General features: G+C 50.3%; 1 protein-coding gene across 1 annotated transcript; it reads left to right on the top strand.

Moving 5' to 3' along the window:
- Positions 1 to 12,546: 12,546 nt before the first annotated feature.
- LOC144932346 (netrin-1-like) lies at positions 12,547 to 109,885 on the top strand. Its single transcript, XM_078856286.1, has 8 exons — positions 12,547 to 12,799; positions 33,737 to 35,007; positions 66,302 to 66,418; positions 66,525 to 66,713; positions 79,791 to 79,940; positions 81,925 to 81,975; positions 106,220 to 106,294; positions 109,461 to 109,885. Exons 2-8 carry the CDS (start codon positions 33,843 to 33,845, stop codon positions 109,883 to 109,885), a joined length of 2,172 nt encoding a protein of 723 aa, XP_078712412.1. The 5' UTR covers positions 12,547 to 12,799; positions 33,737 to 33,842.
- The last annotated feature ends 12,011 nt before the right edge of the window (positions 109,886 to 121,896 follow it).

The raw sequence follows: 121,896 nt of genomic DNA, 5'->3' as shown, positions 1-121,896 counted from the left end.
ACCAGGGCTTACTCCAGAAAAGGAGAGAGACCACCTCCGATCGACAAGTTTGTTTCCAGTGCCAATGCTGTGTGTGGAGGTGAGATCGTCTACATCTAGTCGGCACCGTTCCACCTCCTCCACCAGCTCTGGCTCCTCTCCCCCCCCCCCAAGTGAAGTGACATTCCACATCCCAATAGCTGTCGCCAAGGTCCAGTCCATCTGAGACCATCCCTCACCCTGCCATACTGGCATCGCACCCGCCCCTGCCCTTCGTCCTGTGGATGGTGGGGCCCACAGGACGGCGCCACGTCGCTGTTTCGGGCTGGGCCCCACCGATAACCCCGGCCACCAGGCGCTTGCCGGGGAACACCACCCACAGGCCTGGCTCCAGGGGTGTCCCGGTATCCCTTGTCCCGGCAAGGTTCTCTGACTTTTCTAACCATTCATGAGGGGCTTTTTTGGGACCTTTAATTTGTCTGGACCCCCCCCCGCCCCCAGACCTGTCCGCCACGGGAGACCCTAACAGGAGTATTGTACTCCTGATGGCCATTGGAACTCACAAACCCCACCACCACGATAATGTTAAGCAAACGATACGTTCAATCTCAATAGTTTTTTGCGGGTGAAATAATTAATGAGTACAAAACATCCATCTTTATCCATACAATGCCCTCAGTTTATCCTTCAAAAGCCAGGCCCTATTGAGACATTGAATACACAGCTCTAAGAGGCCTCCATCTGGTATGGGCTCGACACAGGGTCTGTACAATGCCAGTTCGCAACAAGCGGCACGGCTGTCGAGAAGCGGCCACTTCTGTTGCTCAGTTGCTCGGCTTGTTTGGGCGCCCTGTGCGCACCTCTCCGTGCCCGCGAATGGCGCTCATTGCGGCTGTTTAATGGGGGAGCTCTGTCTGTGTGTGGTTACCGCTGGCTCGCTAAGCGATTGAACGCGGCGTGGGCGTTTGGCGTTTGTGGTCGGCATGTAGCCGCTGCCGGCTGATTTATTGGTGGTGGTGCGGCCCCGGGTGTTGGGTTATGCCCAAGCTACCGCTGCCTTTTTTTTGCGCTGTCAGTTTTGTTTGTTAATGGCTTTTACGTGTCTATAACCGAACCTGGCCCAACACTCCATTAATTACGCGCAAAGTGATCTGACACAGTTTTATTTTTTATTCCAGCAGTGCAGGTGCGACCGGTGCAGATAAATATGAGGTGACTTTTTGTTTTAAGTTCCATTTCCATCAAGTGCACGTTGTGAGAAATACGGCACCCCCTTTCACATCGCACGGTTCTGTGCGCGTCCAGATGGAAACGCTTTGCGTCAATTAAAAATCACGCCCGCAGAAATAACTCAAGTCATTTGTTTGATAAGGGTGGGATCTAAAACGTGTGCTGCGCGTTCATTGGTGAACGTTCAGAGCTAAATCGCCTCGTGTTTTTGGCGGACACGCGAACTGCGACGGTGCCAGTGTGTAGACACCTCAAGGCGCTCGCTCAGCGGCACGGCGCTCGGCGGATTGCGGTGCTCGCTGCGAGACATCTCAGAGGCGCACAGCGCTCCGCCTGGAGCGCGTTCTGCCTGGCTTCTGCTTTGTGCCCTCCGCGGTTCGCAGTCCTTTCGTGCTCGTTAATGCTGCCGGCAAACGTAGTTGCCTCATGTTAAGAGTCGAACGAACTGTGTGAACTCGTATTACAACGTTGACAGCAGTGCTGTTTGTTGCTGGCTGCTTTACGTGCTGGGCCTTTGGGCCTGTTCTCAGCGACTGCGTTAATTGTCCCAGGAGGGAGCGGTGGTACGGTGGTTAGCGCACTGCACTACACTCAGTGTCTTGATTGGCTGCCGTGGCTGACGTCAGTGGCGAGTGATATCCGAAACGGTCCTCGAAGCCCCCTAGTGCCAACTCCCCCTGTGGTCAGCATGGTGAGGTATGTTCAACCCCCCCACACCCCCCTCCATGACTGATCGACGCAACATCGGGAGGCCTTCATACAGCAGGGGATTGACAAAGGTTCTGAAATGATTAACGCCATTGTTAAGTTGTCTCAATGACACACGCTTCCTTTGCCATCTTGTGTAGCTCGTTACTTTCGCTTCCTGCTCGTCTTGCAGCACGAACTAATCATTCGCCTCATTACGGAGAATATAAGTAACATAATACATAAGCAGACATTCGCTTCCTTCACATAACCGTCCCGCCATGTAAAACAATTAAAGTGCGTTTCTTATGCATTCCATCAGCCACACGGGCTATTAGGAGTGCATCATTTCAGCAGCATTGGATCAAGACAAGAAAACTCTGGATCGGTTTTGACACTCGGTGTCTCATCAGCAGAGTCTGGCTTGCTTTCATCAATGCCGATTAATTGCCAGATGTTATAGGCAAGGATCTTCTCAGTTATATATGGGTCCTGGTTCGAAACAACACTACTCTGTCGCTCGACCATCGATTGTGCTTTGCTCTTGATCAGGCTGCGCTGGGATGATAGCGTTTACATTTTCACGCTCCGGCCATATATTTTGCCAGGATTTAAGGTCACGATTGGCAAAATCTATTCCAGATATCATTACCCAGATACGTTATTGTGCAATCAATTGCAACAATTGATTCCAGAAGCCAAGGAAGCAAGACTTGATTGTTGGAATCAATTCTACACGTGATTAAGTGAAATCGCATCCACGGCCATTGTACAACGAACCTAAACCATAACAGGGACCATCAGCCCGCATTGTTTTCTTAATGTTACGAATGACCTTGACAAACGTGTTGAGATGAATGACGATTACCGTCGAGGCCGCTGTCGTGGAGGCCCTTCCACCAGCAGTGACTGAGCAAGCAAGTGCAGGGTCTCAAGAGGTTCCGAGTCTCCAAACTCTTGCTTGAGCAAGGTCCTGCTACATTGAGATGTTTTGCCAATGCCATGAATGAGAATTGGGCTTGTGTGGGAGGAAACCGAACAACCCAGATACAACCTTCGCATATGAAGGGGTGACACTCAGCACTGTCATCTCCTGTCCACCTTGCAGTCACACACCTACAACACCTAGCAAGCTCTGGTGGTCACCAATACAAGTGTTGACCAGGCTCAAGCATGCTTAGTTTCCAAGATCTGAGGAGTCGATGGTGGTAGTTAAGTGATCGAGTTGAGTTGCCATGTAGGGTCAAGATGAGTTATTTTGACCTCAGTGGCATTTTGGCAATCTTTATTTTTTTTAATGTTTTGCATCATCATCATCATCAGCCGTGGTCAATCCACTGCTGGAAGGAGGTCTCCCTGAACTATCACCACCTCTCACGATCATGCGATGCCAAAAATGTTGATCGCACAATTTCAGTTTGTTTGATTTAAAAGGTAAAAAAAAAAATCGAAATCAGCTCTGCTCCTGTGACACGGCTCACATCCGCGGTTTCTGCTCACGCTGGGGCCGTTAAGCTTCAGTGATCAATCAGCGTCGGTGAGGGTCAACCACTGCAACTTCGAAAGTCACCACAAATATGGCGCCGTGGTCACGAGTTTCCCTGCGGTCGCCCTCTTAGTTCGTGGCAACTCCGAAACGTATCTGCGTTGGAATGAGTAAGGCCGGGCGCGACGTGGCTCGAAAATCGATGAAAACGCAACCGTAACGCATTTCATGCCGCTGTGGCAAATGTGCGTGCTTTGTCAAGTCTGTAATCTCTCCCAGGCCGCGTGTTAATCTCCCGGGCTCTGCGCGCCTGCTGTTCCTCATCACGCGACGGACGCGCTACTGGGATCCGTTGCGGACTTCGTGCCGCTCGGCTCTTTGACCGTGGACGTCGAGGATCATCGTCGCGATGTCTCCGACGGGCTGCGTGTGGATTCCCCATTCACGATTATTAATTGCGACCGTGGGAATCGTGGTTACTGTAACGATTACTATTCAGGCCGCCATTAATCAATTGCTATTTAATATGATCCAGGCGGTTTTTTCAAGCTCGCTCCATTGTAAAAAAATGATGCATGGATTTGTGCTGAAACATCTTATCTGTAAAAAATAAATTCTGGATTCCGTTATACGACGAGGTCATGGTTGACTTTACGCTCTACGCAGGTAAAGTTTGGTGACAATGCCTGGCGACTACGCGGCAGAGCGATAGAAAGGTTGGGAATTTAAACAAATCTGGACGCAGGTTGACTCAGCCCATTATCCTTTGGGGGTCGATAATAGTACCACTTGTGGGGAAGTCAACAGTGGTTGAACTATGGATAAACTCGTCCCCATTAATGAATGTGAAATTTTTACACCACTGGTTCTGCTAGGTTATAAACAGGAGATGAGCAATGTCTGGATGTTCGTGTGAGCAGGAAATCACTTGAATTGGAATGCTTGGTGAAAGGATGAGACTCACACCACTGGTCATTTGCAGCGTGTCTCTCGTCTATGCCATTCCATGCACCCGCATACACACCCCGTGTGTGCATTCCCTACTATACCGTCACGTTAAGAGAAGAGACTTGTAACAAAGTATCTGGCAGGTCGTCTAAAAGACTAAAATATGTTTTCTTTACGCATGTATTAACGTGTGCAATGGCCAGCAGCTGTGTCTATGCCTGCCTCTATGTGAAATGTATTGCAATTCTAGCAAACTTATTTGGCTAAGTGAAAATATCGTTCTTAATTTTAGGAAAGGTACAAACATGTTCACGATGCAGATATTTTCCAACTTTTCAGGCACACATACGAGGGTGGCACAGCAGTCAGCGCACTCTGCTATGAACCTTGTGACGCGAGTTTGATTCCCGGCCACGGCTAACATCAGTGGCGAGTGATCTCACGCCCGGGTCGCTCGCCCCCCCCCCCTCTTCACCAACCCCCCAGTGACCAACGTGCTGAACTATTGTCGTAAAAAAACAACAACCCACGAATGACACAGTGTGTGGAGTCCTTCATCCAGCAGTGGATTGCAAATGGCTGGAATATGATTTTGTATAGTTTATTTACGCCCTATACTTATATATGTTTAACGCAGTTGCTAAGTACAGGTCCAAATGCCAAAACATGCAGGTGCCAGGAATAAACAGCACTGTCCAAGTTACAATTGGCCGATAAAGCCCTGGCCGCTACGAAGTGAGAACACACTGCAGGCATCAATGGAATTTTCCCGACTTCCTAAAACATCCCGCGACCGCCTGAACTCACGCACGTTGTGCTTCCCACGGTGCGAGAATACAAAGAGCCCCTCCTCCCCAACACCACGTTGCCCATCCGCGAGGACTTTGGCCGCTCGCCAACGCCTGGGCTAGGGTCACGCCGACCATCGTGGGCAGCAGCTGGGGGGGCCCGCTGTAATGGAACATCATTCGGGAGGAGCGGTGGTGGCGCCGGTGGGTGTCTGTTGGCGCGGCTTTGGGGGGACGGTCGGAACTGCGGCTGTGGTGAACTTTAGGCAATGTAACAGACCGTGAACAGCTGACCCTTGCATTTGCGGTACGACGGGGGATCTCGTTCAGTGTCGGGTGATGTCCTTGGCTGGATGTCTAAGCTACGTCTACCCTTGTGAGCGTTGTTTTTTTCTTTCCTCTTCTCCATAGCGTGAGTGAGTTGTTGTGACCTGCAGTGTGGTGGTTGAACGCTGTGTGGATGAGAGACGAAACAGTCCGTCTGGTCGGGCGACTCTTCGACATGGGTGCAGGTTGGATGGATTGCCGCTAATGTGGCTAAGAAAGGCAGGGGGAATGTTAGCAACGAACACTCTCATTTTAAGGGTGTTAACCTAAGAGATAATAAACCTTCATCTAAAAATTCCATTTAAATTTCAAATAATGTACTAAAACTCATTTTCACTTGTTTTAATTCGGCCATGGAATAATCAGCCAAATGTGTGTCGTGACACCCTCCACCATCGGACATAACCAAACAAAACAGTGTCACGTGCGTACGAGTGTTCAACGTGCCAATAATAATAATTGTTGCAGTTCACTCACCATTACGTTTAAGAACAATTCCCGCGGCATAAGTTTGTTGAAGACATTATGTGGCCTCACCCAACAATCAATTTGTCCTGCTGGTAATTGTCATCATTATTATTATTACGCTTGTTCACCCAGGAAAGCCTCGCAGAGTCTCAAGATACTTTGCAGGAGGGTCCTGCTAAATTTTTACAGTAGGGGGTGAGCGTTTAATGCCAATTTTAGTTATTTGCAGGTCTTTGTTTTAGAATTGAGATGATTGGCCAAGACCAGTTACATTGTGTGTGTGTGTGTGTGTTTTATTAGTTTCCCCGCACAGTTCAGCTGATGATCCCAGGTCGCGTGGCCATTCAAGGTTTCCGCACAAAGCGAGAGCTTTCATTTACGGAGCGCGCCTCGGGGCGTTATCTGCATGACCCCCCATGACCTGGGTGTGCGAGCAGCCATAAACGGGGCGCGCGCGTTGAAGACACCTGCACGATAGCTCCATAAAAAGTTTCGCTTGGCCAAACGCAAAGTCACGGTGCCCCCCCCCCTGCCCCCCATCTTTGTGTGCGCGGCACAGTCGTCGCCCCCGGGGTCATTACGAGGCCGCGTCTTCAAGTCCTCAAAAACGGCAAGGCCGCTCTCTGCAAGGTACGCGTCCGTGAGTTGAACATATGAGAGCAACAACAACAACAAACAACAAAAGGAGACGTGGAATGCAGTGGAGCGCAAATATAAAAACGTGCCTCGTTAATGATTAACACCGCTGCCGCCCTGCAGCGGGCGTACAGACAGTTGGATGATGTGTTTGGCAATGGCTCTTATTCTTAATCATCTCTGAAAAAGACAGACCCCGAATGTTGTTGTGTTTTTCGTGCAATCGATAATCGGTGTAAAATAAATGAGAAATTACTTTCTAAAATCACATTAACAGTGAAAACACATGGAGCGTGTTTACATATATAAATATAATGTCGTGCCAATCGCTGTAAAGGTCGGGACTGCCCCCCCTGCAGAATGTCTAGATGTGCCTCTGCTCTTTGAGGAAGGGCCGTGTGGTTTGAAAAATGGAAATTGCCTTAAACGTCAAGCATCTGTTTCTGTTATGAAGCAGGATTATTAACAAATGTGGTTGGTTTGAGGTGTTTTGCTTATGCCGTATTCTATCTGACACGAGTGCTATCCGCAACGAGGGAACTGCCGTGGTTGTGATGGTTATCAGCACGCGGAACTTGCGAACAGAACTGTCCTTGTCTCCCGGCGCGGCAGCTGAGACGACAGAGGAAGTTTCTCGTGCCCCCCACCCAGCGCCTCTGTCCAGCCAGCAGTCTAACTGGGTTCCCCCGCGTCTCTGTTCATCCATCAACATGAATGGGTTCACCACAGTCAGCCGATCGACAGGTCGGGCGTGTTGTTGTATGGGTGACTCCCACCTCTTCCAAGACGTCTGGCCAACACGGAAGAGTGACCCACAGCACCCATCTCGAGTTTCGCTCCTTTGCTGAGGCCCTTCCGCCAGCGGTGACGTTGAGCGAGTAATCGCAGGGCCGCGCCTTTGCCTTGCAGCCAGGAGCACCTTTCGCACGATTCCGCTGTCGAAGCGCGTGGCCCTGCGTCACGATCATCCGTGGTGGGCTCACGAGAAGAGGGTTCGCGCGCTCCACGACTCGCGCGGCGGCTGTGGCCCCCGGCGCGGCCACGGGAGGGCGCGCTTCACGGGCGGTCCGAGGAGCCGGCGGCAGCGGCGCTCATCCCGCTGGGTCGGGCAGAAAGAGTCCCTCGGGGCTGGGTCCCAGTGTCCGGATAATCCTAGCAGCAAAAGTAGCTACACATGTAGCTATGGGCTCCGCATTTTCAAGGGCCCCGCGCTAAATGCTTTCAAGCTATCAATTCCGATTCAGTGATTCTGCACTTGCTCTATTACCATAGTACTATACTGCCTTTAACTTTTATGAACGACTAGGTGTTTAAGATTAGCGATTTATCGTATTATATGGCTGTATAGCAGATGAAAAAATAAAATTACTTGACTGTGCAAGTAAAAAATTTGTGTTATAATATTTACGTGTGTTTTTTATTTAAATTTATGGCCCCTTTGTAACAAATGATACAGGCCCTGCACTAGCTTAATCCGGCACTGCTGCCATGTCATGTGCAATCCCGCAGCACCTCGCCAACAACACCTGGTACGCACTGCGCCGTCATCCATTCAGTTTGTAACCAGGACCGGCCATGCTTAGCTTACCCGATACCCTGCGACAAGGTAGACGCGTTCACGTTGATTCGGTCGCCGGCAGCGAGACGCGCGTCCCGTCGTCTCGTGTCGAACGCGTGCTGCGTTGTACCCTGACACCGGAATCATTTCCCCTAATCCACGCAGATGAATGCGTAGGAATCGTGAAGCGCTCTTCCTCAATCTAGGAGAACACGCCACTGTGTCTAGCCGTGCTATCCAGGGTTCACAACTCGATCTGCAAGTGGTAATACAAGCATCCTTAGCGCTCCTCCTCTCTGTATATAGCCGTAAGGTGATCAGTGGCTCGCCTTGGAGAATATAAGTAACAAATGAAATATCAGACAATCCACCTTGTAATTTTCACCGCTGGTTCGGGGCTGTTAAACGGGATGGCGATTTAAGCAGACGTAACTTGGAGTTTGACTAACACCATTTACAATGACGGGGTTTTTAGTGCCACCGTTGGTGACCAGAATGAGGCCACCAACTTCCCATGATCGCGAGCGACTGCCCGGATTTGCACCCCGTGATGCCGGCTCCGTGCTCTAATCTCTAGGCCACCCCATGCACCAATTTGTTTAATTTCGCTAAATTTTGTTTTTAGACAATTCCCATCCTACAGCGAAGGCGAATCTCTCCACAGGACAACCACCGTTCAATTTCCACAAAGTGGTACTCACTGTATCGACCCCAGAGGGAGTAATGATGGGCAGAGTCAACCCCCTCAACCAGAATTTGAACTCGCAACCTTCCGATTGCGAGTCGCCACCTCCTGCAGCAGCAGCAGCAGCAGCAGCTCAGAGCAGCCATCGTGTTGAGAATGTGCGCAAGAATGGTGGTGTCATCTCGACGTGCAAAGTATGCTGGCCCTCCTGCTGCTATGCTGCGCCCGTGAATACACCTTGTGTGCGCGAGTATCGTCAGTGATTGAACGTGTTTACATTTGCTTGTGTAGGGCCGTGGCTGCGTTCCCGGCAAGCCCATCTGACAGCAGTGGATTGATCAATGCTGCTGATGATGTTGTTGAAATGTGATTCCCGCCTGTAAGTTAGCACAACGGTAATGTTTAACACAGCATGTGTTCCACATGTGCGTGCTCATATAGGTGTAATGCAAGTAACACACACACACACGTGTATGTATATATGTGGGGAGCAATATTGCAATGGTTAGTGCACTGTGCTACGAACCCAGCGACCCAAGTTCGATTCACGCTCACGACCAATAACCGGAGCGAATACTTGAACTGGCTCTGAGGCCTCCCCTGGGTTGACTTATCCATAAATGCGTACCTGGTGCGGTGTGTAAATATCACTACTGGGAAGACAAAGGCACCCGATAATGGTGCTGGCAACCCACCCCCTCGTGTGCCGTGCCGACCTTCATTCATAGGCGCTCGCTCACAGCACTTGTAGATTTGAAATATAAATCACACACAGCTTGACACTGTAAGAAAAACTACCGACGGCTCGCGAACGTGTCAGCTCGCATCCAAGTCAAATTACTCTCCTGCGTGACTCTGCTCGTGGCCTTTTGGAAACACCACGCACTCGCGCGTACAAAGCGAAGCGAGCGCGCCACATCGACCATCGTCGCACGGCCAGCTAAAGGTGAAATGCCTCGTTCGGTACCAGTGTCCGGCCACTTGGTCCAACGCTGGAGCAAGCGGCTCGCGACCAGAAGGTCGCGATATAACATTCTGGTTAGGGGCTCGACACAGCCCATCTCGTTTCCTGATTCGATAAAAATGAGCACCACTTGTTTGGGAAGCCAACAGTGCTTCTGCTATGGAAATATTCGCTCTCGTCATAGGAATGTGGAAATTCCACCACTGCATCAGGGCTGCAAGCGGAAGACGAGTACCAATGCCTAAATACCCATTTGAGCAGTAGCCCGCGTCAATTGCTGACTGTTGTACGGCGCGTGTGTGGAGCGGTGGAGGAGTGGTTAGCGACATGGCGTACACGGCAAGAGGCCGTAATTTGCGCAAAGGACTGCACGCGGTTAACGATCGAGTGACTCACACGGTGTGGTGTGACTCGACGTGACTGCAACTCGCATTCGCGAGACAGCAGCAGGAGCTGCCGCAGTGGGGTGATGGTCAGCACACTAGACTCGTGATCCAGTGGTCGCTGGTTAGATTGTTATCTCACGGCGAGGCATCATTGAGACGAAAGAGAATATTCTATGGTTCTTTCGGTAAAGTCACGTAGATAGGAAAAAAATAATAATAAAATTATTATTTCTATCTAGGTGACTTTACCGAAAGAACCAGAGAATATTAATTCCTGTAGTCATTAAAGTTTTAAGTCACGATAGAGAATGTTTCCCATACCCCCCCCGCCGCCTCTGTCCGCCCAGCAGTGTAACTACCTCACCACATCCAGGCTGGGATGGGCAAGCCGAGTGCGGTGGGGTGAAGTGTGGGTACGCGCCCACTTCATCCGGTACGTCTGGCCAGCCTCCAACAACCCTCTGGTGGAAGACCCTTCGTGATCAGTGGCGTGAGCGATCAGTTGCAGGACTGCGCCTTTGTACTTTTTCTTGCAGTCGAAACTTTGGTGGACCAGAGCGCTGCACAAAATCGCACCTCGTTACCCGTCGCCTGCTGGAGACATATTCAAGGAGCCAAATTCCTTCAGAGGGGGCCTTCTCTGCAAACATTTGGCAGTTAACCAGCATTGATTCATGCGAGCTTGGCTCTGCTGAAGATACAATGAGTGTCGAAACTGGCCCAGAGTTTGTTCGAGCTGAAGCAACGCTGCTGAAATCGTGTATTCCTAGAAGTCCGCGTGGCTGATGGGATGTGTAACATATACTTTATATATGTTTACGTGGAAGGACAGCTATGGGATGGAGGGGAATTGTCCGCTCATTTAATTTGTTACTTATATTCTCCGGAGCTACTCCAATTATAATGTTGCCTTCTCAGTAACGATGGGCATAGAAGCTCTTCCGCGAATCTCATCGCCCCGAACCCTCAACCGCATTCGCTGCACAGACCATAGCAGTAGCAGATACGGATACTTGACGATGATGTACACGTGGAAAAAAACAAAACTTTCCGGCAGTGTGCGGCGACCGTGGTCACTCCGAACGGAACGATGGGACGTGTAACGTGGACTCGGTTCCCGATTCACAAAAACGAACGACGGCCGTGATACACTCCGTTACTTCTGACGAAGTGATCTGTTCCAGCCTGCACAAAGTAAAAGTGCAGCTGTTGCTCTACATCAACATCGGCCATACGAAGAAGAATACAGAGATCGACAGACTTGCACAGATACCCATAGACTCACACATGGCGTTATATATGAAGGGGGCATCATCGCAGCGATACACTCGGCTACTACCGCAACCTAATGAATGTAAAGATACAGTTGTTGCTCTACATCAGCAGAAGTCAGACGAAGAGGAAGAGCGTCGCGTAGGAAGTGGATGTCCTTCTCAAGCCCCGGGTACAGCTGGCTCCGAGAGAGAGCGAGCGAGGCACTGGCCAGGATGATGACTATGGATACTCACCGTGCGGGTACTCGCCCGGGCACCGTGCACGCGCGCTGCGTCTCCATCTGAGTCGCGCTCACGCGAGGAATTCCGCACGCGCAGAAAAACGAAGGCGCTCATGCGGCGCATTCCACACTGTGAGTGTGCACACGTGTGTTGTTGGTGTGTTCCTGTGCACGTGTGTGTTCTGTCGGTGTATACATGCGTTCAGATGGGTCGGGCGGGGTGCCGGCCACACATCCTCTTGTGCACCGTACCGGAATTCAGAGATGCTCGCGAACAGCACTTGTACCAAAAGTCTGTTAAGGATTTACGGGGGATCTTTGTCTTTATGTTTGTTGCGCGTTAATAGAAGCGTGTTTACATGTTGCTACCCATGCGCATGTAATGGCGTGTGCGCGTGTTCGTCTCCGTGTACCCGTAAGCGTCTGTGTATGGTGAGGAGCGACCCGCGTTCGATTCACGCTCACGACAAATAACAGTGACAACGAATATTTGAACCAGTCTTGGGCCTCTCCTAAGTCGATTACACCTTAAATGAGTATCTGGTGCGGTGTGTAAACATCAGTATTGGGGAGACAAAGACGGCTGGGAGTGGTGTTGGCCACCCAGCCCCTCGTGTACCGTGCCGGGCTAACAACACTTGAGTCAACAGCCTGTTTAAGGCTATACGGGGGATATTTGCCTTGTGTGTGTGTGCGTGCATGTGGGATGGCCGGGCGTGTTCCTCTGCGTTCATGTGTGTGTGTATGCTTGTGTGTGTTCCTGCGTGTGTATGCGCGTGTGTGTGGGCTGGCCGCGTATTCCTCTTCTGTGAGCTGGAGCGAGGCCAGGCATACACACGCGTCTTACGTAATGCACGCGCCGTATATTAGCGGCGGTGAGCGCCCGTGGCATATCAGTGCATTGCGCTCCTCCACCAAGCGAGAGGGCTTCCTCCTCCAGAGCTGAGCGTACCTCTCTCTCCGAGCTCGCTCTACTCTCACCGTCCCCCCCTATTTGCCTCTTCGCGCCTCTCTCTCTGTCTCAAGAGCAATTGGAGCGCGGAGCGTTAAGGAGCGCGCGTTCACATGTAGCCCGACCGCCGCCTGGAGCGCGGCGCGGTGCGCATGGCGTGAGCTGCCCCGGCTTGGAAGGAGCTACGCGGCGCGGCGGCTGAGCCCTGTGGTGAGTTTCTCTCTCTCTCTGCCGAGGGCTCGTTCTTTATTTTCTCGTTCATTTCTCATTCATTCAATCATTCGCTCGTGCCTGGCCGTGCCGGCGTTTCTCTATGGAAGCCCCTTTGCGCCTCTGCCCATGGTTCAGCGGAGATTGTGATCGGGTATTGCGCTCGGCGCATACCTAGTACGCACTGCGGGACATTCTATATATGTGTAAAGATTTCAATTCACGTATAAAGTAACGTCATTCATGATATTAGTCTTAAGAAAAATTACCAATCCATTGCTGGATGATGTGGATTCCAACATCGTGTCGGTCATTAGACCATACTTCGCCATGCTGGTCAGTGCGTGTTGGCGACGGGGATGATGGGGGTGGGGGGTCGCTGAGTTCATAGCGCAGCATGCTCACCGCTGCGCCACCGCTCTCAAATGTGTACAAATACTGGCTTTTAATTCGTTAATGCGACGTATTTCATAAAATGCCTCTTGACATGTTGGTATGTCGTGTGCGCTGTAACGTAGAGGTGCTGCGTGTGGATTAAAGAGCCAAAGGCCATTTAATTAATAATGATTTCACGTCTCCAGTGGTTTCCCCTGCCATCTCGGTTGGAATCGGAGAGGTGGCGGAGAAACGCCACGGTTCGATCCGTGTTCACGGTCGCCGCGTGAGTGCGTGGGTAAAGGCTCACACAGCATATCTGCGGGGAGAGGTAGCCCCGTGGTTTGCACGCTGCGCTATAAACCGGTCGTTTCAGTTCGTTACCCGACCACGGCTAACATCAGTGGCGAATGCTACCTCAACCCCCCTTTTGACGGCAAGCGTGGTGAAGTATAGTCAAACATCTCTCGTGTCCTTCATACAACTGTGGATTCACAAAGGGGTCGTAATTTTTATTATTATTATCATGACCCATCACGCCAACACTACCGTTGAAAGTTAAGTTTGGAAAAGTGTGAGTGATATTTAACACAAACATGTGAGCTAAACACGCGCTTAAATTTAACACGTAGCCTTTCGTGACCAATATCATCCATAATAGAGATTGTTTGGGTTAGATTGGCGTGTTCTATTTACGTGACACGCCTAATAATTGCCTGTGTCGGATGGTGACGGGTTTTAACGACACATTTATATATTTACGCGATCTAACCCCCAAAAAACCTCTATTATGGACGCGGTTAAATATTAGAATAAATAAGTTGATAACACGCCGCCTCCTCCCTCTCAAACCCTGTCACTCCACGCAGAAAGACGACGCCTGTCAAGCGCATCTCGTCAGCCACGCGCACTTCGGGGAGGGCATCTTATTAGCAGCATTCGTTGAGTACGCGGCAAACATTCAGCGCCCCGTCAGCAGTCAGGCTTCTTTACACCGATATCGGTGAATTGCCGGAAGCGTCGCAGACATGGGTACTAGTTTGACGCAATGATGAAGAACGCAGAACACAAATAAATTAATTCTCCACGACGAGGCTAACTTGTGCGTGCTCATGTCCGACTCCGAGCGCGCCCACACCGCGCGTCTCACGGCGACGCCGGCGACACGCGGCCTCCATCGCCGGGGCACGCGGGCTCGGCGCACGGCTCTGGACGCCGCCTCTCGTGCCGTGAGCAAAAACAAAACAAACCCCGAACTCTAAAAAACAAAACCAACACGAGCACAAGAAGTGTTTTCAAAATTGTGCAAACTGTAGCGCTAATGAGAAACACGCGCCTCGATTATTCGGAAACCCTGCCCTGTTTCCGACGTCGCCGCTCTGCCCAGTGCACACTCGCCTCGTGTAGAGGACGCAGCTGGGCGGGCGGGGGGGGGCGATGGTTGTGAGATTCTCTGCAGCGGCCCTCGTTGCGGGCTCGTGTTGGGCGGGCTGCACAGGGCGGAGCCACACACCGAGTTTCCCGTTTTTCAAATGCATCTCGAACCCTTTGTCAATTCCACGAAAGGGCGGCTATTGCTCACGGGGGGTTGTTTGACCATACTTCACCCACGGCGATCAGTGCGGGGTTGGTGGAGAGGTGCGGGTGGCAGGGGGTGGTTCATAACCGGTTCAAATTCCACTCGCCGCTGATGTTCGCCGTAGTCAACTTCAGGTTGGGGCGCTGAATTATGAGCGGGGTGCGCTAACCCACTGCGCCACCGCTCTCAACATGCTTCATTAAACACGACGAGGGAAAAAAAACACCCCACGCAGCAGCAACAGTAGGAGGGGCAGCAGCAGGAGCGAGATTGTTTTCTGTTTCTCTCGCCGGGGAGGTCGGCGAAGTCGGAAGAGGCGCAGGTGCGGGTTCAGGTGCGGGTTCTGGTGCGGGCTCGGGGCCGCGAGGCGCCTCTGTCGGAGCGGAGCGAGTCCGAGGCGGGGGGCCCCGCACGCAGGCCCCCCCCCCCCCCGCTGCTGCTGCCGCTGCCGCAGGCGGCGCGCGGGCCCCGCCTCGCACGGGAATCGAACGGCGGCGGTGGCCGCGGAAGCTGCAGTCTCCCAGCACCCGGGGGGGGGGTGGGGGGGGGGGTCCCGTTTCCTTTCTTCTACTTTCACATTCATGGGAGCAGCGGTCGTGTTTTGACTTGGGCCCTCGCCGCTTGAGAGAACGAGCGAGAGCAGCAGGCAGGGTGGGAGAGAGCGTGCCGGGAGGGAGAGCAGCGGGCGAGTGAAACGCAGGTGGGGCACCGCGTGTAATTGACACGGCGCTCACTCAGCGTGGCGCTCACTCCGCGCGCGCGCGCGTGTGTGTCAGCGTGCGTGTGTCTATGCGTATGCGTACACGGCATTCCTTCATGCACTTATACACACTGTGGGGACTTGTTGCTGTTAGCGAGCACCTATGAAGGCCGGCACGCCACGCGAGGGGCTGCGTGGCCAGGACCTTTGTCTCGCCCAATGCTGATGTTTACACACCAAACCAGGTACTCATTTGAGGCTGAGTCAACCCATGGGAGGCCCAGAACGGGCTCAGATAATCGTCACTTGGCGTTGACCATGAGCAGAAATCGAACTCGGGACGCTGGGTTTCGAAGCGTGGCGCTTTAACCGCTACGCCACCGCTCTCCGCTAAGCACACACAAAAGACAAAGATCCCCCTATAGTTATACCGGGTCGCCGGGTTCGTAGCGCAGCGTAGCGCTAACCGCTACGCCACCGCTCCCCACACCTGTGCCTCTCCCACACGCACACGTATGTCTGTGTGTCTCGCACGCACCTTACCGTTCGTTTATGCTCATAGCTCGGTGCCTGTCTGGTGAACGTGCTGCATTGCGTGAACCCCGCGGATAGGGGACGCATCCGCAGATGAGCCGCGCGCATTCAACTCGCGTGAACCCGCGCCAGCTTCACGTTCGCGCGCGCGACATCGGCTCGGGACGAGCGTTCTGAGGACGCGACTCGCCACCGCCCTCGCCTCCCCCCTCCTCGGCACCCTTTGCGCCGTCCTCCTCGTGGCTTCTCCGTGTCCGCCGCCACTCTCCCTTCACGGGCCACGACGCAAACGCACGCGTCTGTCCATCGGTCACGCGAAATAATTGTGATTTTTTTTAAGGAAAACGCATGGAGTTGTCCAGCGGCTGATGAACGTTGAAGCGCGTTAAGTCATTGTAACTGTGTACCGGTGTTCACCCGCGTGCGTTTCACTCAGAGCGACTACCACGGCAGCGTTTGCACGTGCGCGCGGCGCGTGAAGACGCAGCACTCGAACCGCGACATTCGACACAATGCACTTGCACCTGCCGTTCCTGCTGCGTTGTCAGCAGCGCACAAAACATCAAGAACAACAGCCAGCACGGTCATCAATTGCATAAACGTGTCAGGAAATGGACCGAAACGTCGCTTTCATAGCACATGCATGTGACCAATAAGACCCGTTGCCCGAAACGTCGCTGCCTCAATAGCACGCAGATGCCGTGACGAAGGTGTAGTGACTCGAAACGTCGCCTATTAATGACACAACCTTGACCCAGATTGAATCGTAGAGCCAGCACCCCCGCCTCTGCCCGTCTCCCTCTCGAGTGAGCTCTGAGCCGGCGGCTCTGAGTCGGCCACCGGTCACGGGCCACGTCGACTTCGCAGCGCGTCCCGGACGAGGTCACGCGGAGCCGCGCAAACGCCGCACGCGGCGCGCCGTGGACCTCTCGCTGCGTTGTGCCCCGAGGCACGGGGGAAGCCGTGCGCTTGACACCGTGCGAGCCGCGGGGTGTGAGCGGCCAAACCCTCGCTTGTGCGCACGTGCGCGTCCGTGTGTGTGTGTGGGGGGAGCGGTCGTGTAGCGGTTAGCGCGCTGCGCTACGAACCCGGCGACCAGAGTTCCATTCCCGCTCACGGCCAACACCAGTGACTAGTATCTGAACCGGTCCTGGGCCTCCCCTAGGTCGACTCAGCCTCAAATGAGTACCTGGTGTGGTGTCAAAACATCGCCACTGGGGAAAAAGGCGGCCGGGCGTGGTGCTGGTCACCTACTCCTTCGTGTACCGTCCCGGCCTTAATAGGTGCTCGCTAACAGCACTTGCCCCTACAGTCTGTTAAGGCTACACGGCGGATCTTTGTCTTTTGCGACACTACGATTATGATGGCATTATGATAATGATGTTTCTGTGATGATAGTAAGTTCTGTAATCATGATCTAATCGTCATTATGACTGCCTATCACTAACTCTATCAGTGTCTTCATTCACAGCTCTGTGACACAGCCGTCTCCTGCCCCCGTGAGCTCTCTAACACCCTACCGTCAACGCCCCTCCGCTTCAGTAAACAACGCACATCAATCTTCTTCGAAATAAATTTCGATTTAAAGCTTTCGTGACTGCAGGGATTCATCTTCTTGGTTCTTTCGGTAAAGTCACGTAGAAGGGAAGTAATAAAATAATAAAAATAAAACATAATAAAACAATTCTCACGACGTTTCGGCCACAACGCAAGCAGCCATCCTCAGGCGAAGAATGAAACACCCCAAGCTTGGAGCGTATATTTAAGCTGGGTTAGAGGGGGGGGAGGTGGGAAGAAGAGCGCCTAAACAAAATAATTTGCATATCAAGAGGAATTCAGCATATGGAAAATGCGTAGGAGGTGGGCGGGGGGGGTTCCAAATCAATACTATGCCCGTGCATTATGCAGGATTAGCAGCATCAAAGGGGGGGGGGGAAGGGGGGGAGCATTAACAAAGGAAAGGAATGTTAATAGTATGTAGCTGTAGTTACTAAACAACCACGTAAAAAACTACAGTATAAACTGCATGACAAACTAAAGTATAAACTACATAGCATCATCAGTAAACGTACTATACTCTACAATAAGCTGAGTTACTAACAGTAAGTAATACATGAAAAATTCTACGTTGTAAAAAATTATATAATATGCTTCCATCTAAACTTTATTCTCTTACATCACACGCGTCTATACCGTACTATATACTTCCATAGGCAAAACCAACATTAAATTACATACTGTATTGCTATAAACCACCCTATACCTTATACATTTTTAATATAACACTATGTATTATTCTACCCACCCTAATGTGTATCAAAATGGTTTATTACGTCCTTCCAGTGATTGCTAAGCCAGAATCCATCTTCTCGGTTAAAATTGTCTCTGTGTTTGTAAATGTGGATCGCCTCATGTACGAATCTCTCATGATAGCCAGATGGCTTGCAGAGAACCTCTGTCTTGGAGAAGTCAATGTCATGTGAGCCCACTGAGTTGTAACAGTGATTCTTCGAAATAATCACACAAGTACGCCCCCTTTCCATATCTGTCCCTTTACACAAAAAGTATTTTCTCTACACATCCCACCAGGCACACGGCCTCTCGTGGAATGCACAAAGTACGCACCATTTGTTGAACGCAAGCACATCTCTGGGCGTGTTTCGACACTCAGTGTCTCGTCAGTAGAGTCAGACTTGCTTGAACCAATGCCGATTGGCTGTCAGACGTTATAGGCAAGGATCCTCTCTGTTAGATGCGTGGCCTAGCACGCAACAGGACAAACGAATCACGAGCGACGCTGTGGAGAATACGAGACTGTGAGCTTCCGGTGCATGCTGTTTGCCCAGGCGAGAACTCAACAGAGAGAGAGGGAGAGAGCAGGAAGTCTCTTGCGCGAGAGCGACTCGTGTCACCACAGCGCGAGGCGAGAGGGAGGAGGAGGGGGGGTGAAAGGAGCAGCGGGATAGAGACTTATCCCACCACTGCCCCCCCCCCTCGCCAGGTAAAGAACACGCCCATCGCTCAAGCGGAGGGCTCACCACGGGCACTCTGCTATGGGGGGGGGGGGGGGGGGTGCTTCTAGACTGCTGTGAGCAACACCGCGCGGCGATTCAGAGTTGCTGTCGACACGACCTTCTCGTGGAACAATCGCTGCTGTCCGCGTTGAGAAGTTGGGATGATCTTGTGGGTGCATTTGGCGCTTTCTGCACCCTCGCCACGTTTCATGCGAATAACTCCACCTCGCGGCAGTGGTGATTCGATGTGTCTTCAGCAGTGTTATGGGCTACTGACTTGAAGTCGCATATGCAGAATATAATTCATTTCGAGGCAAAACTCCGTCTCTCCGCGTATAAGGAAAAACAAAAATGCATAGAAGGCGAATGATTTGCCAATGCCTCTGTTATATTCCCCACAACGACGCCAGTGATTATTTTGTTGTTGTATATTTTATAGTTTTGCGTTGAACTAGGCCCCACGTCTAACAGAGGGCCCCTGCCTCGAGAACGCGAGCTCGGCAGCGACCTCTCAACATGCCCACGCCTCGCGAGTCCCAGGGTGAGCTGCGAGGGAGAGTTGAGAGGCGTGGGCTTTGTTCGCGGGAACCACGAAGAGTGATAATAAAGAGTGATAACAATGAGTGATAACAATGAGGCCGCTCGTCACCGTTGAGCGAGTGGCTGCAAACAATGGGCGAGGGCTCTGGCGAGGGAGGCGCCTTCAATCTCGGCTCAGGGTCTCCACAGGAAGGCGCAGATTCGTGGAGGAGGCGAGTGTCCCGCTCCCTCATCGTGTTACTTAGATTCGCCACGAACCACGCGACTGATTCGTTTGCGTCCAGTTTAACAACTTTTGATCTCAACCTCGCCTCCCTCTGGCCTATCCGTCCCCACCCTTCCCCTCATCGACCCACGGCGAGGAGACGTGAACGCCTACTCAGCACATTCGCGTGTAAACGAGACAATGCGCAGCCCCTGCGCGCGTCTGTTGTTTGACAAACATCGCGGGATGGGCCCCGGGTAGGAGCTGCGTGACCTCCGTGCGACACATGATGTTGGTGAAACTGCCTTGGTATTGGTGCACAAGCGCGAGAAGCAAACACACTCAACGCGCGTGTTATGAAGAGGGGCTATCGCCCGAAACGTCGGCTGATATATTCATTGTAAGGCCACAGTGTTATTGACGAATGTGTTGAGTGATTTGTTTTTCCTCCGTCTAAGTAACGATTAATTCACCAACTCGCCTCTCGGTCACTTCACACGGACGCTCTGTACACTCTGCGCGCGTGCGTTTCGCCTCGGACTCATCTCGGAAGCTAAGCAGCTTTGGGCCTGCATAGTGCTCGGATGGGCGACCACCACATACAGCACAGTAGTAGGTGTGTGTAGAAGGCTGCTGCATGGGATACCCGACAGGCAACAACAGAAGGCAGTGCAACACAACCCACCGTGATACTGTTCGTCTACACTCGCTGTCTTCCCCGACCCGCACTAACCACCGTGGTGAAGTATGGTCAAAATAACCCCGAAGACCCGCGCGGCGCCGGAAGTTTCCTCATCCAGCAGTGGACTGGGCCCCGCTGCGCGTGTCACAGCGCTTGACACAGTTAGCGTGGGTGGCCCCGCCGGGCTAGCGGGTCGCGCCGCACGCACACAGACCACGGCAGCAGCAGAAAGGGCAAGAAGCTGCCGAGGAGAGCGCACGGTGCCGACGACGAGTCCCGGTCAAATCGAGAGAGTCGCCCTCGTTGAAACAAACGCGGGTGGGACAGATCGCAGGGTCGGCGTGCTGAACATTGCACTTCCGTATCGCTCATGAAAGGAATCTTACTTGGCAGGGTATTTTGACTTAAAACTTTGGTGACTGCAGAAATTGATATTTTTGTGCGTTTTTTGCTTTTATTATTTTACATTTCTAATTAATATTTTGAATGAATTATTTATTTACTTTATTTTTAATTTTATTTTTATTTCTTTTCTACGTGACTTTATGGAAAGAACCAAGAATATGGCAGGGTATTATTTATTTGTTCATGCGTTGCCCTTCGGGCGAGCCGTGCTTGCCACACGCCATGCGTCACGCGTGATTTGACGCCTTATTTGATCTCTCGCCCGAGCTCTGCATGGCTGTGGGGGTTTCGGGAATTGTGAGTTCGGTCTGCCAAACGCATACATATTAAAATACCCTGGAGAGACACGACGAGTGGTCACGAATCGATTCGTTCGGTTTCGCTTGCACCACTGCCATCAGGATTGCACGAGCAATGCAATGTGCGCTCAGTTAACTACACACGCAGTGAAGAATAGACGTTTCGACGCGCCGTTGGTATGCACGTGAGTATTGTAGTAGCGAGTCGTTTGGCTCGTTGGCTATTGGCGCTTTCGTTCCCATAGCGCGGGGGGATCACCACGGGGCTTCTGTGTTTCGCAGCAGGGTCCACATCTCCGCGTGTGATCCCAAGCGAGTAATTTGCGAGAACGTTTTTTTATTCAGAATTTAGAAAATTTCGACCGTTACGCCAGCACACAATGACCTACTGTATTACGTCATCTCGAATGACGTCTAGAAATCGTTAACGTCCACTGGGAAGCAGACGAGCGTCGCATTTTACGGTTAATACACCCACAATAATAACAACCAGGGCGGCCTGTCGGATTTGAACCGCGAACCTCCGCAACAAACGGCCACGTCACCACCTCATGGACGTACAGTGAGCGTCGCGGCGCGGGAAGGCATTCATCCAGCAGTGGCATGGTAAGGGACCGTTGTTATCTGAGCGTTGCCCTCCTCTGTAACTCCACGATGCTCGAGCAGGGGGATGGGGCGAGAGAGAGAGAGAGAGGGGGGAGGGAATCACGGAAACTTCGAGGTCCGGGCTCGGCGGATTTCGCGGGGGGAATGAACGAGGCACATTCCACGTTACTCGAGCGAGGACGACGAGCGGGTGAAGCGGAGCCCCGAATCGGCGAATCCCTGTCGAGCGTTGCTCTCGCGGGAAAACGAACGGCGCTCACCGGGACGTGTCGCACGCACGCAGACTCATTTTTGCTCGGCCTCTGTGAGGACAGCGGCTTCTTTGCGCTCGACAATCGGAATGCGCACATTTATACGCGAGTACACAACTCAACACATTCTGGTTCATAACATCTCGTTTCCGACAACGGCGCTACTTCGTAGCGCCTTCGTAACACGCAAAGAAGGACCATTTTCCGAGACGTCACCTATGACACGTGTTCTTCCTTCTCGGCGACTGCTATTGACGACGAGTGTTTTGTCCGTTGCGTGCTGCTGCAGCGCTGCAAATGCAGCATCAACCAAACAATATAATTATACCCCAGTGTGTGTGTGTTTAATTAGTGCTATAATCGTATGTTGGAATGTTTTAAATTGCCTTTCTTGCCTCTGTGTGTGTTATTCTGCCTATGTTTTGCGATTGTCGAATCTTGGTTAATGTTTGTAATGTATGCTTTGTGGTGTAGATATATACACACACGCGCACTATCATATTATCAGATTTTTCCATTGCTCAGGACAGATTATGCACATTTAAACAATTGTTTTTTTCTAGTTGATTAGCACAGACCAAATCGTCAAGCGGCCAGCAACAAGCAGCACGATGACAGTCGCAGTCTTGAAGAGTTCACGCGTTTCTTGAACACAGAGTGAGGATATTATTGTAAGAGCTCGTGAGGAAAGATGACGGGAGGAGGGAATTCCAAAGTGGAGCACTGCGGGATCTGTAGTGAGTGTGCTGAGCGAGTGAACGTGTTGTTGTGGTGGTTATCTGTGTGGATGAGATGAAACAGAGAGATAATCCACACACATATATACGTGTTACTTATCTATAGTTATATATAAGAACATCAATCAGCTCGTAGAGGGCAGAACAAGGTTTTTTAATGTGATCGCGCCCTACTTGGTCGCAGTTTAAACTCGGGTCTCCTTTGGAAACAATAATTGTGCTCTCACATGGTTATATATATATATTTAAAAAATGACGTGTGTGTATGGGTGGGCTTCCCCTAGGTCGACTGAGCCTTAAATTAGTGTCGTGTGCAAACATCAGCGCTTTGGTTGGACAAAGGCGGCCGGGCGGTGTTCTGTCCCCCCCCCCCGCGCCGTTCAAGTCTCTGCAGGCTCCGCGGGGGGATCTTCGTCTTTGTTGCGTGCGTTCGAGCAACGCGCAGAGTCGTCACGGGCACTCGCACTCGGCCCCGAGTGGCGGCAGCAGAGCACGGCGACGAGGAGCGACCGACAGCGCTCCTCTTGCGATATTGCGGTGACCAGTTGTGCGCAAGCACACGTCACGAGACAAGAAACAAATACTCCGCACGCGTTACAAGGGGAACGTATCGTAGAGGCGACGCTTCGTGCAACGCCCCTGCCGCGTAGCCCGTGGACAGAGAGAGGCCAGAGGGGTTGGTAATGGTGACGTTCTCAGGCAATCTCCTAAAATACGCAACGCGTGCCTTTGAAATGAGGCAGCCGTGATATGCAGGAGGGGGTGGGGTGTGGATCAGGTTAAGTGGCTCGCGCCGCGTCCCGCGATGCGCGCAGGGCGATAGCGATCTCAGTGTGCGGCGGGCGGGCGAGAGAGGGAGGACCGGCGGCGCAGTGGTTAGCGCAGAGCCATACGAACCCGGCGACCCGCGTTCGATTGCCGCTCACGGTCAACACTCAGGGAAGAATATCTGAACCGGCGCTGGGCCTGCCCGAGGTCAACTAAGCCCTAAACAAATATTCGATGTGGTGTGGAAACATGGGGCGTTGAAAAGTCAAAGACTTCCAGCCATGGTTTTGACTTCTTCGTGCACTATAATGGTCTTAATAGGTGCTCGCGAACAGCGCTCTCTCTTCAACTTGCGTGGTCTGCACGGGGGATCTTTGCGTGAGACACACGCAAATATCAAAAGAAATCGTCAGCGTCTTTAAGACCCCGTTACAATTTGCTGAGAAGTACAGTACATGTGCCGGTGTGGAGAGCAGGCCTATGTGTTGTTACTAAAACTACGGAGTGTCCGGATAATGTTTACAGTGTATAGTTTGTATCTGTTCGGCGATAACTTGGCCACGAACAATCACGTAGGCCACTTCTCGTTCAGTTGACGTTGCCATGCGGCGATCATGACACCCGCGGCTACTGTTGTTGCTGTGCTGATCAAGGGGGGGGGGCACTTTGCGTGAGTCATTGAGGATGTGTGAGTGCGGAGCGGTGGCGAAGTGGTTAGCGCACCGCTCTACGAACCCGGTGACTCCAGTTCGATTCCCGCTCGCGACCAACAACTGTCGCATATATTTGAACCAATTCTGAGCCTACCCTAGGTCGACTCAGCCTCAAATTCGTACCTGACGCGATGTGTAGAAAGTGTCAGCTTTGGGGAGACAAAGGAGGCCTGGCGTGGTGCTGGCCACCCATTCCCTCGCGTGCCGTTCCGGCCTTCATAGGTTCTGCTCGCTAACAGCACTTGCCCCTACAGTCTGCGAAGTCTACAGGGGAGATCTTTGTCGTTGTGGAGTGTGTGGGAGGGCGTGTGTGTGTGTGAGTGCGCGTGTTTATTCTGCGTATATCTGACTGCACTTTCCGGAAAGCTATTGCCCCCTTCGGGTCACATATGCCTTCCTCATGTTGAAATAACAACAACGACGACGACGACAGAGAACCCGCCAACGCAACGCACACGGCGCGTGCACCCGCAGCGCCCGCGCGTGATTCACGACAGCGGCGGGCGCAGGGAGGAGGGACGTGGCGCGCTCCTGTCCCCCCAAGGCGGGTTGATCCCCGATTTACTATCAACGTGAATCGTGTGCGTCGGTGTCTGCGTGTGGGGAGTGGTAGTGTAGCGGCAAGCGCTCTGCGCTACGGACCTGGCGACCCGCGTTGACGATTATCTGAACCGGTCCCCTAGGTCGACTCAGCCTCAATTGAGTACCCGGTGCGGTGTGCAAACATCGCCACTGGGGATGCAAAGGCGGTCGGGCGTGGTGCTGGCCACCCACCCCCTAGTGTACCGTTCCGGCCTTCATAGGTTCTGCTCGCTAACAGCACTTGCCCCTACAGTCTGTTAAGGCTACACGGGGGATCTTTATCTTTTTTAAGGGAGGAGGGAGAGCGTGGCGATTAGTGCTCTGCACTACGAAACCGGCGTTCCAAGTTTGATTCCCGCTCGCGGCCAAAAAACAGTGGCAAATACTGGTGCGATGTATAACCATCAGCCCCGATCGAGACAAAGGCGACCGGGCGTGGTGCTGGTAATGCCACTCCCCCGTGCACCATGCCGGCCTTATTAGGAGGTCGCAGACAGCACTTGCCCCCAGCAGGCTACGTAGCTATACGCCTACAGGTTCTTTGTATTTGTGTACACATACACGCTCGCAGCACTGGCGTCTTCTGCCATTCACTTGCCCTCTCTTTGATCCTCGGGCATATAGAAGATCCCCAAACCAGGCCATTGCAGATGAAACGTTGGACTTTGTTCCTCCACCGGTGGTGTGCTGCTCGCAATCACAAATAACTACGACACACACTCACGCACACATTCATACAACGACAAAGGTTCCCGTCTGGATAAAACTGGCTTGTTGGTGCAAGTGCTGTCAGCGAGCGCCTTTTGAAGTCCCGCACGACGCTCACACAGATACATACACACTCACACTTCACACACATTACATACTCCCACACACTACAAAGACAAAGATCCCCCATGTAGCCTTAACAGACTGTTGGGGCAAGTGCTATTAGCGAGCACCTATGAAGGCCGGCACGGCATACAAGAGGTTGGGTGACCAGTACCACACCCGGCCACCTTTGTTTCCCGAATGGCGATGGTTACACACCGCACCAGGTACTCATTTGAGGCTGAATCGACCGAGGGGAGGCCCAGGATCGGTTCAGATAATCGTCACTGATGTTGGCCGTGAGCGGGAATCGATCCCGGGCCGCCAGGTTCGTAACGGAGTGCGCTAACTGTAACACTGCCGCTCCCAACTCACACTGCACATACATCGCAAGCGAACATATTTTGCTTATACGATCACTCAACGTCGAACAGGGGTGACAACAACAGAGAACAATGAGGACCCCCCCCCCCGCATGACGTGCATGTCAAGGTGACATCACCATTGCTGCACGTGCTGCGTGCGGCTGATCGTGTCCGCCGCACGTGCACGCGGCGTGGGCGCCAGGCCGCTCCGGCACGTGCGGAGCTCCCGGCCCTGTCGACCAGGGCCGCATTGAGATGTTGTAGACCCCTGGGCAACAGGTACTGTGAGGCCCCCCAGTAGCATTTTCAAAAGGAAAACAGGGTTAAAGAAAAATTAAATTGTAATTTTACAAGGCTAACAACAAATAAAATTCAGCATTCACAAATTAAATTCCCGCCGCTGGCTCAGGAATGTCAACTTGAGATGATTACCGCCTCAAATGCCCATTTCAGTGGAACATGACGTTCGCGTGACCACGGAGAAGTGAGGGATCGCGGCGGAGTGGTTTGAGCGTTGCGCTCTGACTCCGGCGCCATGAGCTCGATTCCCGGTAATGATCGCTGAGATCATCGGCGAGTGACATCTAAACCGCTCTCGTCCCCTCCGCCTCTCCCCCTTTCACCAACGCGCTCTGACCAGCGTGGTGAAGTATATTTTAAAAACCCCGACGACGCCACACGGTGTGGGGGTGGTGGGGGGCGGGGGGTTTCGCCGGGGGAGACGTTTCAAATGGCTGTGGCAAAAAAAGATCCAGCTCGTAGCATCGGTGGTTGTGTTTTGTAATGGATAACGCGCAACGCATGCCCGGCGTGAACGACTGCACCATAAACAGTGGCGCTGGGCGCAGTTCGCTCGTCCACACGTGAGAGCCACGCGCAGCCGATCCACGGCGTGAACTTTACCCCGAATCCTCCCATCGAGCCGAGCGAGCCCCCCGTGCTGTTACCGCCCGCTCGCGGGTCCTCCCCGCGTCGCGGTGGAGCAGGCCACGCAGCCAATAAGGTCGACTACCGCTGTTATCGAGGGTGTCTGCACCAGGTATGGCCTTGCCATTGGCGTGTCCCGTGTTGATGTACAGGAGCTACCGCAGTGGTGCAGTAGTTTGGAGCGTAATCATCGGGGTGCCAGTTCGACCCCATCTCCCCGACAATATGGCCTCTTACCGTACCTGTTCCTCTGCGCAAACACTACAATACAATCATATATTTACTACACGTTCCATAGGGCCACACGGCCTCGTGAGAGTGCTATTTTGTTAATCAGCATCGGTTTAACAAACGCAAACCGTGGACCGGTATTGACGTTTAGCGTCTCATCGGCAGAGTCAAGGTCGCTGAAACCAATGGTGGTCAACTGCCAGATGTTTGTAGGCAAGAACGCTCTCTGTTGGATGTGGATCCTAGATCGACGCAACACCGCCAGCACAAGCACGCGCTCTGCTGGAAGACGCGAACTACAGCTGCGAGAACGTCAAGAAAGCTCCAGTAAAGCAAAACGTAAGGACGAAGCACAGCACACACAGTGAGGCTCCTGCTACCGAGTGCGCGGCTCGCGCCGCCGTTCGCTTCCCATGCGCCGATGGCGATCGTTCGCTGGGAATCGCGCGGCGCGCGAGAGTTCTTCGTTCGATTTAGCGCGGCGCAGAGCAATCGCGCGCGACCGCTCAATGCAACCGCGCGGCTCCCCCCCCCCCCGTGAAAGCTTCTCAGCTGCGCCGCGCACCTCCGATGCATTCGTCAGCACCGCGTCCCTCGTGCCGTGCACAGGTTTGCGTAACGGGGCACGTACAGGAGCGGTGGCGCAGTGGTTAGCGCACCGCGCTTGGGGTGGGCCCATGACGCGTTCACATTTCACTCGCCGCTGATGTTGGTCGTGGCCGATAATTAAATTTAATCGCGAATGCACGACCAGCGGTAGAAGGCTCGATTTTCGGTCACGGCAAACATCGGTATCGAATGATACCCGAGCCGGTCATGGGCCAGTTTCTGTCTTTACCAACACGCATTTGATCGGCGCGGTGAAGTATGATCAAACAACTATCATTGCCGAGGGGCATCAATCTGGCAGAGGATTGGCAAGTGGCTGCACAATATCAGTGCATGTTTAAACAGTGAATGCAAAGGTGTCATACTTTGGCTGGGGATGTTTTCTCAATATGGTTATCATCAGTCGCGGTGGTGGGGGTGATACGCGTCTCGCATTTCACGACATCTGAAATGCTTTACCATGAGTAAGTGTGCAAATGTGCGCGCCATTCTATAATCTACCTGTTACACGAACAGCGCGCTCCGTCCATCGTGAGTGTCTGTGGGGAGGGGGAGGGGGTCATTGTCGAAGAAATCAGCGGAAGTTCGCGCCTTGTCGCCAGGAGAGTAAATTGACCCGACCCGGCGAGTCAATGAACTCTTCCGCAATTCCATTCACGAATCGGTACTTGTCGCCTCGTTTTCAGTCTATCGTCTCATTTGTATTGTTTCCCGGGTTTCTTTTATGCTGTCCCGTTCGTACAATTGCGTTAGCTCCATTTGACACATTCACTGCTGCGTGGTGAGATTCAATTCGCACGAATGACGCGGTGTGTTAACGCAACGCGTCACGTGACGCCCGTTGACACTCGAGCGGGCAGTCTGCAAGACCACGCGGCGGCGTTGCGGCGAGCCCGGAGTGAAATCCCAATCAGACCCCGGGGGGAGCGGGAGCCAAGGGGGGGGGGGGGTGCGTATGTGTGTGGGGGGTAACTAGAACGAGCTGCGTGCTACCCCCACACTTCCTCCCTACTTTTCGCACTGCATCCACGCCAACTGCGATCGTGGAGTGCAAGGCTAAATAAATGTATATCCTGTATATATCTGTTTTCCGATCGGCCAAACAATGCCATGAGCATACATGTGCTCATTATTTAACTTGATCCACAACTCACTGATTCACTTCAGGCACTCGCTCGCCGGCGTGCAGTCAACTCGTCATCACTCTTCTATCGCTACTACCATGGTTACTGTTCCCGTGAACTTCACTAAATTATTCCTCTTGCCATGTGAAGGACTCGGATCTCATCCACGCTGTGTTCAACTACCACACTGCAACTCACAACGCCTCTTGTTCTGCTTCTTTCCTCGCACTGTTCCTCTTATACTAGCCTCGGTTAATTTAAGAAAACTGCTTCACTCTTTTCGATTACAATTTTGGCCGTGCCGTTTGTTTCCGGCCGCTGGGCGTGTTGGACCTTTGGGCCGGCGCTCAGCAATTGTGTTCAAATGATTTATGTTGTCTCGCGAACCTGTGTAATGTACCTGGATAGCTCCGCCAGCGGCATCCGATTCTCGGCGGTGCCAACCCGAAGCGCGTTTTCGGGATCCGCGTTTGGCCCGCGAGCCGCCAGTCGAGAGGGCGCGCCGTGGGTGTGAGCCCAATGGCCGGAAAACTCCCGAGGTGCGGCCAAACGAGCGGCGGAGTTCCTGCGTGGCGACCTTTTGTTTGATTGCACACACCGGGTGTTATTACACCGACTTGCCAATGCCGGCGGTGCCACCACCCAATGTACACAACACGCATCGGTAAAACACCATCGGCCATGACGTAAACTCGATCATTTCTCCGCAGCAAATGCGCACGTTTCCCGAGAAGCTCCGCTGGATATCGCACATACTTGGCCCGCGCGCATCTTTCCAGCACCGCCTGTCGGCGCAACTGTGGATATCAATTGAGGCGAGCGCCGTGATTTGTGAGCTCACGCCGAGGGGAGATCCGCTCGATGTGTAGGAGGGGGCGGGCGGGGGGGGTCGACTCTTCTCCATTGCTGTCCAACTGTGTGGAACACCCTGGCCCCCATTGGTCGTCCGCACTGCTCACGAGGACCCATCTTGAGCAGGGAGAGGGGCCGTGCCTACGAAGGTGCGGCAGTTCACGAGCAGTTGGTTTGAGTTGCCCGACTCTGTCGATGAGACACGAACGAAAACCCATTCAGAGAGTTGTTTGTCCATAATAGAGGGTTTTTTCGGGTTAGATCGTGTAAGTAAATATATAAATGTGTCGTTAAACCCGCCACCACCCGACACAGCCAACTAGTAAGGGTTGTCACATAAACAGAACGTGGCAATTCGTCACTAGTACAGCACACCGGTGTGGTGGAGAGCCAAGCCACAACATTTGCAATCTGAGTACGACGTTTCGCCAGTAATTACAACTTGCTTCATCAGGCGGGTTTAACGACACATTTATATATTTACGCGATCTAACCCCAAAAAGCCTCTATTATAGATGATATTGGTGGCGAAAGCCTACGTTTTAAATTGAAATGTATTTGTGTTGAAGCAATGCTGTTCCCAGTTAAGTGTGGCTGCTGCTGGGATGTGGATGCGTTTATGCTGAGTGACAGATACAGCAGCGAGGTGTTTTGTCCGCTGATTCATTTTGCCGCTCACGTCCATGGTATTGCCTTTCGTTTTGTCATTTTGGTGACTCGTGTAAGTTACCCTCCTGGTCTCTCGACGTCTCACCTGGTGGACTGTGTCACCGCCCTCTGCTGACCACCACGTGAGTATTCAAGCGCTGTGCAGGTGCCATCCTGCTTAGCTTCCGAAATCAGAGAGAGAGCGGCGCATTTCGGGCGATGTGGACATAAGCGGGCCGTTTTGTATAAAGCTCAACTTCTAATCTCACCTCATTAACATTTAATTTACTTATTTTAATTCAATCCACCGGGCACCGCGTCCGCAGAATTATGCTTGGACCTTGGAACTCGTATACCAATCTACAACTGCGATGGTGCAACGGGAGTCGCACACGGGAGCCGAGCCGAGCCGAGCTCAGTCAATCCTCCTCCTGCACCACCCCGCCCGTGTTGCGCCTTGGCTAACCCGGCCGAGCCTCATGAGCGAGTGTGAGAGAGAATGCGAGAGTCTCATTGTAAACTCCACGCGCAGTTTATTTACACGCAAGCCGCTTTATTAAAACAATATCTCCGGGTTCGCGAACACGCGGGGTCAGCGTGAGACTCGTAGAGGTTTGTATTTTTAACGGCTTGTCGTGCGCGCGCGCACGTACACACACAAGGCAAACACCTCGTGTAGTACCTTACAGACTGGTGGCAATCAGGGTCGGATTAAGGCACGGGGGCTTTAGGGGCTGGATCCCAGGGGCCTCCGCCAGCTGGAGGGCCTCCAGAGATTTTGTGAAACGTTATTTCACTTGTAAATGCTGAATTTTATTTGTTGTTAGCCTTGTAAAATACATTTAATTTTTCTTTAACCCTGTTTTCCTTTTAAAAATATTACTGGGGGCCTCACAGTACCTGTAGCCCAGGGGCCTACAAAAAAAATCTTCATCCGGCCCTGGTCGCAATAAGTGCGGTTTGCGATCACCTATTAAGGTTGGGCCGACGCACGAGAGTGTGGTGTATCCAGCGTCATACCCGGCCCGCCTTTGCCACCCCCCTCCCACTGTTGATTGTTTATATACCGCATTAACAACTCATTTAAGGCTGAGCCGATCTTAGGGGAGACCCTGGACCGATTTCAGATATTCTCCACTGATGTTAACCGTGATCGGTAGTAATCGAACGCGCGTGGCCCGTAGTGGAGCGCCACTGCAACACCTCTCTCCGAGAGCGGCAATGCACGCAGACACCGATTACACCAAATACACACCGTGGGGGCGGGACCCGTAGTCGTGTGTTCACGATTCACCGGGTGGCGTTTAAACGTCTCGCGATGTGCGCACCTTGATCGGCCTCACTGCCGCGTGCTTGCGTGCGTGCGCGTGTGTGTATTCCGCGTGTGTGTGTGTATTCCGCGTGTGTGTGTGTGTATTCCGCGTGTGTGTGTGTGTATTCCGCGTGTGTGTGTGTGTATTCCGCGTGTGTGTGTGTGTATTCCGCGTGTGTGTGTGTATTCCGTCCACTCGCCGCTGACAAGGAACGCCACTCGAACGGTACTACATTAACCGCCGCCGGACAATGCAGACTGCCACCTGCAGAGTGACGGACTGTCGAGCCGCAGCCAGATTCACGCGGCGTATGAGGAGTCACGCGGGTGTTATAGGCGCGACTAAGCCGTGACCTTTTGGCTACTATGCAGACAAACACGCATTAGCGGTATGGTCCGTTAATACTCTTCGGTAGGCGATAGGATCACCGTTTAAATTCGCAGCCCCACCGCTGCTTGTAAGTCGACTGCTGAATGAAGGCATCCCCAGTCACAGTTGGGTGTCGATTGGCCGCACCACCACGCTTCATCAGACTCATCAGTATGGGTTGGTGAAGGGGATGGACCAGGGAGATTGCTCCAGATATCACTCGCCACTGATGTATAAGCCATGGTCGGGAATTGAACTCAGGTCGCAGCGCGCTAACCCACTGTGCCACTGAACCACGCATGCCTTGCGCTAATAGCCACGACAAATATACGTATGTCATACACGTGGCATGGAAATCACATCTCTCCGTATAGTGATTTCCAGTGTCTTGTAACATTGAACGCCTTGTCCATGACACCTTCAATAGCACTGTTTGTTGTGGGCCCTTGGGGTTTTGGGTCCGTGCCGTAACGGTGTTTAAAACGACGACGAAGATGATGGTGACGACGACGATATTGCACGGCTGTTCACCAAACCGCGGGGCCCCTGGCGGCGCTCTCCAACGCTGGGCGGCCACTTCTTAACGGGGAGTGGGGCAGGGCGCTAGGGGCAGGGCGCTAGGGGCAGCGACACTCAAATAAATAAATTAATGAGGGCTGGGGGCCGTGCGTCGAGGCGGGTGGTGAAACCGGGCTCTAATTAAACTGTGCGTGAAGCTTCCCCTCATTTACACCCCCAACCCCTCCTCCTCCTCCCCCTCTCTCGCTGTGCCGATAAAGCAGCTGCGTGGGAGGAAGCGCGACCCATCAGCCGTCACGATCACCTCCCAGCAGTAGCTGGAGATGCAGCAGTAGCCGCTGCAGGTAGCGAAGCGCAGTACGCTCCCCTGCAGGTGCAGCAGCAGCGGCACTGCGCTCCTCAGCCACGGTAGACGCACGGCGCGATTTCGCAACGGCTTTGAAGGCTCGTAGGATTGCCGTCGTCTCGTACGCGTGCGTTTTATCTTCACGAGTGCCCATCACAATATCTCGGTACCCGTGTGTGCTGGATATATGTATACACACGTATTGTGGTATATGTGTGTGCTGATGTATACTTATATACACGCATCGTGGCGTGTATGTTCACGTGCGCGCGATAATTGTCGCGCTCTGTTCGCGTTACGATGCGATATTTTTCACGTAGAACTTTTATAAATTGTTTCCAATCGTCTGACTGAACGTCTCTACGCTCGGACGTGAGTTTCGGCTTTTTTCGGAGAGGAGGACTCAGACGGCAAAGCAGAATTCTCGCCTTTTTCGTTCAATCACTCCTACCTCCATGTCAATATCACCGCGCGAATCAGAACAAGTATATCACGTGATCGTGATATTGATTTCATATCAAGATATTTCTTACGCTCGACTCGACTCGCCGGTCGCATTGGGGCCGCAGCGCTCAGAGCCGCACACAGACGTACTGCCGGAGCAGCACACAGACGCACTGCCCGAGTCGCACACAGACGTACTGCCGGAGCAGCACACAGACGTACTGCCGGAGCAGCACACAGACGCACTGCCCGAGTCGCACACAGACGCACTGCCGGAGCAGCACACAGACGCACTGCCCGAGTCGCACACAGACGCACTGGCGGCGCTCACGGCGGGCGACGCTGACCCTTCAACAAAACCCCTCTGTTGTGCCGTTCACTCCGGCGCAGATCTTCCGGCGACCGCTCTCAAGCACCCCGCTCGCCTCCAGGGCCTGCGTTCGGATCCAAGAGGAGTGGACGCGTCCCGGAGCTCTCGTCCCGCGGCGTCCACGCGATGGAGTGCGGCGGCAGTGGCGTCGCGGGGCTGCTGCTCGCTCTGTGCGCGCTCTGCGGGTGGTGCGTGGCCGGCGGCGCGGCCGCGTCGCGCTACGGCCTCAGCATGTTCGCCGCGCAGCAGCAGGGCCTGCCCCCGGACCCGTGCAGCGACGAGGCCGGCAACCCTCGCCGCTGCATCCCGGACTTCGTGAACGCCGCGTTCGGCAGGGAGGTGCGCGCCTCGAGTTCGTGCGGGAAGCCCCCGGCGCGGTTCTGCTCGGGTGGCCTCCTCGAGGAGCGCGGCGGTGGTGTGGCCGCCGTGCGCTCGTGCCACGTGTGCGACGCTTCGGACCCGAAGCGCGCTCACCCTCCCGCCTACCTCACCGACCTCAACAACCCGCACAACCTCACGTGCTGGCAGTCCGACAGCAACGTGCAGCCCCCGCTCAACGTCACACTCAGCCTTGCGCTCGGCAAGAAGTTCGAGGTGACCTACGTGAGCCTGCAGTTCTGCTCGGTGCGCCCAGAGTCCATGGCCATCTTCAAGTCGGCCGACCACGGCAAAACGTGGGTGCCCTTCCAGTTCTACTCGACGCAGTGCCGCAAGATGTACGCGCGGCCCAACAGGGCGACCGTCACCAAACAGAACGAGCAGGAGGCGCTCTGCACGGACGCGCATCTCGAGGCGCGCTCGCAGGGAGCCGCGGCCGCATCCTCTTCATCGTCGTCGGCTGCAGGAGACGGGCTGGTGGCGTTCAGCACCCTGGACGGTCGCCCCTCGGCGCACGACTTCGACAGCAGCCCCGTGCTGCAGGACTGGGTCACGGCCACGGACATCCGCGTGGTGTTCAGCCGCCTCCACGCGCCCGCGCCGCCGCACGACGACGGCGCCCAGCACCCGGGGGGGCCCGCGGAGTCTCCCCTCCAGGAGGGCCCGGGGGCTCCGCCGCACCTGTCGCAGGGGGCCCGCGACTCGCACTTCTACGCCGTGGCCGACCTACAGGTGGGCGGCCGCTGCAAGTGCAACGGCCACGCGGCGCGCTGCGTGCGCGGCGAACGTGACGGCGCCATGGCGTGCGACTGCAAGCACAGCACGGCGGGACCCGACTGCGACCAGTGCAAGCCCTTCCACCACGACCGGCCCTGGCAGAGAGCCACCGCCCGCGACGCCAACGAGTGCGTGGGTACGTGCGGCGTGCGGCGCGGGGGGGGGGGGCTCCAACGATACTCACGATACGAGTGGTGGTGATTGGGGTGTGAGTGGTGGTGATTGGGGGTGTGAGTGGAGCTGATTGGGGTGAGAGTGGTGGTGATTGGGGGTGTGAGTGGAGCTGATTGTGGTGAGAGTGGTGGTGATTGGGGGTGTGAGTGGAGCTGATTAGCGGTGAGAGTGATGCTCATTGGGGGTGTGAGTGGTGGTGATTGGGGTGTGAGTGGTGGTGATTGGGGGTGTGAGTGGAGCTGATTTGGGTGAGAGTGGTGGTGATTGGGGGTGTGAGTGGAGCTGATTAGCGGTGAGAGTGATGCTCATTGGGGGTGAGAGTGGTGGTGATTGGGGTGTGAGTGGTGGTGATTGTGGGTGTGAGTGGAGCTGATTTGGGTGAGAGTGGTGGTGATTGGGGTGTGAGTGGTGGTGATTGGGGGTGTGAGTGGAGCTGATTTGGGTGAGAGTGGTGGTGATTGGGGGTGAGAGTGGTGGTGATTGGGGGTGAGAGTGGTGGTGATTGAGGGTGAGAGTGGTGGTGATTGGGGGTGAGAGTGGTGGTGATTGGGGGTGAGAGTGGTGGTGATTGGGGGTGTGAGTGGTGGTGATTGGGGTGTGAGTGGTGGTGATTGGGGGTGTGAGTGGAGCTGATTTGGGTGAGAGTAGTGGTGATTGGGGGTGTGATTGGAGCTGCTTAGGGGTGAGAGTGGTGGTGATTGGGGGTGAGAGTGGTGGTGATTGGGGGTGAGAGTGGTGGCGATTGGGGGGAGAGTGGTGGTGATTGGGGGTGAGAGTGGTGGTGATTGGGGGTGTGAGTGGAGCTGATTTTGGTGAGAGTAGTGGTGATTGGGGGTGTGAGTGGAGCTGATTAGGGGTGAGAGTGGTGGTGATTGGGGTGTAAGTGGTGGTGATTGGGGGTGAGAGTGGTGGTGATTGGGGTGTGAGTAGTGGTGATTGGGGTTGTGAGTGGTTCTGATTGAAGGTGTTCGTATTCGCTTTTTGGGTGTCTCACTTGTTCTCTTATTGAGGGGCATAATGATTATATTATGGGGTTACAGTGATTATATTGTGGGATTACAGTGATTATATTAAGGAATTACAGTGATTACATTGTGGGATTACTGTGATTATGTTATGGGATTACAGTGATTATATTGTGGGATTACAGTGATTATATTGTGGGATTACAGTGATTATATTGTGGGATTACAGTGATTATATTGTGGGATTACAGTGATTATGTTATGGGATTACAGTGATTATATTATGGGGTTTCAGTGATTATATTATGGGATTAGAGTGATTATATTGTGGGATTACAGTGATTATATTGTAGGATTACAGTGATTATATTGTGGGATTACAGTGATTATATTATGGGGTTACAGTGATTATATTGTACAGGGTTCTGTTCCATTATCGGGGGGGGGGGTACAGCTGTTATCTTATTAGGGGGCACAGTTATTTCATTATTGGGGGTGCAGTAATGATCTTATTATGGGAGTGCAGTCGTTTTCTGATTAGGGGGTGCTTTTGTGGGCACGGTTTTTCATAATTCGGGGTAGCACAGTTCCCTTATTGGGGGGCCACAGTTATGATGACGTTTCTCATTGAGGCGAAGTTATTCTCTGGTGTACGTGGCGCTAGAAGTCGCCTCCTTGTTTGCGGATAGAACGCGCGGGGCCCTTCCTATGCATTGCTCTGATTGAAAACTTTCCTGCTCGCGCACATTTTGCAGCACATTCCCCACGAATTGTTATCGGGGCAACGGACGCGAGGGCACATTCTGAATGCGCGACTCTCAAGAGCTGCGCGTGACCTGTGTGCGCATTCGCGCGAGTGTGTCGTTATATTTAGGAGTTTTTTTTTTAACCATTAGCAGAATGCCCATGTCGAGTGCTGCCCAGTGCTCCATGCACGCGCGTGGACGGCACAGACAGCGGCTTGTCAGCTGCCAGTCTCGGGTGTATTTATACTCGGCCGAGCATTCGCACATGTATCGACATCTCGGCGTAAAACGCTATGCTCACGTGCAGCCTATGCCCTACTATATATAGTATTCTGCACGACGTATAGCTTTACGCCTCTCGCAATGGTTACACTGATATCCGGTCTCCTTTCCTGTTCAGCGGAAATAGTTAGCGTTTCATTTTCTTCAATCCGAATGTGCTTACCGTTATTTTCTTCATGTGTTTGCCGGTTATGTCCTTGAAACGTAAGGCACCATTGCAGAGGTTGTCAAACAGCGATAGGTCTCTTCCGTGGATGGACAATCACGAGATTAGCCGCGCTTCCTTCCCCATGATCAAAGCAGTCGAATTCATGACCGTAGTACAATATGCATACGCACTCTCTCCGTCACATTATCCATCTCTCCACATGCCAGTATTTCTTACACATCCCATCAGGCACATGGCCTTTTGGCAGCGCGTAATTTAAATCAGCATTGGTTCAACAGGAGCACAAACAAAGACGACACGGTGCGGAGTTGCTTCTGTTGAATCAATGCAGCTGAAATATATTTCAAGTGTGGAGATAGAAAAAGAAAGGAGGCATATTGTCTGAGTATTTTTTTGTAACCGATGAATACGTGGAGAACAGCTAATATTATTTGTTTATTGCAATTTATTAAGGATATTTTAACCGACAGGTTTTATATTGTGATTTAACGAATTTAATTGTTTAACATAACAGATATATGTTTTACTTAAAGCTTTCGTGACTGCATAAATTCATTCTCTTGGATCTTTTTTTCACCTGAGGACGATTGCTTGTGTTGCGATCGAAACGTCGTGATTTGTAAAATTATTTTTCTATCTACGTGACTTTACCGAAAGACCCAAAGAGTAGATATATTCTTGTTTTCGTGTTTTTTTATGATCAGCGAGCCACAATTTCACTCACTATGCAACGTAATAATGTAAGCTGTTAGGTAACTTGTGTTGGCCTCGTTGGTCGCGGGCCGACGCTAGCGGGCGCGTGGGATAAACCTTGGGATAGTCTGGCGCTGTCCTCACGGCTGCTGTCCCACACTCGTGCTAACAGCGCTTGCACCGAAAGTCTGCTGAGGCTATACGGGGCGACCTTTGCCTCTGCGTGAATGAGCGAGCGAGGTGGAGTGAGTAGCGGTTGTAGTCCTTCCACGTTTCACTCGCTGTTTCACTTTGCACGTGCCGTCTTACGCTACTTTTACTTTAATTATGACTTCACCTCCCTGGTCTCCATCTATACTATGGCGAAGGGTCATTGTCGTAAACGTCGCCTTTCATACACAGCGTTTCTTTTTTAGGCCACAGTGTTCTTGACGAATGTGTTTGTGCATTTGTTGTTGGTTGTTGAATGTGTCTGTATATTTGTTGTTGTTGAATGTGTTTGTGCACCACTGCCGATGCTGCAGTCGCAGGAGCAGCGCAGCAGATCATTATCCGCTCACCTTGTCCGGGCTAATTTTTGTTCACTCGGACATCATCGGGCGGCGGAGCTCCGACTTCGTTCAGATTTGTCACCAGATGGCCGAGTTGGTGCAACGAGCGCTCGATTGCCGTTTAGGAATGGGGGCTCTGCGTGAGATGTCCGTGCGCAGGGGCCGTCGCGAGCCGGAGGTTATTTATTGTTGTAGCCTTGCCTCCAGATGTGGCTCGAGGTTTTCCCCTGAGAGACCGTTCTCAACCTCAGTCGTTGCGCGTCTCCCGTGCCTCTGGAGTTCATGCCGACCGATCTTTCCGAGGCCTGTGTTGACCAGGAATCTGGTCGTGAGACTGTTTTGGAAGTGTACGTTTCACTTTTTCTAACCCAAAGTTCGCCAATTTGTTTGTCAAAAAAACCTCTCCTTCATGTTGATGATTAAAATAACACAACCATTAAGAGATGCAAGAGAAGTTTACAAACAATATGCAGTCTATAAAAAAAACCTTAAACTTTGAATTGCCAGCTTCCATCTGCATTACTTTGTTAGGCGTGGAATGTCATGGGATTTGTAGATGTTTGGAAATCAGAGCCAATCAGAACTTCAGAAAATGAGTTTGTTTTCGTTGTAAAATTTCATCTGTGAATTACATCATTCATCCAAACTGTTAAGAAGTGCGCTTGGGCAAGGACACGTCACAGGTAGAAGGGACGATGGTCAAGAGTAATAACGGAGTCGCATCCAAGGAATGTCCATGAGAGGACGTCTCCCTGGGAGATGGAGCAATGAGATCGGTTCGCGTTGTATAACTTATTTATGAGAGGCGCTGGCGGATTGGGGAGCCATTAAATCGGGCAGTGGATTGATCATGATTGACGATGATGCTGATTGAGCTGTTTGAGTTAAAGATATCGCAGCATCCCTAGAAGGAACGCCTCATCACGATGGTTAGCAAGGACATCTGCCGTTGGAGTAAACGTCTGTACAGTCGATAACGCGAACGTCAGTCTCTGCTGCTCCTATCTCCCGGCACGCTGCGTCACGATCCCGTGTGCTTCACAGGATATCGGTGAAACTGTTAATCCAGTTGCACATTCATTCAGGTACCTTGTGGTGCGAGTCGGGAAGAGATCTGGACCGCGATGCCAATGACGTGAGATGGTACTTTACGAAGTGAGCTGAGGTCGTGCAGTGGTTAGCACACTGGACTTGCAATCCGGAGGTCGCTGGTTCGATTATTTTAACAATGACATTTGCCACATTAAGGGATTTATATTCATTCAACAGAAGCACATGGGATTCCGCCGCTCAGACGACGATTCTCGCACGCGGAATTTGTTTGCAATACGCATCGCGCCATTCTAAGGGCGGCTCAACCAGTGGGAAAGTTCTAATCCAGTGCGGGTTGCACCCGACTCCGATTGAAACGGCAGACACTCCGGCATAACTTAACCCCTTCGTTAATCACACACGCGGCTTTACAGCCATTCTGCTTGCTTATTTGCGGGAGTGGTGGCGCAGTGGTGAGCGCGTCTATACAGTATGTATAGACTGTTTTATAGCAGAGGCTATGTTTTTGGCAATGGCTCTTCTTCATAGAATATTAAACATCGTGGTCTAACAGAATGTTTTTTTTGTACCCTCAGAATGTAAGCAAATACCAACATGAAAGAAACCCGCTCATTAATTTATCTTCAAGATAAAAAAAACAATTTACCATTACAAAAAACATCTTAAGAAATGTGTATTTTTGCCGTGTTTCAACTCCTTAACAAGTAAGGGAACAATTACATCCTAAAATATATCGTCGAGACAAGATCTCTCTCTCTCTGTTCACGTGTCGACAGCTGGAGCCTGCTTGTTAAACTCGTAGCAGTGTTGTTTTGATCCGGCCCATCTCGCACTGTGCTTATCAGTGTGGGACACACTGCAGCCCGTTGGCAACGTGCATAGATTAATTGTACAGTTTCCATCAAATCATTTATGAAAATGGTTTAGAAGAGTGGTGTGTCTTGGCAGGGCCAGATAGTTTAACCTTGGCAGAGAGTGTGGGCAAGGGCCTACCGACCATGCCTCCCTCATCCCCTGCCTGCCTGTCTGTCTTTGTCTTTATCTCACGAGCTCCGTCAATTAAAAAACACCCGTTTGCCCTTGTACCTGCAGGTGCCTTATGTCAAAGGGGGTGTTTAGCTCCTGTTTACAGCCCTGAGCCAGTGGTGGCAATTTCACGTTCATATGGTGGGGGTGAGTCTATACGTAGGGCAACCACTACTGACGTCCTCACAAAGGGGCACTCATTTGATCGACCCCACTAGGGATGATAGGCTGAGGCAATCGACCAACCAGGATATGAACTCGCAACCTTCCGACTGCGGCGACCCACTCACGCGACCGCTGAGCCAACTGGCTGGCAAAACTTGAATTGTAGAAATTTCCAAACACTGAACGATCTCGCTGCAGAAGATGGGGCTCACATCAAGACGACAGCCAATGCCGCCCTTCATGGAGACAATAACTCCTCGTCCTACGGGGTGATATCTCTGCCATAGGAATGTGGAATTTTCACCACCCGCTCCGGGCTGCAAACAGGGGATAGACACGGCCTCATTGCTCTTTTGAGCAGGAAATTACTTTCACTTTTGAGTCTCAAGCCAGGTGGATGCACGAATGTAAAAATGTACGTTTGGATGTTATCGTTAAAAGCAGAGACTGCCGTTCCTTCTGCTCTCCGGTTCCTCGCCTCCACTCACCCGATCTCTCGTAGAGGAGTGGCTTAAATGGGCCGAAGAATTTGGCAAGGGATTTTAAAACCCACAACGACTTAACGTCAAAAGAACGCAGCGAGCAAATCTTTCCCTTTGGCGCTGAGCGGTGCCGTTCGTCCGTCGCACGTTACAAATTGCGGTATCATTTTCTCTTCTTCTTAACGGCCCCGTAACCCTTGTTGTGAGCTTATTGGGTCCGAATTCCTCGGCCCGTACCTTCGGGGGAGGGGGCGCTACGCTCTTTTTCCGACTTGAGGCACAAAGCCCCGCTTTGCTCGCAGCTGCCCTCTGCGTGCCCCGGTGCGAAAGCCCAAAACAAAAGGGAGGTGGCCAGAGCAAATAAACAGGAGCCGCGCCGTCGCGCGGGCCGCGCGGGTTGCGCCGGTTGCGGAGGCTGCGGTGGGAGAGGCGCCCGCTCCTCGCGACGCTCCGGTTTCATCGGCCCCCGCAGGTGCGAGAGATTTTCTACGCTCGGTCGCGGGCTGGAGTGAGGGGGTGGGGTGGGAGGGGGGAGGGCGCCGCGAGTCGGAGGCAGGACCGGCCGGGGCTCGTGTTGTCACGGTGGGAGCGGAGCGTAAAAAATCCCGGGTCAACGGATCGACTCGCGGGTTCAGGAGACCAAAAGGCAATATAATTCGGACGGCTTCAGCTTCCAATTGATGACAGAGTGCGGCGCCCTCTTATTGCGAGAGACACCCTCGCCCCGGAGGTCAACTACCCCGCACCTCTTCTCTCTCGCGGTCGTGCTGGGTGCAGCCGCAAGGTGGTAAAGGTGCTGCCCTGCAATTACCTGACCTCCACCAGAGCGAACTCGAGACGCTATTTGGTCTACTCTTCCACGTTGATCAGCCGTGTTGGAAGAGCTGGGCGTACCAACACGTTTCCCACCAAACGATCGGCCCACTGCAGGGAACCCATTGACACCGCGGGGTGGACAGATGAGGCGCTGGGCGGAGGGTTTCAGCTACTTGCCCCCCCCCCCCCCCATTGTTGCAACCGCCGTGCCAGGAGATGGAATGGAACCGGAGCGTTCTGCATCGCGAGTCCAGCAAGCTGCTGACCGTTGCACCACTGTGGCAGCTGCCCTGTTGTAGATCCATAACCAGAAGGCGATTTTTCTACTCAACTCTGTGGATAGGTGACCCTGAGTTTGTTGCAAACGTTGTTCAGGTTAAGGCTTCTCATAAAATTACCAATAAGCGATATGCGATTGCATAATCGTGCCCAATACCCTGGTCTATTGCGCAGCGTGAAGCAATCACTCACGATGGCTCTAAAAATTAAATCTTCACTTGTTTGCCTTTCCAAGGTACAGTGAATGGAAAGCTTCTCTTCTTTCTTTCTATTCCTCACCAGGACGTCGATGTCGAGTCCGAGCGTGGCCGATGCAGAGCTTGCCCCCTGAGCACGGCAGTTACCGCACTCCGGCAACTCGTCGCCGCAGACCGGAACAACCATTGCATTCAGCAAATTCTGATCGATGTTTATACATAAACTTCACGCTGAAATTGAAAGACAAGAACACAGGGAAAGTTAATGCAATGTAACACATATATTCGGGGCCCATTGATCCAAAATATATCTTTTTTACTGTAAATAATTAATAAATGAGAAATAACTCGTGGGTATCTTGTGGGTGTACTTAAGAAAATAAGAGGCAGCTCATTCTCTTCTCTCAGTCCTCCTGAAATTGGCACTAAAACAAAAACATAAATTTTTTATGGCATAATATATATTGTGACAAATTTTTTTAAATCAGATTTAAAGAACATTCTAACATTAATAGCCCAAATGTAACGGTTGTTTTTTGACATGTTTGGCCAACTGCGTTATTAACAAGTGTTCATACATGTGGGAGGAAAACGCAGTACCGGGAGAAATACTACACATTCCAGGGGGAGGTGGGCTAACACTCAATCCCCGTACAGATGGAAACGGATGGAAATTAACTCACTTGCTGCGCTGCCACATATTGGCAAACCAGGAGATGTTCACGCGTAGGGAGTCAGCTTTATGACTTTCCGTGTGATCCACCAACACCTCGCTGCCCCCACGGTGCTGGGCCACAGGCCACGTACATCGCAGCTGCAGGGGCCCGGCTCCATGGCTTCGTGAGAAATGACGCTCGCGAGCAGCACGAAGCGCTCCTCATTTGGCCACTTAACGACGTTCGTAGACACGAGCGGACGCGCCGTGGGCGATTGGGTTTCGAGTTTGTACCGCCGCGGTGCGCTTCTCAGTCGCGCTCTTGCGATGTTCCGGGAAAATTGAAACGTTTACATCGGCAAACCACACGCGGTGTTAATTGATGAAATCAAATAAATTAAATCAAATTAACACACGAAAGTATTTTTAAAAAATTTTAACAATGCCAAGCCACTGAAATAAAATGAAAGTAGTGTATAGTTGAACATACCCTCGTGTGTCCTGTTATTCTAGAAACACACGTGTTATAGTCCGTTTCATTATTATGGCTTTCTTGTAATGATGATCATCATCAGCGTAGCCAATTCACCGCTTGCTGTATGCTGCCTGCCACCTTAACTATACGTCCAACACCTGCACATGAACCGATCCAATTGCTCCGTCTCCACGGGAGGCGTGCTTCCGGACGCCTTCCGTTCCTTGGCTGCCACTCCGCTGTTATTCTTGACAATCGTCCATCGTCCCTTCTAGCCGTGACTCCTCCTGCCTAAGCCCCACTCGCTTCTCCTAACGGGTTGGATGATGTCGTGTGTTCTCTAGAGCGAATGCCCTTTAATTAATTACCCAAGAGAGTATCCCTGAGTCCAAGACTTTTGGCGTGGGTGTTTGGCTTCGTGTGGGAGGAAACGCGAGCACCCGGAGAAAACTCGCGCACACGTGGGGACAACACTTACAACTATGCCGAGGTGGATTCGTTCCACATACACTATGGATACACTGTGGAGCGAATCCATCGATCTTCTTCTGTACAAGAACTCACTGCTGCACCGTCGCTTCATGGCCAGCTCACAACCCCGCACCTATTGCACCTGGATATCACTCGTGGTCACCAGTCCAAGTAGTAACCAGCCTCAACTTTGCTTAGCGTCTAAGATAGGCCATGGAAGGGCATATTCGGGGTGATTTAGTCAGTCTGGTTATTAAAACAAATCTATTTAAATTTTGGTCTGTTAATGCAATTTATATATATAAGCACAGTATTGCCACCCCCACACAGCTATCGCCCCTCAATGCTTGGAAGTTTGTGTGAATTATGATGGATCGTGACTGCTCTTACCGTGGCTCGGTGCCACGCGCTATGATTTGTCCCACATGCCCTGTCAAGTTGCTTAAAATGTACGTTGAGAGCGCAGTCGAACGCAGCGACGACCTTTTAAGTGAGCTGATTTTAAGTGATTTAAAAAAAGTATTTTCCCCGATGAAGAGAAATGAGTAAAGCGTGGACTTTTATTTTTTAATGAAATCGTGTCCATCAGGGCGTTCCCGCAGCTGCACTGCCTCCCGTGCCAGCGCGTTGTAACGGGGAGGGAGGAGCTAGACCACCCGCGTGCGTGTGGACACGTGTAATTAATTAGCTTCATAGTCATCACACGTGAAGCACACCGGGCGTGGTAATTCAGTGTCGCGTACCGAAGGCTTGGTGGATTTTGCACTTTCCATAACGCGCGCAAGACGAGCGGTTGTGGCCTACCGCTTTGGACATGTTTCATCTCATCCTCGTGGCTTTAAAGTTTTGCATCGGGGCACATTACGTGCGATGGTACATGGGTCGGACTCAAGGACACTGACAAAGTCGATGGAACAAATGCTAAAGAGTACACAAAGCAGCGTGGAGAGATGCCTGCTGGGAGGTCCAGGGCGATGGGAGAACAAACCCAACCTAGAAAAATCACTCGCTGAGCAAGAGCGGCTGCTGGGCTGGGCAAGTCGCGTCACCCAGGAGGGACCATGGCAGGGTTGCCAACGGAGGGAACGCCCCAAGCAGCAGGCATCCTCTGCGGAGATGGAGCGATGGGATGGACTGTTGAGATAAACTCGTTGTGTAAGAGCAGAGACGGATTCATGCGCCGCGAGACAATATTCTCTGTGGCTGAGATATGTTTGCGTAATTAACTTTTTATTAACATACGGTGGAATTTCACAGACGACCAGCCCGATTCAGAGTGCGACACGTGAGGGCATTGGGGTCGGCGCTCACGAGCCTGCCCAGGCGGGCCGCCCATTCATCCACCCCCCGCATTCTGTCTCCCTTGCTGTCTCCAATGACCAGGGACCGTCCCCCCTCGCACTCTCCACGGCTTTTGTGTTTCTCTCGGCATTGATGTGGCCGGTCCCAGTCGCTCTCCCTCGCCGACTCGGTAGCTCGGTGACGCGCTCACACACCGCGCAATGATGGACATCGTGAAAGGCTCGGAATGCGACCCTTAATTAATTGGAGACAAAGGGTTGTATGCAGGCCTGTGTGCTTGCGTGTGTGTGTCTGTGTGTGCGTGTTTTGTGTGGGCAAAGTGTAAGCGGTGTGGCTGCAGCTGAAGGCCCTCGGGCTGGCGAGACCGCGGGTCGTTAGTGTCGCGCCATCGCGCTTATGTTGATGAACACGCATCTCGCGTGGCAGTGCGCAGCAGGTGCCCAGGAGGTGTCATCGCCCCTCCGTTAGCACGCAGGGACTTCTCGTTGCAGCGCTCTGCGTATTCTTTAGGTCTTTCGGTCAAGTCACGTCGATATGTTCAAAGAAAATAACAAAAGAATAACAAATGTTATTTCCTTTGAATCTATCTACGTCACTTTACCGAAAAACCCAACGGACATGAATTGCTGCAGTCACGAAAGCTTCAAGTCTAGATTTAGCGCTCTTCGTCTTTGAGGAAAAACATCGCCGCACACGTTTCCTAAACTTCCCAAACGTGCACGGCGGTGATGTAGCGCCTCTCGGGAGCCGATTGCGACGTTCCGTGCGCGCACCCTCCACGAGGCTCTTTGGCGGGGCGTGTGGCTCGCAATCCGGAGCGTGCGAGTTAAAAACCTGGTTGGGACGGCATTAACTCGCAACAGCATCCCCCTCCCTCCCCCTGGGGTCGGTAAAATAGGTACTGCACCTTCTTGCATGCCATAGGAATGTGGAATTTCCAACACTGCCTCCAGGGGTTGCAAGCTGGAGACGAGAGCGCCACGTCAATGCTCACGTGACGTCTGGCATGAAACTGGTTTCATGTAAGCTGTGCGTTACGGGGCACGATAACGATGGGGATTGCTTTAGAGCCCAGACCTGTCAGCGTGACGTTAAGGCGCTCGGCAACAAGTAAATCCACGTAATCTGATTTGCTCCGAGGAGGTAACGCACAGCGCGAGCCTTCACGGCCGCGTCGCTGCCGCCTTTCCCCGGCTTAGCACTGCCACTGTCCGCACTGCTCGCCTTTGCCAGGTGCATCCAAGCACTACTCGCATGGTTTTGATGAAACATTAAACCCATGCGACGTTCCCTGTTAGATCGAAAGAGGTTTCGTGAGGTGTCAAAAGTCAGAGTGATTTCCTGTTCAAAATCTGATTTTGCAGCCCCTGATGCAATGATGGAAATTCCACGTTCCTATGGTGGGGGTGAGTCTCCCCATAGGGCAACCACTGTTGACTCCCCCATAATGGGTGGCTGATTGTATTGATCACGGCAGGATAATGAGCTTGTGATGAATGAGGGTTTGAGCAGATATATCTGAGTTTCCAAATGGGGGGCACATTTAAACAGCATTTGTCCCTAGAAGCCTACCACTGGGCCTCGGTTGAATTCAAACTGCTGGACTCTCGAGGCTCCTTTCCTAGCTCGAGTCTCCTTCCTAATCAGGGAGGGCCCTGGGAAGCCCGGCCTCGGGACAATGGAGGTGATAATCCCGCGCGGGGCGGTCTCACACCGGGGGGGTGGGGCTCGCTCGACTCAGGGCGCGTGGAGGCAGGGGGTGCTCATTGCATCAGCAGACACTGAGGGATGAACAATGCCCATTCCACAGTCCGCTCTTGGACTGTACCTATAACACCCATACATGCATTTTTATACTTGTGCAGCCAACTGTGCTTCCTACTCGAAAGCCAAAGTGATGTCCTGCGGTTCAATGAGCACTGAGATGGCGCTCGACTACTGTTTACAGTCGACAGCCAGTGCTGGAAAATCCAGATTCCTATGGCAGGGGTGAGTCAATACCGAGAAAAACCGCTGTCAACTTCTGTTCCTATTCCTGTTTAATTCTCGTTAGGCCCCAAGGTATTAATTACAATCTCTAATTCTTATTAACTCTGTCTCTCTGGCCTCTCAATTTATGAAGGGCCATTGCCCGAAACGTCGTCTATTATATATTTTGTCTTTTAAGGCCTCAGTATTTCTTGACGAATGTGTTGAGTTTATCCTCTTCCTTGCAGACGTTCCTATTCCTATGCTACGACAGAGGGGAAGCGGCAGTGAGCACGTGCCGCAGCTTGAATAGCTTGCGTAGCAGCACCTGCAACATTTACATCTCGACCAGTGTATGTTATGTTGAACTTCTTTCGCACCGTACGTAGCCAACCGTGCTAATCAGTGTTTGGAGCCCGGTCGAAGATTCGCACTGAGAGCCTCAGAACGTCGTGACGGTCCCTGTGCCCTTGCCTGGAAAGTGGGGTTGATGTGTGGCTGGTGAGCCACATTTGCCAGGTAGCCCACTGAGCTATGTAGCTCTTTTTCAGAAGCGACTTGGTCACGAATGATAGCTCAAGTGGGCGTATCATCACGTGGGAATTTATAGCAGCCAAATTACTCTCAACGCACGTTTCTAAATGTGGAGAGTAAACGCCAGAGGACCCCGAGAAAAATCCACGCGACCATTTGGAGAACACGCAAACTCCAACTATACAGCAGGCGTCAGGGTGGGGCACGAACCTACGACCTCCTTGTACAGCAGGCGAGGTAGTTAACATCTCGCCACCGTGGCGCCCGAGATCGCTGTTCCCTCCAACAGCTGCGCTGCGTTTTGTGGGCGAACGCGTTAAGCGGAGGCGCCTCTTCTGCCAGGAGCTAACCGCGACCAAGAGGCGGCCCCATCCGGCCGCTCGTAAACGGCACTGGCACCGTCACTGCTCGGCTATGGCTGTGGCCGAGAGCATTGAGGCGTTGCTAACGTTTTGAGACACGGCTGCGGGTTCACAGGAACGCGTTTTTGATACATCTGTTTTTTATCACAGGCTTTTATCATATCTTATTTTCTGCACTGACTCAGCTCATCATTGTTCCGGGCAGGCGGTAAAATGAATACCACTTTGTGTGTTCACCATAGGAATGTGTATAACTGTGCATGGCATCATCTTCTTGGTTCTTTCGGTAAAGTCACGCAGAATGGAAATAATAAAATAATAAAAATAAAACATAATACAATCATTCTCACGACGTTTCGGCCACAACGCAAGCAGCCGTCATCAGGTGGAGAACAGGTCTGTCGAGGAGACAGACTCTGTCTCCTCGACAGACCAAGAACCAAGAAGATGAATCCCTGCAGTCACGAAAGCTTTAAATCGAAATTTGTGCATGGCATCGTTAAGTGCACCTGGCTATTAAAACAATATAATCACGGGATTTAGCTGGCTAGCGGGCCGCAATGAGATTATCCAACAAAAACCCACAATCGTCGTCAAATGTGCTCACTTTCACCATCAATAGCCTGGAGTTTTAGGCAGTGGCCCTTATCTTGAGCGGACGGAGAGATTGACCGGTAGTTTGAGATGGAACTTTACTCTGTAGGGACCCTAAGGAAACGGGGAAACTCTGCCCTTCTAGAATACACAGATGAACAACAAATCAAGCAAAGCAGTAATGATGTATGAAACAATTAATAATAGCCAATAAAGCGACAAAGATATCGACAATGAATCAGTCGTCGTTAAACGTAGCAGAGAGCCTACCTCAAGCGAGACGGCAAATATAGCGGCACTCAAGAGGAGCGACTCACGCCTCTGCTTGGATACAAAGGGCAAATACCACGCTGAGAAAATACAAGCCGCTCATAGATTTGAAAAGTGCGCAAATGAAACAAACCCTGTGTCTATATTTTAATGAAGTGCACTGCTATTGAATACGCGTGGTTGTATTCGAGGTTGAGGTGGTTGTTTCCGTAATTCTGTTTCACTCGGCACAAATATCTTTTTTACAGAGTTGCTAAGCACAGATGAGTGGTAACACGTTTCTTAAATTGAGCAAGGTTATAAGAGCTTAGAAAAGAGGTGATGGGAAGCATTTCTTTCATAACGGGGCGGTGCAGGGAAGAAGCAGAAAGAAACGTGAGGTGAGCTGCAGTGCGGTGAGTGAGTGAGTGGGTTAGTGGGTGGGTGTGTTGTTGTGAGCTACAGTGCAGTGGTTGAACACACTGTGGATGAGAGATGAAACAACCAGTGTCTGGTAGTCCCGAGTCCTCCTCCACATGGATGGAGGAATCAACGAGTGAAGTTCACGGGAACGGTAACCATGGCAATAGCGATATAAGAGTGATACGGAGGCGACTGGCCACCAGTGAGCGACTGACTGGAGTTAAATCAGCGAGTGCTGGACCATCAATAACCCTGACAGCTCGACGTTGAGTTCTATCGATGTGTGCGAGCGAGAGAGATAGGCAGTGCGGCGGTGCTGAGCGGGCGGTGTGGTCCGCGCGTAGTTAATGAGTTGATTCACCTTTTGCGAGCCATTCACCCAGGGACTGCTCCATGCCTTATCACCCGGAGAGCTATCATCCTGCCCGCCTCACTCGCTGCATCGTTGACTGCAAACAGGCGACAGTGCAAACATCCCCCAGCATTTGTTCTCCGCTCCGTGTGTCCTGGTATGGGTATGGGGGATGGGAGGAGATAACGCCTCGAATCGCCAAGGCTCCTGTGAAGCGAGGCGCACACACAGGATCGCACGCGCGTGTGCGTGGAGCGGTGGCGCAGTGGTTAGCACGTAGCGCTGCGAACACGGCGACCCGAGTCCGATCGCCGCTCACGGCAAACACCCGACGAATATTTGAACCGGTGTTGAGCCTCCTCTCGGTCGACTCGGCATTAAACGAGTAGCTGGTGCTGTGTGTCGACTTGAGAATTCAAGAAAAAAAGACGACCAGACGTGGTGCTGGCCATCCATCCCCTCGTGTGCTGTTCCAGCCTTAATAGGTGCTCGCAAACAACAATTTCCCCAACAGTTTGTTGGGGTCATGCGGGGGAAGTGGTGCTTCGGGTTGCCGTAGCTAAAGCCGATGCTCCATGCATCTATTGAACTGCTGGTGCGGCTCAGCTCGCTTGGGACAGTGGATTATCTGCTGATCCTGCTAAAAGTCAAATGAGCAATTTCCTGCTCAAACGAGCATTAAGTATGCTCATCTTTCGTTTACAGCCCTGAGCAATTTCACATTCCTATCGTGGAGGTGAATATGTCCACAGGATGACCGCTGTTGATCTTTACTCTTTGGTTCTTTCGGTAATGTCACGTAGGTATAAATAAAACAAAATAAATCACGACGTTTCGAATGCAACACAAGCCGTCTTCAGATGAAAATCGCGATAGTCGCGGTGTCTGCTGCGAGCAGCAGCTACTTGTTTTCTGGACTTTAGGAGGAATAATGGGCTGAGTGAACTCCAAAATAGGATTTGAAATCGCAACCTTCAGATTGCAAACCACTCGCTCTACAAATCAGTGGTGAGGCTCTTCCTCCGTTTCTTTGAGTGTCACTCTCTGGTGCTATTTAATCTCCCGAGAGAATGTTTGTTTACGTGTCGCGCGTTGGCGTGGTGCATCTTGTCAGAACTGCATGCGGCACGGGGCCACTAAGTGAGTTTACGTGACGGATGCAATTACAGCAGAGCGGGTTCCGACAAACAGGGCAGCTTCCCCGAGCGAGCGCGCGAGCACACACCACGAGCTATTACATATTCGTCCGGCAGATGTTTTTTTGAGAAAGTTGAAATGAGGACTGGGGATTTGTGACAACCTCGACGGAGGCCGAAGAGGAACGAGTTTCGCTGGTTTCACGTTGTTGTTGTGTTGTTGTTGTTATGGTAGCCAGGTACCCAGGACAAATGTTGAAGTGACTCCGCGTTCGAAAACTAATCGATAGCACGTGCACGCGCGCGCACACATGTGCGCACACACGCACCCCGTAACCATGACCGTGGGACAAAACGTCAAAGCAGCGGAATGCCCTCTCATGAATGAATACGTGACGCGTTCACTTAAATTCGCCATGCCCTGTGGACAGTGGATTAATGAAAACGATCTATGGGTTCCTGATAAATTATAACGAGTGTTTGTCCACGCTGACCCAGCCAGGTGGCTCAGCGGCAGAGCACGTGGGAGAACGGGCGATTGTAAAATCTCGTTGGGGGTTGACTAAGCCCATCATTCCTCTGGGATACATAAAATAGTACCATTTTGTGGGGAAGCTAACATCAGTTGTCCTGTTGATAGACTCGCACCTGCCATACAAATGTGGGATTTTCACCGCTGGCTCTGTCTGTCGGGCTGTACACAGAGCTGGAGTTGAGACACATGCTTCAATGCTTATGTGGGCAAGAAATCGCCGTTGATCACGAGCGTAAGAATATACTTTAATGGATGGTAATCCACGGCTTGTCTCAAGCTGAGGACAGACCGTGGGACGTCGGTGTCTGAGATTCGCCGCGGACTCCCTTACCGCGTCCCATGGAGAGTCACCGCAAGCCGCGTGTGGTGGCGAGGCCGACGCGTCGTGGCGGCCATCGATCAACCCCCTTCTGGGTGCAGCGATAGGGACGCTCGCAACTCCATGTTCACGGTGTGACGCCATCAAGGCATATTTATAACGTACTGATATGAGGATGTCTTTTTTTTGATCTGTTGAATAACACAAATTTGTATAAGTAAATCAGTAAACTTAAAAAAGGAACTCAAATTAATTATCACGTACAAACATAATGATATTTTCCTACGATAGGATTACTAACTACTCGCAGGGATCAGAACAAGCGTGGAGCATTTAAAGCGTCCCAAGTGGTCAGCAAATTGTGAAGGGTTGCCACCTGTCCAGCCCATGACAGTCCTGGAGTTGGGATCTGTCTCCGGGTGACAGGAATGTATTCGTACCCAGACCTCGTACTGGTTTTAGTGTTCCACTTTATTAGTGCAATCGGTGCAATTTTGATAATAGACCTAAGCTGAATAAGAAGCGTGTCTGGGATTGATCCAAAGTGGAAAAGAGAACCCCTAAAACACAGAGAGGAATGCTCAAAACCGCGCCTTGGTCATAACAGCCACAGCAGCAGCAGCAGCAGCCTTGTTACCGAAACGTGTGTTTGTAATGGTGTTTCTCAGCGCGTAACTGCGTAATCCTCTCCGGATATTGACCCCAACGAGGGAAGGGTCCTCGGGAACCGGGAAACTTGAATGGGGGCTTTGAGAAGTCTAATTTATTAAACAAGCACATGTACGAGTTTGGCAAAGCGCACGAATGAGCACTGGGCAGAGGTAGCTGCAGGGCATGGGGGTGGCTGGGCCATGTGGCTGGGAGGGAGGCTGGGGGTGGTTCTGGGGAGAGGGTGGCCGTGGTCAAGGCGAGCCGCGAGCCGGGATCGCTTTAGCACGGGCTGCTGGTGTCGTCTCCCGGCCGGTCGCGCGGGGGGGGGGGGGGGGGGGAGCTGCGGGGAATCTGAGCGTGGGTGACAGCCGCCGAGGCGCGTGCGATGTTGTTTCCGTGCACAGGCGGGGGCCATGAAACGTGGAAAACGACTCTGAGGTGTTTGGGGGGGGGGGGGTATCGAACGGACAGCGTAGCCCGATTCGACGCTGTCCGTCTGCGTCGCTCTCCCTCCCGTCCCGTTCTTCGCGCAACCCCGCCGTTGTCGAGACGTTTGCCTACGTTCGCCGTAATAAAGGTCGCGACCTGGACTGTAATAAAGATCACGGCCTTCAATGAACGCGTCGCTTGGAGAGAGGGCCGACGAGGCGCCGTGTTTGATTTGTTCAAAGGAAGGCGAGCGCGACTCCAGAGCCGAGTTCCTCCTCCGTCACTTTCACGTCAAACCAAACAGCAGCGGCAACAGCAGCAGCTGGTCACACACGGTGGGCGAGGTGCAGAGCGGGGCGCTCGTAACGCGCGCCCCGCTCTGTAATTGTCGCGTCATCGCCCGCTGTTGTTTGTCTTCGATAGCTCGTGATGCCTCTTACGGGGTGAAGCGGCGGTGCGGTGGGTGGGCGCGCTACTCTGTGCGCGGAGCTCGACTCCTGGCCACGACGAATATCAGTGGCGAAGAGGGATATCTGAACGCGTGGTCACATGACCACTTCACCAGCCCGCACTCACTAGCACGGTTACATATGGTCAGACAACCCACATGACCGACATGGCATGGGGTAGCCTCCTTCAACCAGCGGTGGATTGATGTACCTCTCGCAACAGGAATAGGCACATCAGTCAGCAAGTCACACGTTTTTGTGTTCTATTGAGTTCGTGGTTTCTTGCTCAAATCAGCACTGAGGTAGTGCTCATCTGCTGTTTACAGTCCGGAGACAGTAGTAGACATTCCACATTTATATGCCAATGGCGAGTCTCTTCATAGGGCAAACACTGTTGATCTTTACTGTTGATCTTCCCCACAAAGTGGTACCTATTTGATCGACGCCGGAGGGATGATGGGCCTATTGCAAGCTTGAGGCTCCACGGCTGGCCCACCTGTCGGGGCGACGCGGGGTCGTGATATCACAGAGAACTCAGGCGCGCGTGTGTAGTGTCGTTGTACGTGGACACAGAGAGAGCGAGAGAGATCTAAAACACACGCACGCGCTGCGTCGAAATTTCTCTTCCATTCCGCGGCCTCTGACGCGTGGCTTCTGCGGGGCTTTGCCGCTCCTCCTGCGCGGCGGTGGAGTTTGGAGGCTAAACGCTGGGGTCGGCTCTCCGGGCGCCACCCGCGGGCGCTGGGGTCGTAACGGCCTCAACGAGTCTGCCCCCCCCCCTCCCAGTGCTCAAATGTTTACCTTTGCCGCAACCAGCTGGTCAAACACGCTCTCACGGCAGATTCCATCGCCGGCTTATTTCACTCTGAGCCTGCGCAATGTTTAATTTAACGACTTTGCCGCCCTTCCCTCGGAGTTTCAAGGCGGCGTTCTCCGGTCGTCTTTTGTTGACTTTCATTTTTATAATTTGCTGTTGACTCAAAGTCACGCAGACACCGTCCGATGCAGGTGGCAAAGGTTCGGCTGAACGCATCGCACACACACACAGGCGTAGTGTTTATGTTTTCAAATGAGATGTTGTGTATTGTGTGTACGGTATAGTAAAATGATTACAACATAATTCAACATAGTCAACCATCATTGATGAGGTTTCTCAAACCCTGCCGTCTCTGCTCCCCCAGGAGTACTGTACACATGGGTTCACTCCAGTTTATCGGTCGGCAGGCCGCGTGTGGTGGGGTAAAGTGCGGGTCCGCCCACCTCTTCCAACACGTGTGGCCAACGTGTTGGAGGAGTCGATCAAATGCCCTCCTCTAGAGCTCGCTCGAGTGGAGGCCCTTCCACCTGCATTGGCGCGGGAAAGCAGTCGCAGGGCAGCACCTGCACCCTGCGTTACTTCACGACGTGAGAGCAAAATCCCCCTTCCGATGATGGGCGACGAGGAGCGCGCGCCGCGTGGGTCTCGTCTCGCTCGACGCGGCACCTCCGCGGAGGAGCAGGTGGGCACGGACAGGAAGTTGGTGTCGCATAAATCAACCGCAAGTCAATCGCCCGTGAAAGAATGCGCGGACCCGCAGCCAGCCCCCCACCCCACCCCCCACCCGCAAGCCGCACGGCTCACGCGACGCGCGGCGCATCAACTCGCGTCGTCGTTTATAACAGCCGCCAGATTTGCTCAACAATCCTCATAATTTGGCCGCAAATCAGTTGTCCCGAGGCCGTTTCTGGCCCGTTCTGGCCCGTAATAAGGGCTGTGAGAGTTGATCTTGCGTTTGTGTGCGGGTTTTGTCGTTGCTGTAGCATTCCCAACATCGTGATCGGACAATAGCGATGTCGGTTACGCCGACGTGTTGGGGCGATCTTTGATTACCTCCGTAAGCCACACTCGTTCTTGGGATTCTGGAAAATAAATCGTCGAATCTCGCAAATCCGCGGGTGTCCTGCAAGAATGCATTTTGGTTTTAAATAAGATGTGACATCCGGAGATTTACACGTTTGAACCGATCCCATGTTTTTTAAATGCGAGAGGAGCCCCCGTGTCGCACGTCTCGTCTCCCGTGCGGCGAGGCGCCGTGATCTGCAGTGGGATGCGCAAATTATCCGCGGCAGGTGTGTCCGGCAGAGGAAATTGGAGTGTGATTGCACGCGATGGCGGTGGGATGGACGGGCGATCTGAATACAATGATTCCCCAATCACCTCCTTGGGTGCATCTGCCGTGGATAATGCTCGGAGCTTGTGCCGGCTCACGGCGTGGTGCCCCGCGAGAGGAGAGCAGAGCCGCGTAGCCAAGCGTAGCACGCACGGATGCCGTCTGCTGTGAAACCGCTGCCAGTCATCGTTAGCCAACAAAATGTAGAAAGATGGAGTTGCTCGATGTCGGCCACCTTGACTGGGAATCGAACTCCGTCTCTCGGAATTTTTCAAGCGATTTTACTCAATTCTTCGCGAAAGTTTCTGCGATTATAATCGCAGAAATTATCAGACCGCGTCACTGAACACGATCACTCGGTTATCTCCTCAAATGCGTTTGGCAAGAGTTTGAAAAAGGAGTCAAAGGCATTTCCTGCTCTGTGAGCATTGGGGGCTGCTCTCCTATTTACAGCCCTGAGCCAGTGGTGGAAATTCCACATCCCTATGGCACAAGTGAATTTCTCCATTGAACAACCGCTATAGTGACTTCTCCATAAAGTGGTACTCATGTTATCTACCCATGGGGAGGTATGCTGATGGACTGAGTTAACTCCCAAACAGGATTTACGAGCCGCTCACTCTACCACTCAGCCGCCGTATGTGGCTAATGTAACCGTTACCAACTGTATAATCACGGTCCAGGAAGCTCGCTTGTAAACCATGAGTCTTTTTAGCCTTGTCATCGCCTACTGGCTGGAGTGCAACATGTAGGTTACCCTAATGCACGTGTTTGCTGGTAGCGTGTTCACTGCAGCAAGACGAGTCGAGCCAAAAGTATGATCTTCTCACCTTAGCAACAACCAACGTTTGCTAAACAAAGCGGCGGTGTTAAAATCCAAACGTAGCACGAAAAAACATTTATTTGAAAAAAAATTGGCTGCCATTTGAGTCCCGAAAAAAATGAATAAATAAAAAAAACTCTTTAGAAAATAAATATTTTCTTAACACTTTAAAAATAAGCACGCATATGTTTACGTAGTGATTATACTATTAACATGCTTAACAGTTACAGGCTGTGGTCTGTGTTTTTATGAAATCAAAGTTACATCAATAACACGTGGGCATTCGAACGATGACCGCATAACTTTCCAAATATCAAGTCTGAAACCTGGCCTCATGGCTTGCTCTGCACCATCACTTTACGTGTTTGTCTTTGTGTGTGTTTGTCTCTCGAGTCTTCCTAACTCTGCTTCCATCCACTCGCTCCTCATGGTAACGATCCCACCCTTTGTATAACGTCACGGTGAATTCTAGCGCCTCAAGTGGATGAAACCCGCGATACGAAAGGAAATACGTAGCACGCGATACCTTGCACACATCGTTCATTACGAGATGAAAATCAACCGACGAATCGGTGGATTGTCACAACCCCACGAACTGCAATGCTGAGTGATGCTTTTCAGTTACACATCCTGTAATTACCATGAAATCATAAAACCACATCTGCTGATAGTATCAAGTGCACAGCCTCAGTTGAACTCAAGAACCTCACTGCCACAGCTTCGTACAAAAGAGTTATCCCTGTCATTAGCGCGAGTCCAAATATTTCAAATGTAATTCTTCTTATTTATTTCATATATTTTTTGGCGACTGAAAAAAAAAACACTTCGAGCATGCCCCAATTTTTTTTTCCCGTGGATGTTTGTCATCCCGGTTGCAAGCGACCAAGTCCCCATGTTGAAATGACGACAATTCCATTCAAAGGGGACATCCCCAATCAGCCGACCCAATCGGCGCTTGAGGCCTTCGAACGCCACCCCCATGCGTGCGTGGTGGGTTGGGAGGCCTCGAGAATGGAAGCCGCCGCTGCTGCCACCGCTGGGGTAACCCCTCGTCCCCGCACCTCTTTTCCCTCTGCCCCGAAACCTCCGTCCCCTCCTCCACCTGCAGCGCGAGTGGCACAGCTGATGCCCGGCTCGTGGGGGATTGAAACTCGTGGGTCGTTACTTGAGCCGGGCCCTGTAATTGTCGCTCGTTAGCGGCGTGAACTTAAAGAGCGCTGTGGGGATTGCCCCCGTGAGTGGGAATAGCTGCGAACGCGACTCGTCACGTGAGCTGGCCCCAGGAGCAGTGAGTGTGAGACTGTGTCTTGTATGGCACTCCCCTGGCCATGGTTAAGAATATCGATCTAGAGTCGCTCAAAAAATATAAATAGGGCATTTTCATTTTATTATGTTTTATTTTTATTATTTTATTACTTCCCTTCTACGTGACTTTACCGAAAGAACCAAGAAGATGAATCCCTGCAGTCACGAAAGCTTTAAATCGAAAAATAAATAGGGCAGTTTGGATTTATGAAAGTATTGCGATTGCAAAGTTTAAGCTTGTCCTAATTAAGTATTTACAAAGTTGCTGAGCACAGGCCTAAAGGCCAAAACATTAAGCGGTCTGCAACAAACAGCACTATAGAAGTTGTAACATATAACAGTTGTAATAGATAAAAGTGGTAACATTGCTGGAATTGAGCCAGGTTATGATTGTAAGAGCTTAGGTGAAGAAACGATGGAATGAATTCCAGAGTGGAGCGATGAGAGGGAAGAAGCAGAATGAGAAGTGAGGTGACCTGCAGTGGAGTGAGTGGCATGATAGTGGATTATCACGGTTCCTTACGTACGGTGCGAAAGAAGTTCAACATACATACACACATCTACGAGTGAAGTTATTTGGCATGCACGATTAACGTTAATCCAGTTTTGCCCTGACCTGACTTGAAATGCAAACTCATTGCAATATGGCTTCTAATGAGCTTGGATAAAATGTGTATTTTATATAATGCAATTTATATTAAAAAACACATAAGAGGGATTAATAATGTAGCAGGACACACTGTGCTTTACTCGTAAGCAATTAGTACAGATCTCACCCGCATGGAAAACGGATTGACATGTTTAAACAAAATAAAACCAAAATGGTTTTCAGTGGCTTGTCACTATTCCACACACAAGGCAATTGACGCGAGCGCGCGTGTTTTGCTGAGCGCGCTTGAAGTGAGCTCTGTCATCGCTCGGCTAATTCGCCATGATTGTGGCCATCGGCCAGAACCGGTCCCTCATGGCCAACCACGCTTTGATTTCCCCTCCGCGGCCCGACCCCCGACCGCGCGCCCGGAGCGCGGCGCAGGCTCCTATTCCGGACCGGTTCGCTCAGCTGCCTCGTTATTATTTGTCTCGCAAAGCGGTCTGGCCCAGCACCATGAGCAGGGGAGGCTTCCTGCAATATGTTTACGATGAATTCGTGACGTCGCCGTGATGTTTGCTTCCCACAATCAGGCAAACAAGTTCGTTTTAGGCAGGCGTTTCGTGTTGGCCGTAGGGAAACCTGGCAGCCGTCGTTGAGCAATGTCTGAATGAAGGGGCTCGAGTGCTTAGCATGGGGACCTTCCTCGGACCTTTCCTGGCTACTTGTCAATTGTGTTCATGGTACAAAAAACACCAGCGGAAGCCCTTCGAGGCCACACGAAGCTCACAGTCACTACGGTACGACGTGGGTTCACATCCACGTCTCGAATAACTTACAACTCGGTGAGCTTGGGCAGGTTGCTAGGAGGGATGGGCGCCGATGGTCGAGTCTAGTGGTGGAGTGGCAGTCAAAGGATGGGAAGACGCCCGAGAGGGGTGACCGCCGCAGAGATGGAGCAATGAAATGAGTTCCTGTGTGGGAGCCAGATGAATTGTTGCATTGCAAGACGAGGGACGGTGGACGGCTTGTGGAGGCCTTCATCCAGCAGTGGACAGATCAAGGTTGATGACGATAACGTTTAAAGCAAGTGCATTTCAAAATGTTTAACGAAGCATTTGGCTGGTAGTGGCCACTGCCTGGTCAAAGGAACCTAAATCGATGGACTTGATCGATTCATGCGATCAATATACACTCACTGATCGTGTCCTCAGACTGGGATATTCGGCAGAAGGCGACCGTAGCTCTCTCTGCTTGTGCCATGGCTTCGACACAAACCCCTCTCCTGGGCACCATTTCAAAAGAGCTGTGTTTTAATCGGCCCCACATATGTAAACACACATTAGATGGTTTGTGTTTACTCTCTGTGGAATTCCAGTTATAAATAGCAAGTCTACCGCAAAAACATTATTTATAGTCACAATCCTAACAAAAAGTAAACAGAGTAAGCATTTGGCCACCGTTTGAGATGTATATTGCAGATAAAATGCATAATCGTCCAATTTAATTTCAATTGCTCCGATAGCCTCTGCATTGGTAGGCGTTGCAGCCAGTTTCCATCATCATGATCAGCCATGATCAATCCACTGCTGGATGAATGCCATTAACCTGCGTGTGTTCTCCAATACATGTGTTTCTCTTCTTGTATTGCAATGTCATTCCACTCCTGCATCTCTCCATGCTGCTTTGCTCACATTTTAGCTTATGTTCTATATATTTTTTTGTTCACTACCACATATCTAAACCAGGATTCATAGCAGGTAATACACACATTTGCATTTGCTAAGACATTGTGTCGGAAATTATGTCTTGATCCCATTCTCTACCACATCCGTAAAAAAAACCTTCCCAATGAACAGACGAAAGTCTGTAGAGAACAGCTGTCACGGTTCACCCCACTGGGGATCCAATTAGCTTCCTCGATTCCACTCAATACGCGTGCTCAATTTTTTGTGTCTAAAGTGCCACTTGCAGTGTGCCTCTTAAATGTTCTGTATTCTCTGATCTGCCTTGTTTCGTTCACCAGCCTCACGGTGCAATATAATATATTTAAATATAATTTGCATGAACAATACATTATTTATGGTAATAAAAACGGTGTTAAGATGTTCCTAACACCAAATAGATTACTATTACAAGGCATCAAGTCTACATTTACCACGCATATTTGTAGCAAAACATTCAAACAAACGTGCTCTACGCATTTTTTGTCGATTTAAAGTTTTCGTGACTGCAGGGATTCATATTCTTGGTTCTTTCGGTAAAGTCACGTAGGTTCTCACACCTGATGATGATTGCTTGTATTACAATCGAAACGTCGTGAGAATATTAGTGTTTTATTTTTATTATTTTATTCTTTCCCTTCTACGTGACTTTACCGAAAGAACCAAGAGTATAATACATGCATTGTCTTTGAAACTGATTGGCCTACAACAGAGACAGCCTTCTCCGTGGTCGTGTCTCACCAGTGGCAGAGCCGAGAACGCCAAAAGCCATCACAAGAATGTAATGAATAGCTCGGGTTGATTCTAGATTTGAAGCTTTCGTGACTACAAGGATTCATACTCTTAGTTATTTCGGTAAAGTCACGTAGGTAAAAAATTAAATCAAAATTAATAAAAATAAAAAACAAAAACAATAAAATCACGACGTTTCGGAGGCAACACAAGCTTCCGTCTTCAGGTGAAACTGTCACAGCAGTTTAATCTATCAGACGTGTTTGTCACTGATGCTGGCAAAGCGGTGCAATGCATGATTCACTGTTGACTCTTCGATGCGCAATGTAGTGCGAGCCTCATAAGTGTAAGAACAGGTTGGAGTCCGTGTTCTGACAGGGCCCAGTGTGCGCTGGGCGTGACGAGTGTGCGCCTGGTGAGGCAGAGATCCTTGAGCCAGGGTCACACGTGACATTTAAAAAAAGAATTCGCCCCCCCCGCCCCCCGAATGCATTCCAGTGGCGGTCTTTGCATCATCTCATGGGATGGAGAACCCATTCGGAAATCCCACAGAATGGCCGTGGAAGGGGTTTCTGGCAGGAATTCTGCTGTTGCTTTTGTGTCCATCACAATGGAGGGGGGCGCACACTCCCACACACTCTGCTCTGAGGCTGTTTGTTGAATGACACCATATTTGTAATTCTCAGTACTGGAATTTAGTCAAATTAAGTAAAACATACGATTAACAAAATATGTCTCTTTCACATGTCCGGAAGGTGAAAGATAGCATTATTTCCTACACAAGCCATCAGCCACACGGCCTTCGAGGAGTACATCACTTCGGCAGCATTGATTGAAGACAAGTGAACTATTGACTGGTTTCGACACACAGTTTCTCATCAGCAGGTTTTCTTGAATCGACGAACGGCCGATCTTATAGGCAAGGACATTCCCTTCATGATAAATATATGACAGGAAACGTTTCACAGCACATAGACCAGAATATTTAATTACATTTAACGAATGCAAACAGAGCGTAAGTGATATATATATACGGAGCACACGCCACTGTGTTCTTAAATGATTAACTAATCTGTATGCTTAATTATGGCTGCATGCGTAATTAGGGCTGCCTGCATAATAAATGTCATTCCATTGCCATGCTGGTTCTTCCTTGAACTCGTTGCTTTTAACATAATACGGCAACTATGACGTTTAATTCGGGCTGACGTTATCGAGTTACGGAATTGTATGCCACAGGCTAATTGTGCATATATTTATGAACAGAGTATTCAGTCATTATTCCATGAGAATTGTCTCGGCGAGTCGTGATATTAATGGTGTATGTGTGTGAGAGGTGGTATGTTTGAAATGGTAAACTTACGAACCCTTTCGATACAAATAGGGAGTCTAAGAATGCGGCATAATATGTGAACTGAGCAGACAAAAACCCCTCGGCGTGTTTGTCCACACCCACTCACACTCGTGCTCGTGAGTGGATCATGAAACGGCAAGGCCGTTTTGATGCCCAGCCCCAAATAACACGTGTTGGCTGTTTGACCATACCTCACCATGCTCGCGTGTATGGGGGTCGGTGACGGGGGCAGCCATTGTAGCTACCAAGGATACCCCCCCCCCTCGTTCCCCCTTATGTTAGCTATGGACAGGAATCAAACTCGGGGGACAGATTTTAATTACTATACTCTTTGGTTCTTTCGTTAAAGTCACGTAGATAGAAAATTAATAGATCACGACGTTTCGATCGCAACACAAGCAACCGTCATCAGGTGAAACAAACACAGCAGGAGAACTGCTACGTCATGATCTATTAATTTCCTACCTACGTGACTTTACCGAAAGAATCAAAGTGTATGGATTCCTGCAGTCACGAAAGCTTCAACTCTTTTAATTACTGTTGAGCTTTTTTGTCAACCAACTGTTGGATGAAGGCCTACCCAGGCTGCGTCGAACAATGGGGGATGGTTGTGACCATACTTTACCACATTGCTCAGTGCGGTTTGGTGCAGTGGGGGGGGGGGGGCTCGAGAGCGGTGCGCGGATCGCTCACCAGCCATGCTCGCCGTGGCCAGGAGTCGAGGGCGGGTGTCTGGGTTTCTCGTGCAGTGGCAGATCTTCTCAATGGAGTTCGTCAGTCAACAAGCGGTCGCGCTCTCTCAATCATTATTTACAAAGTACGGTGGGAACCAATATACATGCAGTGTATACACATTCATTCAATGGTCGTATCGTTAAATATGTATACGTATTACAAGTGGTTGAAATGTAACTTTTCACAACACAATACAAAACGTGTTGTGTTGTGAGAAGTGCCGTCATAGAGTGCCAGCGTTTACCAACTCGATTCCCATGGCAGTGCATCATCACCCTGATCGTGAGTGGGCCGTGCGCAACTAAACACAGCAGCGCAGCGTTGTTTCAGGTCGGGCCCGGCACGGTTATTCCATTGGCTGTGAAATATCTTGGCAGAGCTGAGAGCCTTATGAGATCAAAGAAAAGCAGTGTCCTTGCTGTAGGCGTAGAGAAGTAATACATAGCAAATTGCATTCATTTATTCATAGCCATCTTCCAAAATAAATAGAGCTGCTTTGAAGTCGCGTTTGTATGCAGCGTACGTGCTATCAATAATTTTAAAAACACATCCACAGTGAGTAGGACTACGGCGATTGGTTTCAACGTTTGCCAGGCCTGACAGGTTCTACATTTTACATAGAAGCTGCAGCTCACTTCAAAATTATACAAACGTAGTGTTGACTAAATATACAAACATAATCTTTGTCATACATCTCTATGCACACTTCGTCTTTGGTTCCGTTCTCTTTGTCAACAAAACATTGATAAGGTTTACTTTTCAGTCCCGGATCCTGTTTGTCTCAATATCACCACAGGCGTTGCAAATACACTGAGCATTTGACAAATCATTTCCAAGTCATTTCGGCACTTGCAGTTTGCACGATTTTTCATAATTTACGTTCTGAGTTTGTAAATCGTGACCTCAGCTGCGGTCGTGTTATTTCTCAAGCCGGTTTTGTTCGTTTCATTATTTCAGGATTTGTGGCCCTTAACACGCTAAAATGGCTGGTCGGTAAAGAACGCTTTCGAATCACCTGTGTAGCTGCTGATTATGTCAGAGAAATAAATGAACCACGTTTACAATTTGTGTTTTCATCATTTTGTGAAATTATTGGAAAATTATCGTGAAAATTAATTCCACTTTATTCTTACCCTCAATTAAAATGTCTCTCGGTCGTTCCAGGATACTTTAATCGAATATTTAATTCTTGTTCCGACGTGCCAGAATGTTGACAAAGCTTTCGAAATTATTTTTTTCTTCATTATGAATCTGCTCGGTCAATGATGAAACTAGAATTTAAATCAACCTACTGCTGTCGCTAACCGTTGAGACTAGGGGTCGGCACGGTTTGGCTCAAACCACCAAACCGCGGTTTGAACCGAACCAAATCGGTTTGGTTTGGCTCTGTTTGAACTGGTTCGGTTTGGTTTGGGGCTACGAAAACCGACTCGGTTTGGCTCGGACAGGGTGGAACCGGCTCAAACTAGTTTGGTTCAAGCCAACTTAAGAGGTTTGGTTTAGCTTAGTTTGGTTTGGTTTTGGTTTGGTTTGGTTCAGTCGTCGCTGGTTTGGTTTGGATTGCTCAATTTGAAACCAGTTTGAGTCGGTTCAAACCGTGCCGACCCCTAGTTGAGACGCACAGTCGGCCAGCCCGATTAGCACGGTTAATTTCATACGGTGCTAAATAACTTCAATATTGGTACATCCGGCACATACATTCTATAATTATCGTAGAGGCCACCGCCTCGCGAGATGGAATTTCAAGTGGCGCTGCACAGCGAACGACATCTGCGGATCTTTTAGCTCTTGGTTTGTCGAGTAAAAATATCGTCTGCTTAACTCTGTCGAGATGGACATCTCGATTGTGAAGGACAGATACGATGAGGCGTATTGTCTGATTATTCATTTTGTTTGTTATGTTCTCCATAAATGCCCATATAATAATTTTGTCTCATAAACATTCGAGGTAAAACCCCGGAGATTGATTTACAAACTAAAACAAATTTCAAACACAATAACGCCACGGAGCACTCGCGAAACGCTCATGGCTCTGGTTTATTAATTGTTTGGCAATTTAAACTTTGCGGTAAACAATAAAGGAACTAATCTTAAACACACAAACAACCGTTAAATAGCACAACAGTTGGAAGTGTAAGGACACAGACGGTGAAATTTTCCGAAGGAAAATACGTTTTGTGGAAACGTGTCTGAAGGCCCCGGGGTAACGAGGCTCCCAGACATCAGAAGACGCAGCTCAGCCGTCGCGTGATTTGCATTAATAAATCGTAAGGGTAATTAACGGGATGACTGAAGCCCGAGGTCTGCTTCGTATCTTCAGAATGAGCCCCAATTTAAAATGAACATTGCATGTTAAGGGCCTCGGGGAGGCTAAACGAGCTCCTTGAAAGTCCTCGCGCACGCGGCCCCGCGGAGCGAGCGAGCGCTGCCGCGGCGCAACGCTCGCCACAAAGGCAGCCGATTGTCGGCGATGTTGAACGTCGCTTATAATGGCAACAACAACGGTAAACGTGGTCAGAAGCAACAACATTAAAATCTCTATGGGACCGTGCATCACGTGCTTAACTAAGAGTATGTTACTAAAAGTAATAATATTGTACAAAAACTCCCCAGTTTTATAATATATATGTATATGGGCACTCTCAATTCCTTTGTATTATACAGAAGCAGTAAAAATATAATGATGATGGAAGTCATTTACAGGCCTTTGTCAATTCATGCTAGATGAAAGATTCCTCCTCATGCCATGTCGGTCATAGCAGCTGTTTGACCATACTTCCCCTCGCTGGTCAGTGCGGGTTTACGAATGATGGGGCTGTCCAGTACCAGTGAAGATTTTACTCGCGTCAAAAAAATAATCAGCTCGCTGTCAGTGACACATCAACAAATACACGTCTATGTGCTTAATGAGTTACAGATACTAGGCCTAGAGATTCCAGACATGGTGCACACGAGTCGATGCGAGACCTTCCGTCGTGGTCGAGCCGCTCTGCTCCTCCCCTGGCTGTTGCCGTGGCGTCGACCTCCTCCTCCCCATCCGCTCCTCCCTTCCCCTGCTCGTTGGGAATCTCAGCGCTTCCCACTTGGCCTCGACCCTGTCGAGAGCCACGCACGACACGTTTAGGAGTCGGAGAAACGGAATGGTCCCTGCCTTTTTGTCATCTACCGGATGTAGATTGTCTTGCCTGACAATAGTTGTGCTTGTCCACGGTCCGCGTTGTAAAAATATAACCATAATTTATACACAATTTTTGGTGATGCCACATTAGCAGTCGTGCACAAGTAACAAAAAAAAACCCAAACACATTCGTCAATAATACCGCAACCTTGAGAGGAAACCACTTTATGACGTAGTCGACGTTTTGGGGCATTAGCCTTCACACGCTGCCCATGATCATATTATGGGGAAGGGTCATTACCCAAAACGTCACCTGCTATTTGTTGTGTACCTTTGTAAGGCCACGGTGTTATTGGGGAATGTTTTGCGTTTCCATAATTACCCACTTCACACTGCAGCCGTCCGTGCCCAGGCCACGTTTGTGACCCAGCGGCCGCAGCGCGTCTCCCGCTGTGGGAGCCCCAGCGAGTGCCGCTTTTACACCAGAGAGCTTTACAGCACATTGGAATCCTCCGGTATAAATACATCTTCTGATTCTGATACCCACGATGTTCGCGCTTGCCCATCGCGCAGCAGCAGCGCTGATCATGTCTCCCCCCCCCCCCCATCGTGTCACCGCAGCGTGCAACTGCAATCTGCACGCACGCAAGTGCCGCTTCAACATGGAGCTGTACAAGCTGTCGGGCCGCAAGAGCGGCGGCATCTGCCTCAACTGCCGGCACAACACGGCCGGGCGGCACTGCCACTACTGCAAGGAGGGCTTCTACCGCGACCTCGGCAAGCACATCAGCGACCGCAAGGCCTGCAAGCGTGAGTTTAAACAGTGCCGGATTAAGCTAGTGCGGGGCATGTAGCATATGTTATAAAGGAGCCCTAAATAAAAAAAAACACTTAAATATTAAAACACATACATTTTTAACTCGCACAGTAAAGTAATTGTATTTTTTCGTTTGCCATAGAGACAGATAATACGGAAAATCGCTAACCTTAAACACCCAGTCGTTCATGGAAGTTGAAGGCAGTATAGTACTCTAGTAATAGAGCAAGTGCAGAATCACTGAACCGGAATTTGATAGCTTGAAAGCATTTAGCGCGGGGCCCTTGATAGTGCGGGGCCCGTAGCTAATACACATGTATCTACTTTTGCTACTGGGATAATCCGGGACTGCGTGAGTAGCGCCACACCCAGCGCCGAATCCCTCCCTCGTCGCCTGCGGTTGATGCTCGTGATTATCGCCTCATGGTTCGGTTCATGGCGAGTTGCTTTGGTGTCCTGTGGAGTGGTTGCGTGCACGTGGACCTATGTCTAAGAGAGGGTCCCTGCAGAGGCCAGAATGCCTTCACTCACCCGACGCGTACGAAAGGTAACGCCCATAATCGAGGTTTTTTTAAAGGTTTATGCGATCTAACCCAAAAAAACTCTATTATGATATTGGTCGTGAAAGCCTGCTACGTGTTAAACTGAAAGGTAACGTTTAGAAATCTGCGCCACCCTGCCGCTCGGCGTGGTGCAGTGGCGACAGTTGCCCCTCCCTCACTTCCAGAAGGTGCTGGCTTCGATTCCTGACTCGGGTGTCCTTCTGTGAACAGTTTGTTTATTCTGCATGGGGTTTCTTCCAATAGCCAACAAAGCACACACGCATAATGTCATTGGTCTTGGCCAACCGTCTCAAATCTGGCAGGACCCTCCTGAAACATAAGTCTTCAGTCTCAGTGAGGCTTTCCTGGGTACATGTAGTGATTGTTGTTATGAGTAGCTCAGCAACCTGGCTGTTGAGCTGTCGTTCACGTGGACCTACTTGCCTTAATGACCCCTCAAGAGGTGCAATGTAGATTTTGTGTGGCGCTCCTGGCTCCTGGGCTCGAGGTATCGGCCCTGTCATGGTGAATCCAAGTCCTTCCCCGGCACTTCCGATTGGCACGGTTGGCTATGTACGGTACGAAAGAAGGTCAACATACATACATCTCATTCATCCTGGATGTCACCTGCAGCTGGGAATCAAACTCAGGTGTCGAAACTCAGATAGCAGTGTTCTAACCACTGCGCCACTGCTCTTCCCAATTATGTAGTATTTTTGTAATTAATTTGTTCATTTGGAAATATAACGCCCCCTCCTCCCCCCCCATCAGTCTTGTTGCAACAACATTAGTTTAATACACGATATCATTTATATCGCCAAAACGTCTCTGCTGATGACAGCAGCCTTCGCTCACCACTAGTGCCACGGGCACGACCACCTCAGAGCCCACTCCCGCATCCTGCCTGGACGCGCTCCCACCTCAGATTCCTTCAAACTCCCTCCGGCTAGTCGCTGCCAAGACTGAAGCACTCCTCGTCGGAAAAGAGAGTCCACTCTGCGCAGAGACTCCGTCTTGAGTGCGCGTCTCCTAAGCTCAAAGAGCAATAGCAACTTGTAATACAATTCCTCCTATTCAGCCGTCTGTGAGGCTGACTATAAATTAATGTGTTTCTTTTTTAAATTAATGAATGGGAGTTTTCACTCTTCAGCATAGCGTCAGGATAACACGGGCCGCTCCCTTGCTCCCCATGTTTAGGTTATAATGTATATTGTGACAGCTTAAGCACAAACATCTACCACTCTATATATTTTTCTATATATCATTGACACTAGTGTAGTTTGTTTCGAATAGCTTTAATTTATTTTTCTCTCCATCTTAATTTGCCGTGGACGGCCTCCGTGCGTGCATGTTTAGTCACGAGCTGTGGGGAGGAGATTGCTGGTACACGTTTCAACACTCGTGGAGGCTCTAGCGATGGTCTAGCTGTGAAAGCCAATGCCCCTTTAATGAGCCAACGTGACTTAATGTGTGGTTAACGTTTGGTGTGGCTTGCCAGGATTATTGTACCGCATGAAACGTATTGCTTATTGGGACCTAGTCTGACATAAAAATACATAACTCACAGCACAACATCGTCATTGGCATCCCTACGGAGAATATGCAGCAACAACGTTGTTTTCTTACTTACAAAAAGTACAAGGAGCGCAATGATTATGTTACAGTACTTGTATATGGAGAGACACATTTGGGAAGGAGGGGTATTGTCAACTTTATATATTTTATTAATTTCAAGTGAGATTTCCTGCAACACGATACCATCGTTGGTTCCAAGGCATAATGTGAATAATTAAATGTTGCTCAACTTGTATTCGGGGAAACATTAGCATTGGTACACATCTTCAGGGCAGCGCGACCAAAGCCAGGACCGTGAGCCAAGCGACGAGCAGGGGACTAATTAGCGGCACTCGCAGCGTGGGGCACGGCCGGGCGCCAAGTGCATTGTGGTCACGGTGAGCTACTCGGAACCAAGGCCGCCGAAGCCAATGGGAGGGAGCCGAGCGAGAGTCGCCGTGGCAGCGAGCTAGAGTCGCCATGGGAACTGAACGAGAGTCGCCGTGGGAACGGAATGAGAGTCGCCGTGGCAGCCGAGCGAGAGTCACTGTGGGAGCCGAACGAGTCACCATGGGAACGGAATGAGAGTCGCCGTGGGAACGGAATGAAAGTCACCGTGCCAGCCAAACGAGTCGCTATGGGAACTGAACGAGAGTCGCCATGGCAGCCGAACGAGAGTTACCGTGGCAGCCGTACGAGAGTTGCTGTGGGAGAAAACAAGAGTCTGCGTGGAGGGGCAGCCACCGTGGCTACCTCTGAAACGGAGAACCGAGTTCTGATCACAGACTAAACTTCATCGGCCACGTGGCCCAAAGCTCGAGAGAGTGGCTCGCGATTGGAGTTAAGTGGGTTAACTCGGCCCATCATCCCTCCCTCTAATGTCGGTGAGATGAGCACCACTCGGTGGGGAAGAGCAACAGTGGTGGTCCGATGGATAGACTCTCCCCCACCATAGGAATGTGGAATTATCGTCACTGGTTCAAGGCTGTAAACGAGAAATGAGCAGCGCCTCGATGCCCGATGGAGACGGAGATCACTTTGAGTCTCGTGCTCAAGAAACCGAATTTGGCTCTGCGTGCATAGAGCGGGTGGAGGAGCTTCCACTCGTGCACATGGACGCCTGCACGGACAGCGCAAACCAACATAAACATCAACCGCACAATCACTCTTGTCATTTATGTCTCAGAAAAAATGCATATTTTGGGTAAAACCATTATCAAAAGTATGGCGAATGATGCACATCAGAGTTAAAGAGTCGAAAACACGCCTCCTTCCCATGTCTCTCCCTCCATATAAAGGCTCTGTATTGTTTAATTGTCTTAGGAATCTGTTACTTCCTGGGGTTTGAGAGGAAGATCGATGAGAAATCCATGTCACCGGTGTCCAACGAGGCTCACGTTTGACCTCTGCTGACTTGAAGAGGTGTCCGTGGGGGGTGATCGAGTACCCGCTGCTAACAAATTCATCTCGATTAGCGGCGAGAGGGGGCGGCGCACCGTTGTGCGTGAGGGCGGAATGCTCTTCGGAGAAGAAAGAAAGTGGCAAAAGAAAAGCTTTTGTCCCGCGCTCGATTTGTGTGGCCAACAATGGCAACGCTTGGGCCATTCAGATGGAAAGCAATATAAACAGGCCCATTTGAAGGATTACAGCCTAAATTAAAAGTGAAGTTTTTTTTTTACAATTTCCAAGAGGAGCAATCCCACGCGTGCAATGTTGAGGGGGAGGGAGGGGGGGGGTTGCACGGAAAGGATAAAAAAAATGAGTCGACGCACGGCAAAGTGATGTTTGGCCTCGAGTGAACGGAAACGTTTTTTTTATTTCTCGTTTTGAGAACGCATTGGATTTTTGAAAGAGCAGGAAATAAATGACTCCTTTGGGGGATTTACCTCCCCTCTGCCACAGTCGTGACTGTCCCTGTTATAACGAGGCACTTATTCTGTATTTTATGGATTAGTAATGCACTTTTATTGTATAAGTACGTGGGTCATTAATAATAAAGCTTGTAAATAGAACTTATTAAGCTTTAGAAGCCATATTCTTTGGGTCTTTCGGTCAAGCCACGTAGATAGAAAAATAATGAAATTATCACGACGTTTTGATCGCAACACAAGCAATCGACATCAGGTGAAAAAATATAACGAGAGAGCTGCTGAGGCAAAAGAAAGACCCAAATAATATGAATTCCTGCAGTCACGAAAGCTTGAAGTCAACTTTCGAAGCCATGTAAATATTTCACTGGTGTAACCATCAACAGCATCAGAACATAAAAAGGCCAATGTGCAGAGCTTCTTCATGAGTATAAAATTAAAGACACAAGCCATAGTTGTAGTGCGATCGTAGCCATGCAACCCAAGCTATGGACCATAGAGTGAAGCCACTGTGGTTTGTGTTCCTTGAACGGAGGAGGAAGAGCAATACTACACGAACTCTGTCTGCTGAAGCCCTCTCATGGCCAGCAGGCATCGACCGTGACATTTCCCTCCTGAACATACTGCCGCCATCATGTGCAATGTTAGAATATATCTGTTGAGAAACTCCTCACTCGGCTTCAAGACTCGTGGGCAAGGCCCTGCGTTGGGATATCTGGGCAGTTTTTGTAAGAAGTGTTTGCATTGGGGAAAGAAGCTCGGATGTATGGAGAATATCCATATGACGAGGTACAACTGTAAGGTCTGCACAGATGGGTTTATCAACACACTCGCCGCACTGCTATTTCCTAACTCGTCACCCAGAAGATTTGAGATTTTCCCCAATCTCTACGCGAGCCGTCAAACCAGGCATGAGCCTCCATGCTTTGTCTGACTTAATGTGGCAAAATTATTGCTCAACAACTTTAATGTGAAATAATGATTTGTGTCGTTGTGGGGAACAAAAGTAACAAAGTAAACAATCAGAAAATGAACCTCATTCATGTATCTGTCCCTCCACTTGAAAAATACTTTTTTTCCATCCACATAGATATTGGAAGGAGGCATATTGTCCACTTATTTATGTTGTTATCTAAACATGCGGAAGAGGTATGCTCTTTGCCCACGCTTTGTTCGTAAAGAACGAGGGTGGGTGGGGGGGCATTTGACTGTGGACACACAAACTGGGCCCGCACAGAAAAGAGAGTCAACCCATTCATGCCACCATGCCCTCTCTGGCACGGATCAGACACCCAGCACGGCCTGGTTCATCCTCCTCTCACCTGTGGGAGGGAGGGGGGGGGTGTTCTGTGACGGAATTCCTCGCCCCGGTGAATTCTGTAAACCAACCGTTTCATCCGCGTCGTTCGGCCGCGGCTCCGCTTGACATCACCGCGCCGCGCAGCTCAATCCCGGAGGCTGAGACGCACCAACACCCGATGCGTCGCGTTCACGCAACGCCCAACGGCTCCTTGCGGCCCCAACGGCATTTCGTGTCAAAACTGTGGCCATCTGCCGATGGCTACGGCGTGTCGTAACGCGGCCCGTGATTTACGGTGTTTGCGTTCGCATGTTAAAGAAACAAAACAAACATTTACCTCCCACACATCGCCTGTCTCACGCTGGATATTCGTTCGCTGCTACTGCAGAAAGCCCCCCCCTCTTCCTCCGGATCAAGAGGCCTAGCTACTTCACGCATTGCCCTTTGAAACTTTTCCTTTCTCACGGCGGCGCACCTGCGTATTAATGAATAAAGGCTCGGCGTTTCGATTGCTCTGCTCAAACTCCCACATCTATGCAAAGCAAACTACCTGACGACGTAGGCCCTACACGGAGCCCGAACACTACATTATAAATACAGTGTACAAAACGTATCGCAGAAGCTTACGTCGCATTTTGATGTTTCGGGTGAGAACGCAAGAGGACAGTCTAATTTGCAACAGTGACTTTGGTCGCCGAGATGATAAAAAGCCACAACATGAAAAGTGAGAAGGAAGCGAATAGAGAAATCAGGGCCAGAACAATAGTGTTGGGCAGAAAGATTGACTAATTTTATAATAAAATAGATACATTTACACTGTGGTGCCCCGATAAAGCCTGAACAACTTAATAAAGTTGACACATGAACAATTTTAAGTTGACAACAGCAATGGAACACACGTCCATCCCTGTATTAACATTGTTGACTGCATCGGTGAGCATGGTTTGCGTAAAGATGGAGAGAATACGAGACGCTTCCTCGGTGATAAACTAGGATCATTATTACTCCTGAATGTAACATTGGAAACACGGACCAGATACCGCTGGGCGGATTCACAAGGGGACGCGTATGAGTGCTCTTGAACAGATAAACACTTTCCCGCCCCACACACACCACCACGTACACACACAGTGCACGTAGACACACGTACGCACAGTGCGCGCACGCAGCCACGTGTGGAAGGGACCTCACATTTAATTTCCTTCGGGCCGCGCACAAACACAGAGTGCAAGCCAGTGGTTACTCAGCGCCCGACTGAACCTGGCAAGGACTTGCCAGTGCAATCCCAGTCTCTTCCAACATCAGCCAGCCAGAGAAAAGTCTACCCAAGAGCTTTTCTTAAAGTAAAAAAAAACACTTTTAATCTTCCTATTGTTTTTATATCCCTCCCCCACCACCGTTTTGTTTCATAAGTAAAGGAGAGCCCACCCTGCCAGCTGGCACCTCGTGCTGCACCAGCTGCCCCCAGGCCTTGCTAGGGCTTAGTCTTAATCATGCGGGTGATGTTGATGTAGAGCGACGTCTTCGATTTTATATCGAGATGGTTGAGCCAGATGAGTGCGTCAGGAGGAGCAGTTTAGCCTTCGTCTTCTTCTTTTGCACGGCGTGTTGCCGGGAGAGGTGACTGATTTTTGGAACGGTAACAAAAGTTCTCAATTGACGTCTGGGTTCTTTGGCCATTCGATAGCCACCGCCGTTCTATCGCCTTGGTGGGCAGGCGGGCGAGCGGTCTCCCTTCTGCAGTGACCCCGAGGTTTGCTCGGGGTCACTGGGGCTGAGTAGCGATCTCCTCCTTTGTGTGGGGCCCGTGCTGCGGGCCGCTTGTAGCCACTCGCCTGGGCCCTAGTCGTTGCCAGAGAGTGCAAGGTCGGCGCAAATCCACATCTAATGCGGCGCGTGGTGCGAGAAGTCTCCCTTTCGGAAACATTAGGCTCGCTGGATAGAAATCAATGACACCGTAGAAGGGTGGATATAAAAAAGGGGGATTATAATTATAGAGAATATGTGTACAAAGCAGATATCTCGGGGTAAAAAAAAAATATGAAAGCCTTGCGTGTAAAACTAAAGGAGTGAGTGCTTGCATCATGCAAGGCGTGGCGGGGCCCCACGTGGCAGGAGGAGTGGCGTCGCCTCGAAGCACCAAGCGGCCAGCAACAAACAGTGATCATGGCCGTTTTGGATTCTTAGTTTTTCCTTAAGTCATTGTATTTTTTGCATTCAAGAGTACATTGTATAAGAGTTTCCCATATACCTTTCAGAATGGTAAAATGCATAAAAAATGGTAATTAAAATATATATGTAGACAATACGTCTCCCCATATTTGTCTCTCCATACAGTTTGAAATATTTTTCACACATCCCATCAGCCAAACGGCCTTCTGGGAGTGCATTTTTTTCCAGCAGCACGGTTTATATCAAGCCAAACTCTGGACCAGTCTCAGCCTACATTGCAATGGGTCATTCTCATGGGAGAGTAGGCAGGAGGAGCAAGAATACGTGGATGATTGAATAGATTTGGTACAGGGGTGGTAAATGAGAGAGAACTGGTGGCCAATCAGAAAGGACGTTCCGCTAGAGAGAACGTTCTAGCTATTTACTCATTTTGACTTCACAAATGCAGCTAACAATAGTATGAAGTAGCATTGTCGAGAAGCAGAAATATAAATACATCACAAACAAACAAATGTGAACGGTAATAATTGACAACAGCCACAGCGGTTTAAACCGAAACGCCTCAGAGAGTGGAGCTATTCTACAGGCCGCAGGGGCTCCGTGTTCCTCGCACCCCGAGCGCGGTGCAGGCCCCCCACGAGAGAGAGCGCCACGGTATGGGCACGGGGCGACGGGCAATACGCGCTGCTCTCGTCTCTCGAGAACCCTCGGTGCTTCCCCCTCGCATGGTGCGCATGGACATCTCCGAGATGTTCTCAACGGCATCGCTTGCCACTAAACGCACGCAGACACTTTTTTCGAGGGGCCGTTTAAAAATACATTCCGCAACTCTCACGCATTTCAACTTAATCCTCTTCCCAGTCTCGTATCTGACATGAGGCATGATCGTATCTTTGTGCTGCCAACATCTTTTCGTTGTTAATTTATTTCTTACTCCGTTTCCAGGAAACATCATTTTTTTGGGTCGAGAATCCAACACCGATCCGACACCTGCTTGGTGACCTCATAGCCATGTGCTGCTGCTCTTCTGGCCTCTGACCTCCTGATGTCCCTTTCCTGAGATGTGACATCTGATCATTGCAAGGCTATACTTAACCCCAGGACTGCTTTTGTGACCCACAGTTTGGGAGCTGGCAAAGAATGGACAAAGCTGCAGCCATTTCTGTTCTTCTTGACGGTCAAGTAGTTTGTGCCAAATGCTTAAGAGAGGCCAGCTGATTGCATAGCGTGGGAAACGAATTGAAACTTAATTTTTTTAAACAGATTGGCTGAGTACAGAGGCCGCTCAAAGACTCAAAACGTCAGGCGGCCAGCAACCAATGGCCTGATGAAAGTTAATTAATAGATGAGTTAATGTGTTTCTTGAATTGAGCGAGGTTAATATTATTATCGTACGAGCTTGGGAATAGAGACGATGGGAGGAGGGAATTCAGGAGTGGAGCGGTGCGTGGGAAGAAGAAGAAGAAAGAGAAGTGAGGTGACCTGCAGTGTGGGGAGTGAGGGGGTGAGTGGGTGAGCGGGTGAGTGAGGTGGATGAGTGTGTTGGTATATGGGTGAGTCTTTGGGTGAGTGAGTTAATGAGTGGGTGAGTGAGTGGGTTTGTGGGTGACTGAGTGGGCTGTTGTGAGCTGCATTGTGCAGGATTAGATGAAACAGTCAGTGTCTGGTAATCTGAGTTCTGAACATGGGTGGACAAATCAATGAGCGAAGTTCATGGGAACAGTAACCGTGGTAGTAGTGATAGAAAAGTAATGATGAATCTGTGCCCCTGAATAATTATGTTGTCACTCGAATTGTGTGCTGTTAAGAAGGACACATTTAATTGAGTGCGAATTTTGGCGAGACGCTATCTGCAATGAATATTTTTGTTGGAAATGATTGCACGAGCACACACACTCAGTCTGCCTCCGTTCTGCTCGCATTGTTTCGGACACAGCGATCTGATGATAGCTCTCCACATATTCCGTCACACTTTTAGCATATAATAGACAACATCCTGTATTATTTAAACTAGCAAAATACATTTAAGAGAACACCAAATTTATATTGAGCTAAGATATAAAACTATGATCACATTTTATATAGTTTTGTTTCACATTTTCAGTAATAACCCAATCACTGTACGCCACTCAAATTCCCAACGCTAATCTGTACAGGTGCACAACAAGTCGGCTTTTCATGGCAATTGGATGGGGAAACAATATTTATTTATTTACTTATCTATAATATATAAGTAGGATGCCTGCCTAAAACAGATGCAAACGTCTTGAGAAGGCGTCTCTGCAGTAGACGTGACTCATGCCAGGGTAGCCAAGGCCTCTGGGAAGCGGTGGGGGGGGGGGAGTGGCTCTGAGGAGTTCTCAGAGGGAGCTAAGCACACTGGATTTGAGGGATTATCTGATGGAAGGATGTCCAAGAGGGCTGTCGAGAGGCCGGCACTGGAAACCCTTCAGATCTGGCAACTTTCCTCGCCAGATCTGTGGTGCGCGTTCCAGCAGCTCGCATCCCCCGTGGACAGAGGGAAGGCAGAGAGGGCAGAATTCACTTGCGGATTGTTTTCAACAAACGGGATTTGGTTCCAGAGACGTTTGGGTGGCTTGCTCTGTATAATTGAATAATGTCGTGAAACATTTGTTAAAATTTACACCCAATTAATAGTTTTGTAAAACCTGATATTTTATTTCCAAACTAATTTTTCTGTTTCCCTACTCCGAACACGTCTGCCCAAAAGCAGCGCTGGGGAGCACAGCTGGGTGGCAGGTCGCTCACAGATTTAGTTCCTGACCCTTTGGAAGGCCTTCCACATTCACGATCCCAATGTATGAATGAGGCTTTTAATTAGACGTTTATTTAATCTGTATCTTCAATTCCCTTTTTTATTTAAGAGGATCCTTGCCTGTTAGCATCTGGCAGTTCACCGGCATTTGGTTTGGACGAGCCTGGCTCTGCTGATGAGACGCTGTATGTCGAAACCACTCCAGAGTTTTGCTTGCATTGAATCAATGCTGCTGACATTGTGCACTCCGCGAGGGCTGTGGAGAGTCGTTTACGGGAAGGGGACGGCTATTGATTGTGATTGCGTCACTCCATGCATGCTTGACGGAGCGGCGTTCTACTCCAAAGTGTTGCGCACGCTGGCAGTGGCTTTGTTTGCGTGGATTCCCCCTTGTTTTGATTTTGTTGTAATTCTTGTGCAGTGCAAGCAGGTGGCTTCCATTATCGCGACTTTTCGAATCTGTTGGATTTTATTCACACGCAGATGGCGTGAAATGCACGTACAAATGCGTGCACCATGTTAGTTTATACGCTGATTACTTGTGAAGGGTTTTGGTTACTCGCACTCTTGGCTATTACTCATTTTGGCAAGGGGATTTTTTTAAATATTCAACTGTAAATGAGTGGAGCCTGCGATCTCCTTCCTCGCTCCCGATTAGCGGCCTCGAGCAGTGAGCAACATATCATGAGAATGCTCAGCTCGGCTCAGCTCAGCAATTCGGCGATAAAAATCACAAAGTACCCTTTATTAAATAACCCACAACTTTTGCTTATATCTACAACCACCACCGGCTGAACTTTTACATTTTGTATGGGGCTGTAGTCGTGTGCTTTTAGTCATGCGGAGGAGCGGTCTCCAGACTGCCGCTCGTTCACGCCACACTCTCGAGCCCGGATAGGGAGATGGAGAGAGGGAAAGGGAGAGAAGGGACACTGTATTTTTTTTTATGTAATGCGCTCTGCAGCCGCTTTATTTCTAAGTTGCTTTTGAAAAAAAATGGGGAGTTGCCAACGCGATTAAATCACGATGCCTCAATCGGCAAACAACGATGAATTGAGGTGGTAACTCATTCGATGTGTCCCCTTCAGCGCATTGGCTGGCGAGTGTTGAGGTGCTTTATGCGCACATTAGGTCCTGAGATGTGTTTTTGTGACTGTAACTCAATAATCATGGAATTGTGTAAGCAGATTAGATGTCCAAGGCCATATTCACGAGCATTGCTTTCACATTTATGGGTTCAATCTGCTTTAAGAATTCACATTGTGGTGTGCGTGCGTGTCAATCGTGGCGATCTGTACTTTGCAGTGTCTATAAATAACATGATTTAGACATTGCGTTCACTCTCATTGAACAGTAATTTTATGAAATGTAACCTTCTGTTGAATGTGTGAAACGCCACAAGCCAGTGTGGTTTGAACTATTTGAAATGTGCCTTGATAAGATCAGAGGTGGAGAGAGAGGCTAGCTCCACCGCTCGCTCCACTGCTCGCTCCATCACTGGGCCCCCGCTTGCTCCACCGCTGGGCCACTGCTCCCTCTACCGCTCGCTCCACCGCTCGCTCCACCGCTGGGCCACAGCTCACTCCACTGCTCGCTCCACCGCTCACTCCACTGCTCGCTCCACCGCTCGCTCCACTGCTCGCTCCACCGCTCACTCCACTGCTCGCTCCACTGCTCACTCCACTGCTCGCTCCACCGCTCGCTCCACCGCTCGCTCCACCACTGGGCCACAGCTCGCTGCACCGCTCGCTCCACCGCTCGCTCCACCGCTCACTCCACTGCTCGCTCCACCGCTCGCTCCAACACTGGGCCACAGCTCGCTCCACCGCTCGCTCCACCGCTCACTCCACTGCTCGCTCCACCACTGGGCCACAGCTCACTCCACCACTGGGCCACAGCTCACTCCACAGCTCGCTCCACCGCTCGCTCCACCGCTGGGCCACTGTTCACTTTACCGCTCGCTCCACCGCTCGCTCCACCGCTCACTCCACCGTTGGGCCACTGCTCACTCCACCGCTTGCTCCCCCGCTTGCTCCACCGCTGGGCCACAGCTCACTCCACCACTCGCTCCACCGCTGGGCCACAGCTCACTCTACTGCTCGCTCCACCGCTCACTCCACTGCTCGCTCCACCGCTCGCTCCACTGCTCGCTCCACCGCTCACTCCACTGCTGGCTCCACCGCTCACTCCGCTGCTCGCTCCACCGCTCGCTCCACCGCTCGCTCCACCACTGGGCCACAGCTCGCTCCACCGCTCGCTCCACCGCTCGCTCCACCGCTCACTCCACTGCTCGCTCCACCGCTGGGCCACAGCTCACTCCACCACTGGGCCACAGCTCGCTCCACCGCTCGCTCCACCACTGGGCCACAGCTCACTCCACCACTGGGCCACAACTCACTCCACAGCTCGCTCCACCGCTCGCTCCACCGCTGGGCCACTGTTCACTCTACCGCTCGCTCCACCGCTCGCTCCACCGCTCGCTCCACCGCTCGCTCCACCGTTGGGCCACCGCTTGCTCCACCGCTTGCTCCACCGCTGGGCCACAGCTCACTCCACCGCTCGCTCCACCGCTGGGCCACAGCTCGCTTCACAGCTCGCTCCACAGCTCGCTCCACAGCTCGCTCCACCGCTCGCTCCAACGCTCGCTCGACCGCTGGGCCACAGCTCCCTCCACCGCTCGCTCCACCGTTGGGCCACCTGGGAAGCCCTGTTTGCGAATCACGTGTATCTGAGAGCAGCGCCGGCACGGAAGCGTTGGGTTTGTGTCCCGCTTGTGTTTGGTTTGTGCTTAATTTGCGTCTGGTTTGTGTTCGCTTTGGACGTTTGTCCGTGCCCGCCCGTGCCGGCGGGTTGCGCAGCGTGTGACTGCCACCCGGTTGGAGCGGCGGGCAAGACGTGCAACCAGACGACGGGGCAGTGCCCCTGCAAGGATGGCGTCACGGGGAACACGTGCAACCGCTGTGCCAAGGGCTTCCAGCAGAGCCGCTCGCACATCGCGCCCTGCATAAGTACGTGCACACGCGCGCACACGCAAACACACACGCAAACGCACACGTGCACACGCGCGCACACATGCACGTGCACAAACATAAAGAGACAAAGATCCCCCATATTGCCTTAACAGACTGTTGGGGTAAGTGCTGTTAGTGAGCACCTTTTGAAGGGGATGCGTGGCCAGCACCACTCCCTGCCGCCTTTGTCTCCCCAGTGGCAATGTTCACACATCGCACAAGGTACTAATTTGAAGCTGAGTCGGCCTAGGGTTAGGCCCAGGACCAGTTCAGATAATCATCACTGGTGTTGGCCGTGAGCGGGAATCAAACTCGGGTCACTGGGTCCTTAGCACAGTGCATTTAAATTCGGAGACGTTTCTCATGCAGCCGTGGTCTATTATCAAAACTGTGCAGCATACAGCAATAGAGGTCAACACAGCAATACCGGTACCAGATCACGGTACAAAGCGATTTCTTAGCAACAGTGGTAGGTTTCATTACTTAAGATGTTTCCACCAGTTTTTCAAGAAACTCATACAAAACCTCATCCGCTATGTTCTTCAATCTCACAGGGAATAATGTAGATACATATCGTACAATAATAACAACGGAACCCCACTGTCTCATTCTGATGTCACATTCTTAGCGTCTCTGGAGGGTCCCACATTGGAGGTCCTGTGAGCGGTGAGCGGTGCTCGGGACGGTCGCCCTGGTCATCGTTCATCTGGACTTTTAGTGGGAGAATAGCCTCCCAGTCCCGTGGGGATGCAGGAGTTATTGAGGCTGACTTCGTCGGCTTGTCCTGCAGGACGCTTCTTCTTCTTCTGCTGATTAAAGGACTTTAGTATCTGTTTGCGTGCCAAGCAAAACAAGATCTGTCATGGATTGACATTCACAGACAGAAACCCACATCTCTCTTTAATCCCCAATGGTGCAAAGCCCCAGTATATAGGGGTTTTTAAAATTCTAAATTCTTTCCTTATTTGCTCTTGGAATAAAAAAACTACTTGAAATCACTCATGCGTTATGTTACAATAGCAGCTTTAAAGTACAAGGCCAGAGGACCACTTGAACCAAGGCATACTTCATATAATAATAGTTATTTTTGTTATATTACGTAACCTCATTCGTACAAATTGCAAAACTCATTGCAAGACTCAAATGTTTGTAACGCACACATGGGTATAGTATGCATCGAGGCCTTCACACCTCCGATACGTTCGGTGCGAAAGAAGTTCAACATAGATGGGGTAGTAATGGGACACGTTATCGCTTTCATGAAAAGACTAAATTACAGGTGGTTCATTCTAAATGACGGTGGGATGTTGTGCAATCAGCAATGAGTGGATCAATGTAAACAATTCCCAAGCCCCACGATCTCACCTGAGCCGCAACACCGCAGCGCTGGGTCACCGTGGCATGAGCCTCAGCTGGGGCGTGTGGACGCGCTGTGGAGTAATCCGCTGTGTGGTGGACATCCGGCCCGTCCGTGCTGACCTTCCCACCGAGACGATCTGCTGGGTTGTGTCTGCGCTGTGCAGTGCTGGAGGTGATGGTTCATAACTGGGATGCTTCATGCATTCCAGGGTGGAACAGTGGCACATCAGTTCGTGCGTTGCGCTACGAAACCGAGGGATGTGCCAGTATTGGCCAGCGTGGTGAAGTATAGCCAAACAACCCCCATGACTGGGAGACCGTAATCCGGCATGGAAATTAATATTTGTGTATTCTTACTTAAAGTACAGGAAATACTATTCCTCATTGCCTTTGGTTAATGGACTTTTGTGATCAAATATGTACAAATATTTAAGCAAAAAAACTCGTGTGTCAATGTATTTCACCAGACAGTTGTCGTTTTTGCACGGTGAGGACGAGTGTTTAGTGAAGTAGACATCGCTGGCCCCTTGATGTGTGAACATCGCCTGGGCCAGCGGACGGCAACCCGGCGCTCATGGCCACGGTGCTGACGCTCACGTCTGCGTGCGTCTCTCTGCTGCAGAGATCCCCGTGGTTCCGCCCACGAGTCCCACGGTCAGCATCGACTCCACAGGTGAGCGCAACAGGGGCACTACCAGTGGCCCTCACACCAACGCACGGCAACTGACACCAGACATGGACAAACGAAGTGGGGACACTGCTGCCCACCTGGTGTGCAGCGCCCTGTTCCTATCCCATTGCTCTTGATGTAAAGCAGTCAGGGTGATTAATGATACAGAACTTTTGGAATCACTGCAACGGTGGTCAGTCGTCTTCTTATCACTCTTCTATTGCGACGACCACGGTTACCGTTCCCATGAACTTCACTCGTTGATTCCTCCACCGCCATAGGACAGCCACTGTTCATCTTGCCCGCAAAGTGGTGCTCGTTCTATTGGCTCCAGAGGGACAATGGGCTGATTCAACCCCCTCCCCCACCCAAACCAGGGATTGAACTGGCCCGTGAATGAGTATTGTTGAGTGTATGGTACACTGCGTACACGCGGCGCACTCCCAGGCTATGTACCCAAAGAGCCGGCATCGTTTTGCAATCAACATCAGGGGTGCATCAGGAGCGGTGGGCACCCTTGGCCCCCACCGGTAACAGCCGTTGGATAAAATCGCGAGCCACCTGGACCAAGGCTGCGCATCGGCCATAGCAGCTTCGTTCTAACGCGCAAGGGGCGGCCCGCGTCCAGTTCACAACCCACACCGTGGGGAATCATCCCTCTGGGGTCGATGCAATTAGCACCACTTTGTGGAGAAGTCAACAGTGGTTGTGCTAGAAAGATGCCCGCCAAAGGAAAGTGGCTCAGAGCTCTTAAGTGGCAGATGAGAACCGACTCAATATTCATCTGAGGAGGGAATCACTTTGATGAGAAAACAAAAACTCCAAAGGATGGGGCCTAACGCAGGGTTCGGTAAGAGCTGTCCAAGCAGCGTGTTCTGACGTTGTGAGCACGAGAGCGACGCAGCGTTGTTCCGCTTGCGAGGAGCCTCCATGTGCAGAGGACAATTTGCACGTTGGCCCTTGGGACAGAGCGCAGGAATGTCAGGGCACGTCCGAAATGGGAACGGTTTAAACGTGGAGTTAAGAGGCCAGATAAGCTTTCCGGTAATGTCTTCGTAAATGCTGTAATCACAACGTTCGAACGTATGTATGTTGAACTTCTTTCGCACCGTACATGACCAACCATGCTAATCGGCCAGTGTGTCTCTATATGGATGATGGTCGGTGGGCAATTTGACTAAATAGAGAACAATGCCTATGCCTGTTTGGGGTATGAAATGCTACGAAGCAAACAGATCCAATAGCGGTCGTTTATTGCTTAGTTTAACACGTAGCAGGCTTTCGCGACCAATAACATCTATAATACAGGTTTTTTTTGGGTTAGATCGTATAAATATATAAATGTGTCGTTAAACCCGCCACCATCCGACACAGCCAATTAGTCAGGTTTGTCACGTAAACAGAACATGCCAATTCGTTACTAATCTGGCTGTTGCCTGATGAGGCTAGTTGTAATTACTGGCGAAACGTCGTACAGATTGTATATGTTGTGGCTTGGCTCTCCAACACACCGGTGTGCTGTACTAGTAACAAATTGGCCACGTTCTGTTTACGTGACAATCCTTACTAGTTAGCTGTGTCGGGTGGTGGTGGGTTTTAACGACACATTTATATATTTACGCGATCCAAAAAAGTTTTTGGAAGTTTATTACTTAATGTGCGTACGCTAACTTCAGCAGGAGGTGCTGCAGTGGATCCAGGCATCGTGGTCTTCCCCCCCCTCACCCGATTACCCCCCACCCTGCACACCCTTCCTCCTGCTGCTGCCTCTTGTTTTTCTTTAAATTAGCTCTCGATTTCGATCTATTACATCTTATTTCAGACACCGCAAACCACACCGTGCCATCATGTCATTAAAATACCGATAATATCTCTGTTCGGGGTGGGTAGAGTGGAGCGGTGGCACAGCGGTTAGCTCACCGCGATATGACCCCGGCGACCTGAGTTCGATTGCTGGCCGATGCTCAGTGGCGAGCAGTATCCGAACCCGTTGTGGTCTCTTCACCAAAACTGTACTGATCAGGGTGGTGAAGTACGGTCAAATAACCCCGTGAACGACACGGTGTAGGGAGACCGTCATCCAGCAGTGGATTGACAGAGAGGCAGTAAGCCTCTCTGTCAATCGTCTTGGTGCATGCGAGCGAGCGAGCGTCTTGGTGCGTGCCCGGAGTCGGGGACTGATTTGCGTCGAGCGGTTCTGCTCGTTGTTGAAAACCACCCTGCTGGGAAATGTCAGACACAATGTTTCTCTCTCTTCCCTCTCTCTCTCTCTCCCTCTCTGTCTTGGATGGATGGACGCAGTGAACGGATAACATCAGGGGACACTTATTTCTCCCCAGAACAAAACCGTTTCAGTTTCCTATGCTGCTGTTGTCGGTTGAAACGCGGTCTGCTCACTTTGATGATTTGTAAAACAGATAAAGGCGAATTTGGATTTGAGAGTGTACAACTGCGTGAGGCTTGAAGCATCAGGAGCACTTACAAGCAGTGTGATTTGCAGTAAGTTTATTTTTTATGTGTTATCGTTTACCCTGAGGACATAATGTGTCTCTGAACTGTGTTTTTGTTTTATTATGGCTAATTTGTAAGTTGCAGCATGCCATAGGTGAAGCTAGGAATATGTGCAGCGATCTTCCTCTAGACCGGGAATATTTTACTTAGCCATGGAATGAGCAGATGCAATCCCATGACAAACGAGGGATCCCGACAATCTTACAGGATGCCCTGCAGTGATGATATACAGCTAATTTATATTTACATGCCAGAGAATAGATATAGGGGCACTCTGGAGTTCTCGATGCAGGAGTTGTATGTTAGAGTTGGTGGATAGCATGGCTCCCCCTCACTGCATTAGGATTGCTTCATTTTAGAGGCCGACCGAACTGAATTTCTGGTTTCGGCCAAAACCGAAGCCAAAGCCGAAAGTTCAAAATTGACTTTCGGCCGAAACCGAAGCCAAAACCGAAAGCTTAACTACACTTTCGACCGAGACCGAAACAGAAAGGTATATAACCGAAGTTACCGAACACAAGATTTATGAAATATGTCATGATGCAATGCTACTTTAATTAAATAGAAATATATAACTAATCATTCAGAGCCTGCAGTAAGAGTCGCTTAATATAAAATCTTTAGGTGTTTCTTACTTAGTAATTATATCCAAACAAACGAATGTTCTAGTTAAGAAACAACAGTTTTTCCGCATTTAGCCAAACAGGCTGTCGTCTGTTGACCGATCGTATATACAATAGCAGACGATGGTTGCGGCTGTAACCTCGCTTTCAAGCTGCTGCTGCTGCTGCTGACGTGTGTGTGTTTGCAGCCTATCGCATAGGATTGCCTAGCGCCGACTGACTGGCCGATAGGTCTTTGGTTGACGAATTTCGTCCGAAACCTAAACCAGACCGAAAGTTAAAAATGTACTTTCGGCCGAAACTCAAAGTATTACGTGTGGACAGACACACATCACGTGTGTGCTGTGTACGTGTAAATCAACACTCTAACACCCTTGCAAACGAGGTGATCCATCTCAATGGATTTTACAGGGACTGATTATACAACAGTAAGTAAATAGTCATCGCTGAGCACAAATATTTTGACCTGCTTTCATACCTGGTCGGAATCTTGCACTCGACAACTATCAGAAAAATCTACATCTAGAGGTGGAAGTTCTGATTGAGTTGACATGGAATGACCCAATATACATTTATAAATGTGCATAAATTATGCGAATGCAAACCTTGACAAAAATCTTTCGTGACTGCAGGAATTCATATTCTTTGGATCATTCGGTAAAGTCACGTAGATAGGTTCAAAAAGTAAACGAAAACTACGACGTTTCGATCGCAACACAAGCAATCGTCATCAGGTGGAAAAAAAACATTGTCCTGCTGCAAATGCAGCAGGGCAATATCAAGACACATCATGCGCTGTGAATGAGAGTTTCGTGCACGTAGCCGAGTGCAAGGTTTGGCGGCGGGAGTTGATATCAGAGATTCCGCGCCACCGATGATGATGCCAAGCGTTCTGAAGGTACGATTGGTTTCCACTGCGCTTTGGTCTCATCACCACCCAAGAGGTATTGACATGACTCTCGCAAGATTAACGCAAAGTTATTAAACCATTTCTTTTCTGTGCTCCGAATGTGGCTAGAAATAAACACAAATATATATTTAACAGGCGTCGTCGCTATACTGACTTTGGCAGCAGCCGGAGAACGTTGGTACCTGTGGCGAATCACTTGCGGTGGCGATCCGTGCCACTCCTGTTGGACATCTGTGAAAAATAGATTTTAAAGCTCATTAGATTCCTCGACGCTTCCTACTTGGCGACCGAGTGGTAAAGTCGCGTCTTTGTTCTTCAGATTTACGTTTTCCCAGGGATGAATTTTCACAAGATATGCAATCATTTCTTAATGCACATCCTCGAGTAAACAAAACACATTTAAAAACAATTTCAGGTGCACATTTCAAGAGTAGATTAAAACCATCGCCGTGAATTTTACAAGGCTGAGAATGAGTGGATGTGTGTTGTTGCCTCTGATGGGGCGCGACGTCGTTCAGGGCAAAGCCTCGACTTGCCAGTGGTGGCACGAAGAGAGAGAGAGACACACTCCCGATGCCTTCCCGACATCCAGAACCAAACTAGTGTCCCCAGCGTGAACCTGAACGTCGCCCTGCTTCAACATTCGTAGATTCGGAGTATTCCCTGTCAACTCGTTGTGAATGTCCGCGTTAGGTATTTTAGTCCGTCCTGCGTGTGTTTGTGAGGACGTGCGTGAGAGTGAATACGTGGGAGTGTGTACACAGACTCGTTTGCGTGTACAATCCTCGGGCTTGTGTTTGCTCGAGTGCATATGTGCAAGCGAGAGTGTGTGTGCGGAGCGGTAGTGTAGCCGTTAGCGGTTAGCGCGCTGCGCTATGAACCCGGCGACCCGGGTTCGATTTCCGCTCACGGCCAACACCAGTGACGATTATCTGAACCGGTCCTGGGCGGTCGGGCGTGGTGCTGGCCACCCACTCCCTCCTGTGCCGTTCCGGCATTTATAGGTGCTCACTGACAGCACTTGCCCTTACAGTCTCTTAAGGCTATATGGGAGGTCTTTGTCTTTGTAGGGTAGTGCTGTGGTTCGCACTCCACTGCCCTATGAACCCGGCTACCCGAGTGTTTCCTGCTCACACGCAACATCAGCGGCGAATATATGAACCGGTCCTGAGCTCTCCCTTATGTCGACCCATCGATACGGTGTGTAAAACATCACCACTAGAAAGACAAAGGTGGCCGGGCGTGGTCCTTGCCACACCCACACCCCTGCGCCTTCATAGGTGCTCGCTAACCGCAATTGCCCCAACAGTCCGTGTCGGCTTTTCGCAGGTTATTTGTCTTTGTGCTGTTATTGTGTGTGTGTCTGTGTGTACTCGTGTGCGTGTGACTGAGAGCTAAGCGATGAAGAAAGCTCCATTGTCGAAGCGGTTGCTTGTGGGAGGGGAGTCTTGTGAAGTGGCTCAATGCTGACATTTACAAGAGTCGCCCTCACTGAAAGGAGCAGGTGTTAAAAAGCCAGAGTCTGCCCCCCCCGCGCCACCTCCCTCACGAGTGAATTGCCCGAGGCTCTCAGTATTGCGTGATGATCGATTCCTTTCTTGTGATCCGTGCATTTCTTTTTTTTTTGCCAAACCAACGGACAAATTGTAAAATGTCAATTCGTACGAAGTGCGCCAGCTTCTGATGAATGATGGACGCTGGGCCGCTAATGGGCTTGGGGACGTTTGCTCGTTTGCAGGCGTTTCCCTCTCTGCTGTTGCCGCTGCTGCCGCCGCTGTTGCGCCGCGCGCTTCCGCACGGTCGCGGGAATAGAAGCAGGCAGAGCGTGGCGCGAGCGCACAGGGGACGCTGAACCGGAGGAGACGTTCCAAGCATCTCGACGGTGTTTATACCACTCGAGCGGCTCACTGATTATGTTGCGATGCTCATCAAGGCCATTGCCATTACTTCGTGAGCAGTCAAAGTGGAAGTGATTTTCTGCTCACGTGAGGTATTGAGGTATTGATGCTCATCTGTATACAGCCGTGCAGTGCAGTGGTGGGAATTCTGTATTGGTATGACAACTGTGATTAAACCTTCCTACATAAAGTGGTACAAATTTGATTGACCCCCGGAGATACAATGGGTTGAGAGCCCCCCCTCCCCCCCCCCACCAGGATTTGAACTCGCAACCTTCCGGCTGCAAACTGCTCGCTTTACCGCTGAGCCACCTGTTCAAATTATGATACTTTGTAAGAATGTACAAAATTACATTTAGCGCTTTACTGTTTGTCAACCACAGCTCTGCACAGCTAGGCCAGGTGGTGCCTTTTAGGAAAAATGGTTTATTGAGGACTTAGTTCTTTAAAAAAAACTTCCACCGTAAGAATATAGCATGCTTTTGTGGTTGGCAAATGCCTTCCAGGTATACTCAAGCAACATCTAGCAACAAAACTATTCCGCTTAAAACGTGAAATCATAACAGAAGCAGGCCATGTACTGTGTCAACATTTTAAGAGTCTGTAATTGTAACATTTCTGAAAGAGCACAAAGTTATTAACATTCCGGGCCCTTTTAGACATTTATCAAACCCGGCGTGGGTGATGGTGACTGCTCGTAGAAGTGCGTAATTACGTGGCGTGACGGCAATTTACAAACTCTTCCTGCCACACACGCAGTTACCAGGCTACAAAAGGAAAATAAATAACAAAAAAAACTCAACACATACGTCAACAACACTGCGGGCATTCATTTTGTTTTGTACAATAGGGAACGTTTTGGGCAATGGCTTCTTCCAGGCATCCGCAATGCAAAATATTACCTGCAAATTATTAATTTGGGATCATATAGACGGCAGCAACATCGTCCCCCTACTGAAAATACACTTGGTAGGACCCTCCTGTAAAATAGTATTGAGACTCACCGAAACCTCCCTGGGTAATTGAGCGTTATCATAACAATTGTGAATTCTACTAAATCGAGTGCCTTTTGAGTACCTGATGCAAATACATCTTTGTTCCCCTCCCTACGGCATTCAGTAAATAGCTCTGTTAAATTACCGAGGAGATAAGATTCCCACCCAAAGTAAGATGACAATCTATCCCAAGTGAACGCGCGTGGCGATGAGAACGACCGGTAACCCGATTCCAAACTCAGACTCCACAGTTGCCCTCGACAGTCGCAGAGTAGAAACACGACGCTGGAGTTGAATGAAAGTGACCGTCGGTAGAAATTGTCACTTGTGTTTTTGTTTTGGAAAGCGTGTGATTTGCCAACAGGGAGTAATTTTAAGAAAAGGCAATTATAAAATACTTCTTCTGAGGCGCAGTAGTCGTTTACACAAACAAGGTCACGCGTCCTATGATGATGAATGCATAGGGATTTTTTTTAAACGAGAAAATAAATTGTCATTTTCAAATAATGGGTGTGCTTTTGCCTGCGTCAGTGTATTTTATCTATGTTTCATTATTCAAAACCAGAAGAGAATTCAATCAGATAGGGGAATGACTTTCATTGCCAAGTAGAACGGTTTATCAGATCCTAAACAGCCTTCATGGGTGTTTCAGTTAGCTTCATCACCATCAGCCATGTTCAATCCACTGGTGGATGAAGGGCCTCCCCCAGCCACCGCCACCTCTCACGATCTTGCGATTCAACATTCCATCTGCGAGGTGGATGTATTTCTCTCTTATGCATCCCAATGCTCAGCTGCCGATCCGCTATTATTCTTGACCATTGCCCATCGTCCCTTCTAGCCGTGCCCTTCCAAAGCCCACTCACTTTTCTTATGAGTTTGGATGATGTCATTGATCTGCGTGTGTTCTCTAGTCGAAAGGCTCATTTTTTCATCTTTCCATGTAACTCCAAGAGTGCGTCTCTCCGTGCTGCTTTGCACACTTTTCAAGTTTCGTTTTGTATTTTTCGACCGTGTTTGTGAACCGTATGTCATAGCATGTCGCAGTACGCGCATTGGTTTAACACTTTCCTCTTTGGGGACATTGCTATTTAACTTTTCATTATTAAGTTCAGTGCTCAAATCGCATTCCAACCCGCTCGTTTGCGTGTGCAGACTGTTGGTGCCACATGGCCAGCCTGATGGCTGCTTGTCTCGACACTAACCGCGTGGTTTACCCTGCCTGCTCATTGCCGCAAAGATATGCCAATACATGTATTTCCTACAATACTTTTCGTCCAAGGGGGGCCTTGAGATTCAGTGGACTTTCAATTAAAAAAAAAACCCAAATTGCTTACAAAGCAAACATTTGTCCGCTGAGCTATGCTCATGGAAAAATGTTCTCGATATTTGCAAAGCCACTGGCAACCGCACAAATGCAATGAAAATCGGTGTCCACTCATAGTTGGTCTCACACCTGTGGGCATAATGTGAATGATGGCAAATAGCTCCAGAGAAGTGATTTTTTTTTCGGACGGCAGCTGTGATTGCTGGCCATGCGCCAGAGGCAGGCTCGGTCAATCGGAATTAACAAAATTTCTCTACCAACTTTGTTTCTGAGCCGTGCCTGGCTCAAAGGAGGCGTGACTTGTCAATTACTCTCACGAGGAGGTCTGACTCAAAGGGAAAATGTTCTGCTTAGCACCCATCATCGTCCATCCACTGCTGGATTAATGCCTTGCCAAGCGATCGCCATCTCTCATGGTTCTGCGATGCCACACTCCATATAGCTCCTGCAACACGAGCTGATCTCCATCTCCGTGGGCGTGTTCCCTCCTTTGGCTGCTACTCCGTCATGATCCTTGACCATGATCCTTCTCGCCCTGACGCGTCTTTCCCAAGTCCACTTTCATTCCTGCACAGCCAGCAATGTCTCGAACTTGCGATTGTTCTCCAATCCACGTCCCTCTTTCTGTCTCCCAGCGTAATCCCAATTCTTTACACACTTCTCAGTGTATGCTCCAGTTTATTTGCCAGTGTGCATGCAACCAATCCACGTGTGATAGGAGGTGAAACACATACACGAGCTCTAACGTACACGAACACAAATTGACTGGTGGTGGTGCCGTGTGCACTGTGCCATGAACCGCCGGCCCGAGTTGACCATTGTGGTGAAGTATGCATTGGATTGGCAAGTTGGCTGCACATTGTTATTGTATCTGTATGCTATTGTGTAATATTGTTGTAAACTATTATTGTATACCATTGTTATTATCGTGGCACAAATATGGAGGTTGTCATCAGATAGAACCTTAGACGGCTGATGGTAATAAATCTTCCGCTGAGTGGAGTGCATGTGTGGGCAAATTTGACCCGTGGTAGCAAAGGGCAGATATTGCACTGGCCACATCCTGGCGCGGCTAATCTCGCTGTAACCGCTGGCTGACCGCGAGGCTGCCGCGCGCTGCCCACCACGGGCGCGAGGTGCGACAGCGCGTGGCCTCCCGCCGGCTCATTAACGCCGTTTCAAATATTACGCCAACTAAGGAGATTTCCCTCCTTTCTTGTTAACGACGTTAACACCAAACAGGTGGCGGTGTTTCCTGCCGCGCGGGCACGGCCCGATCAAGTATTCCGCGATGCCTTGAAATCGTGAACAGTGTGGCCGGCGTGTAATTGTTCTGTAGACGAGTACTGCTAATTAAGAGTTCCTGATCTTTGATTTGAGAGGCATGGGCAGGCTTAGATAATAGAGTGTAGGCACAGTCAGATTGATTCATTGCCCATCGATCACTAATTCACTGCAGTCAGTCGTCTCCTTATCACTCTTCTATTGCTACTTCCATGGTTACTGTTCCCGTGAACTTCACTCGTTGATTCCTGCACCGATGCTGAGGATTCGGACTACCAGACAGGGACTGTGTCGTCTCATCCACGCTGTGTCCAACCACCGCACTGCAGCTCGCAACAACACAGCCACTCACGCACTCACCCACCGCACTCACCGCACTGCAGCTCATAACAGCACAGCCACTCACGCACTCACCCACGCACTCACCCACCACACTCACCGCACTGCAGCTCATAACAACACAGCCAATCACGCACTCACCCACCGCACTCACCGCACTGCAGCTCATAACAACACAGCCACCCACACACTCACCCACTCACCGCACTGCAGCTCGTAACAACAGAGCCACTCACGCACTCACCCACGCACTCACCGCACTCACCGCACTGCAGCTCGCAACAACACAACCACTCACGCACTCACCCACGCACTCACCCACGCACTCACGCACTCACCGCACTCACCGCACTGCAGCACGCAACAACACAGCCACTCACGCACTCACTCACGCACTCACCCACGCACTCACCCACTCACCGCACTCCCCGCACTGCAGCTCGTAACAACACAGCCACTCACGCACTCACTCACCCATGCACTCACCCACTCACCGCACTGCAGAACGCAACAACACAGCCACTCACCCACGCACACACCCACGCACTCACCCACGCACACACCCACGCACTCACCCACTCACTCACCGCACTCACCGCACTGCAGCTCGCAACAACACAGCCACTCACGCACTCACGCACTCACCGCACTCACCGCACTGCAGCTCGCAACAACACAGCCACTCACGCACTCACGCACTCACGCACTCACCGCACTGCAGCTCGCAACAACACAGCCACTCACGCACTCACCGCACTCACCGCACTGCAGCTCGTAACAACACAGCCACTCACGCACTCACCCACTCACCGCACTCACCGCACTGCAGCTCGCAACAACACAGCCACTCACGCACTCACGCACTCACCGCACTCACCGCACTGCAGCTCGCAACAACACAGCCACTCACGCACTCACGCACTCACGCACTCACCGCACTCACCGCACTGCAGCTCGTAACAACACAGCCACTCACGCACTCACCGCACTGCAGCTCGCAACAACACAGCCACTCACGCACTCACGCACTCACCGCACTCACCGCACTGCAGCTCGCAACAACACAGCCACTCACGCACTCACCGCACTCACCGCACTGCAGCTCGCAACAACACAGCCACTCACGCACTCACGCACTCACCGCACTCACCGCACTGCAGCTCGCAACAACACAGCCACTCACGCACTCACGCACTCACCGCACTCACCGCACTGCAGCTCGCAACAACACAGCCACTCACGCACTCACGCACTCACCCACTCACCCACTCACCGCACTGCAGCTCGCAACAACACAGCCACTCACGTACTCACCCACGCACACACCCACGCACTCACCCACGCACTCACCCACGCACTCACCCACGCACTCACCCACGCACTCACCCACGCACTCACCGCACTCACCGCACTGCAGCTCGTAACAACACAGCCACCCACGCACTCACCCACGCACACACCCACGCACTCACCCACGCACTCACCCACGCACTCACCCACGCACTCACCGCACTGCAGCTCGCAACAACACAGCCACTCACGCACTCACCCACGCACTCACCCACGCACTCACCGCACTCACCCACGCACTCACCGCACTGCAGCTCGCAACAACACAGCCACTCACGCACTCACTCACGCACTCACTCACGCACTCACTCACGCACTCACTCACGCACTCACCCACGCACACACCCACTCACCGCACTGCAGCTCGCAATAACACAGCCACTCACGCACTCACTCACGCACTCACCCACGCACTCACCCACGCACTCACCCACTCACCGTACTCACCGCACTGCAGCTCGCAATAACACAGCCACCCACGCACTCACCCACGCACACACCCACGCACTCACCCACGCACTCACCCACGCACTCACCCACTCACCGCACTGTAGCTCGCAACAAGACAGCCACTCACGCACTCACCCACGCACTCACCCACGCACTCACCCACGCACTCACCCACGCACTCACCCACGCACTCACCCACGCACACACCCACGCACTCACCCACGCACTCACCCACGCACTCACCCACTCACCGCACTGTAGCTCGCAACAAGACAGCCACTCACGCACTCACCCACGCACTCACCCACGCACTCACCCACTCACCGCACTGCAGCTCGTAACAACACAGCCACCCACGCACTCACCCACGCACTCACCCACGCACTCACCCACGCACTCACCCACGCACTCACCCACGCACTCACCCACGCACTCACCCACGCACTCACCCACTCACCGCACTGCAGCTCACCGCACTTATCTTTCTGGTTCTTCCCTCGCACCGCTCCACTTGGGAATTCCCTCCTCCCGTCGTCTCTCTTCCCCAAGCGCGTACAGTAACAACTTTGCTCAATTCACGAGATGTGTTAGACTCGGTTACAACTCTGGACCGGTAATGGGTTGTGTAAGAAATACTCTTTTTTTAATGTGGAGAGATGGATATGGGAAGACGACGTGTGGCTTGATTCTTTATTTTGTCACGACAACCTTGATTGGTTGCTAGCTGCTTTACGTTCATAACTTTTGGGCCCTGTGCTAAGCAACTGTGTAAAAATTAAATTCTGTGCTCAGATTATTTGTGCTGAACCAATACTGCTGCACTTATGAAGGCCGTGTGGCTGATGAGATGTTTAACAAATAATATATTTGATTTGGAGGGATGGATGTGCGATGGAGGCGAGTTGCCTTCCCATTCATCATGTCACTTGTAAACATTGATCATTTACGAGTACAAATTAAATTCTATACAGCTGTTTATTCAGATGAGAGGCCGTTGACGTTAATTATCTGCCAAGGGAGACCCTAATACCGACAGCTCAGTTCACAGTAGGGCTGAACTATTTGGGGAAAATATCTAATTGCGATTTTTCTGACATATTGCGATTTGGTTTGCAATTAAATTGTTTAAAGTCAAGCTTCAGTTCAATATTCACTGTGTGATAGATTTAAAACATGCGATGGAGCATTACCACATGATACCATAAACATATGAACTGCTCTATAAATTATAATGCAAGGATGATACTTTAAAAGATATGAATTGCTTCCAAACATGTTTATTAATTTTTTTAAATCAAACATAGAACAATTGACAAATTTCGTGACTGCAGGAATTCACCGAAGGACCCAAAGAATAGAACAATTGTTAAGTTAAATAAATAGATTCATAATAAAAATAAAACAATTCCAACAACAAAGTAATAGGACTTTTCAAATCGCAAAAATCTCAGCCTTTGCGATTAGCGAATCGCATTTTTCTAATTGCGATTTCGATTTGAAATCGATTAATCGTTCAGCCCTAGTTCACAGTGCCCAGAATGTTGACATCAGCGTGGTACGGAGAGATGAGATCGGCTCTGACGCAGCAGCCAGAGATGGCGAGAGATGGGCCCTGCTTGAGGAGGCCTTCATCCAGCCGTGGCTCAACCGTGAATGATGCCGCGAGTGCAGCGGTCAGCGCCACGGGCGGCCACTGCCGCGTGTGCAGGTGCTCCCCTCACGCGCCTGATAGTGCAGCACGTGTTTCAGCTGCCGCCTGGAAATTTTTGACGAAACCTCTCCTTTGGCGATAATGCACTCGGCGATCTAGAATTCAAAATGAAAAGTCAAAGTGATGTCCCCATGGCATTGAGCTCGGGTGATGGCCGTCTTCTGTTTACAGCGCTGAGCCAGTGCGGGAAATTGCAAATTCCTATGACAAAGGGTTAGTCCATCTATAGGATAACTACTGTTGACTTGTCAACATCGTGATGCTTGTGTTATTAACCCCGTAGTTTATGCGTGATTATGATTGGACCTCACAAGCTATAGATGACAAGCTGTGTACTCTACCACTCTGCCGCCATCCACAGCGCATAAAGAATTGTGTTCATATCATTATGTAACGATCACGGTAAAAGTATCCTTTTCATGACATGTTTTTTTTAATCAGCACTTGACCAATTCCATTAAAATAACAAATAGTTTTGAGCCCCTTGTCCACTCCTGGATGGAGAGATCATTGTGGCTTTCGGTCATGGAGGTTGTTTGACTTCACCACGCTGTCCAATTCAGGTTGGTGAAGGGGATCACCAGGACCTCTTCAGATATCAAGCTCCAACGTTGTTAGCCACAGCCAAGAATACAACTCAGGACCGAGTCCGTAGCAAAGTGCCCAAACCCCTGCGCCACTGCTGAATTTCATTCAATGCTGTTTGAGCCAGTGCATGTGCCTTGCGTGGATCAGAAACGCGTTCACTGCCAGTGACTGTGGTGTAAGCTGAGAAGGCTGTAAGACGTGTGGAGCAGTGCACACCTGGGGGATGATTACACCGAGAGACGGGAAGCAGAACACGCGGGTTGGAGAACATACGCAAGTCAGAGGCGTCACGTTGGCTGTTGCGAAAATAAATTGGAGTTGCGCAGGACGTGTCGTGGTTAGCAGGGACGATGACCACTGGAAATTGAGTGTCGCTTCACCCCTCTCTTGATCGACTGCGCCGCCCATAACATTCGCAAGCAGCAAACGTCTCTGCGTTGACGATCACTCCGGTTGTAATTGTGAGCTGAGCGCTGGCTCGGGCCAGTAGCATGGGTAAGCGTCCCCAATGTGAGCACCGGAACGGAAGCGCAGACGGGCGTCTAGACAGGCCACCCGTTCAACGGGACGGGCGGGCGGGGAGCACTGGGAGGGAGGGAGGGAGGGGGGCATGGCCGGGGGGTGAGCATTTGTGGGGTATAAAAGAAGTTTGAATGCAGCAGGAGCAGCGTGCGGTGTGCGTCGGTAGTTGATTACGGCCGTGACACTCGTCGCGCTGTGCTCGCCGCTCACTCGGGAGGGGTGTCATTGTTATCGTGATGGTGTTATTCGTATTACTTCACTTGTTCAACCAGGAAGACCTCACTGAGTCTCGATAATCTTTTGCAGGAGGGGTCCTGCCATGTTTTCCGAGTGGTGGTCGGTGATTGCTGTGGTTTTTTTTGGTCTCCCAAATTTTTGGAATTGTATCACGGGACCTTAAACATCCACTGCAAAGCAGATGGGGGCACCGTATTTCATGGTTACTACACGCCCAGTGTTAATCGGGGCGGCCTGCCGGGTTGAAGCGTAAACCTCCGTAGCAGCCGGCGAACGCGCTCCCGCTGGGCCATGCTGACGCCCCTGAATAACGACGAGGCGGGCGCCTTCACAGATGTGTTCCGTCGAACCCGCTCCTGTCTTCCTCCGTGTGTGTACTTCAAGAATCTGCTCGAATTTCTACAATGAAGCACAGGCGTAGCGTGAACATCGGGATATTTATGGAATAAGCGTTAGTCTGACTTTTTTTAACCAGATGAGAACTCGGCAGGCCGGGATGAGTCTCATTCGGATGTCATGAAGACTTACACGGTGTGAATTGGGCCGAGTGTTGCCACGCCGTTTCCACTGCAGAACAAACGCAGGCATATTTCTAAGTCAGCACGAGGTCTATCAAAGCTATATGCGACTCCGGCACAAGATCTCATGACGAAGCCATCCCCGCCACTCGAACACAGATGCGGCCAAATACCCAGACAGGTGGCAAGCCGAGGCGTGGACATTTGTATTCGCTGTCCCGTACTTGTGCAGCTTTGTGTCTCCTCACCCGCACCGCGCTCCCACCTCTCTCAGCCGGCCTCTCGAATCAGCGGCCCCGATAGCTGCGCGCGGTCGAACGCGTGGGGTGGCCTGTGTGCCCCTCGTCCCATTTCCCCGTGGACGGGAGAGACGGAGACAGAAGAAGAGTTACATAAAACGCCCTATTCGCCAGGGTTTTAAATCGGTCAGAGTCATTTCCCTTCGCAGCCACTTCATAGCGCGAATCGTGTTACCGAGCAGGAAATCATTCCGCTGCTCACGTGCCAGCGCCCGATAAAGCAATGGATCCAGGCTGCAGCAAGCAATCCAGCAATTTGTTCTTATCACCAGACGCAAATTGTCTCCAGCTGGGGACGGAAAGATTAGGCAGGAAATCAAAGACCCAACCGGCTCTGCCTTTGAAAATGGGCGCCGTCGGAGGGGAGCTGGCGAGCGAGAGGCTGTCGCGTCAATCAGGGCGACAAAGAGGAGAATGAGGCGCTGATAAAACGATGGCACTTTCACTTCCCGGGGTTTTAGGATTTAAAGGAGAATCAACTGCCTCAGGGAAAAAAAGGATTTGGAATCGCTGAGCCCCGAGGGGCTTGGATGGTTCATTGGACCCTGAAAGTAAAAAAAAACTCTCGCTTCTGGCACTTTCTTCCCCTTCATTCTTCCCTCCTTAAAGAAGAAAAAACAAAACCGCGCAGAGTTGATTTTGCCCGGTCTCTGTTTCCACCCCAGTGCAATTTAGATGAAATGGAAATGTTTACGCTTAAAGTCTCGCCTTATTTCCCGTAATTCCAAAAAAGCGTTGCAGTGTTTCGGCGATGTTTGAGAGCGCCATCTCTGCTGCTGCTGCTGCTGCTGGCTTAAGAGACAAATATGTACGCCTAAAAGTTTCATGAAACAACCTAACAAGGCAAGCAAATGGGATGTTTTTTTTTCTTCCTTTCTGGCAGAGAGGCAAACATAGCCCTGTGCCCACCCACATACTTAAACACTTAGGGTTGGTGGGGCCGGCTAATGAGCGCAGAGGGTTTCAAGTAGAGCAGCCGACTCGCCACCTGCTCAAGGGGGGAGGCAGTGATTTGTTACCTCGCTCCACAGGCCGTGTAACTGGACTCTCGCCTGCAAAAGGCCAAGACATAACTCTTACACAATTACCTCCCGGCTGTTTCTATTGGTTCCAGAAGGCATCCTCTGGCTTTGCCCGACGACTGCCGAGGAAACCTTTACACCCCCCGCAAACCGCTTGCTTAACCGCGGTCATGGCGTCGCTGGGTTGCGCTGTCGTCGGCACGCTTCGATGATTACGCAGCTCGCCCTAATGAACCACCTGCTGCGCTGAATGTTTTTAGCTCTCGCCGGCTTCAAAACAAAAACACCGGGCCGCCCGTGATTTTTTTTGGGGGGTAACCACCCCAGATCAATCGGCCCGTATTCAGGACGTGTAATCATGATACAAATAATAATAACAACGCATACAATGTTTGCTAAGAGGGCGCCCATCGCGCACTCTCCCCAGGGCCGGCTGATGGATGGCCGGTCGCTGCACCTGCTCGCAGAAGGGCAAATGTTAAGTTGCGCGAAAAACAATCAACACGGTTATTTATAAACCAGCGGAGCGGGCTCACGGCACCCGCGGCACTTCTGAAATGGCTCGGGGGAAGCTGGGGGGGGGTGGGGGGTTGGCAAGGGGGGGCGACGGTCAGAGCGACGAGTGAGACTGGTGGCAGCGCCGATGGGTTTGTAACATTCCAGGTGTGCGCGCGCGCCAGCGGTTACTTATGACGAGCGTGGTGGTGGGGGGGGGGACAGCCCGATCTGTGGTGCGGGGCCGTGAGAGTCACGCGGGAGCCACGCAGACTCTGAGTTTCTCCTCCCCGCGTGAACGCAGGCGTGGCGGAGGGCACCTCGCGTCGCCATGCCAACGGGCTCACGGTGGATTCTATTGGAATGTTCAGGCAGTTCACGAGGGATTGTTGGTTCAGGCAAGTCTGACTCTGCTGATGAGATGTTGAATGCTGAAACATGGTCCAGAGTTTCCTTTGTGTTGAACCAATGCTGCTGAAATTATTCATTTACAGAAGGCCTTGTGGATGATGGAATGTGTGAGCAATATTTTGTATGTTCACGTAGAGAGACAGATATGACGAGGTGTATTGTCTGCTTATTCATGGTGTTGCTCATATTCTCCACAATGGTGCTCGAGATCATTCTGCGTGATTGTTGTGTTCCATTGGTCTTCGGGAGCACCACAGTAGGGCCTAATGACGCCACCAGAGAGATGACGCGGCACGCCTAGCGCGCCCTTAAATCGCGATCATCACAGTCGCCATCGGAGGGAACTCTTGGGCGGTCAGGAAACACAATCGACGAATGCCACGGGAATAGAACAGATGGAGGTACCGCTACGACTGCAGTGCGTTAGTGGGACTCGCTCAGTTCGTACTGTGGCGCGGGCTGTAGGTGGTACATGAGAAACGGACTCTTGAATCTGCGTGTGCGGGACGTTCTGCGTTCCCTGGTGACTCCGAGTGTCTCCTCCACGCAAGCCAGACACTCGTACAATCGCGTCTCATGACTTCGAGGCTTTCCAAGAGGGGAGACCATCCTCATTGATAATTGTATTTACTGTTACTGTACTTTAAGTCCGTAGCAGCCATTGCCAATCCCAATGCTGATAGAAGACCTCGCAATATCAACACCACCCCAGTCAACACCACCGATCGCCCTCTCTGTGGTTGTGCACTGCATACATAATCAATCACCATGCTCAAAGCAATGCCCCCATCGTACAACTAATGTGGCTCGTACAAGTGCGGTGGGCTTGGGCAGGACACGTCACGGCTGGTAGGGGCGATGACCGATGGTCAAGAATAATGACGGAGCAGCAGCAGCCAAGGAATGGAACGCGTCCTAGAGGACGGGCACTGAGGAGATGGAGCAAAGAGAGCAACTCATGTGCAGTGGGTGCTGGATGGATTGTTACATCATGAGATAGCGATAGGTGTCTTGGGGAGACCTTCATCCTGCAGTGGATAGATCATGGCAAGCGGCGATGATGGTGACATCTCACTATCACCACTGTTGTGGTCAGAGCCATCGTTGTCCATGTTTTGCACAGACGGTCCAACATACTTCTTCAAGGCTTGCACATGGCGTGCAAAGTGTTGCACGTGACTGGCCGTTACTTATTATTCACACATCCTTAGTTATCTCTTGAATTAAAACGAGCACAGTAGCTCCAACCCTTGTGGATTAAGATGCGTTTGTTGTCAAGCAATTATCAGATGAGGGGAAGGCTACTGTGCATGCACGGCGTGTGCATGTTTATTCTGAAGCCCAGAATCCAGAATCTGTCTCAAACCTAAGTTCCACTGGTCAGCATAACAACAATTATTTAAAGACCTGTGTAATTTTACCTCGAGATGCAGGCCTTGTCATGCTGTATCAGTCATAGAGGTTGTTTGACCATACTTCACCACGCTGGTCAGTTTCAAGTTTTAAGCTAATTTTGTTAAACTGGGTGAGAACTCAAGATACCCTTAAAATTTCGATTTAAAGCTTTCGTGACTGCAGGGATTCATCTTCTTGGTTCTATCGGTAAAGTCACGTAGAAGGGAAGTAATAAAATAATAAAAATAAAACATAATAAAATAAAATTATTATATTATTTTATTATGTTTTATTTTTATTATTATTAAAATAATTATATTATTTTATTTTATTATGTTTTATTTTTATTATTTTATTACTTCCCTTCTACGTGACTTTACCGAAAGAACCAAGAAGATGGATACCCTTAAAAGTCAAATTTTCAAGAGTGGGCTGGGTCACGAAACTGATGAAAGCAAAAGCAGAGAAACAAGTACTACAATAACGAAAAGAGAAATCAGGGCAAAAACAACTGCGTTCCAGAAGAACTCAAAACCCAGTGTGAGCTGGTGGAGCGAGCAAGAGAGAGAGAGAGAGACATGGCTCACCACTGGTGTTAGCTGTAGCCAAGAATCAAACTCGGGTTGGCAGCTTCGTTGCGCAGTAAGTTAGCCACTGTGCTACATGTCACCATATTGCAGCTTATATCATGAGTAAGTTCTAGAAAAGTTAATCGGTATTGCCATGAGACATACGTAAAAACCACTCCTATTTATATGATGCAAGCTGAACAAGGTGCAGCTATTAGAAAAATTTCTATATTTTTTTTTCATTAAAATCCTATTCTCGATGCCATAGCTGCAGGTTTAACCTTTTTCTAAACGTATAATTTATTTTAATTTCATTAACAAAATTTGACGGAGAGGTGAAAAAATTATCTCACGTCATATTTATTTCTCCTGTTGTTCCTAATCTGTATACGTGTCGTCACCTCCTGGAATGGGCTTGGCAATCATTACAGCGCCCTTTACGTCAGATTTCCGCAAAACCTACATCACCCGGCCAAATGTGTCTCCCCGTCGTTCTTGACAGCTGCAGGCTGCCCTCCTCCTCCTCCTCTCCTCCCTCGCTCTCTCGTTTTGTTTGGCCGTAGCTCTCTAACAGGTGACACTGGGTTATCAGCACCTGTCACGAGCTCACAGATTCTCTCTCACGCGCGTTTTTCCCCGGCGCGCGCGGGGCTTGCGTTTCACGGCGCGTGCACACCGAGCCTCGGTGTCGCGAGATTCCTTCCCCCGTCACGTGACGCGGCCCACGCCACTCTCTGCTAAGTCGCCGACTTACGGAGATGTTCAATTTTTTCCTCAAGAGTGAGCACGTGTTGATGGCTTCTTGCAGAACGTGGCATTTGGAAATCCACTTTGAGAGATGGGCTCACAATCGCTATTTGACCCCTGCAGGCGCATAGCTTTAATTTTGACCGTTTTTTATTTAACATTATTTTACCCAGATGCACGTTTGAGATGAGACATCCGCTTGCAGCCTTGTCACAGCAATGTTGTCGAGGCATGTGCTGTTTGTTGCTAGATAGGCCATCGCTCGTGTAGATGTTCTATAAAGTGTTACATCACATTCAATAAACCATTGTTACACAACGCACTCCCTTGTTAGTTTCAGATTATAGAAATCAAAGTATGTGTCGCTCCACACTTTTCAGCGTTTAATATATTTTAACCAGTGCCCATATTTCTGATCTAAAAGTTAAACCAGTCAATAAGCACCACGTGTATACCTTCATCTTCAGGCACATTTGTGTTCTGATTTTCACGATTGCATTTACTTTTCCAAAAGCATCCAATTATTTTACTGAATTAAATACAAATGCATGTTCTACATTATAGCAGACACCATCTTCACGGAACAATTTTATTTTAAATAAATCTGAATTTCCAAACGTAATTTCCCCTTTTCATGGACTCACAGAAACGCGTCCCACTTACGCGAGCAAATAGCTGTGCAAGCGACGATAATTTTCGCTAAATGGAAAAAAATAATCAACCGAAAACCGCATGGGTGCCAGACGGCGTTTGCACCCAGAGCTGGGCCTGCACGCCGCGAGACGCGGCTGAGTGAGCCGGGTCACGAGTAAAGCAGGGAATTTTCACGGACGAGAAACCCCGGCCTGCCACGGGCTCGCGGTTCCTTTGTCCGGCTGCTTCCTCTGTCATTCATCTGCAAATTCACGACACCCCCCCTCCTCCCCATTGCGCGCCCCGTCGCGCGCTCCCTTTCTGCGCGTCCCGCCACAGTAAGCCGCTCCGAAAATAGGCCCCCCCAGGTCGTGCGGCACAGCCAATTTGTAAAGGTTAATTTGTCCAATTAACCCGTGAACGTTCGGTGGGGTGGGTGGGGTGGGGGGGTGGTGGGGGATTGTCCCCGGGGGTTGGTTTAAGTTGCCGGCATGTCAGCAGGGGATGGCTGGGTGTGGAGGGGGCGGTGGTGGCGGTGGGTAGGGCGAAGGGGGGCAACCAGGTCTCATCCGAGAGCTGCGCCACTGTCACCGCTCGTGCCAGCGGAGATCGGCTACAATGAAACGGGGGGGCGGGGGGGGGGCTTCTCTTAATCTCGTTACACGCCTAATTAGTAACGAATTTTCCCCCTTGATGCGTCCTCAAATCCCGGGGCTTAGCCGTAAGCCACTGCTTGGGAAACACCGGGCAAAGGGTTTTACAGTTGTCGTTCGCCCATTGTCTGGGAGTCGCAGCTTTAGCAGCGGTTTTATTTGCGAAAAACAATGAGACGTTCTGTTAATGTTTACCTATACATTGGATAATTAATCAGCGTTCCACGCAGTTAAGCTATGGCGTAACTTCATCATCACATAATCGGTCATCATCGGCCATGATCACTCCGCTACTGGATGAAGGCCACCCCAAGCCACCACCACCTCTTACGATGTTGCAAAACGGCAATCCATCCAGCGCCTGCGCATTCAATGATTTAATCACTTCATCTGCCCAGTGGATGTCCATTCAGACGCGTTCTATTTCCTGCTGCCACTCCTACCATTATTATTCTAGAGTAGGCGTATTTTCAGCTGAAAATAATAGTTGTTTACAACTAGTGAAAACAATTCCTGTTGCTAGGAGCCGTTATATTTTGTGATAATTAAAATAATGAAATAGTTGTATACAGATAAAAAATTGCGCTGAAACTTCTTGACTGCATTTTGTACAAAGAGTACATGTGCGTATATTGCGTGCAAATATGAAGACCCCCCTCCATCGCAGACTCTTGTGGCAGGCGGTGAAAGTGAGTGTACAGCGTACGCAGAGTCAAACGTCTCTCTGATGGCCATGTAGATCGTTGAGGCGAATGCTGCTAGAGAACACGCCAGGCCACCTTTGTCTCCCCAGCGTCGATACCTATGCACACAGCCTCTGGCACCGTTTTAAAGGCTCGGTCGACCTAGGGGATGTTCTACGAGCGGTTTAGATATTCGCCACTGCACGTTGACCGTGGCCGGGAATAGAACTTGGGTGACGGCACCTGGGCACGCAGAGCGGTAGAACACCAAGCCGCTGGCAAGCTGAGCCTACGTGGGGGGTCAGTGGTGTCGTGGTTCGCGCACGGAGCTACGAACAGGAGACTCGAGTTCAATTCGCTCTCACGGCCAAGAATCCGTGACGAAAACCGCTTCTGGGCCTCGGCTGGGTCAACCCAGTATAAAAAAATAGTGCGTGGGGCTGTTTGTGTAAACATCGATACCGGGAAGACAAAGGCGGACGGGCGTGACGCTGGCCGCACCAGCCTCTTGAGCCACCGCGCTCGCTAGCAGCACTTTCCCCCCAACGGTCTGTTTAGGCTATACGGGGGATCTTTGTCTTTGTTGTGTGTGCGTACGGGACCCCTTTGAATGCTTTGGGAGCGTTCCCATGACACTGAGCGGGGCACGGCAGAGCACAAACACAGGGGGGTGGGTGGGTGGGGGGCAGCTGCCCTGGAGGGGTCAGCCACTCTGACGCGCTCGCGGCCTCCGCCGCGGCTCTTTCCCATGTGGGTGATGTCACCGAAGTATGTAAATAACCGCCGGGCTGCACACCGGCCTTTAACGAAAACTCTAACAAAAAAATACCAGCCACATAATAATGAATACAAAAATAAAATGTGCCCGCTCAAATGTAGCACGCCGAGTCTGTGCTCTTGGATGAATGGGGTTTTGAGTTGAAAAAAAAACCTTTTGCTAGAAAATCAGAAGAGGAAAAGTAGGAGCCGTAGGAGTGAATGGATGTTTGGGGAGTGGTGCTCGATCTGAAAGCAGCCTTTAAAATGTATTGACAAATGTGACTTAAAACAAATGGTCAAGTATTGAATGACATAAACAGAATTACCTTGAAAACATTGCTATATATATTTTCCGAGTTGTCGTTTTTTCAACCTGAAATAATCATTTGTGTCCTTTGGAAAATATAACGTATTTTGTTACTTACATTTTTACTTATTTTGTGTTGCGTATTATATAGTTTCGTGTTGAAATTAGGAGTCATATTTTACAGAGAAGGTCTTTGGCTCCTAGAATCTGGCAGTTCGCAAGCATTGGTTCAAACTGACTGCTGATGAGACATTTCAGGTTAAAGCGAGTCTAGAGGTTGCTTGCGTTGCGCTGATGCTGCTGTTAAAATGAGCACTCCCAGAAGGCCGTGTGACTGATGGGATGTGGAACAAAATACTTTTACTTATATATAGGAAGGAGACGGATTGTCTGCTTCTTTATTTTGTATCTTGTTGTTTAAAATGAAACATTCTTGGTACAGGAATGACGCATATGGCTTCAGTTTAGATATTTTGGCACTCGATTTCAAAGTTACATTTGTCTGTTGTATTGCATATCATTTATCATTAACCCTTACGTCGGGCACGCCGTGATAAATGTAACCAATTCGCGGCAAATTACTTTGTGCAACCCAGCGTAAACAGTCACGTGACCATTGCGGCTCTCATTTATAACTCACGGAACCTGGAATAATTACCCAAAGAATGTAGCCGCACTTCTAAACATCCTCCAACATCTTGTTTATTTAAATCTAACAATAAAAAGCTTTAGGCATAATGAAGAAACCGTATGGATGTATTTGGCTACATCGTTAAAATGAATCAATAAACACTTGGGCATTGATGCAAATTATGACAATATAGACACACCGTTTTTGTTCTCACATTTTGACGAAGATCGTGACACAGAGGTACGAGTGAACAAAGTTGATTTGCACTCCGGGGGTGAACCGCTCGCTGTCTGTGTTCCCCGGAGAACGCGTCTCGCGCATCAACGCTCACGCTCGTGTCCTCTGGTGTTCCTCTCTCTTCGCTGGCTGCGCGTGCGCAGATTGCGAGGCCTACTGCAAAGTTCCAAAGAGCAAGCAGAAGCTGAACATCAAGAAGTACTGCAAGAAAGACTACGGTGAGGACTCGGCAGGAGGCTATTGCAGCGGCAGTGTAGCTCGCGAGACGTGCACCAGCAGAGCGACGACACGGGGGGGGGGGTGAAGTGGACATTGGGCCCCGTTTCACTGCTTGCAGCAGGGCCCATGCCAAGCACGCTCCTGCACCACTGGGCCCTTCAGCAACGCACCCAGGTGGACGATCAAGGGGCCAGGTTCTGTCCCGCAGTTCGTCAAAGTAAGCCAGATGTTATTGGCAAGAGCACTTTGTGTAACCTACGGGGCCCTGTGCTGCTTCAGATATCACTCGCCAGTGATGTTAGCCGTGGTCGGGAAACAAACTCGGGCCACCAGAATTCAATGCGCAGCGCTGAGTGTTGCACCACCACTCCACTCAGACATCTTCAAAGAGGCCGTAGCCTGCCAAGATCAGTCATGAGCTCCGGAGGGGCAGGCCTGAGGCAGAGATTAAACACTTTGATTCTTGTTTATATTCACCATGGCAGTGGCAAATGAGACAGTTATTGTACATTGGGTGCTAGTCTGGCTGAGAAATTTAATTTCCTCTTCTCCAAAACGTCATCTGAGATTTTGAACGCTTGTTTTCACTCTCGTAGTGCCAGCTCTGGCAGCACTATTGGACTTAGTGGCCCCTGGGGCTTCTATGACAAATGTTTAATTTATTTGGTTCATTTGTTTAACGCTGTCTCTTCAGCTCGTTTCCTTATGAGCTGCTGCTCCTGCCGCCGTGCGCACGTGCGCTTGTGTATGTGTGTGTGTAAGTGTGTGCGTGTGTGTGCGTTTCTGTGCGTGTGTGTGCGTTTCTGTGCATGCGTGTGTGTGCGTTCGTGTGTGCGTGCATCTGTGTGTGTGTGTGCGTTCGTGTGCATGTGCGTGTGCATGTGTGTGCTTGTTCGTGTGCATGCATGTGTATGCATATGTGTGTGTGTGCGTGCTTCTGTGTGTGTGCGTGTGCTGCGCCTGCATTCGCTTCATGCTACGAGTGAGCACGCGTGTTTACCCGTGCGCACGTGTGTGCAAGGGCGTGACAGCGGTGCGCGTGTTAGAGAGTGCACGTGCGTACTCGAGTGGAAGCCTGTTGAGGGATATCCATGTGAGCTCTCTCCTCTGCCCATGCGTGGACCTGCTCCTGGTGGAAATATTTGGGTTGCGTGCATATGGGTTGATATGCAGTCTTCCCAATCGCCGTTTCCATTGACAAGGCCCAATATTATAGACGGAGTGCTCTTGCCATAACATTTCGTAAAGCAGAAGCGTGAGTTTCACAAGCCTGATTCTGCTGTGGAGACCCATTAGGTTAAAACTGGTCCGGAGTTAGCTTGCTTAAATAAATGTTAAATCTTGGTTTAAAGCTTTTGTGACTGCAGGAATTCATATCCTTGGGTGTTTCGGTAAAGTCACGTCGATAGGTTCAAAGAAAATAACAAAAATAACAAAAACTACGAGGTTTCGATGGCAACACAAGCAATCGTCATCAGGAGAAACAATAGCGGGAAAGCTGCTGAGGCAGGATCATTTTTTAAGTTTTAAATGTGTGTAGCCCAAGGGTCATTAGCGAGGTGGGCGGGGCTAGTGATGTTAAGGTGATAAATTTGCATGTCAATGTACGATCGGAGAGCTACCTCCACGACGACGAAGCTGCGGAGGTGGCCATTGTATCTTTCCTGCAAATTTTTTCTCCTGATGACGATTGCTTGTGTTGCGATCGAAACGTCGTAGTTTATTATTATTATTTTTTGAACCTATCTACGTTACTTTACCGAAAGACCCAAGAATATAAATAAACGTTGTTGGACAATGTTGGTTTGGAGCAGCCAATCGGCTGTCGGACTCAAAAAACTTTTTTTTAATATCCAGCTCAGCGTATCCACGCGGTTACCCATAATGCTTCACAATAACACCTAACGAGTTAATTAGACGGATAATGTCGTCTCACTGGTGGTGTTTTTGAAGTTATATAGAAAGCAGACCACTCATTTGTCATTCAATCAATAAAAAAATTGCCCACTCAACTTGCCCCCCGCGGGCAGCAGCGCCGTCTCCGTGCCGCCGCCACCGCTGCACCTCCCAGTGGACACCGCTTCGCGATGGCGGTCACCAATAAACATGCCCGATCGCGGTGGCGCACGCTCACAGCGGCGGGTCTGTTTGTGCGAACCTCAGGCGGCACGTGTGGTAAACTCATTCTGCTCTCTGCCCGTAACCACGTGGCTATGAAATGGATTTTGTTCTTCTGATTTCATACGACCGGAATGCGCCCAGCAAAAGTGAAGCCACGCCCGTGGGACTTCTTGGCAAGGACGCTGATGCTGAGGCATCCGTCTCCGGCGCTTTTGGATATGTGCTCCTTCTCTTGTGCTGTTTATGCATTTACAATGTCAAAACAACACATTTATGTTCGCAACTTTTTGTTTTACATATACAGGGTGCTTAATTTGTTTTACACTTATATGGAAATATCGTTTGTAATGGAAAATGAACGGATACTACACTGTAACTTGATAACAAATGTATATGAATAGCTTCAACAAGTCAGAGTCTCGACTTGTTCGCCATCATTGTCAACACGTGCCTGGAATCTTCTCCAGGTGATCTCCAGAGCCCGGAGGAACATTTCTCGTGGTACTGTTGCAAATGCTCGGAAGTGTTAACATTATTTTAAAGCACCTTGGATATGGAAATAAGTTACGTATTACATTGGCCCAAAGAGCCATGGGGGAAATCTGAATGTTTCTAAGCTTCATCTTTATGGCACAAATACTTGCATTGGAACAAAAATGGCGGTCACATTTACAAAATGCCAGTTACCAATTGTAACAGAAGCAGTATAAGCACACGTGCAATGTAACGGGTTGGCCAACCAACCCAATTCTGAAAACGTCCTGCATATTACTTACTTAGAGATGACATATAGGTTTGAGATTGGTCACCGTACCGTGGGCTGCTACTCATCATCCACTGGTGCAGGAGGTGTGTGGCCGGGTTGAGGACGCTTGGCAGGTGAGCCGCATGGGGGTGGCCACCGCCCGCCCTGCTTTGAAACTGATCGTGCAGCCCGCCAATAGCTCAAACGTAATTCTCTCTCTTACTCAACACCCCCTCTTACGGACACCTACAAGCCGCACGACGAATCTCACACACACGCGTGCGTTCGTGCGTGCGCAGCCATCCAGGTACACGTGCTGAAGAAGGAGGCGGTGGGCGAGTGGACCAAGTTCAGCGTGAACGTAGTGGCCGTGTTCCGGCGCCGCAGCGGCGGCGGCGCCGGCGGCGAAGGCCGTGCGCGCCGCGGCGACCTCGCGCTCTGGGTGCCGAGCCGCGACGTCGCGTGCCGCTGCCCGCGCCTGCAGGTCGGCCGCAAGTACCTGGTGCTGGGCGGCGAGGCCCACCAGGGGGCAGGGGCGGCGGGGGCTTCCGAGTGGGGTGGCGGCGGCGGCGGGGGCGGGGGCCCACCTCCGGCCGCGATCGCCGCCACCGGAGGGCTCCTGGCCGACCGCTCGAGCATGGTGGTGCAGTGGCGCGACACGTGGGCGCGCCGCGTGCGGAAGTTCCAGCAGAGGGAGAAGAAAGGCCGCTGCGGGAAGCTATGAGGCCCCCCCCCCCTACCGCGTCTCTCCACCAACGCCCCCCAACCCGTCGACTCTCGGCCGAGCCGCACCGCCCCATCCCATCCCGCCCGGTGCTCCTCTGCGGTCGCGAGAGAGAGAGCGAGCGTCGGTCGCGTGATGGATCGCCGCCGGTAGTCCGACCCGTGGCGTGCGGGAGGCCCGCGTGGATTGCGTGTGCGTCGCTTCTCTTTGTTTCGCCGAGCTGGACAAACGGACCGAGGTCGAGGCTTTGACTCGGCCAGGGGACTTCCGCAGAAGCGCGGAGAAACAAAAGCGACGGAGCGAAGCTGCAGCCGCGGGCCCGTCACTTTTCACGGCGTTCCAACAGCGTCAGATTCATAATCGGCGGAGCGTGTCCGCGCGTGTGTCCTTGTGCACGAGTTAGCAAACTATAATTCCCATCTTCTACCCCATATATATGTATGCGCCTGTATATACATATATAGCAAGCATACGATTTTTGTTATTGCATGCTTAATGTGTTGTGAAGTATAACAACAATGACTGCGATGTTATGCGTCTCGAGTGAACAGCTTCACCTTGACGGGGAAGAGCTGAGCAACTTGCATTACGGATGTTGACACACGATCACCGGTCACAACGCATCGCTACACATGTCCGTTTACACCATGTTGGCAGATTTACGAAAATACCACCACAGAATAACGACTAAAGCAACTGAATGCAGTTCATATTCAAATTATGGGTTCTGGGCAATCCGAAATAAGAGCTAGTTATCGTTTATGATCCCATTATAACGATCACAATGTACCACCTGCGCTATTCGCTTTCAGTAAATGTCTATGGAATGGAAGGACTTTCACTGCGAAGTCGTAACATTCACAACTGTCACGAGCAAATTACTCCAGGGCGGTCATTTATTATCACTCTTGCATGATCGCTCCCAGGATGTTTCCGTTCCTGTTAGAATTTGCCTTCGCACTGAGGATGTGATTCGGGTCCGTGAGAGATGAAGACAGATTGGAGAGGCTTTCATACCAGCAGTGGATTGAGCGTGGCTGATGGTGACGACGATGAATTGATTTAATTGGTGAATCTCTTTTGATTGAGGTGGCAATGGACAGACACATTGCCCTATTTCACGTGCACCGAGCGTGCATTCAGCCAACGCGTGCATTTTAAAGAACGGTGTCTTTAAAATACGTCAGTGTCATTTGGAACGTGCTTACATGTATAAAGCTATGCGCGCACACACACGCACAGAGACGCAACGCACTGTAATTTAGATGTCTACGTTTGTTTGCTCGTTATGAATTTATTGTAAGGCAAAGTAGCGGTAAATGCATAAAGCTGGCCGTCCTGAGAATTTACAAACTCACGCGCGTCGTCCTGTCGCTATCTGAAGCTAGCAAGACAAAAATCACCTAATCATAAAGTATAACAATCAACGCATAGTAACGCGAAATAAAACATTTACCGAATTTATCTCACAAATTGCCTTTTGACGGTGGGCCAGAATGGCTGCATTGAAAGCTTACGGTGTGCGTGGCATTTGCGGTTTTTCTTTTAACCGACAAACAAAGCTCCCCAACTAAGTCTGCAACCGAGGCGGCCAGGGAGGAGCAGGCGCACCGAGACACCACCGCGCACCCTGCAGGGTGGTGGTGGTGGGACATGCGCGGGGTGGGGGCGCGGCTGCGCTCCGTTCTCCCATCGCGCCACCGCCACTGCCGCCACTCTCGTCGTCTTTTCCGTCTCCCCTCGAGTGCTGGAGCAGCCGCGCCGCTCACAGCGCTCGCTGGATGACGCGGCGCAGCAGCAGTGGCACGGAGAGCCGGGGTCTCGTCGGCCCCTGCCTTCGCTCGCGGTGGACATCACCAAACCTCGAGTAGAGATTCTTTTCGAACGAGAATTTAACGAAAAAAATTCTTCACATAGGGCATCGCGACTTGCAGTTCAGCGGCCAATGCGACGACGTCGTTTTGATGATGTCTGCGGTCCTCTTCTTGCGCATGGAGGCGGGCAGTTGATTGGCGGCGTTTGTGCGATCACGCCGAGGTGAGCCAGCGGACGGCTTCACGCGTAGCCTCATGGGGAATGTCCGAAATGCTGCCGGCGAGTGACCAAAGCGGGCAGTGGCGTTACCGTGCACTCCACGGTTCTAGATCGGTCGCTGCGGTTGCACTCAACCTTCCGGTGTCGCTTCCGGATTGTCCATGGCTTGCAGGCAAACGTAGCCCTTAACTATCCATTTCTTAAGTTTGCCTTCAGAGCGTTTTGTAAACATTATGCGAGCTGACGGCGTAGAGCGCTCATCTGGTTAATGTGCGACACTTTTGAATCTGCCCTTTGATCATCGTTTTCTTTACAAGAAACGCCGAGCTCGAGCCAGTGCAAGAAAGGCGGTCGTGCAGGAGACGCGTGTGCGCGCGCGTGTGGCGTTCATTGCGTGTGGCCCACGTCACTTGGAGGCCTGTTGCCGTCCTCCGCGTTGCTGTCGCTTGCGTTTGCTTGCCAGGTGACGTTATCCATTAAACACTAGCGTGGAAAGTGTAGATATTGTTTTCGTACTGGACACAACGGTAGAACTATTTGTGAGTGCGCAGAGCGCGAACGTGTCTCTGGAGGTGTCGTCACTCGGCGCGGTGTGCGGGAGCTCTGGACTCCAGGGTCGACCCAATGGCATCTTCGGACAACTTTTTTGATCAAATAACAAAACACGATTCCGAATTGTACGCGTATATTTTCATACATGCCACAACATCATTACTCGCCTCATTGTGGAGAATAAAAGTGACAAAATATATCATCAGACGGTATGTCTCCTTCCCATATCTGTTCCTCCGCATAGACTAGGCTCTAAGGAAAGCTGTCTCGGGTGTGGACCAATCAACTTCAAGGACAGTGCACATTATCAGAGTTATGTCTTTTGTTTGTATTATGACTGCTGGTATTGCGGTCTATGCAAACATGACTCCTTGTAAAAAGGTGTCAGTTTTGTTGCCAGATAGAAGGGTAAAAAAACAATTATCAAGAGTGGAGAACTTTTTGTGGTGGTGGTAATTGGTGCAAGGCGTTTTCCTCGTATTGAACAAAATGTTGCTGAAAAATAGCTTCCCGGAGGGTGTGTGGCTGATGGGAAGTATAAAAAATACTTGAACTCGTTACGTGGAGAGACAGATATGGAAGTGGGCCCTATTGTGTGATTCATTGTTTCGTAACAAATATTTTCAGGTATTTATACGAATGAGGATGTCACTTAATTTAGCAAATAAACAGATACACCTTTTAATTTCTCGATAGAATATAAATAAATCCTTTCCTATATTTTGAATATAGTAGACTCACACTAATTTGAATTAATCGAGCCCTTGCTGAAAATGGGTCTGCATTTAAGAAAGTCGCCAGAGGTGTGAACACGCTTAAAGTAAAGCCATGGTGATTTTTAGTCCTTGTGAAGGGACGAAAGCATACCATTTGTGATATGTACCTCCGGAAGAGCCTATTACATAGCAACATTTACAATAATACAGAGTCTTACAAAAGTATCCGATAGGATTATTAAGCGTTCTATATAATTTTAGGGTAACATAAGATATTGAGGATTTTTTTGTGTGATAAGTTACGCATTTTATTTCGCTAGTTTAAGATATATTTTAATAGCTTGGTGATTATAATTGTAATAGTACTGACTACCACTGTCATTTTCCACTTAATACATATAAACTACCACTGATGATGCCATTTAGGACATTTCGTAGTGTTTGAAAAGCAGAGCGTTCATTAAGCACTCGACGGCAAGGATTGACTAAAGACTGCGATGCGATGCGCTGCATTGTCACAGGTCTGCGTGGCAGGGTGGAGGCCTCACAGAAACAGGCGCCTGTGGTCGATTCCCGACTCAAGCACCTTTCTGTGTGGGGTTTAGATATTTCTCCCCCTTTCCTGCATGGGGTTTCCTCCCATAGCGAATAAAAAAAACGCAATGTAACTGATAATGGCCCAACATCCCAATGCTGAAAAATTACCTGCAAATTAATCCATTTGGATTACACAGCAACATCGCCCCCGACTGCGAAAACTTCGCAGGGTCCCTCCTAAAAAGAGGCTGACTTCCTGGCGAAACAAGCGTGGTGAAAAATAATTAAATATTATACAGCATCGATGTTCGATCGTATTCATCGGATAAGATGTTAATCTTTAGTCACTGCTGCCTTGTGAGTTAGAGTAACTAAGCTATCAACGGTGATAAACTGCTACACAGCGGTAATATAAAACATTTAATCAATGCAGTAACACTTCACACTCGAAACGTGTTGTACGATTCTGCAGAATCTCACACAGGGTCCCTACGCCTGGAGCTGGATTTATGTCGCAGTATTGTTATTAAAGTGCTGGGTTCGTAGGGTTTTAACGACTAGTCCAGGTTTATATCACATAAGGAACTCTAGACAAAGCAACCGTGTGATGATCCTTGTGGAAAAGTGAATGCTTAATTTTAAGAGGTAAATACAGATTGCGTGCATGGTTTTAAAATCACCCGTTATAGTTTGTGTAGAGTGGAAAGCTAAAATGTCGCCGCGGTCCTCGGTGTAACTTCACTTGTGTAGCAGAGTTCGGTTTGTGGAGCCCTCATCGACGAGAGTGTCAAGTTGGTGGGGATATGCACGGGAAAGCTGACAACTCCGATTTAAAGCAGGCTGAGCCAACTCGTCATGTTGATAGAGTGTAGAGAGTTCGAGTTACATGGCAATGATAGAAACCATATTGTTCATCATTCGGACTGCAGGGCTTCCAGACGACGACGCGGAGTGGTCACGTTTTGAAGAGAGATCTCGTGAGCTCTGTCGGTTTATCCAGATTTAGAGCGTGTCTGGAAATGAGCAATTATCCAATTAATTATCATGGGCAAACATGACATTTAATTGTTCAAATATCCATGCCCCAATAGGTAAGCCACGCATGGAGCGCATTAAACAAATGGCTGATGAATGGGCTAATAGGCAGCATTCCATTTAATTGCGGCGTCGCAGCAGCTTAAAATTAAGCATTTTCGATATAAAAGTGGATTTTATAACGTTGGTAGACTAAAGACGACGCGGTCGTTTTAAAGCAAGTGTCACAGGGTAAACGGTATGTAAAATGCATAATGTATAAAGTGTTGTGTACATAACGAGCGTTCAGTGACCCGCTGTGTGTCCTTTATATGCCTGGCTTGGTAGTCACTTTGCCTGTGAGTTCGTGGAGTGAGAGTTGAGGGCACAGTTAACCTTTGAACTTTCACAAGTAGGTGTTAACCTCAAACGCATAGTATTATTTTACTACTTTTAAACACTTTACAATAATTCAATGTTTAGTTTCGTAGTTATTTTTTTAAAGGTTTTTTTTTAAGGTTTTTTGTTTTTCAATTTACCTATACACTAATATATTGCCCCGTTGCATTATATAAAATAAATATCTTATTTAATTTAAAAGACTGTTTGTTTATTTTATCATTTAGAAATACAATTGAAGATTTTCTTAGTGTTGTGAATATCTGCAATTTTACGCAATGTTAGGCATAACTTTAAAGGACATATAAGCAAATAAAGGTTTTAAAAATTCTATGACTGAAAGCTTTTTGCTTGGTTTTTAACAGTTATCCGTCGTTATCAATCGTAATAAACGCAACCTCACTGCAACAACGGAGCGGCTCCTCAGATTAATTGTGTGAAAGCAATAAATAGTTGACGCTGTTACTGTGTGTCTGCCTTGTGTGTGTATCTTGTGTGTGTCTTGTGTGTGTGTCTGCCTTGTGTGTGTGTCTGCCTTGTGTGTGTGCCTTGTGTGTGTGTCTTGTGTGTGTGTCTTGTGTGTGTCTGCCTTGTGTGTGTCTGCCTTGTGTGTGTCTTGTGTGTGTGTCTTGTGTGTGTCTTGTGTGTGTGTGTCTTGTGTGTATGTCTTGTGTGTGTCTGCCTTGTGTGTGTCTGCTTTGTGTGTGTGTCTGCCTTGTGTGTGTCTTGTGTGTGTGTCTGCCTTGTGTGTGCCTTGTGTGTGTCTTGTGTGTGTCTTGTGTGTGTCTGCCTTGTGTGTGTCTTGTGTGTGTCTTGTGTGTGTCTTGTGTGTGTGTCTTGTGTGTGTGTGTGTGCCGTGTGTGTGTGTCTGTCTTGTGTGTGTGTCTGCCTTGTGTGTGTGTCTTGTGTGTGTGTCTTGTGTGTGCCGTGTGTGTGTGTGTCTTGTGTGTGTGTCTTGTGTGTGCCTTGTGTGTGTGTCTGCCTTGTGTGTGTGCCTTGTGTGTGTCTTGTGTGTGCCTTGTGTGTGTGTCTGCCTTGTGTGTGTGTCTTGTGTGTGTCTGCCTTGTGTGTGCCTTGTGTGTGTCTTGTGTGTGTGTCTTGTGTGTGTGTCTTGTGTGTGTCTGCCTTGTGTGTGTGCCTTGTGTGTGTCTTGTGTGTGTCTTGTGTGTGTGTCTTGTGTGTGTGTGTCTTGTGTGTATGTCTTGTGTGTGTGTCTTGTGTGTGTCTTGTGTGTGTCTGCCTTGTGTGTGTGTCTTGTGTGTGTGTCTTGTGTGTGTCTGCCTTGTGTGTGTGCCTTGTGTGTGTCTTGTGTGTGTGTCTTGTGTGTGTGTCTTGTGTGTGTCTGCCTTGTGTGTGTGCCTTGTGTGTGCCTTGTGTGTGTCTTGTGTGTGTGTCTTGTGTGTGTGCCTTGTGTGTGTCTTGTGTGTGTGTCTTGTGTGTGTGTCTGCCTTGTGTGTGCCTTGTGTGTGTCTTGTGTGTGTGTCTTGTGTGTGTCTGCCTTGTGTGTGTGTCTGCCTTGTGTGTGTGCCTTGTGTGTGTGTCTTGTGTGTGTCTGCCTTGTGTGTGTCTTGTGTGTGTGTCTTGTGTGTGTGTGCCTTGTGTGTGTCTTGTGTGTGTGTCTGCCTTGTGTGTGTGCCTTGTGTGTGTGTGTATTGTGTGTATGTCTTGTGTGTGTGTCTTGTGTGTGTCTGCCATGTGTGTTTGCCTTGTGTGTGTGTCTTGTGTGTGTGTCTTGTGTGTGTGTCTTGTGTGTGTGTGCCTTGTGTGTGTGTGGGGAGCGGTGGTGTCGCGATTAGCGTGCCGCGCTAGGAACCTGGCGACCCGAGTTCGAATCGCGCTCACGGCCAAAATCAGTGACGATTATCGGAACCGGTCCTTGACCTGTTTTAGGTCAACTCCAATTCAAATGAGTACCTGGTGCAGTGTGTAAACATCGCCGCCAGGGAGACAAAGGCGGCCGCGCGTGGTTCTGGCCACCCACCATCTCGTGCGCCGTGTCAACCTTCATAGGTGCTACTCGCTAACAGCACGTGCCCCAACAGTCTGTTGAGGCTACACGGGGGGGGGGGGGTCTTTGTCTTGTGTAACCCCACAATACCGGGACGGCGGGTGGGGAGGCACTCAAACTCAAGTTTGTTCTCTGCAAGGTCACGTCTCCTCGCGTTATTTGTTTGCCCGTTCGACTGAAGCGCCGCGAGTTTCAAGACAATCCCTCAATGTTTACCGGTTGCTCAACGCAGTTGGGAAATGCATCACGGTCAACGCACGTGCAGTGTCGTGGTGGTGGTGGTGTAGAGGCAGTGCCGGATTATCCTCGTAGCACAAGTAGCTACATATGTAGTAGCTACATATGTAGTAGCTACTGGCCCCGCACTTTCAAGGACCCCGCGCTAAATGCTTTCAAGCTATCAATTCCGGTTCAGTGATTCTGCACTTGCTCTATTACTATAGTACTATACCACCTTCAACTTTTATGAACGACTAGGTGTTTAAGGTTAGAGATTTGTCGTATTATCTGTGGCTGTATAGCAAATGAAAAAATACAATTACTTTATTATGCAAGTAAAAAATGTCCACTCTTTGTTTTTTTCGGTCAAGTCATGGAGGTAAAAAATAAAATTAATGAAAACAACTAAATTAAATCACGACGTTTCGGGCGCAACACAAGCGTCCTTCTTCAGGTGGGGACAACGTAGAAAAAGCACAACCGCTTAAGTGTGTCTTAAAATGTCTGTTTTAATATTTGTGTATTTTTATTTAGGGCCCCTTGATAACAGATGCTACAGGCCCCGCACGAGCTTAATCAGGCACTGCTTCCACCCTCGTGTTCGAGGTCAGGGGGTCGGCAACCTGCGGCCCGGGAGCCGCACGCGGCTAAAGGCTGCCTTTGTGACGTCAGTCACCACGTGCATTGCGGCTCTTGAAATATTGAGTTTGTTAGCGAATTCTTAAAACAAAAAATGTCTCCTTCTTGTTAGTTTGGTCGCCGACCCCTGTTCGAGATCCACGAACCTCTTCTCTGTGTTCGGCGTCCGCACTGTGGGTCACCTCTCTTTGGGCTTCTCCCACGCTATTACAACTACCCTGCCAAATTCTAGGAACGCGTTAACTCTCATCACTCGCATATGTGATCATGCTGGCCATGTTGCCCACCGGAGACCAAACCCGACCACGTATGTGATCAAAACTGTTCAGTCGACTGTGATGAAGTTCTACACAGCACCACTACCAAGACCTTGGTACAAATCAATTAATGCCACCCGATCACAGATGCCAACTGCTGCAGTGTCCGGGTCAAGCCTGGGCAGCGTGGCAATGCTGCTACGTCTGTTGCTGGCCATTTGACGCGTTGGGCCTTGCCTCAGAAAGTGTGTTTAAAAAGCACAGATACTACTCCTGTTGTCCACCAACATAGACCAATGACATTCCTCGGTATAAACAGACAACAGCCGAAGCGGTGCTCCCCTCCAATGAGCGGGACTCATCCACCTTTTACAACCCTGGGCGACTGGTGGACATTCCACATTCATATGGGTGGGGCGAGTCTATCCATAGGAGAGCCACTGTGGACTTGCCCGCAAAGAGCTACTGGTTTCATTCACTGTGTACACTCGTGTACAGTACGTATAAATACTGTGTATAATTTTCAAGTCCACGAATTTCAGAAATTGTACTCGGAATTTGCCGTGAAGTGTTTCAAAGCTCGATGAAGTGAAGAAATTCCCCAAATACCTTGAGTTGTCTTCGTGATGTATGATAGCACATTGCTTATTTATTTATTGCTGGAGCAAGAGTTTTCTGCGAAATTCAGAGCATTTGAGGGAGGAGGCTGCGCTGGAGCGATCCCCGCGACACTGCGAGTCTCGTGACATCGACTCGTCGACTGATCGACTCGCCGACCGATGGAATGATCGACTGATCGACTCATTGACTCATCGATCCCATCGACTCATCGATCCCTTCGACTCATTGACTCATCAACTCATTGACTCATCGACTCATTGACTCATCAACTCATCTTCGCGGAACACGCGATACGCCGTCCCTTGCAGCCTTGAATGCTCCTGCAAAAAAACGCCAACGAGTGATTTATTTTTCCCAAGAAAAAATATTAGAAGCCAAAGTCACGTATATGTATTCACTTTCCTCTTTAAAAGGTAATAGTGGTAGATTTTTACAACTCTTCAAATATATATTATATCTACAGTCTTGTGTCAAAATTCTACTTTACACCAAATTAAGCGGTAGTCTATAAGTGATGATGCAATGTTCAGTCAAACTCGATTTGTTGCTTCACACAAATTTGCACTTTGTATGCGCCCACTGCCAACACATTTGTCTTTCCATGTAAAACAATTCAAAGTATTTTTACACATCCCATCAGACACACAACTTCCTGGAAACGACGCTATTCATTTATCTGTTGTTATGTAGTATATAGGTTCGCGTCGAACGGGTCTTGGCAATAAACATCTGGCAGTCAATCCGCATTGGGTTAAGCAAGCCTGACTGCTAATCAGACACTGAATGTCGAAACTGGTCCACAGTTCGCTTTTATTAAATCAACGCAACTTGAAAAATGTACTCTCAGAAATCTGCGTGGCCAATGGGACGTGTTCAATATTTATTTTGCAAGTGTAAAAACAGATATGGGAAGGAGGCAAGCCTGCATAATTATCATGTTAATATTAATTATTATTATTCACAACAAGGCTAATAATCATTGTGTCCTTCAAATTCCGCACACACTTTCTTTTTTTACTTGGGGGGAAAAAACGACTCCAGAAATCTATCCGCCTCATTTGGGTTGCGTCCGCTTTTAGTGAAGATCAAATGCGGGCGCTACAATTCTCTTCAAACACAAGGCGCTGAGCTGCCCACGCGGAGCGAGTCGCCCACTGTGTCCTTTTCAAACGGCCAGACACTCTGCGCCAGAGAGGCCCAACTTGAGGCCTGAGCTGTCCAAGGCAGTGTCCCGAAACATCAGCTCGAGGGCTCTCGACGCCGGCCCCTTGAGAAGCGCCGGGACGCAAACTACCCCCCCCCCCCCCGCACGGGCGCCTCCTTTTGTCAGCCAGCTCCCGGCGCCCTTGCCGGGAAACATTTCTCACGCTTATTGCCACCAAACAGCCCCCCCCAACCCCCACCCCCCCAACCCCCACCCCCCCCCCCCCAGTGTTTTTGTTGGGCACTAAGGACGATCAGATGATACAAGGTATGTTGTGTTGGTTAGTGGCGCTGCAATCAAATGCAATTACAACGGATCGCCTATTCCCGTGTCTTTTAGATCGTCTGAGTGCTCGGTAAAATGTCAAGATTCCCTGCTAGGGTTTGGATTTTATTGCTTGCAATTGTCAAAGCGATGTTCCGTTCAAATGAGCTTTGAGGCATTGGTGCGCATCTCCTCTTTACAGCTGTGAGCCAGCGGTGGAAACTCAACATTCGTATAGCAGGTGTGAGTGTGTGTGTGTATATACAGTGAGGGAAAAAAGTATTTGATCCCCTGATGATTTCATACGTTTGCCCACTGACAAAAAAATGATCAGTCTATAATTTTAATGGTAGGTTTAATTGAACCATGAGAGACAAAATAACAACAAAAATATCCAGAAAACGCATGTCAAAAATGTTATAAATTGATTTGCATTTTAATGAGGAAAATAAGTATTTGACCCCCTCTCAATCAGAAAAACTTTTGGCTCCCAGGTGTCTTTTATACAGGTAACGAGCTGAGATTAGGAGCACAATCTTAAAGGGAGTGCTCCTAATCTCAGCTTGTTACCTGTGTAATGCGGGCGTAAACGGCTTCGCGGATATGACGTCATGGGGGGGAGGAGTTAGGTCACGTGTGAGAGAGGGGTGAGGTCTTAAGGGAGAGATACCGGAAGAGACGGGAGAGTGTGGGAGACAGAGTTAGAGTGAGGCCACGCAGGGCGGAGGTCGAGGAGTGGCGAGATCGCCACACACACGGGGGAGTAAGACTTGGCACCGTCGGCCAGCGGTGACCAAGCGCGGAGGAACGACGGGCAGCGGTGGAGCTGCAGTGAGGGCAGCGGTGGAGCTGCAGTGAGGGCAGCCGGAGGACTGCACAGGGGATCTGCTGCAGAGATGTGGAGGCTACGGGAGCGAGAGCAGCTATGGAGCTGCCAAGGGGAGAGCTCTGAGCGAGGGCCGTGTGGGAAAAGTGTAAGAACCCGAATAAAGGACAACGGAGACAGACCCAGGATCGAGTCCTTTATTACACCTGTATAAAAGACACCTGTTCACAGAAGAAATCAATCAATCAGATTCCAAACTCTCCACCATGGCCAAGACCAAAGAGCTCTTCAAGCATGTCAGGGACAAGATTGTAGACCTACACAAGGCTGGAATGGGCAACAAGACCATCGCCAAGCAGCTTGGTGAGAAGGTGACAACAGTTGGTGCGATTATTCGCAAATGGAAGAAACACAAAGAACTGTCAATCTCCCTCGGCCTGGGGCTCCATGCAAGATCTCACCTCCTGGAGTTGCAATGATCATGAGAACGGTGAGGAATTAGCCCAGAACTACACGGGAGGATTTTGTCAATGCACTCAAGGCAGCTGGGACCATAGTCACCAAGAAAACAGCTGGTAACACACTACGCCACGAAGGACTGAAATCCTGCAGCGCCCGCAATGTCCCCCTGCTCAAGAAAGCACATATACATGCCCGTCTGAAGTTTTCCAATGAACATCTGAATGATTCAGAGGACAACTGGGTGAAAGTGTTGTAGTCA

Source organism: Lampetra fluviatilis, chromosome 5, assembly GCF_964198595.1.
Source record: "Lampetra fluviatilis chromosome 5, kcLamFluv1.1, whole genome shotgun sequence".
Taxonomy (NCBI): Eukaryota; Metazoa; Chordata; class Hyperoartia; order Petromyzontiformes; family Petromyzontidae; genus Lampetra; species Lampetra fluviatilis.
Note: the sequence above shows the minus strand (reverse complement) of the source record. Positions and strands in the feature narration are given on the sequence as shown.

Coding starts and splice junctions, on each gene's coding strand:
- LOC144932346 (XM_078856286.1), top strand. CDS start 33,843: ATGGAGTGCGGCGGCAGTGGCGTCGCGGGGCTGCTGCTCGCTCTGTGC. Junction 66,419..66,524: donor CAGCACATTGGAATCCTCCG/GTATAAATACAT, acceptor GTGTCACCGCAG/CGTGCAACTGCAATCTGCAC. Junction 106,295..109,460: donor GTACTGCAAGAAAGACTACG/GTGAGGACTCGG, acceptor GTGCGTGCGCAG/CCATCCAGGTACACGTGCTG.